Consider the following 144179-nt stretch of genomic DNA (forward strand, 5'->3'; position numbering starts at 1 on the left):
ATGATGTTATAATCGATACTCCGTTGCCAGACAATTGGAAGAACTTGACCATTGACAAATATGATGGGAGTACGGACCCTGATGAGCATATTGCAATATATACTACTCAAATCAGCTTGTATACATGGAATGATGCTGTTATGTGCAGAGTATTTCCTACAACTCTGAAAGGGGCAGCATTGAGCTGGTTTACACGCCTCCCACCTTTGAGTATAGATTGTTTTGATACGTTGATAGAAAAGTTCGGTGCTCAATTTGCAACTAGTCGTCCTCATCATTTAACGTCAATCGCCTTAGTGAACATAAGACAAGAGAAAGGAGAGTCTTTAAGAATGTTCATGGAACGTTTTGGAAAGGTTGCTTTGGGGATCCGAAATCTTAGTCCAGAGGTTACCATGCATCATATGATAACGGCATTAAAACCGGGACCATTTGCCGATAGTCTTTGCAAGAAACCTGCGATCAATTTGGATGAACTAAGGCAACGAGCATCAAAATTTATGCAAATGGAAGAATTAAGGGAATTTCGAAACCAAGTAAGGGTTGATGGAGGTGAGAAGAGGGTGACAGAAAGAGAACACCCGCCTGTTGCAAGAAGAGCCCGAGAAGAGTTCAGAACTCGAAAGTTCCAGCAATACACACCTCTAAATACAAACAGGGCAAGAATTTTACAGGAAGCCATGGCAGCCGAAATAATACCATCACCAAGAAAAGCAAGAACACCAGAAAGGGCAGACCGCACCAAACATTGTGAATATCATAAAAATCATGGTCATCATACAGAAGAATGTATTGGGTTGAAAGACAGAATAGAAGAGTTGATTCATGCCGGGCAGTTAAAACGCTTTGTTCAAAGGGGAAACGCAAGAGCATGGTTGAGTCCTGAGAGAGATGTAAGGGGGCGAGAGCTGGGTGAAAGAAGGGTTGAAAGGTTTGAAAGGAGAGAAAATAAACGAGTGGAAAAAAGAGATGAAAGAAGGGTTGGAAGGCCAGACGAAAGAAGAGATAGAATCTATCAAAACACCCAGTCAGTAAGACGAAGCAGAGAGCGAAGTTTGGGAAGACCGGTTAGGGGGTTTATAAATACGATCTCAGGAGGTTTTTCTGGGAAGGAATCCTCATCTGCACGAAAGCAACATTGGAGAAATATCAGGGCTGTTAATCATGTTTTTAAAAGAAGAACTTTACCACCAATGCTTTTCACAGACGAAGACTTTCAAGAAATTGATCTAGATCATGATGATCCTATGGTGATCACGGTTGAAATGGCCGAATATGCTGTCATGAAGACCCTGGTTGATCAAGGGAGTTCGGTTGATATCTTGTTCTGGGATACGTTTAAAAGGTTGCATTTGAGAGAAGAAGACATAGTGCCTTTCCGAGAGCAAATCATTAGCTTTTCAGGCGAAAGAGTTAACACAAAGGGGTATGTTGATTTGGTAACAACATTTGGAAGAGGTAGCAAAATTAGAAAAATTAAAATCCGATATCTGGTGGTGGATGCATCCACTTCATACAATGTGTTGCTAGGACGATCTTCCTTAAATAAGTTAGGAGCAATCGTGTCAACACCGCATTTGGCCATGAAATTCCCAACAGAAAAAGGAGAGATAGCGACAGTTTATGTCAATCAAAGAGATGCTCGAGAATGTTATGCAGCAGGTCTAAAAATGAATTTGAAGATGGATAAAAATGCTGAAAAAATAGTAGTCATGGTGGACTTGGATCCAAGATTGAATGAGGAAAGGCTGGAACCGAAAGAAGAAACGACAGCAGTACTGTTAGGCCAAGACGATAGACAATGCACTTATGTAAGTGGAAGTATGCCTGATGGATTGCTTAGCAAACTTATCACACTGTTGCGTAGCAATAAGGATTTATTTGCCTGGCGGCCGTCTGATATCCCTGGAATTGATCCAGAGGTAATGTGTCACAAATTATCTGTTTGTCGGGAAGCAAAGCCAGTATCTCAAAAACGAAGAAAGTTAGGAGAAGAACGACGACAGGAAGCAATTGAAGAAACTCAAAAGTTAATACAAGCTGGTTTTATCCGAGAAGCTAAGTATACTACGTGGTTGTCTAATGTGGTACTCGTCAAAAAACCAAATGGACAATGGAGAATGTGTACAGATTACACCGATTTGAACAAAGCTTGCCCAAAAGACACATATCCATTGCCTAACATAGACCGACTAGTTGATGGGGCATCTGGCCAAGAGATGATGAGTTTCCTTGATGCTTATTCGGGGTATAATCAAATACAGATGTATGCACCTGATATCCCGAAAACAGCTTTCACCACTGATGTTGCAAATTATTGTTATAAAGTCATGCCTTTCGGCTTGAAGAATGCTGGGGCAACATACCAAAGATTGATGGACAAAGTGTTTAAAGAACAAATTGGAAAGAACCTAGAAGTGTATGTTGATGACATGGTTGTTAAATCAAATGAGATACAGAAACACCTGGAAGATCTTGAAGAAGTGTTTGCTCAAATAAGGAAATACAATATTCGACTTAATCCAGAAAAATGCGTTTTCGGCGTCAGAGGAGGAAAATTTTTGGGATTCATGTTGACAAACAGAGGAATCGAAGCCAATCCTGACAAATGTGAGGCAATCATGCAGATGGGAAGACCAAAAAACCTAAAAGAAGTGCAAAGGCTAGTAGGAAAGTTGAATTCATTATCAAGATTTCTGCCAATATTGGCTGAGAAAACTAAACCGATTATAAACTTGTTGAAAAAATCTGAAAATTTTGTGTGGAGTGAACAATGTGAGCAAGCTTTATCTCAAATAAAGAGCATGGTGGCTGAACCTCCAATCTTAGTAAAACCTGTACCCAATCAACCCATCATAGTCTACTTAGCCACTTCAAATGAAGCAATAGGAGCCGCTTTAATCCAAGAAAACCCAGAGCAGAAACCGATATATTTTGTGAGTAGAACCCTACAAAATGCCGAAACCAGATATCCCAAAGTTGAGAGAGTTGCCCTAACATTAGTGTATGCTGCAAGACGCCTTCGACCATATTTTCAGAATCATCAGGTAATAGTGAGGATAGATTTTCCAATATCTAAAATTTTAAAAAAACCAGAGCTTGCAGGTCGAATGGTGACATGGTCAATGGAGCTTTCGGAATATGGAATCAAATATGAACCAAGAGGACCAATCAAAGCCCAATCTCTTGCAGATTTTATCATTCAGATGCCAACATCAGCACAACAGGACCAGTGGACTTTGTATGTAGATGGCGCGTCAAGCAAAAGAGGAAGCGGAGCAGGAATAGTACTTGAAGGACCAGATAATTTCCAAGTCGAAATGGCGCTAAAATTCGAGTTCAAAACATCCAACAACCAGGCCGAATATGAAGCTCTTGTTGCAGGATTGTTATTAGCCAGAGACATGGGAGTGGAAAATGTCCTTTGCAAAACTGATTCACAACTGTCGGTGGGACAAGTGCACGGGGAGTATCAGGTAAAAGACCTTTTGTTAATGAAATATTATCATAAAGTCTTAAATATTATGCAATGTTTTAACAAGGCCGAGATGAAATACATTCCAAGAGAATTGAATATGAAAGCAGATTCATTGTCTAAGTTAGCAAGCCAACAAAGGCAAGTGCAACACAATTCCGTCATACAACAAACCCTCAGTCATCCGACAGTTACTCTGGACGAATGCTTCAATATTACAACATCTAAAGATGACTGGATAAACACATACATCGAAATCATAAAGACCCAGGAGCAAGGTGTTGAGCCGGATGTCAAAACAGCAAAGAAAGTCGCTAGTTTCATTCTAATCGGTGATGAGCTATATAAAAGGGGATATTCCATGCCCTTGTTAAAATGTTTGACCAAAGAACAAGCAGAATATGTGGTCAAAGAACTTCATGAAGGAATTTGTGGACTGCATTGCGGAGCTCGAACAATGGCAACAAAGGTTTGCAGAGCTGGTTATTATTGGCCAACAATCCGAGAGGATTGTGAAGTTTATGTCAAAACATGTAGAAAATGCCAAGAGTTTGGGAGCTTAAATCATATCCCAGCGCAGGAGTTGCAAGAAATCATATCTCCATGGCCATTTGCAAAATGGGGAATTGATATACTTGGCCCATTCCCACTTGGACGAGGCCAAACAAAATTCATGATAGTAGCTGTAGACTACTTTACAAAATGGATAGAAGCAGAGGCATTGACAAAGATAACGGCACAGCAAGTCCAAACGTTTATATGGAAAAATATAATATGTCGATTCGGAATCCCACATACTATTGTAAGTGACAATGGCCGACAATTCATTGACAAAAAACTTATGGAATTTTATGCAGATTTGGGAATCAAGCCCACAACCACTTCGGTCGAACATCCGCAAACGAATGGACAAGCTGAAGCCGCAAACAAGGTTATTCTTGGATAATTAAAAAAGAGGTTGGGGACTGCTAAAGGATTATGGGCAGAGAAATTACCGGAGATCTTATGGGCATATCGTTGTACACCGCAAACATCAACTGGAGAAACACCGTTCAATCTCACTTACGGAACAGACGCAATGTTACCAGTAGAAGTTAATGAACCCACATTAAGAAGACAAATGGAAGACTGGAATATCAACAATGAGTGTTTGAGAACCGATCTTGATCTTATTGAAGAACTTAGAGAAAAAGCAAAAATAAAGGAGACTGCAGTCAAACGAAGAGCAATAAAGAGATTTAATGCAAAAGTCAGATTTAGGGCTTTTAAAGAAGGTGATCTGGTATGGAGAATGCGAACTGATGCTCGAAAGGATCCACGACATGGAAAATTGGCATCCAATTGGGAAGGTCCATTTAGGGTGCTAGAAAACTTGCAAAATGGAGCTTATAGATTAGAAACTTTGGAAGAGAAAATGATACCGAGAACCTGGAATGCAAGTCATCTAAAATTTTATTTTAGTTAAAATAGATGTAAATTACTTATCATATAATGAAGAAGAATTCTCAAGAAACAATCCGTCTTGTTATCTTCCATTATGTACATATTCATTCTTCGTTTCTCGGCCTTGGATGCTTTCACTTCAGGTGAAATCCCACCCGAGAATAGATTTACATAACTTTGGGCTTGGATGCTTTCATTTCAGGTGAAATCCCACCCGAGAATAGATTTACAGTTTCCTTGGGTTTGGATGCTTTCATTTCAGGTGAAATCCCACCCGAGAGTCGATTTACATAACTTTTTTGGGTTTGGATGCTTTCACTTCAGGTGAAATCCCTCCCGAACAAACATAAATATACTTCTCACTCTTGAAAGCCTTCAAATTATATGAAAACCGAAAGATCAGAGTTAGCTTTCGTTTTTTGAAAATCCCTGCTATCAGAATCTTCCTTTAAAAAATTGTCAATCTTAAACATTTTATCTCAAACGAAAACCGAAAGATCAGAGCTAAAAGATACAATTCGAAAAACCGAAAGCCACTCATCCAACATACATTACTAAACCAACAATTGCATATTCCAGTCAATAATATATCAATTATGAATCAACCTTAATAAATTAAAGGTTTCTGATTAATAACTTTATACTTCACAATTTAAAAAATAAAAAAAATGCTTGAGCGATAAAAACCAAAAACAAATAATCCAAATGCAATAATCACAGAATACAATACTGTTTTGACATTCCAATCAAAAGAATCCGGTAATAATTTTATTAACAAATGACTTGTTTTAAATTTCAAATAAATAACTCAAGAGATCAATATGGGGTTAAACACCGAAAGATCTTTAATGTAAAATGATTATATTCCGAAATATCACGCTTAAAAAACCGAAAGGTCCAGGTTACAACATGGTCAATATCTTCATGCTCTAACTGAATGTCGTGTTTAAACTAATGATCATTAAAACCGAGAGATGAGCCCAAACAATTCTAACATTTTTAACGCTTTCAACAAAAGAACCGAAAACTGGCAAGTCTCAACGATTATAACAGAAAATTTTAACCAGAACGTAACAAAGGATAAAATTACGATAATAACCACAAAAGCTTAAACATTTATATTAACAAAGTTCCCAAAAAAAAGGAATTACATCACGAATGCAAATATCCAACAAACCTAGCATTCCAAAACAATTATACTTCTCCGCAAGTAACCGAGAAGTATCCGACAAACTAAAACTTAAAACCCTATACCTAATTTTCGATATTCATATCTTCAGCATCATTATCCGGAATTTCATTAGCAGGAACTAGCTCACCATTATAAAAGTCCTTTTTAACATCAAAATTACCTTCATCAATAGGAATCTTATAAAAGTATTTTGCTTGTTGAAGAGCCTTCTCAAAGCCAAGTTTGTGTTGTTCAAAAATAAAACTTTCGACTTCAAAAACATTGGTCCTTAGCTGATTAATCTCCTCATCCATAAGTTTGATGGTGTTCTTGTCGGATTCATTCGCAGAAGATAGCGCCGATACCTTCTCGGTCAAAAGTTGATTCTCCTTGAACAATTGAGCATTCTCCGTGATAGATTTCAGGTTTTCATTCTTCAAATCAGAAATTTCTTTTCCAAGACCTTCATTTTCGATTTCTTGTTGTTCTTTCTGTTTTGCCATCTTCTCTAACTCTAAAGATAAAGAGTTCATCCTATCCTTATACTCAGCAAGATCATTCTTCAGCTTTTCAAATTCGGATAACGACACGCAGTTTCCATTTTTCTCTTTCATCATTTTTCCAATCAAAAGATTTCTACTTGATAATTCAATAACAGAATCCGCTAATGAAGCAGCATCCATATTCTTCAGCATATTGTAAAATGATTCACTAAAAGATGTTTGAACAAATTTTGCATACTTATTCGTAGCACTAAAAATCGTCTCGGGAAGAGGTTCACATGAAACATTTCCACTATGGCGATGGCGCCGAGAAGATGAATGTGACCTCTTGCTGCTCCTATCTCGTTTCTTTGATTTCTTCGAAGGACCAGCAACATCGACATTACTTGTCGGTTCCACCACGTCAACATTAGCAACTGGCTCCACGTTTTCTACTTCCACAACAGGATTTACCACATTCTCACGTCGGGGAGTTACATCACCCACTTTGTTAAGCAGTTTCGAAAAGTAAGATCGAGCTTTCGGATTAGTACTTGCCATCAGAGCTGAAAATCAATAAAAAATTTAGCAAAGTTAAAAAACTCATCCTAAAAAGCAAGAAAATGCGGAACAACCACGTACCAGTAAGATCTTCTCGAGGATGTGATGAAGTATACAACTGTAGCAAAGCACGAGTGGGAACTTGATACGAGAAACGACTAAAAACTTCAATAACATGACGATCGGCCACACCCATCGAATGAAAGGATATTGAGTTAAACTTCACAGGATCTTTCGTCCAATACAGAGGAAATTTTGGAGAATTTCCATTAAAGAAGTATTCTCTTCCTATTGGCTCTATTAGAATTTTGAAAAAACTTCCTTTAAAATCCTTATACGACGACGTAAAAGGCTTAAGAAAACACACATTGGATTTGCTAATAAGGGATAGCCACCCTGGCCGTTTACCAGGCCGAGAACTATAATAGTATAGAAACGCAGAGGGACTAGGAGAAAGTGACAATAATTTACACAAAATATTGAATGCTTGCATCGCAGCCCAACCATTAGGATGAAGCTGAGTAGGAGCAACATTAAGAAAATTAAGAACGCCCATTTGAAAATTGTTCAAGGGCAATCGAATATGAAGATCTCTGAAAAAGCAAGCATAAAAATAAAAAAATTCATAGCTATCACCTTCTCGGCCATGACACACATTATCAACATCACCAACACGCCGAAATGAAATGATATCATTTTCAATATCAGAGTAATAAATTTGAGAACGGGAAAGAAAAATCCGAAGTTCGTTAGCAGAACGATACTTCGAGAAATACTCTCGGACTTTAGGATTAACCCATTGATAACCAGGACGAAGGTTTTTCTGGGGTACGATAAATTCAAATTCTTGAGGAATATCAACAGCAAGAGCTCCACTTGAATCATTCATACAAGATGGAGTGGCATATGAAGATTTTGACTCAGGAGGAACTTCTTCTCGAACCACTCGGCCAGTTGATTCACCACCCGCGCTTGAAAATTCATCAGTAGCAGAAGAACTTGAAAGAGACATTACCTTCGCAAGAATTGAACGAAGATTGACAATATGCTTCCTTTTCAACAGCAGCAAAGCTCACACAATCATAAAAAACCCAATGGCAAACCTATTTATAGCCCAGAGAAAACCCTAGAATTTCAAACGTTATAAACAATGTGGCACCATTCAAAAATATGTCATCTAACGGTCAAAATGGCAAGTTCCTGTCAAGTCATGTAAACTGAGCAAAATAAAGCGCAGAAATCAAAGCGTTCCATATCAAATCAAATCAAATGTCAACATTATTATATTATATTAAGACACAAATATTTGTTTAAACTTAAAATAAAAATATTTCTGTCTCGGGGGCTAGTGTACTGGTAGGCTAAAACCGAGAGGTTTAGGCCGAGAACAACATTAAGTAAACGAGGGGAAAAGGTTTAAACCGAGAGGTTTAAACCGAGAATGAAAAAGATATATGTTAAAGAATAAAATAAAATATAAATATTACTATAAAAATGAAACCCAATTAAGTTTAAAACCCACAGGAGGAGTGTAAATAATAAAAAGGTGTAAAGAGAAAGTCCAACAGAAAAGGAGAAAAGCCCATTAAGGAAACCCTATAAATAGAAGTTCAGAGTAAGAAAAAGGTAAGAGTGATTTTATCTGATGAATGTTAAACCTTTTCTGACTTTGGCATCGGAGCGACTTGCAGGTACCCCCCACCTGTTGTGAAGAGAAGCCGAGAGCACCAGCCGAGAAGAGAAGCCGAGAGCACCAGCCGAGAGGAGAAGCCGAGAGTACTAGCCGAGAGGAGAAGCCGAGAGCACCAGCCGAGAGGAGAAGCCAAGAGTTCCCATCAAGGAGAGAAGTTAAGTATCCAGCCCAAGATAGTATCCAGCCCAAGATTGAAGGATTAGTCTTGTTAACCCATTTCAAGTGTTCTTGGTCCTTGTTGTAAGAACATAAATATTTAAATTTTATTTATTTTTATTTATTTTTATTTTTAAAAAAATTATATATGGACAATGGTATATAATTTGCATTTGTTTTAATTGAGATATTCTATCCTAGTATAAATCATATTTTAATCCAAAGGGTTTCATGTAGAAATAAGTAATTTATATTTAATTTTTATGATAAAGATAAAATTGTAATTTTACAATTCTACCAATTAAAACAAAAAATTTAACACAAAGTGTTTGTGTATTTTCTTTTACTTTTCATTTTCTTTCACTTAATCCAAATAACCTCAATTTTATATATTTTTTCCTCAAATTCATTATTTTCCTCTTCCACAAATCTCTCTATTAATTCAAACAAAACATTAGTATCTTATTCTCTTAGAATATGTCATCAACTATCCGAGTGTAGTCTAACTCGTACACTATTCTCAAGATTCTAAATTTTCATAAGGAGATTTTTGTGCTTATTTTTCTTTTCCTTCAAAATTTGTCCGTAGTGCATTCATTTACTTGTTAGTTATGACCTTTCACTCTCACTATATTCAATTGTTAAACTAGTGTAAGTATTGTACCGGTCGGGGTCGGATGATTCTGGAATGTTTTGGTACCGATTAACATGTTTAAATGCATTAATGTTAAAAAATGATTAATAAGGTTAATTCGTATGAAAAACTAGGTAATGCACCCATAATCATGATTCATGTGCTAATCTCGGTCCAACACTAATAGGGTTCATCACAACAATATAAATAGGTGCAACAACCAAAGTAAAGATACATCATTATTAAGCATTTATTGCACCAAATATTGAATATTTAATTGAACGTCGGAGCACTTTTTCCAAATGTCCTCAGACCAAAAATCGAAGGTAGAAAACAAAGAATGAAGAAAGAAAACAAAATCTGACTAAAACGAAAAAGTTAATTGTTCAACTAGTAAAAGATTCTCCAAGTCTCCTAAGAACAAGTATCATCTAGATCATATTTGATGAGACGAAATGATTTTTCATAATGTTTAATATTAATTTCTTGATAAGAAATTTTAAATTTCTCTTAGCAGATTATAAGCATTAGAGAGAAAAGAAGAGTAGGAGGGAAGAGAGAAAAGAATGTTGAGGATGCATGAAGCGCAATTTGGGTTCTTCCTCTTCGTCAATGTGATATGAATCATAGTGAAATTAAGGTTTTGGCACATCAACATCAAACACTTACTGCTATCCTTGTTAAAGAACTCGTGGTTTCTTATTCATAATACTCTCATATGAAGTGCTCTTCAATTTCGAAAGGGTCTTCTGTCTAGTTTAAGAGTCTTCTAGAAAGTTCGTTGTAAGTTTTTTATATTCGGAGTAAAATATATTTGGATCACAAAAATATATCTTATAAAAAGAATCTTGTATTTATAAATCTTTTCAGAACAATGTTTATATTTATCTCGTTTGTTAAGATTAATTACTGACAGTACAGTTTCATCAAATTCCCTAAATAAACCCTTAATTACTATAATTTTCACTTAATTACTATAATACACACACCCCTTGTTATCCGTGGGCCTCATGTCGGAATTATTATATTCACAGAATTAATACATATATAAAAAATAATAATTTGAGATTCCTATTATGTCACATCAGTATTAAAAAATTTAACCTCAATTTTATTCGCACAAAATAAATTTTAAAAAACTTTGAGCAATTCGCATATCCATATCATTTATAAGATATACTTGATTATTGTACATAATATATATATATATATATATATATAACAAAATAATATCTTCTATTCTTGAGTTGCTTAGAAAAAGAATTAGCTTTTAAGCAACTTTTAGTAGTGTTACGTTGTATCTGTTCAGTGTAAATGTTGCTACAAAAAACTCTTAATCATCTTCTGTTCAAGATGCTTTAGACCACTTCATAGAAAAATATTTTAAATTTTATAGTTTAAGATTTTAAATTATATCTATACTCTAATATAAGACTCCTAACTCATATCTTAAGCTTATGATTATAGGTGTAACTTGTAATAGAGTTGTCATAAGTTGTTTTAGAAAATTTAAGAAGTACAATCATTTTCATAATTTTAATAAAATAGTTATGCAATTTTTTATTTATTTTACCATTCTCTCCGTTTAACACAACAAATGCATGCCTAAATTATTTAAAAATTAGAAAAAAAAAAGAAGATAATTAATAAAATACACTAAAAAAATCATTAATTAAAAACTAATTTTAATTAGAAACAAAAAATAATTCGTCACTATATTGATTAAATTACATATTATTTTAGAGACTAAAAAAATTATCAGTATCTAAAGTAATTCTATTATTAAAAATTTATAAACTAATTTTTAAATTGTAATCTAATTAGTTATCAACTACCAACTGATATACCAAGAAAAAATTTAGTCTCTAAAATAGTATCTAATTTAGTCAAAATAGTGACTAATTTTTTTTATCTTTAAAATTTGTTTCTATTTAATGATTTTCTGGTAGTAGTGATATCCGATATTAATTTTAAAAATATAAATAAAAACAAAAATTCTCCAAAAGCAATTGATACTTAAGTAAAAATAAAGCGACTAATAAATATGAAAACCAATTAGTAGTATATTTGAATCTAAAAAAATGTAAGTTTTAAAAGAGAAACTTTTCAAAATTTCAAAAGCAAAAGTCAATCGATTTTTTAAATACATAAGTATAACGGTTGAGCAATATTTTCTTTGTCGTATTGAATATTTATTTCAAGGTAATATTTGAATGACAGTGAATTTGAAAAATTAGTAAAAAAAATTCTAACCACAAATAAAGTAAGATGGAACTATGGTGAAAAAATAATTAATGTTTTCTTTAATTTTTAAATTATATTCAAATAAAACATAAAGTTTATTAGGATATATGAATTATTGGAGTCGTACTCCAACTAATAAGTGAAAAATCTATATTTTATAAAAATATTCTTACTAAAAATATTCTCACATGATATAAAATTTAAGACTCTTGATCGATAATATTCATGTTTTTTTTCAACAATACCATCTTGTTTAGATATTTTAACCCAAGTAGTTTGAGAAATAATGATTTTAGAGGAAAAGAAGTTTTTCATAGCAAATTTTGCATCGTTCTCAGTACGTATTATTTTAACAATGTTTTCAAACTGATTTTTAACATATAGAATAAAATTTTTAAGTAAAACAAGAGAAGTCATCAACAATAGTTAAAAAATTATGACCATACATGGAAGCAACAAAAGAGGGACCCAAATATCCATATGCAGTCAGTAATTAGTATAGGAACTACTCAAGTTAAAAGAAAATTTCTTTTGCTTTGCTCTATGGCAAGTGTCACACACATGAGCTTTATTAGATGTAATAAAAGGAAATTGAGTTCTCAAAACACTTAATCGTTCATTAGAAATATGACCCATTCTATTGTGCCACGGGTTTTGGTTTTTATCAGCAGTACTTTAAGAAGGAGCTACATTTTTTATAGCAAAATTACAAAAAAATAGCAAAATCAAGAATATACAATCCATCAGTGGATTTAACTATACCAATCGTCTCGTTGGTAACATTGTCTTGTATATCACATTGATTTGAAGAAAAAAATTAATCCAAAATCAAAATTTGAAGTGATTTTCGAAATAGAGATCAAATTAAAAGCAAATTTTGGTACATATAGAACATTGCTAAGATAAATTCTTTTTTATTGAAAACAACAGTTCCAAAGTAATTAGCAAAAACATGGTGACCATTGGACAGATTTATAAGAACATGTTTAATAGGTTTGTATGAAGCAAAATTTGATAAGGAAACACATACATGGTCAGTGGCGCTCGAATCTAAAACTCAACAAGTTTTCATACTTGGCAAATTAGTTTTGATAGAAAGATTACCTGTTGAAGATTGATCAGCCAGTTTGTGAGTTGAATGTGTGGAGAAAGATCTCACTTGATTCACTTGTGCTTAATTAAGAAGATTTTTGTTGTTTGCATTGCTTCTACTTTGCTTAAAAATGTCCGAGAGAATTTGATATTGCATAGGAGTGAGGCTAATATTGCCATCTTCCTACCCTTTTTGACATTTTTCATAAGAACATCATCAATAGACACACTACTATTAATCTGAGTGGATTTCCCAATGGAAAACTTATATCCAGGAGGATAACCATGCTTGTTGTAGTAATTCTCAACAATATGACCATTCATACCACAATAAGTGCATATTTTCTTATTATTTTTATATTTGTATATCCTATCGTCTTTATTTGAAAAACCATTTTTCCAAAAACAAACATTTTCTATGTGACCTATCTTACATGTAACAAGAGCAAAATTAGGGTTGCGATTAGCATTAACATTACTAAAAACACTATTAATATTGGTAACAAATGTATTAGTGACCAACTGATGGTCTTGCTGAACCACCAACGAAAAAATCTTTAGTATGAGAGGAATGGGCTCCAGTAAAAGAACATGAGACTTGATGTTGTGATATTGCTCATTTAACCCATGAAGGAATTGCGTTGTTTGATCCTCAAGCTTTCTCTGATTAATAAGAGTCATAACAACACAATTATAATAACATTTTGTTTTACATGTACAAGTGGGGTTAGGTCTAAAATTTTCAATTTCATCCAAGATAATACAAAGCTTAGTAAAATAATCGGTAACAGATTGATCTCCCTAACTTAGGGTAGCAGCTTCCATTTGCAAATCAGAAATTCTAGAAAGATTTTCCTGAGAGTATCTAGTTTTTAGATCATTCCATATATCAACAGGTAAATCCATCCAAATGATACTCTGCCTAATTGGAATAGAGACAAAGTGTACTAACCATGACACCAGCATGTTATTACATCGATTCCACGCCGCAAAACTAGAGTGATCCTTCGCTGGGCAAGGATGTGTGCCAGGAACAAATTCTATCTTGTTTTTCGCACTCAGAGTTGTCATGAATGATCTACTCCGAGTGTGATAATTTGTTGAATCAAGAACTAGTGATACCGAGGAGATTGTTGGATTCTCATTAAGGTACAAAGACAGATAAGTATGGTCTAGGACAAAGAATAACAAAATGGGATGAACCAAAAAGAAAAAACACAACAACAAAGAAAAACCAGGAAACAAAACAAGAACAATGAAGATAGCAGATATGAGAGTAGAGCTATGATACTATATTGAAAAGGATAAAGAGCAAAAGTGGCGCTTCCTATGTAATGGACCGAAGATGATGTGCCGAGAAGCTTCTACTTGAAGCTTGAACTTCAACATCGTGAAGAGTGAAGAAGGCCATAACAGAAAAAGCAAGAGAAACCAAAAAGGGAATTAAGAACCTTAGAGCAAAAACACGAAGGGTAGAGATAGAAATGAAGAAGAAGAAAGGGAAAAAAGGTATTCTTTCCGTAAATGTCTGAAGGTACAACTAAATATATATATATATATATATATATATATATTGTACCGGTCGGCTCCGTACGACCGAACATGCATGTTAAATAAAACGAATAAAATAAATACGTGGCAGAATGGCAGTTACAACTGTAGTTGAATGGGTCAAGGACATTTTCAGGAACACTCCCTTAATATCAGAAAGCCACTACTCATGACCCAAACACCACTAAGCACGACTTCAGCAACTACCTACTTGGCCCACACGAACCAAAGCCCAAGTCAACCTATAAGAAAGACTTCTGAGAGGGGGAAAAGGTACGTTTTTTAATCTATCTGAAACACTGAGAAAAGAGGAGCACTGACTTGAGCGTCGGAGTGCAATCGCAGGTAGCCCCGCCGACCGGACGTGCATACGCGCGAAGGAGAAAGGACTAGAAGAATTAAGTAGCTGCTGGACAACAACAATTAGGTACTGACGTGGAACAACATCACTTTGGCCCTGACATCCACACAGGTATATATGTATATATATATATATATATATATATATATATATAAGAGGTGCAAAAAAAAAAAATGTACCTGATAACTACATGTAACCTAAAAGCCCAAAAGCAAAAAACATGAATATTATCATGGATTTAAAATAATACTCTAGACCATAAAAATAGAAAATATATTCTTATATATATCTTTAAAATATGAATAAATAATTAATAAATTAATAAATATGATTAATATATTAATAAGTGTGAGTGTTTTCCTCATACCAATTGTCCAGTTTAAATATGACAGTTTAAATATGACTTGACTCTTAATAATAACTGTTGTCCAGTTTAAATATGACTTGACTCACTTAATAAATAACTATTGCCATGACTTTGAGATGTGATGGTTAATGAATAAATATTAATATTATATTTATAAAACTAAATGTTACATTAATGATATTAGTTAATGTAATTAATTCTCTCATCAGTTATTTATAAATCTGACAAAACTAAATGAAGATTTTATATATTAATTATTGCAAAAGATGGGTCAAATGTAATAGTTAAAGAATAAACATTATTATTTTTATAAAACTAAATGTTAGATATATTAGTTAATAATATTACCAAAACTAAATGAAGCTTTTATATAATAATTATTGTAATGAAGATGAGTTTGAGATGTCATAGTCAATGAAAATAAATATTAATGTAATATTTATAAAAAAAGGAAAATGTTACATCAATGACATTAATTAATATTTAGCTAATATTTTTATTCTAAGAGTGTTTTTCACATATAAATATGGAAGAACCAATTTCTGCTGAGTTCATATCTGAAACAATCCTAAAAGAAAAAGCTTAAAACATTGAAAGGTTTTGATGGGAGAAAAAATGTCAGAGAAGTTGGGTGTGATGGTGGTGGTGTTCACAATCTTGGTGGTCTTAGCCATGGAGGCTCATCATGTGGAATGCACAGTTTATACGCCAATGGATCCCTGTAAACCTCTTCGCTGCTTTACCCTCTGTTTTCAAGTTATGGCCCAAAACTACAATGGTTTTTGTTGTAACGAAAACGCTACAATTTGTATTTGCAAATGAATTAAAATCATTATCTACTACTTTGCTATTATATATAATAAAGCTTTAATTGAGTATGTTTTCTTAATTTGCTATTAGAAATGAATTATTCTAGTATAGCATGTTCTATTTCATTCCAACCCATGTAACATGTTCAAATTGAAAATCCACAACTTTGTCTTAGTTTAAATAAAAAGAACTCATCTAATTATATGTAATGAGAAAAAGATACACTCAACTAAATAACCAAAATAAAGGATAATAGTTAAAACCTATATATCGGTTTTTAATGTTATTAACTTAGTTATGCAATGTTTATAATGTCTAATATATATTTTAATATCTTCTTAATCGTCTAAAAATTACACATCTGCGATAAGTATATTTGTATATAGATTAATATTTCGTAATATAAAGATTTTTTTACAGGTTGGTCAATACCAAAAAACTCGTCTTGCAATATTACGAGAAAATTTGATTTTACTAACACACGAAATTTGTTAATAATGCTAAAGTTCTGTCAATAAATTGAAATTTCTCAAAAAGTGACGGTCAAGAATCTTTTGATAAATCTTTGTCTATAAACACGAAAATTACAACAATTAAGTATTATTTTTGAATCACAGTTATTAGACGAAAATTACAACAAGTAAGTATTATTTTTGAATCGCAGTTATTACACGAAAATTACAACAAGTCAAGAATCTTTTGATAAATCTTTGTCTATAACACACTATTAATATTTTTTTTTATAAAAAAATTCATATTAAGTATCATTATGCAACTTAACAACAATCATTTGTCATCATATGAAAAAAAATACTATTAAAAAAAGAAAATATAAAAAAATATGGGAAACTAGACCAAAATTCATATGTTAACAAAAGCGATACACATGTAGACTATATATATTCATAAAAAATTCTAAGAACAGACTAAATGGAAGTCTATTATACCAATGAAATGATTATCTATGAGTGTACTGGACAGAGTGCTCGGATGCTCAGTGCACTAGCGTGGGTAGGTCCACTCGGTTGTTAGGCCCAAAGAATGGGTCACGAGTTTTACCTAGTTATATTGGCAAGCCCGTTAGAGACTAATTAAAATAATATTTTTGTTAGATATTAAAATAAGGTTATTAGCATAATATGTTTTTTTAACCTAACAGATAAGTGTGTGTGGTTGTTAAGATACGTAAATATATGCATATAGTTGTTTGTTGAAAAGATAAAATTGAAAATTGCACCGTGTGTAAGGGTGCCCACGTAAACCAAAATGTTTTTCTGCTATTAGCACCTGAAATGGTGTCCCGTTAGCAGGTGGTTTTTCTGTTATTATTTTATACACTCAGTAAAGATAAGATTCTCATGAGAGAAAGTTGTTACAAGAGTAGTTATAAAAGGGGTTTAAGTCCCTCGATAAAGGTATGGTGTTTCTAAGATTGAGATTGAATACTTATTTGATTTTAGTAAGCTCTCACTGACTTGATCATCAGAGTATGATCAACAGGTAGAGCCCCCTCTATTTTAATGGAGCCACGTTCCAGTGCAACAAGAAGACGTAGAACTGATTCCAGAGGAGACAGGCTAGAAGTGGAGCTTCTCACCAGGTTCAACTGGCGAGAACATTTGGCACCCACCGTGGGACCCGATAAAACCTAATCCCACCCACATTCGTGTTTGAAGCCTTGCAGCGCGATGAGGAACACTTGACAAGGACCTGTGGGATCTGAAGGAAGTGAGGTCCCCACCTTACAACAACTCATGGACACCATAAGAACTCTCTAGGAAGCCAACAGGTGAGAGCAGAAGCATATCCAGCAAGAAGCTAAAGTCGAGCAGGAGAAGATCATTACAGAAGCTTGAGCTGAGTAAGTTCTTAGGCAAGATCAATTGATGACGAATATAGATGCTTCACGAGCAAATAGTGAGGAATTGCGCAAGGCCAACAAGGACTTGCGCAAGAGTTTACAACAACGTGATCAATGCTCCACAAGGGAGCGAGGTTTGAATGTGCCCTTGAGAACTCGTCCCAAGCCATTCTCGCAAGCGATCATGGATGAGCTTGTGCCACCACACTACATCACGCCCAATATCATTTTCACGGGGGTAGAAGACCCTGAAAATCATCTCACGACGTTCATTGCCTAGATGATTATTTATGCGGGAACAAATGTTATCCATTTCAAGATGTTCATGGGTACATTCACAAGTACAACCCTGCAGTGGTTTAGTGGGCTTCTTGATGGCCACATCTCCTTTTTCGACTAATTTTCTAAGTTGTTCAGGGAACAGTTCTCTGTCAACCTGGTCAAACCTCCAATTTTATATGACCCCTTCAGCATGAGACAAAGGCAAGAGAGTCTATGAAAAACTACATAAATAGATTATGGGGGCTTACAATGAACTCTCGTGACCTTGCCTCTAATACTAATTGTTGGATTGAGTGTTTACCGTTGATATAACTAATGGTTAAGACACAACTCTTCTTATTACTTAAGGGCATAGTAATAATTCACACCACCCTCCTCTCTCTCCCTTCTCTCTTCATTTTATCTCTCATATCTCAACTATTCCAAAATTTGATCACACATGTAGTAGTTGAGGATTTAGGCTACATTTCTACTCGATCAGGTTTTCAAACAAATAAAGTTTCAGTTTACTATAAAGATCCCTTTTTCTTTATTTTTTGTTATGATTTGGTCATCAATCTTGATGGGCACAATTGAGAGAAGTGTTTAACATTACATACGAATTTTTTTTGTATGTAAAACTGTCGTAGGTAACTTTACATACGGATTTTTTCCATATTATTTTTAATTTTTCCATTATTATCTTTATCTTTTTTTTTTATTTCTTAGTATTATCTACACCAAAGAAACTTTAACCACTACATCACACAAATTCTTTTGTCATATTATGATTTTTATTATACTTATTATTATTATTAATATCATTTATATTATTAAAATTATTAATATTATTAACATTAATAATATTATTAACTATTGTTAATATTGTTAATATTATAAATATTATTAATATCCTATTATTATTTTTAATATTTTTAAATATTGTTAATATTATTAAATACTGTAAATATTATTAAATATTATTAATATTATTAATATTATTAAAATTATTAATACTATTAAATATTATTAATATTAAAAAAATTATTAATATTATTAAATATTATTAATATTATAAACATTATAAGTTTATTACTATTAAAAATATTATTAAGTATTGTTAATATTATTAAATATTATTAAATATTGTAAATATTATTAAATATTGTAAATATTATTAAATATTGTAAATATTATTAAATATTGTAAATATTGTAAATATTATAAATATTATTAAATATTGTAAATATTATTAAATATTATTAATATTATTAATATTTTAAATATTATTAGTATTATAAATATTAATAATAATAATATTATTAATATTAATATTTTTATTAATATTAATATTAATATTATCAATAATATCAATGTTATTATTATTACAATTATTAAAAATATTTAATTCAAATTCGTATGTAATGCTCACTTTACATACAAATCCAGATCCATATATAAAAATCCGTATGTAACGCTGACTTTACATACGGATCCAAATCCGTATGTAAAAATCTGTATGTAATGTTCACTTTACATACGAAACTAGATCCGTATGTAACGCTGATTTTACATACGGATCCAAATTCGTATGTAAAAATCTGTATGTAACGTCATTTTACATATGGATTCAAATTTGTATGTAAAATTTGTATGTAATGTTCAATTTACATATAGATTTGAATCCATATATAAATAGAAAATTTCTTGTAGTGTTTGGATAACATGCTTTAGGTCCTTAGATCCTAGAGTGATTTTCTTGTCAGATATGAAATTTCCATAGAAATAAAGAATCTCAGGTAAGGGAAGCTATCTTTGATTCAATAGAACCTTAAGGTCGCTTATTTAGATAATAATTTAATATAAAATTATGTTATGCATTTTTAAGTATGAAGTTAGTTGAACTGAATTTGATTGTGGTATGATGAGTTTGAGTAGTTTAGATGGTATTTAAATGATTGAAGAATGATGTTTGAACGAATTTTAGTTTGGATTGATCTTTTTGAATTGTTAGAAGTTATGTGGTTAGATTGTTTTAGAATAGATCTTTGAAAATATATTTAAGTCTATTTTTTTAGGTTGGTTTTCTTATATTTTTGTTGAGACGAGACAATTCTTGCTCCAGCAAAAATATCCATGCATTTGATTTGTTCTTTAGTTCTCTTCTCGCACAAGCGAGCCTATTCTCTCAAGCGAAAGCCACACTGAAATATCAGCCCTTTCGTCCTCATTTTCACTTAAGCGAAAAAATTTCGCTCAAGCGAGCCTATTCTCACTTAAACTAGAAAATTTCGCTCAAACTAGCCTAAAAAAAATCATAATTTTTCTTTTTTGTTTTTTATGCATTTTCACAATTATTTAAATTATGCATTAATTTAATTTTTTTGCAAATCATACATTTTTTTGTGAAAGTTTAAATGTTGGGAGATTGAATGGTATGTAATATATATAAGAGTGATAATTGAATTGTGAAATTTTTAAATGATATGGTTTGGTGTGAAGGATAGAATGTGTGTGAAATTGAGATCATTGTGTAATTAATTTGAGAAATGTTAAATAATACATCAGAGATTGTTATGCATTGTATGTGAATGATATACATTGTATGAGGACTATGGAATTGTATGAAATTAAGATCATACATTTGGGATAATGTATGAGTTATTGATTGGTTTGGTATTAAGTATTGACACATATGTTTCAACATAAATCTTTTAGCTTCATTGGTGATCTAAGTCACATAAACTAAAATATTAGTAGGTGAGAAGTTGATGAGGGAGTTCATACACACCGTGACCGCTTGTAGTCACACGGTATTTGATGTTTGAATTTATCCTGATCCTTTATCTTAGTTTCGCTTGTAAATCTAAGTCTTGGGTTGGATCATATGTTAGTATCTGGTAGAGCCTAATTAATACAAGTCTTCCAAAATGGGTCTGTTGGATATTGTTGGTGTATAGATCCATGTGTGGTCCATATGATTGTTCATGATGATATTGGAATGAAGTTGAGTTGTGGTGATTAATATTGATTATTATATGATTACGATTGATGGAAAAATGAAATGAAATGATATATATGAATGATTAATCTAATTTATTATTTTTACTTATATCTTCATATGTTATAATTTGATTTCGATAACTAAACATTGCACGTGTTGTTTATACACAAGCATACATATGTGCAGTGCACGAGGAACTTTGGGTAAAGAGTGGGGAGCGTTGCTTTATTTTATTTCCTTTTATAAAATGATTATATATTTTGGGGTGTTACAATTATAATAAATGAAAATTTTATATAATAATTATTACAATGAATATGACTTTGAGATGTGATTGTTAATAAATAAATAGATATTAATATTATATTTATAAAACTGAATGTTACATCGAATGAAAATTTTATATAATAATTATTGTGATGAATATGACTTTGAGATGTGATAATTAATAAATAAATATTAATATTTTATTTATAAAAGTGAATGTTACATTGATGACATTAATTAATATTAATTTTTTTATTAATTGTCTCATTAGTCCACTCTTAAGTGACTCGGTACACTAACTACAATACATGATAATTCTGCAATCGCACTTAAGAGCATAATAACTCAATCACTACCACGATTTGAATGTGACTTGACCCACGAGAATATATTAAAAAAATGTGGTATTACAAATCCAACAAAACTAAATGAAGATTTTATATAATAATTATTACAATGAAGATGAGTTTGAAATGTGATGGTCAATGAAAATAAATATTAATGTTATATTTATAAAAAAAAAATGTTACATCAATGAAATTAATTGATACTAACTAATAGTTTAATTCTAAGAGTGTTTTTAATGTATAAATATGGAAGAACCAACTTCTTGTGAGTTCATATCTCAAACAATCTACAAGAGAAAGGTTTGAAAATTGAAAGGTTTTGATGGGAGAAAAAATGTCAAAGAAGTTGGGTGTGATGATGGTGTTAACAATCTTGGTTGTCTTAGCCATGGAGGCTCATCATGTGGAATGCAACAACTTTATGATCCCAATGTACCCTTGTGATCCTCTTTCTTGCCTTACCCGGTGCGAGGAAGTTAGGGAGAACAAGTTCAAGGGTTCTCATTGTGAGAATAACCCAGGGGGTTCATTTTGCGTTTGCACATGAATTCAAATCATTATCTAATACTTTGCTTTATTATATAATATATGAATAAAAAAATGGTTTATTTTTTATTTTCTGCTTAATTTATTTTTATTATTCATAAAAAATTCAAGTTCTTTTCTTTTTAAATGTATTATTATCTGATCGCTCTTCTCCATAATATAATTTATAAACGTTATAATTATCTAAACTTCAATGTATGAAATGATTATAGTGTTTCATCTTTAGGATTTAAGGGATTATATTTGGGTCATAAATTCAAATTTCTTTAAAACTCTTAGGTTTATAAACATCAATTTCTTTTAATTTATTAAGACTTTTTAAGAATAAAATTGTGACAAAAAGACTGTAAATGATTCATCAAAAATATATTTAGCACAAACATATAACCATAATTTATTGGTGTGATTTATTACTCTGATTTATTATGAAATAATTATGAAATAGAAACATTGAATTGTTGTATTAAGAATATTATGGTATGCATAATATATGTTAGTAAGAGGAATCAGAATATTAAGATAAGAAGTAAAATTCATTAATAAAATCATCGATTAAGAAGGATGAAGAATGTTAAATTATAGGTTCACAAAATTATGAATAAAGCACTAACAAATAACTTATCAAGTTCATTGTTGTTCTTCACCCAAATGAAAAACATCAATAATACCTAAAACAATATGTTAATTACAAATAATTAAAATCTAATAAATAAATCAAATTTATTTATTTTTTTTACTAATTTTAAACTAAAGAGTAAATTTTTAATTTTACCTTTTTATTAATTAAAAAAATACAATTTTATACATTACTTAAAAACTTTTACATTTTCTTTCTTTTTACTATATTTACCTTAATTTAAACAATTTCCCTTTTTTATTTATTTTATTCAAATCCACTCCTTAATCTAATGTGCTCAATATCAAACAATTTAACTTCAGAGGTAGTTACTTATTTACCACTTCAAAATTCCAACCAAGGCATCATTTTGGGTAATAACAAATCGTAATTTAAATCTTACTATATTTGTTTTATTTACAATAACTTTCATCTATCGATTTTGAGAGAAAAAAAAACACTTATATAATTAATATATTTTAAATATTTACTAAACTCAAGTTTAGTAGTCAAAAGGTCGAGTTTATAAAAGTTCCTCGAGTTATAAATTAGGTAAAACGTAGATACACGAAAACAACCACGTTGATTTGAGCAAACTACAACTAAAAATACACAATTCCTGGGTTACAACAAATGGTTGTAACTTGTGAGGCAACAAAATCAATGTGAAAACTTCAGTCCTACATCGAATGAAGATTCACATGAGAAACATAGTTTCTAGACTCAGCGTTGCTCAAACGTGGATTGCACCCCATTCTGTTTCTTGTAGCTATATTACTGAAACCCATCAGGCCAATAAGCATGAAGCATCAGCTGTACACAAAGACATTAATGCATATGGGTTGGATTCAACCACTTTCCATGTTGCCTGCCACATGTTTGAAGAAATGTCTGGCCTAACTGTTGCTTCAGCAACGACCATAATTCAGGGTTTTGTTAAGCGCCACTGCTATGAAGATGCTATCCATCTTTTCTGTAAGATGTTGGCCTCAGAAATTAGACCCAATGAGTTCACATTTGGAACCGTGCTTAACTCCTCCACGTCACATGGAAATTTTATTGTTGGGAGGCAGCTTCATGCTTGTGCAATGAAGGTTGGCCTTAGTTGTCACGTATTTGTTGGTACTCCTCTTCTTGATTTGTATTTCAAGCTGAGTACTACAGAAGATGCCCAGAAGGCTTTCAGAGATACTCTACACCCTAATGTGGTGTCTTATACAACTCTAATTTGTGGGTATTTGAAGAGAGGGAGATTTGAAGAGGCTCTGCAGGTTTTCCATGAGATGCCTGAGAGGAATGTTGTCTCGTGGAATGCGATGGTTGGTGGGTGCAGCCAAACGGGTCATAATGAAGAAGCTGTGAATTTTTTTATTGGCATGCTTCGAGAAGGATTTATACCAAATGAATCTACTTTTCCGTGTGTGATTTGTGCAGCTGCAAATATAGCTTCCCTTGGAGTTGGGAAAAGTTTTCATGCATGCGCAATCAAGTTTTTGGGCAAGGTTGATCAGTTTGTTGGTAATTCTCTTATCAGCTTTTATGCAAAGTGCGGAAGCATGGACGACAGCCTGCTAATGTTTGACAAGCTTTTTAAAAGGAACATAGTTTCGTGGAATGCCGTGATATGTGGTTATGCACAGAATGGAAGGGGTGTTGAAGCGATAAGCTTCTTTGAAAGAATGGGTTTTGAAGGATATAAACCTAATGATGTTACCCTTCTCGGGTTACTCTGGGCTTGTAATCATGCAGGACTTGTTGATGAGGGCTACTCTTATTTCAATCGGGCCAGGCTTGAGAGTCCCAATTTACTAAAGCCCGAGCATTATGCTTGCATGGTTAACTTGCTTGCTCGCTCTGGACGATTTGCAGAAGCTGAGGATTTTCTTCAGAGCGTGCCTTTTGACCCTGGACTTGGATTTTGGAAGGCATTGCTTGGGGGATGTCAAATCCACTCTAACAAGGAGTTGGGAGAGCTTGCAGCAAGAAAGATTTTGTCTTTAGATCCAGAAGATGTATCGTCCTATGTGATGTTGTCAAATGCTCATTCTGCAGCAGGTAAGTGGTCAGACGTCGCAACCGTAAGGACTGAAATGAAGGAAAAGGGGATGAAAAGGATTCCAGGTAGCAGTTGGATTGAAGTTAGAGGCAAAGCTCATGTCTTTCTTACTGCAGACCATAATCATGATAGAAACTATGAAACTAATTTGCTTTTACATTTTTTCTGTGAGCATTTGAGAGAAAGTGAAGATTCAGATTTGTTCAACATTTATTGGCATCTCAGTTCGTAAGTAATGGGCTAAGTTCTGTCTTATATACTATACTGCATTGGTTAATTAATACCCTTTTCAATTTTAAAAAGGCTTGAATATTGTTTCGTTTCAAAACCTATAACCAATGCTAAGGGATGGCAGAGCTTATGACGCTTTGTACATAAAACGTATCTTCAACCTCTCATGCTAACTTACATGATTTTAGGTCACATTTAAATCCTCAGGTTTAGCTGCTAAATATGCAGTGAGATTTCAGCTTTGGCAATTTTCTGTATTTATGTATGTGCTAGAATGTGCTTCACATGACTGCCTTCTTAAATCTTATTTGTCCTCCAGCTAACATGGTAAAACACTTCTCTTAAGCATTTTACGATTTCACATAGGTTGCTTATGGTATATCATAATTTTTTGTTGTTAACACAGTATATGGGAAGGAAATAGAATGGTTAGGCTTAAATATGGTATAGCAGAAATTTTGTTGTTAACACAGAATATAGGAAGGACATGGAATGGTTAGGCTTAAATGTGGTTTCATATATATAAATCCAAGATACACATACCAATTTGTACTTGGTAAGATCTTGCTTGTTTTAGCTAAACATTTTATGTAAAAATCATAATCATTTTGCTGCTCTTCATAGGAAACGGTTCACTGTTAATGGAAAGTTGTCTGATTTACATCATAAAAATGATATAGTATCATCAACGTAGAAGAAATGGACTTATTCTTGTTGCCATGGCGCATGTTTATTTTACAATTAAATACATTTTGGCTTCCTGAAAATTTGGTCTAACTGAATTTTAGTTCAATAGACGGAGCACCAAATTGAAAACCTTACCCTCAACCACGCCTCATATTTAAAAGCATACACTTCACACCCCTTGGAGAGTTAGAAACGTTGGCACTAATACTCTTTAGTCAAAGCTACCAACAAAAGAAGCCATCTGCCATACTTTATAAATATTGTATTCTAAAACCAGAGATTGAATGAATCAGTCCATAAATGATGCATAGCTCTTCATCACATTTAATAGGTTCTCTATTTGCTTTTGTTGGTTTAATTATTAAGTAAAGAATAATACTATAATGCAGAAAAGTTAACTGCACGTTGTCCTTCTATGACTTTAGTAGTTTATGTTCACACTGCATAAAATTTTGTTGTTAATTCCTCGTGATTTGATAAATGTTAAACCATGAACACATACCTCTATGGATTGAAAATACTAAAGAGGATAAGAAGAAACAATTCATAACTTCAATTTTGGAGCATCTTTAACTTTGTTGTTTCTCTACCATAAATCAAACAGATTGGTTGGCCTATTCACAAAGGTATCCCCTTGCAGACCAGAAACTAGAGAGATAGGGTAGCCTATTCACAAAGCTGTTGAGTGTTCGTTGAACATCTCCATATCCATTGAATACTTCATTCACATCTGATTACAGAAAATGAGGTGTCACCATTATAATCAGATGATAGAAACTGTATAGATTTAAGGTGATTAGAGTAAGCTATACTCAAAATACAAATGAGGAAAGGATTAACATTGTCTTATCATACTCCCATTGAAAAGATGAAAGTGTAAACTTTTATCTTGTTTTTTTAAAAGGTTAGTGTATCGGTTGGGAGCGGATGGTTCCAAGATGTCTCGGTATCCAGTACCGACCGACATGTTTAAAGGATGATTAACAAGACTAAGCCATAAGGAAAATTAGGTAATACACCATTAATCATAATTAACGTGTTATTCTTGGTCCAACAATAATAAGACTCATCAAATTCATATAAATAGGCATAACAACTAAGATAAAGGTATGTCATTATTACGCATTTATTGTACTAAATACTGAACACTTACTTGAGCGTCAGAGCACCTTTTGCAGGTGTCCTTTCCACTGAGAACCGAAGGTAAAGAGCAAAGAGTGAAGGAAAGAAGCGGAGTCCATCTGAAGCAAAGGAGTTAATTGTTCAATCAATAAAGATTCTTTCAGTCCCTCTATACAATAAGAGTTAGATTAACATATTACTTTGGTGAGAGAAAGATAAACAACATCTATTCAATTCCCCAATGATGGAAAATGACATAATATTACATGTATACAAGATTTTGTGGAGGGGAACAAAATTATTTTAGTGGTCTCTAGGTTCCAAAAGAAACTAGTTTCTGTCACTCCCATCCTCCATTTTGAGAAAAAGAAAATAAAAGGAATAAACACCATTTTTTCATGACTTCTTTATTTGGGGAGAGTTCATAGTTTTCACACATTTGACTTTTGGCACTTGACAAGAGGGGTCTACGTTATCTTATGGATAAGCCGCATTATAAATTGTGCCATTTGCATGTTTGAAACTATTTGACAATTTGACACAGTATAACTTTCCCTGCCAATTCAAACCTTGTGCACATAAATTTATTACAATTATATCATTTCATTTCCCTCGAATTCTACATATAACTTTTGTTATCTTTCTAAAAAAGTGAAAAGGACTGTTAAATAGATTCCATGGAAATAGGAGTAAGGGAAAATTAAGGGGAATAAATAGGATTGAAATTTTAAAAGGATATTTTTAACATAAAATTTTTAAAAGACTATGTAAAAGTGTAATGAATTATTAGATTGTCTTTAGACTTTTACTATTATGATTTTAATTTATTTATATGACAACAATTTCAAAGATAGGACATTTTGGATATATAAAATTTTAAAAAACTTTATCAATTTTTAGAAAATATTAAGATTTTACTAAAGTTGATGTCAAATCAATATAATTTTTTAATCCTTTAATAGTTAATTAATTATAACTTTATATCCTTCTATATGAATCTTCTATGTATTAGCAATTTAATTTTCTCGTTTCTGTTATTAGATTTGAACAATATATGTACAATGGTGGTCTTTATTTTTATGATAATACTGAAGATAAAGATTTTTATATTGATTTAGTTTAATTTCATCATAACGATATCATACGTTATGTTGCCTTCAATTAGAGGAGGAAAAGTTTAAAATTCATCTTAAACAAAAATTTAGCTAATTTGTATATTTTTTTTAACATCAGGAGGGTTGTTATTAGTTACAAAAATCTTTAAAAACTTATTTCTAGCAATTTAATTGAATACCATAAGAGCATTTACATCATTTAAAAAATTTAATTGAATACTATAAAGTCATTTTTATAAAAAAAAAAATCCTGTAAAATCCTAATCCAATACGTCTGCTGAAATAAATTTTTGCACTTCAACTTTTAGTTAAATTAAATGAGTAAATACAATAAGAGAATTTATCAAAAAAATTAATTCGTTTTACTTTCTTAGTTTTTTATTTATTTTATAAACACTTTTGCAAAAGTTTATTCAAACAATACATTATTTTTCTACAAATGGTCATGACCGTATAAATATTTTTTATTAAGTTTAATCTTTTTTATTCATAAATGAAGAAACATTTAAACGCATTTATGCTTTCAACATATTAAATACAACAACTTTTTGGTATTCACTTTATAAAGAAACAAAATAATAATGATAAAAGATATAATTATATTTTGGTCCTCAAATTAAAATAAATTTAATTATAATCCCTTAAATTAAAAAAAATATAGTTTAGTCTTTCAAATTTGAAAAAAAATATGAATTTAAAACTTGGATTTATTGTTTGCTAACTAGAAGCAGTTTTTCAAAATATTTTAGTCCCTCAAATTTCATATTTAAAAATAAAATAAGTGTTTTCTTTAATTTGAGACCACATTTTTAAAATTTAAATTTTTAAACCCAATTTACTTCAAAATTTATTAACTAAAGGCATAATTAGATCTTAATATGATAAGGTATGATATGGTAGGACAATACAAAAAGAGAAAACCTAAATATTAAAGATACCTATTAATGTTGTTCTCCTATAGTTTTAGTAACATGGGATGCTTTTAGTACAATAATAAAAGTTCAAATGTGTGAGGAACAACATTTATGATACCTATGGTACTATATGTAAGTTTGTCCAATGCAGTATTATACACAACCATGTGTTGATGAAAACAAAATTAAAACAATATTTATAATTTATTTATTATACAATATCAATTACACAAAATTTAAAATATATTATAAATATGAAAATATCCAAGTAAATATATTATAATAAACCAGAACATGACTCCAATTGTCCTAAAAGTACATAAAGTATAATTTCAAAACTTGAATTTGTGGAAAAGAACGTTAGGCCAAATTAGTTGAAGAGATAAAATAGCCGTTGTATCATGAAGAACATCAGACATCAAACATCAAATAAGGACAAACTAAATAAACAGTTCAGGTGGTTCATCAGTAACACATGGGCACCAAACAAGATTTGAGTTGGTAAAAGTAATGAAAATTTTACATTTGATACACAAATGAATAGCATGTAAAATTTTGTTTACTTTCTGTGACTTCACAAAGACTAAGCCTTCACAAATTACATTACACAGCATAACTAAGCCTTCACAAAGACTCCCTCAACTATCGTGTGAAGATGAACTATGTAGCATTGCCTTCTCATCATCTCGCTTTGGCGGTAGAGGCATAATTCCATTCTGATCCTCAGCTTCAGAACTGGTGGATGGTTTTGCACCATTAGTGATCATATTTTTCAACCAAGCAGTTTGAAATCTTGGGGACCCTCCTCCTCTATTTGAATTGTTAGGGGACTCTGGACCATTCTTAACGTTGTTAGTAACATTATTCGTAACACCTAAGAGGAACCGGTATGCTACTTTACTTGCTGACACAATCTCGGTTTTAGCTTGCCGGAACTGCAATCACCAGGTATCATCAAAATATGTCAATACTAATAATAAGTAATAACTACTTCACTGAAGTGTTCAAGCCAAAAGAACAAGAGACAGGTTATGATGAGACAATTCCAACAAATAGTATGCACAAGACAATAACTTGGTCGATTATGAACTTTGTTTCTTACCCGTAATGCAGTGTTTCCAGCCACTTCCATAGCAGTATCGCCGGCATTCGCAAACCTATTAACCCAACCTGTCATGGAAGCTGTAAGAATACAAGGTCGAAGATGAAAAGTAAAGAACAGAAGCAATAATTCACCAGATGGATCATTGCTCAAGACATCTTCACTTTACATATAAATTTCAAATGAGAAGTGACAAATTATCTATCAACCCTAATATCCAATAACTCGCAGTTCCTTTGAGTGCACATCATTGCCTTGACTAAACCATCTTTCCTAATCCTAACTCCCTATTAATACATATATCTGCAATCCAAGAGCATTTATGCTTTTCAATATAAAATGTAAATTGAACTAAATAGATGTCTTCTGTATCTACACTGTAAAATTAATAAAAAAGGTGAATTGAACGGAACACGGCTTACAATAAGATAACAATCATATAACTATCTAATTTGAATAAAGTTTCCTCAAAGATAAGTATTATATTTTATCTGGGAGAAACAGTACTTCAAACACAAACTTTATTGGTAAACTCTAGCATACCGTCAGAAACGAGAAAATGAAAGAAAGAAAAACACAATTCATAAAGAATGTATTACAGAGGTGACTTCTGCAATACCCACAGAGCTAAGTCCATTTCCACACTACTAATAAAAAGCACAAGAACTAAATCCCATCGCTCAACTACCCATCTTAATTCAATAGGGATCACCAATTTCCACTTCTATTTCCCATTTGGCTCCACGGCAATAACTCCCTTATATGTTTTCTGTTATCTGACTTCCAAACCGAAGGCCCGTAACTAAGTTTCATGGGACTAACCAACTCCCGGGGTCTAACACATACCTTAGAATTTACATTATGGGTCCAAAATATGACTAGGTCCTCTTTTAGGGAAAAAAAATGAACACTATGTAAGTATCATTTTAGTTAGATATTTACCTGGAAGTTTAGGTACACCAAGCCTTTCACAGAATTCATCACAGAAGTGATTGCAGTTTTTGGCCAGCAGATCATATGAACTCCCTGGCCACTCTCTACTGAGTTCTCTTAGTATTTGATTCACCTTCAAACAGGGAAAGTTTGTTTTCCCAAGAACAATGGATTCACGATATGTATACATTGGATTCTTTCCAGAAGGGCAACTAAAAACTCCGGTTCCTTGATCACAGAATCCAAATGACCATTCATCCTCATCATAAACCTGTCACAGCAGAACAAACAATCTTACTATGTAACCACAAAATAAAATAAAATAAACAAGTCTACCATGTGTCAAGGAAACAAAAGTGTCAATGAAAAATAAAATTTGGGCCAAAAGATGTAAGCAAAAAACATGCGATAAACAACAAAAAAAAAGAATATTGTGAGGGTAACAATTTCTGCTTAAGCTGGATGATAAAGAAAGCTGCATCACCATATTTCCCAAGTAGAAGTTGGTAAAAAAGAAGACGATTTTCCATCTCACACTGACAGATAAGTTCCTTTACTTTAGCCATCGCAAACTGGGAGTGCCAGCCAAAGTAATAACTGAACGATGAAAAGAAATAATTGTATTCTTCATAATTTGAAAAGGTAAAGGGAAGTATATAACTACATATTACATACAAAATTAATAAAAATGTTTAGAACTTCCAGTTTTGGTTTACACAAATTTATGCTTGGAAAGTTGTAGGGTTGGGTGGTATCAGTGCCCAGAGTCATTGTCCCATTGGTTTCAGCATTAATTACGTCTAAAAAACCGTGTCATACTTCCTCCTAAACTCCTCTAGAATACTGCAATTACACTTCCTTCTGTTAAAATAAAAATACTCAAACTAAGATTTCATATGACTGGATCAAGCCAGCATCCAGATATACCAAAATGACTAGTCCATGCCCGAATTAGAGTAAGAGATCCAAGAGATCCTAATGTCAGTCTGTTAATCGTGCCAAAAAATTATATCAACGATTTCCATTATAATAGAAAGACATACATACACAGTCACGTCTGTTGCAGCCATATCATACATCACACATACTAGCCCGAGTCCATATCTTAATTTTCTATCTTCACTTCAGCATGATTACTACTCTCACAACATAACAGTTAACTAGTTACCAACGACATCGGAACCTAAAAAACCACCTTAAACACTTATCTTCCATAAAAATCCAGGGCTGCCCCAACTTACACAATAAAGATAGAAACAACTAGAAGCAGCATCTAGTATATCTCTAACATACAAGATAACTTCTCAATCCAACAGCAAAAACACAAGCTGAAGAATGAAAAATATTTATAACTACACCATAGATATACCTGCAAAATAAAAACTCTAATCACAGCTTACATCACTGACAATCACTAAGGCACCAAGTTAATTGCTGTTTCTCAAATCTCAAATACACTGCTTCATGCAAACAACATCCAAACTAAATGAAATTCCAAAGCTAGCAGTAGAGTCCCACATTGGAGAAATACACTCACCCAATCAACATTTGCTTACACCAATCAAGTTCCCCATAACACACAAGCAAAACAAAACCTAGATCGAATCAAAAGTGAAACTCAAACAATAACAAACAGAACATGAATTTCTACAAGTTAGGTTAAGAACAAGACCTGCACGGCGCTGTGGAAGATGCCACCGAGACCAATCCCATCCTTGAAGATCTTGTTGATCTGAACAATGGTGTTGTTGGTTTTCTCCGATCCACTATTCGTCACATCGTATATATGCAGTACTACATCCGTCATCTTTCCCTTTCACACCAGCCACCCGCAACAACAACAAAACAAAACCCAAACTTTCCACAACCCCACTTCACCTTTCTCTCTCTAAACGCTATTCACCTATCTGGGTCTCTCTAAATAATTCGAGAATCAACAACAACAACGACAACTGCAATAACGGGTGTTGTTGTTCCTCTCCCTCTTCGTAAATTGAACCGAGATTCGGCCTCGGGATCCTGGAAAACCCTCCAATTTCACCATCCAAATTTTCTCTTCAGAATAGAAAGATTTTCGGGTTTCTCTCGTGGATTTATTATATTCTAGAAGGAGGGAACACAACAAAGAGACTGTGTATGAGAGAGACCAAAGCTACAAAAATGAACAACAACAAAATCAGAAGGGAAAAGAAAAGGAAAAGGGACTGTCGAAAAGACTCTTTTGCCCCTCTAAATTCATTAAATTATGGGAAACCCTATTTTCTTTACAGCTGGCTGCCACTGTGGGATGTGTTTGGTTAATGATCAGTGAGAGAGTTGGAATTTGTGGGCTCCATCAGTCATGCACGCCATTATTAACGGTCACACAAACGGGCCGCTGGTGACTCGAAATGACGAATTTACCCTCTCTTTCTTCAGTTACAAATTTCGAGTCCTTTGCCCTAATATAATGGACTGTTCCGTCAATTAAGAGATGGCGCAATGTGTGGATCCTTATATAAATAATAACAACAATAATTACTAATTATTAATGAAACATGTGTTTCGTATTTTTATTATATTAAATTTAATATATTAAAATTTAGATAATTTATTTCGTCATGTATTGATCAATATAAAAAATAAGATATTAAATACTATGATGAATTAATGTACATCTAAAATTAATTATTATTGCACTTTTATTATCTGTACTGATTTATAAAAAAAAAGTAAAATTAATTTATATATTTTTACGAATTACTCTTCCCTTTAAAAAATTTACTCAATTCATTACTATTTGTTAAACTTTAATATATGTTATTAGTTTCTTTTAATATCTTCAACGTCAAAATAAATACTCTAAAAACATAAGTTTACTCTAAAAATTCGAATTTTGATTAGAAATAATAATGGTGTGGGTCGATATAGGTTTTCATGTAAAAAAACTCATACGTGTGTGTAAACTCTTGAATACTTATTGTAATAGTTACTCAAATTTATAAAAAAAATGTTTATTAAAATTCATGTATATTTGAAAAAACAACTAATATATATATATATATATATATATATATATATATATATATGTGTGTGTGTGTGTGTAATTACATCGATGTAATCACGAAGATGATATATATTTACAATTAAAACTATTTGAAACTTCATTTATTTATTTATATATTCATTTTAATAAAAAAAAAGTAAAACATAAATCTAAAATATTAATTTGATTACAAATTAATGTATTTAATTATAACAGTATAAATTTAAATAAAATCTGTCTCTTTAAAATACAAATAAAAAAACTGCATTATGTAAAAACAAAACAAGATATAAAATAATTTCTTTTGGTATTTTTCTCTTTAACAATTTCACTTCGTTTTCGCAATATTAAGACCCTAATAAAATATTTCTTTATTTCGTTATATTATACCTTTAGTTGTTGACCATTTTAAAAAGAGTTAACAATTCGCTATTAATGAAGCGAGTAATATTTATTCATTAATTTTTAAAAATAATTAATTTAATATTTCCCCTTTGTGATAATTGCTTTTTTTTGGAAAGTTTAATCTATTGCATAATAGTTACATTATATTACGAGATAAAGATGTAATTGTATACAAACAACAACAAAGTTATTGCATTTTTCTCAATTTTATACAAATAATAGTAAAATTATTATATTAATAACCTATTATTGTAAATATATATAAAAAAAAAAAATCATGTAAATGGATTTCATGTAACTTCAATATACCCATGTAGAGTTGAATGCTGAGCAGGTAATTAATGTTGAAGATTCTGTGTAGTTAAACTTGGAATTCTCACACTTGTACTTAAGACCACTAAGAAGATAAATTTTAATTTTGGAATTTTTTTTAAAATATCTTACATCAATTAAAAATAAAAACATTTTATAATTAATAAAAATAATGTTTAATATATAAGTGAATGTAAATTTATTTTTATCTGTCAATTTTATAAAACTATATTAGATTTATAATTTACTTATTGATATTATGTAGAAAGTGAAAGTTTCTTGATCTTCTTAGGTCACCCAATTTTAGGTTTGTCAAAGCATATTTCATTGAGTTAATGGTTTATTCTTTTAACTTGTAATCCATGCAATAAAGAAAATACCAAATGTAATGTAATAGGGACATGAAATTTTGCTCCACCAAAATTTTGAGTTGATAAATGATTGTCCAATTTAACATGGGTTCCTGTTCTTTCCAAATAAAGTGTGTAGATTAAGAGCATTTCACGTTTGGGAGACTTCTTTTCCCAAAACTTGAGCTAATTTCAGAAAAAAGCTTGTTTTTATGATAAGCAACGTGTCTGTTACAAAGAGTTTGAAAAGGTTGGACATGCACCCAAACATGCCATTATATAATTGAACCAAACTCATTCTTAGGCATGACACAACTTTTTCTTCAGAGACTTCTAGTGACGTGCCCACTTGTAATGTCTTGTCACCATATTCAGAGTATCTAATTTCCATGTATAAGAACAACACAGGTTCCATCAGACAAATAAATTTTTATTGCTCAAGAAGCAGTAAGAAGCACAGAGAAACATGTCTCAAATAAACAAGTGGACCACGGCATTGCAAACTACTATTTCCTCCACATTGCAAAAGCCAGCAGCAATGCGCACAGTGTATTTGCCTTTTTGACTGAGAGAGCTCAGAAGTCCATACAGAGAATAACCTCTTGAGAGGTGGCAAAGGCAAAAATGGTGGAAGCCAATTTTGTTCATGTGGGTGGTCCTACTTGATTAGGAATCTTATTTTTAATAGGTTGGACCTTTGATTGCGGGTAATAGTAATTCATGTAGCCATTTGTGTGTGTTTGTGTAAATTCTTCCATGCATCATTTCAACCTTACCTGAAAAGATCCTTCTCTTTCTGTAGAATAGTAGTGGAGTGAGAAGAAAATGTGAGCAGGGCTATAAGTTCAACAAAATCTAGAATTGAGTAAGTATTCTTTGACCCTTTTACCTGGAAAGGAGATTCTACATATTCTTCAAGTGAAATACACAGGCGGTTGTTGAATGAGTTCGATTGATCTGATCTGACAAATGTGAACATGTTCTTTAGCTGGTACATATCTTCTCATATATTCTTGCTCGACAAATATTCGGGGAAAAAGAACAAGAAATGACACAATAGCACGTGAAATGTAGATGCAGCTTTGAGGTATATATTCCTATAAAAGAGTCTGGTTGGATGAACCTACAGCATCTCTTAGGAAATAACTTACTTGAGTTACAACTGATCCGTAAAACACAAGAATGGATTGTATTTTCATGATTATCTGGGAAGGTAGCCTTGAAAACAGTTTCTTTTACACAGACAATAGAAATTCATTCCATCGCCACATTATCATATTAATTACAATGATGTGTCAGTGTCAGTATGATGAATTCTCATTGAATGCTTCTGTAAAAAATATGGCCATTAAGTTTAGCATTTGATCTTTGTTACCCTCATTCATCCAAATAGAAGTTAAATTTCAAACACAAAAAAGGTGGATTTTCAAGCATTTTCTCTGCTTCAAGCTGAAATCCATGAGGGAGTGTGTTAAGTTTAAAAACCATTCATGTGCTTTTGCATTATCTTGGTCAGAGGATAAAACAATGACACAAGATTGCCTACTTATCCTCTCACAATGGTGAAAGCAATATATATGAAGAACATGGTGCATTTTATTTTCTCAAATGAGTTCATAACAGGCCAAAATAAGTAAATAACAGAATTTTTTAACTACGATAACTATTTTACTTCATGCAGCATCATTAAGATCAACTTCATTTGTCAAATAAAAATTAATAATTGGATAAACTTATAAACATGCAACTTATACCTAATTCATCTCTTCATAAAAACAGAACGGTTACATAACATTTGCATCCCTTCAATGCCAGACATCATGAAAATAAAGATTATGCAAATATACGTCAGAAACTATGAATGAGTCTTGCTTATCACTGCCTTCCATATGCAAATGTTAATATTGGTATGGGTGCAGTTTTCTTTAACAGAAGAAAAATTATACAGAAAAGAATTATCAAAGCACGGGTACACCGTGGTACCTCTATTTCCATGTGAGCCTTTCTATACATGATCAAGTGTTGCCTCTATTTGCATAACATTTCTATCTCTATCTACCTTCACTCTTCATTAGTTGAGAAAAAACTTCAGTGGCGCTTATGTCTGAATAACCATTATCATTATCTCCCTCTCTTCTTATGTTGGTAGAAGGACTCCCAGGAGTTATTGTAGTTGTCACATTCAATGTTTCCTGAGCACTGCTATCATCATATGGCTCCTCTTCTTGGTCACTTTCTTGGAGCTGAAGTGCATATTCCAAATTCCACAATACAGCACCTATAGTTGGCCTATCAACACCATATTCAGCCAAACATTTCTCTGCTGTTTCACCAAATTTCTTCAACGAGCTTTGCTTTATCTTCCCAACAAGATAAGGATCAATAATATGTTCCAGCATTCCTTTTTTCTGCCATTCAAGTACCCATTCGGCTAAGTTCACTTGTTCCCTGTCAAGTTGTGGATCAACAGCAGATCTGGCACAAAGAACCTCAAAAAGCACAACCCCAAATGAGTAAACATCTGACTTATCCGTAAGCTGCTGCCTTCGGAAATACTCCGGATCAAGATAACCGAAACTTCCTTTCACACCAGTACTCACATGGGTTTCATCGAGACAAGGTCCTGATCTTGAAAGACCAAAATCAGCAACCTTGGCGACATAGTTTTCATCCAGCAAAATATTGGTTGATTTGATGTCACGGTGTATGATTCCTTGCGCGAAACCGGTGTGTAGATAGTGGAGACCTCTAGCAGCACCAATGCATATCTCAAGCCGCTGCTTCCAAGACAAAGGTGCATGTCCTGCTGACCCATATAGATGCTTTTTAAGTGGACCCTTTTCAACATACTCATAAACTAGTATCATCTCTGAATTTTCTTCACAATATCCAACTAGTGAAACAAGATGGCGATGGCGAATTTTGGATAAGATTGTTATTTCAGTCTGGAATTCTGGAAGGCCTTGTCTTGATCCAGGCATGCCTCTCTTCACTGCAACCTTCACATTGTCTTTGAGCACTCCTTTGTAAACCATACCAAACCCACCAGATCCTATAATTAGACTCCTATCAAAATTATTTGTGGCTAATTGTATATCAGCAAAAGGGATTCTCAATCCAAAATAACCATAAGAACCAGGAGAGGGAAAAGCTGTTCCTTCAGACATTCTACTAAGTGAACTCCCTCCAAACACACGTAAAGGCGTCCATCCTACACTTTCCATTGTTCTTTGTTTTGGTTTCTTTTTCTTCTTCTTCTTCCTGCATTTGAGAGCAAGCACAAAAGCAGATATAACTAAAAGCAAAACAACAGTACCACCACCAGCAATTGAACCCACCAATATCCACAACCTCTTCTTCCCAGGAACAACACGTGAGTCCACAACATTCACCAGCTTCATTATCTCTGCCCCATTCAAAATGGCATTCATCCCCCTAGAAGCGCTCAGTTCAGAAGGGCCAACACTTATTCGCATAACACCTGAATCATCAGAATCTGCAACAAAATCTACATAGACCGGAGATGCAAGCACGTGGACTGTAAGAGATGACAAATCCAGATCCTTGTATGCAGAATACCCGTTGATATACACATCAAAGTAGAGCAAATTAAGAACAGGACTAACAATATCACAGAAATGCAACCGAACTAAGTGTCGAACACCACCTGGAGCCACTGGAAAATCCCAGGTTATGTTGAACTGTGAGGCTATAATGGTGTGATCCTTATCCATTTCCTGAGCAGTCATATAAACACTATCTGGCGCGATCTCCCGAGTGGCGCCTCCTTTCTGGTAATTTGGTGTGTGAGTGCTCACCACTGGCTTAGCAGCATCCTTAGAAACCAGAAATTCCTCATCAGGAATCCATGTCCTCCAAAGGGTGTCATTAAAAGCAGTTACTTTCACACCCCCAACATTAATCCTATGGACAGTTTCCAAAACCTGGGATGAAAGGTTCTTGTACTCTACCACACCAAAAGGACCAACCAACCTAGTTCCATAATCTAAAACAAAATCAACAGGAGCAGTAAACACCTCCATAGCATTGACAAAGGCAAAACCTGAATTGCCTTCAGGTCTAAACACTATTTCAAGCAAATTTGACTCTATCTTCAGAATAAACTCCTTAAACAGCACACCATTACTTGGCTTGAAATTTGTAAGCACCAAATTACCATCAACCAAGACACTGAAGTTAGCAGATTTTGGATCAAACCCTTGAGCCTTAAAAGGTGAGAAATGAAAACGAACCAAGTGGGTGCCATGCTTCTTCATGTTGAACCTGTAGCTTCCTGTGCTGGGAAAAACTCTTGCAGTGTGATACAAAATGGGCAAATCTGGAGGAGGGTTTTGGTTGGTGAGAGAAATGGATTTGTCACCAGAGAGAAAACTTGAGCCTTGGTTGGTGGAATCACCCGTGAAGATGCGGTTGAAGAGAGAAGCATTGTTCTGTGACCCACAGCTAAGAAGGTAGTTATCTATGGGAGTGAAAGAGGATGAACAAGGAATGCAAAGGAGAAGAATGAGATGTATAATTAGCTTTTGAGTCTTCATGGAAAAATGAGGATATGATCCTTGGGGAATTTGAAGCTCACATGGAAGTAGAAACTATGAAAGATTTGCAGTGAAGGCTTATATAGAAAGTAGAGAGACAATAAATTCACATCAATTTTGGTCACTCATTAAGTCAAGGGGTTGCCACTACTTTTCATTTTCTTAATGGTTGTGTTTAAAAAGCAACATTTGTGAATGTATCACACAAAATGTGTTCTGGCTTGGACTAACTGTACTAGATTGAGTAGATTCAGTTTGGTTCGATTCTGGTCTAGATTTAGTAGGTCTTTTGTGAAGTAATAAAATGCAGAAAACCAGAGAATGGTAACATACTTTATATGCAATTAAAAGATACTAGATCGTTTGCTTTTGCCAAACTGAAATGCAGTTTTTTGCTGTGCACCTTTACAATTGTAAGAATGGTTTATCTCAGACTAAATATATACAAAAATATTAAACTGAATCAAATATAAAACTTCAAATTTTAGAGCACATTAATGTAAATGCTTATTAATTTTTAGTTGTTCAACTTCTCTGCCTATGCTAAAAAAGTGCATGACATTTTGTAGAATGTAAATGTTAATTTCCAAGAAGTAACCACCTTCCACATGGCATATTGTAGGAGTAAACATTGGAAGAAAGATAAACACTGGCACACTACCAAAAAGCTGTTAGTGGAAGTGGTTTGTGGTACTTAAATTCCTTATTTCTGATTTGGAATTCAATCTTCTTTGGATATAGAAATATCACTTTATTTCAACAATAGTTGGATTCAGTAAAAGGTAAGGTATATAAGGAAGCTAACATAATTTTTTATTCATTCTATAAGTTTTCAAGTTTTCATTTCTTGAAGTTTTCTATCCATATCTTTTTACAGTATACCTCTGTTATACTGAATGTTCATTCAATTACTTTTATTGGCAAAGTGGTGGTAGGGCTTGTTTGGTTATAGTCTACTTAGTAATCATTAATGCTCCAGAGTCTAGTTTGGTTGGCATCTTTAATTGGTTGAAAATAAAGTTGACACAAATTTTGATTCCAACTAATTGGTTTGGCTGCCATCCACTACTATCTCATATTACAGTGAAGAAAAAATACATCACACTATATAAGCTAAAAGTACTTTTTTCAAACCAAAGTGATATAGCATTTGAATTCTTTATATGAAGTTTAAATTTTGATTTCTGGTTTGAAAGTAAAGTTGTATCTGAAAATATTACTTTATTTCAAAATAAAATAATGCTCTATGTTAAATAAAAGTCCCAAATACTTTTTGATATTAAAAAGTATTGTCAACTATTTTATGTATGAAGACGAACTTCTACACCATGATAAAAATGTCTTTGATGAAGAATTAAACAGGATTTAGTTTTAATAAATGACATCAATGTTATTTTTAGTTTTATAATAAATATTTCTTATATTAATTTAAATGAACTAATATGACCACTTTAAAAATAATAGTTAAGTAATTTATTGAATTAGAAAAATAATGTTAAATCAATCCACAATTTTTAAACTTTTTGTACAACTGCATAACATGATGACATATGCATGAGGAAAGCATAGCTAAGAATTAGTCATGTGTGCATAAAACATGCATGTGCGATTGTACATTCATTAAATGTGTTACTGCCACTGTTTCCTCAACAGGATAAACAACTAAAGAATGTGGATTGGTTTTATTTGGATGAAGAGTAATGCCACGATTTACGGAGTTAAGAAATGCATGAGATAGTAGAATGGATGGATGACAAAATTAAAAGTTCTCATTTATCCTTATATATGTACATCACTATAATAACTATATAATAACTATTTAAATGTGAAATGAGTTCACACTCCTTGTGTGGGACGGTCCAATGCGACCCGCATTTTGCAGACCAAACCCGGAACAGACCTATGCGCGATGGGCCAATCTGCATAGTCACCTCTAACTTTTTCTACAAATTCACTATACATGATATGAATCCACTAGCAAAGAAGAGATGATTCTTTGACATTCTATGGAATCAACTTGAGTTGGAGATAGCTTAGGCACTTTTAATAGAATTGGATCAAGGTTCTATGTTTCAAGAACTCACCAAAACTTGCACCAAACACCAAACTCACATGGAAGATCCGTCTATTGCCAATTGAACCAATTAAAATGTGTAAAAAGGAAAATGAACCGATTGAAACTCTTAAGAACACAAATGAACCGAACAGAATATGAAAAGAAGCTACTGAACTGAATTAAAACAGAAGCAAATGAAAATAGCCGAACAAAAGTGCAAGGAAAGGAAGATGAACCGAATAAAAGAAACTAAGACATGTTTAAGGAATTTCATATAAATATGGAGATGAAAGAAAGAAGAACTTATGGAGATGGATGTTTTGGTTTGATGATCACGCCACTTAGAGGATGAAGGTGAAAGAATATTTTATGTTTTATTCAATCTGTCCTTCATCTATAGCAATGATACATATATATAACCATAGCATTAGAACCGTACAGAACCGTACAGATTCTTTTTCTAACATAACATCTGTAATTAAGACTAATTATAGACCCATTAATAGTGATTATATTCCTATAATTAAGTCTAATTATAGACTCATTAATAGTGATTATATTCCTGTAATTAAGTCTAATTAAGTATAATAATGATTTTGTCCGGTAATATCCCCTCAAGTTGGAGCATGTAAGTCTTGAATGCCCAACTTGACCAAGATGGCTCCAAACTTTTTAGCACCGAGAGCTTTGGTGAAAAGGTGAGCTAGTTGTGTATGTGTGGGCACATAGGATGGAAGAAGGCGCTTGTGAATGATTTCATCTCGAACAAGGTGGCAGTCAACTTCAATGTGTTTGGTGCGTTCGTGGAAGACCGGGTTTTTAGCAATGTGAAGTGCTGCTTGACTATCACAATAAAGACGAATTGGGTCAGGATGAGGAACATGTAGAGAAGCGAGAATGTCTTTAATCCACTTTAATTCTCGGGTGGTCTTAGCCATTGATCGATATTCAGCCTCAGCAGAGGAGGCATAAATCGTTTGTTGTTTCTGGGTTTTCCAAGAGATTGGGGAAGTGCCGAGTTGAATAAACCATCCGGTGAGAGATTTCCGTGTCAGTGGACAACTTGCCCAATCAGAATCACACCACCCAAAGAGTTGTAAGTTGTTCTCTCGAGGTAGGAGTATTCCTTGTCCAGGATGCCCCTTTAAATATCGAACAACACGAAGAGCAGCTTGTCAATGCTCGGAGCGTGGATTTTGCATAAATTGAGATAAAGCTTGGACACTGTAGGCAAGGTCAGGTCGAGTGAAACACAGATAAATTAACCTCCCAACAAGTCTACGATAAGTAGCCGGGTCAGACAGAAAAGAACCAGTAGCGGAGCTCAATTTGTGATTTTCTTCACATGGTGTAGTGGCGGGCTTCGCACCCAACAATCCGACTTCCGTAATGATATCTAAGGCATATTTCCTCTGACAAAGGAAGATTCCGTTGGGGGAGCGAGCAACTTCAACCCCAGGAAGTACTTGAGGCGGCCTAAATCTTTCATATGAAAGCATTGATTTAAGTAGCCTTTAAAACATTGGATGGCAGTACCATTATTCCCTGCAATCACAAGATCATCAACGTAGACTAGCACAACCAACTGTATGTCATTATTATTGAGAGTAAACAGGGAATGATCCTTCGGGGATTGTTGGAAGCCGTAACGAGTGAGAGAAGAAGATAGTTTAGCAAACCAACACCTGGGGGCCTGTCGGAGGCCATATAGAGACTTTTGAAGCTTGCACACTGCCTCTGGTTGAGATTCTTGGAAGCCAGGAGGGAGTTTCATATAAACCTCATCATCAAGATCACCATGGAGAAACGCATTGTGAACGTCCATCTGATGAAGCTCCCAATCTTTTGCGGCTGCTACTGCTAGAGTTGTGCGAATGGTTACCGTCTTTACGACAGGAGAAAACGTCTCGTTGTAATCCAAACCCTCCACTTGATGATTGCCAAGAATTACCAATCGAGCCTTGAATCTTTCAATTGTTCCATCCGAGTTGTATTTGATTTTGTAGATCCGTTTACACCCAAGTGCCTTCTTTCCAAGAGGGAGAGCGGTGAGTTTCCAGGTGTCATTGAGTTCGAGAGCATGAATCTCCTGTGCCATAGCATCACGCCACCGGGGTTCTCGGACCGCTTGAGAAAAGAACAGGGGTTCTTGCTCGGTGTGTAAAGAGGCAAGAAAACTTTGATGATGTTTAGAAAAGGAATCACAATTCACAAAATCATGTATAGGATACGAAACACCTGAGGATTCTGTTGAAGAAGGTGACGGAACAGAGGGGCTTGACGGTATCGTGGTGGCTGCGACAAAATCGCGTAACCGTACGGAAGGCAGCTTCGCGCGATGCCCTCGCCCAAGGGGAACCGCGGCCGTCAGCGGTGGTGAAGAAACCGACGGCGCCGTCTTCGTCGGACGCGGCGGTGGATCCGCGGGTAACGTCGAGGCTTCTATGCATGGATCGGAGTCGTTGATAGTGTGGTCGAAGTCATCTGTGAGGGTAGCATCCTCCTTGGCTGGGATGGGAGATGCAATGGGTTGGTTGACGATGCATTCATCTAGGTTTGAGGAGGCAACTTCATGAAGAAAATGTGGGTCCGTTCCAGTTTCTAAAGAGTTGGCAATAATTGGGTTTTGCAATGGTGGTGCAGTGTCCATTGTTTTGGCTTCAAAATATGGAAATTTATTTTCGAAAAAATGTACATCACGAGAGACAAAGAAAGTTTCTGTTTCCAAATCAAATAATTTCCATCCTTTTTGGCCATATGGATACCCGACAAACACACATTTTCGGCTACGACTATCAAATTTATCCCGCTGTCTATTTTGATTATGAGCATAACATAATGAACCAAATACTCGTAAGTGCGCGTAACTGGGTATACATCCATGGATCACTTCATAAGGGGTTTTTCCTTTTAGAATGGAGGATGGTGTGAGATTGATTAAGTAGCCTGCAGTCAAAACGCATTCCCCCCAAAATTTAATGGGAAGATTGCCTTGAAACCGTAATGACCGAGCAACATTCAGAATATGCCGATGCTTGCGTTCGACGCGTCCATTTTGTTGCGGGGTCCCGACACAGGAAGTTTGGTGAAGGATACCTTGTTGAATGAAATATTGTTTTAGACACATGAATTCGGTTCCATTGTCAGAGCGAACCATTTTAACACATTTGTTGTATTGCCTCTCAACGAGTGTGAAAATTTTTTTCAAAGTCACTGATACCTCTGTTTTTTCTTTTAACAAATAGATCCAAACTGCCCGTGAACAATCATCCACAATTGTCAAAAAATATGAAGCACCACAGGATGAAGGAGTTTTATAAGGACCCCATAAGTCACAATAAATTAAATCAAAAATATTCAAAGCTTGATGCGCACTTAAGAAAAACTTATCTCTCGTTTGTTTCGATTTTTCACAAACTTCACAAACTTTATTCAACTCATCACGAGTACATTTCCCACTTATATCAGGAAGCATTTGCACAATCTTAAATGACGGATGTCCTAATCTTTGGTGCCAAAAAGTGCTAGTTGATTTTCCATCTTGACATGACATGCTTGAGTCTTCCGTACCCCACGATACCAATAAAGCCCATCTTTCCGTTCACCTGCTCCAATCAGCGTCCTCGAAGTGCGGTCCTGTATAATACACAATTTATCAGTGAATGTTACAACACAATTTTCTTCATCCGTCAATTGAGGTACTGAAAGTAAATTGCATTTTAATTTGGGAACATAAAGGACATTTTTCAATTCAAGTCCTTCTTCAAGAGTCACTGTTCCCTGTTCGCAAGCTAGAACACGCTCACCATCGGGTAACCCCACGGGGCACCCTTGTATAGTTTCCTTTTCACTCAAATTTTCCAGTGACCCGGTCATATGGTTTGATGCCCCACTGTCAATAATCCACAAATCCCAAATGCTCTTACCAGTCATTTTCTCTGATTCATTTGATTTTTGTTTGTTGATCATATCAACCAGTACCTTCCATTGTTCATTGGTCAGACCTGCCATCTCAAGTTTCTTGTCGTCATTGTTGGCTTGACTGTTGCTTCCACTAGCGTGTGCCACATTTGCACGTGTCGGGTTACCTTTGTTTCGCATCCCTTGGCGTCCCCTGCCGTTCCATTTGCCTTCACTTTTTGGTCTGTCACCCCACCATTCGGGATATCCGATCAATTGGAAGCATCCCTTCATGTCGTGACCATTTTTACCGCAATGACTGCACGTCATTAATTTTTCTACCATATCTCCACGCCCTTTTTCTTTGTAGTTGGCCTGCATCGCGAGACCCACGACCAACCCCCTTTCTTCCGTTGATTTGGCCATCATTCTCACTCTTTCTTCTTGTACCAACATAGCATATACGCGGTTCAGAGACGGCAATGGGTTTGAGGCCAGAATGTTTGATCTTACTGTCCCGTAGCTTGCGTCATCCAACCCCATAAGGAGTTGATGAACCTTCTCCTCCTCCCTTCGTTTTTCCAACTGAGCACCAATCCCACACTTGCATCCACCACACGTACAAGATGGAATTTTGTCACTGTTAGCAAGCTCATCCCAAAGGACCTTCAATTTTCCAAAGTAAGTTGCCACCACCATTCCCTCCTGCTTGCATCTTGACAAGTCCGACCTAGTTGTTGAATTCTAGGTCCATTCACGACTGAGAATCTTTCTTTAATGTCTTCCCACAAGTTATGTGCAGTCTCGGCATATGCTACTGTGGATCGTAAGCTTGGTTCAATGGTGTTTAGAATCCAAGAGACAATCATGGACTGCATGGTCGGGTGCCTCATCCTCTGGTTGGATATGGGTTCCATCAATGAAGACCCATTTTCTCCGGGCACGAAGCTAGATCTTTACTGCTCTTGCCCATTCGTCGTAATTTTCTCCGCGCAATTGGACTTGCGTGATTATGTTTCCGGGATTGTCACTCGCGTTGAGATCATATGGCGAGTAGGTCTTCTTAGCACCTCCTCCTTCGTGCTCTGCTTTGTTGGCATTATTCTTTTCTGGTGCAGCTGCCATGGTTGTGCACCGTTGCCTTTGCTTTGTGTTTTGTCGGGTATCAGAGTTTTGTGCTCTGATACCATGAAAGAATATTTTATGTTTTATTCAATCTGTCCTTCATCTATAGCAATGATACATATATATAACCATAGCATTAGAACCGTACAGAACCGTACAGATTCTTTTTCTAACATAACATCTGTAATTAAGACTAATTATAGACCCATTAATAGTGATTATATTCCTATAATTAAGTCTAATTATAGACTCATTAATAGTGATTATATTCCTATAATTAAGTCTAATTAAGTCTAATAATGATTTTGTCCGGTAATAGAAGGCTCCAAGATGAGTGAGCTAGTGCCGCCACTTGAGAGAACCAAATGCACTCAAGATAAGACAAGGTGAAGGAGAAGACAAGTTCTCACAAATTCTCTCTCAATTTGAGAAGAGTTTCTCTATTGCTAATTTCCAATCTGAATTGTGAAGGACCTAAGCCTTCCTTTTATAGGAGCAAGGGTTGGTCATTTACATAGCTTATTCCCTAAGCTACCTAAAATGCTCCTAAGCTCACGCCCCCCTTACTAAGCTCACTCCCCAAGCTTCTAGAATTTTTTAAACTAAAGCCAAAAGATGCTTTTATAAAAGAGGTGTCTAATGTTTCCCTCTAAGCACCTTTCTAAACACTTTTCTATATCATTTACAATTTAAAAGAAACTATAAAGAGAGATATTTAATTTGAAGCTCATTCTTGAAAGCTTGTAGACTTCTTTGGCTTTAGGCTTGATCCTCTCTTTATTTTATGTCTTCTTTTAATTTTGAGAAGACTAGAAGGAAGAACTTCAAATGTGAAGGTGAATGACCTCTTCCTTCGCTAATAAAAGCCTCCTTTATTTGATTCTCATCAATACATGTCTTAATTGTAACATTCCTATATTTTTGAAATATCTAATAACCCTAATTTGCATGAAATATCAAAATAAATATATAAACATAATATAAATATGTTTACAATTGTTTCTTATAGTGTTTCAAAATATATCTCTCTTAATAGGACTTTAAATATTTACATAAACTTAAAAAAAATATTTAAAAGAAAATAAACATTTTCATCATCCAGCTTCTCACTGAAGAACTCTATCACCTATAACATCATCTACTCTCGTGTAAATACACGATCATCACAGACTAAGGAAAACAACCACAAAACAAACAAAGGGTGAGCTAGATATTTTTAAAACTTCTAATATAAATATAACTTTAAATGTCCACATAAAGCTGCCAATTCTCATGCATTTGCACATAACCATCAAGTGTCTATCAAAATTCACAATTCATCTCTCATGTCAGACTTCTACTGACTCATAACACATAGACACTTGACTCTTCTTTCGAAAAACTCGTGTATTGAAATTAGCATCCAAAGACCTGCACATGTCATACTATTCGTTGTGAAATCCACACATCCATGCGCATAATTATCTCAATATCTCATAATCTCATAATCTCAATATCTCATAATCTCATCATCTCATATGATAGGGTAAATCCATTTGATATGCTGTGATAAGTTCTTTCATACCTTATACTCAGCAAAATGAACCTCCTTCGACCCTCAGCAATTGAATAATTTCATCTATATGATTTCATTATATCAGTAGAGTTAGGATCGTCTCATTCAATGGATACCCACAAATCAATACACCCTAATAAAAATCTCAACATGGTATTTCCTCTCCTGAAAATACTATGTCTTGATTACACTTGCATCTGAGGGCATACTTCATTTAACACATCAATACACCATTCAATCACATCATAATTTAAACTTTCTAAACAATCCAAATATATCTCAAAATTCACTTAAATACATAACTAAGTTCCTTTAATCATATTTTCAAATAAAATTTAGAATTTTCACTTAAAAACAATAGGCAATAATAAACTAGGCTTTCAAAAGCAAAAATAAAAATTTTAAGTTTTTTAAGTTTTTTTTTTCACAGTCTAGCTTGAGTGAAAATTTGCTCGCTTGGGTCTTGCTTGAGCGAGTGTAAACCCGAGAGCAACCCCTGAATTTACCCCATTTTTACCTAAGCGAGATTCCTTCTTGCTTGGGTGAAAATGGACTCGAGAGCACCCCATGTTTCCATTTTATTCTCGTTTTAGTGAGAATTAGCTCACCCGAGCGAGATATACAGAGAAATTTGCATAATTATGCCTAATTTCATCATTCATAGTCAAACAAAAACAATCTCAATAACTCATTTAACTTCAAAAGCAACTTACACTATATCAACTATACAAATCAATCAATTTTTCATATTCAAACAAAAGCATTTACCATAAATTATCCATATCAAAATCAACATGTTCACATTTTATTTTAAAGAATATTTTGCATTACTCATAAACAATCAATCTTGCAAACAAAATTTGGAACTGATGACCACATCACCGCCACATCTAGATCTTCTAAACTAGGGTTTTATTGAAAATTTAAACATATGCTCATTAAGAACTCCAAACCTACCAAAATCTCAAGGTAGCTTAACCTGCACCACAGAGTCCTAAACTAACAAAGATTGACCATGAAGCTAAAAGAGTCACATGCAAAGCCTATGCAGAGACAAACCTAACAAATTCAAAATTTGACGCAAAAAGAAGAGCAAAAATGAACTTACTCTATTAAAGATTCTGATCAGGCAACCTTGTAGTATTCACTGTTAGGAGTCTGATGGCGGACTCGGATCGTCAAACTAATGAGCGAGGAGATCAAAATCTTAGAGAGAAGATAAAGGAAAAGAAAATGGAACTTTTAGAGAAACGATGTAATTCTCAAACGTAATTCTCAAACGTTTATCCGTATAATTTTAATAAAATAATTAGCTAAATTTTTCAAAAACTCTATACATAATATAACTATCATAGGTTGTTTTACGTATCAAGATATTTTTTAGTTCATATTAAAACTACTAAATTAAATGTTTTATTAAATTAATGAAAGTTCGCATTTTAAAATCACTGTTGTTTTATTGAAAATATTGTTTTATCTATAAAATAAGTGCATAATAGTCTCCGAGAGTCTAACCTTTAGTAGTATCTCTACACCATTGCAAAAGGTTATTTCTAGCTAAATGACACTATAAAAGACAACCACCTTTATTTATAAATAATAATTTATGTTGGTTTTTTTTTCCAATTTAGAAGCAGTTCATCACATCAAATGGGCAATATAAATGTTAAAAAAAATTCCATAAACGACCCATAAATGCTTCACTATTTTCCACTCACCTGAGATTATTAGTAGTATCTCAAGAAAGATTTAGCAAAATAACTTTATTAACGATCAAAATAAATGGTTAGGTAAGTTTCATCATGATAGTTTAGGAAAAATATTTTCATTAAAAGCTCCAAATATATAAATTTCAAATTAAATTATAATTATTTTTATAAATCATTTTTAAAAAAATATTTTAACTTGAACTTCATTATATATGTAGATAGAATTTAGGATAATCAAAGCAACATGTTCAATACATTCTTTCTAAAAAGCTTTTAGATAAAATTGATGACTTCATAGATAAGTTGCGCATGAAGCACTACAAAAATTGGTTTTAAAAATTAAATTTTGGTCTATAAAATAATAAAATTAGTCACTAACTTAATTAAAGACTAATTTAGAGTCTTATAGTAATAAGTGACTAAAATCTTGGTAACTAATTTTAGATACCGATTTATATTATAATTTAGAAACCAATTTAGTAACCAAATATATAGAAACTAATTTAGTGACCAATTATATAGAAACTAAATTAACAACCAATTTCATTGAAACCAATTTAGTGACCAAAATATGAAACTCATTTAGTGACTAAATATATAAATACCAAAAAATGGTCACAATATTGGTTTCTAAATAATATAATTTATTAAAAAATGTTGTTTTATTTACCTACTTACTATTTCATATTTTATATTTATTTGTAGACTTAAGTTCACTAATTTTAAAATAAATTTATAAAGTTCGTCAATTTAAACAATTATGTTCACAATCCGTATTTTTCAAATTTTACAAAAAAGTTTTTTTATGAATTATGAATGTGAACTAAGATTATGGTAGAAACTAGAAGATAATCACATAAACCCAAGTTGAAATTATTTTACTGTAGTAGTTGTTTGAAATCTACTTTCAACTTTTGTTAATATCCATGAGTTATATGTACAAGAAAGTTTGGTTTATTCCTATCTTGTTTGAATTTACATTTTTTGTGCCTACTTGCAACTCACAGGTCTGTTGAAAAAAGTAAGAGCCAGACCTAGTAAGTGTGAGTGTTCCTCTCTATCCATCAAACTGTCTACAAGTTTCCGAGTTATAGGGAGAACAAATCAAGGACTTTCTTGGAAGTTTGAAATGAAGGATTGTTACAAATAAGTAAGAAACAAACACACAACAATGGATAAAGGAATGAAAGAATGAAAATTGAAACACATGATGAATGCAAAAATTGCAAATCATTGATTGTTTATTAACTTACCTTCTCAAACGATACTAGCTCAACCTCGTAATACAAAGTGGAGTTAGAAGGAAACCATATTCAGGTGCAATAGTTAACAATGCCACCTCACCCTTCTTCATAGTCAAAACAGCTTTATCAAGCCCATCAGTTACTTGTTCTACTCAATCCATAAAACACCCACATTAGCTAGCATAATAAATAATTTAGTGGGAATCGGGAGAAACATGGTACATTCTTTCATGTTACCCTCATCAGTTTTGAATTCAAATAGCTCCCCTTCATCATCATGACCCTTTTTCAAAAACAAAGTACCATCTTGCACCTTACCAATTACTTTCACTATAAGAATGCAAAAATAGGTAAGGAAACATCATAATCATGCTTTAAATCTATAAACAATGACAAGGTTATCATCCACGTCAAGAATTACAAGCATTTACATTTCACAATTGCCCCCTCATTTGGACGCTCATACCCTTCCCCTTCCTTGAGGATCTTCTGAATGACCTTCTTATCATCAGTTACATCTGATAATCTTCCAAGAAACTAACTCAAGAGTAATCTCCAATGATGCGTTTGGTGGAACTGAACCTACATCACCATGTGCTGGCTTACCCTATTCACCAAATCCATCTACAAAACAGATAAATAAATGCATAAAAATTTGAATAAAAGAAGTAAATAAATAATTACTAATTATCTCCTTTTCAATAATAGATAAAAGCAAATAATGGTTTTCTAATAGGTACCAAAACTCAACAGACAACTTACATTGAGGCTTCACACTCAAAAACACTTTCTCTCCCTCTTCATGGTTTTTGACAGCCTTTGACAAAGCAGGACAAAAATAACCTGTAATAGAGTAAACATTAATCTCATAATTTATAACATGAAGAGCGTAACAAAATTAATAGGCACTAACCATCTTTGATTGTGAATTCCACTCCATCAGATTTTGCTACTAGAGTCCCATATTTAAGACGTGCTTCATAATTCACTACAACAATAAGATTGAATTTAATAGTTAATATAAAGTTGAATGGTGCAAATATAGAAAATTAAATATTTACAAATATGTTTCGTACTTCATACCTTGTTTGAATTTACAATATTTAATATGTTATATGTACAAGAAAGTTTAGTTTATTCATATCTTATTTGAAATTTACATTTTTTGTGCCTACTTGTAGCTCCCAGGATGTTTGAAAAAAGTAAGAGCAGGACCTAGAAGTGCAAGTGTTCCTCTCTATCCGTCAAACAGTCTACAAGCTTCTGGGCTATCGAGGGGAACAAATCAAGGACTATCTAGAACTGAAGGATTGTTACAAATCAGTAAGTAACAAACACACAACCATGGATAAAGAAATGGAAGAATGAAAATTGAAACATAAGATGAATGTAGAACAAAAACTTCAAATCTTGCACTCAAATCTTGCATTCTTTATAATTTTACAACAAGAACTTCAATAGAAAATTTAAGAAACCTCTAATTGAGCATAACAAAAATCAAATTATGATTAAGCTAAAAATATATATTACATGTGTACTTACAACTAGTTTTGTTTTTAACATAACAAAACTTCAACCAAACTTACAAACAAAAAATGCAAAAAAATTAAATATTTTAATATCAAAGCCAAAAAATCTCAATTGTCAACAACAAAAGTGTAAAAGCCTTTACAGACCTTACTCTTTGCTCATAGAGTAACCACGATGATTTTTTTTAGCAAAACAAGCATGTGAGAATACATTGTATTTATGTAAGTGTTATAATATACTGGTGATGTTCATTTATATATGCGAATTATACATTGTTACAGAATGGTCTTAAAGGTGACATGAACATGGTATCTCCCTTAATGGTACAACCGTTTACTGGCCAACAACACATGCCACCTCCTTGCTTGCCACTCACAATGCCTTTCCTACATCATGCTCAGAATTGACTATGTTGGTATTTCTGTATTGATTGCAACTTCATTTTACCCTCTCGTTTATTACACATTTATGTGCAATCCTTTTTCATGCTACATCTACTTAAGCTTCATAACACTGATGGGGATTGCCTTTCTGGTCTTCTCTCTTCTCCCATTTTTCCATAAGTCTATGTGGCACGAATATGAGATACTATAGGGTATGGGATACTTATGGGAGCATCAACCTAAGGCCTTGCAAACTACATGGTATGAGATACTAATGAGAGTTATTTATGGTTTGGAAGCAGTAATCTATGTGGCACGGATACCAGAAAGGTGGATGCCTGTGAAGTTTGATATTGTTGGGCACAATCACCAACTCTTTCATGTGTTGGTTGTGGCAGGGGCATACACACACTACGTTGATGGATTAATCTACCTAAGATGGAGAGATTCTCAAGGTTGTTAGGTACATAGTGAACCTTTTGTCTTTCTTTCTCTGGCCATCAATATTAACTAGAGTAAATTACATTCCCTTCTAACATTCTCCTTTTCTCTTAACTAGTGTTATTCAAAATGTTTCAAAATACTATAACTGGTTATATATAACAGAGATCACATCACAAATAAGCCATAACAACTTTTCAAAGAGAAGCCAAACAACATTTAGCCAACAATTAAGTTCAACAATAGATAAGTAAAAAGACAAGACAAAACAATTTAATCAATATAAATGGAGCATATAGATCAAGATTAGAAATCACAACTTTATTCAAACACTTGGAAAATGTTCAAAGTTCTCGTAAATTCCCAGAAATTGTAAATGAGGGAATACAACACGAGAACATAATATAGGATTTTAAGATGGGAAAGATACACAATGAGTAAAGTTACGCAGAGCTTCGATGAGCAAACACAAAAATAAAAGGCAAAGGGCAAGAATGGAGCCCGAATCAAAACTTATGATGATAAACTTTAAGAGGTTGACCTCCTTCACAACAGAGAATCGTCGTTGTTGCAGAGTGTGTTGTTGTTGCAGAGAGCGTTGTCGTTGCCGAGAGTGAGAGATGAGTAGAAAAGGTTAAAGAGAGAGAGATAAACTTAGAAATTCAACCCTACCGACTATTTGCTCAGATTTAAAAAAATTAAATAAGTTTTTGAAAAGTATGTTATGAGAGTATTTGTGCATATTTATTTAAATTAATTCATAATTCTTTTAATTTAAATAATATTTTGAATTTATTATTAATTTAATTTTATGTTTAAATAAAATTAAAAAGGTTAAATACTATTTTAAATGTAATTTTTAATTTAATATTTTTTATTTTAATATTATACTAAAATTAATAATTAGTAAATTTATTGATATTAATTTAAAATATTTTATAAATTAAAAATTAATGATTAATTTTATAAAATTTAATTACTTCAAAATTAGTATCTAAATTCAAATTACGGTGACTAAAAATTTAAGTATCTAATTATATGATGATTAGAAACTAAATTAGTTTCTAATCTTATTATTTTTTAAGACCAAAAATTAGTCTCTAAAATAGATTAAAGTGACTTAAAAAATGGTTTTCAATTACATCTTAACAAGAGACTAATTTTTTTTTTCTCTGAAAACAACTTTTATTTTTATTATTAGCTGTCAAAATTATAGTATCTAATTATATTATAATTTTTTATTAATAACAGATATTTTTTTAGTATCCAATAATTTTTAGTTTATAAAATAGTATCTAAATTAGTTACTATAAACACTATTTTTTTTTTCTAAATTAGTTACTATTAAATTATTTTCTTGTAGTGAAGATTTCAATCATGTCAAAATGATCATCTAAACTTGTATCATAATATATTTCAATCGATGATTGAGCAATGACCATGATTTCAGCTCCTCTAATAAGCTCAATATGAAAAAATAAATTACCTATTATTTTTCATGTGTTTCATGCATTATCATTCCAAAATTTATTAACCAGTTTGAGAAATATTTGTTTAAAAGTAAAATGTAAGACTGTCGATTTGGAATTCGAGGTTTGTACATATTTATATACCATAATTTTATTTATTTATTTTATTAATAGTTTATATGGAATCTTCAACATAATCTAAGAGCCAAAAGGTTGAACACATCAAACACCAAAATAGATAGTTATATAATAATCTTAAGAGATACGAAAAATCCAACAAAACCTTGTTAAATTAAATTTTAAATCTAAATCAATTTCAACCTCCCAAAAATAACTTATAAATTTTGGTTTGTAATTGATGTTCATAATATTTGAAATCCGAAGTGTATAACTGATTTATTTATTTTTTTTACCATAGAAGGTATTTTCTGAAAAATGTAAAAAATGTAAGGGTTTTAAAATATTATTTTCTCATTAAATTGTGCTGGAGGTGCGGAATAAAATATGGAGTGCAGGAAATAATTGCCCAAGCGGAAATGCTCATTGGGTCGTACGTTTGGGCCCATTTCATGAATACCAGTTCAATGGGGGTGGTGAATCAACACGACCTTCTTTGCTTCTTTTTCGGTTCTTCTTCTGCAATCTGCATCATATATGTATAGAGAGAGAGGGTAAAACCCTAATTTGTTGTTTTTCCATCTGTACGCTACAATCGAAGACCGTAATTTTTATTAAAAGGTAACCCTATCCCTATCTCTTAATTTTTCTTTCGCAATATTCTGTCAAGATTTAATTATTTTTTAAAATATAGGTAGATGAGATGGGTAAATTGGGGATAATATAATTGATTGTTAATTGCTAGGCGCAAAAAAAAAAATGGTGAATTTATCGTATAGTTAGTCATCCAGTGTAATTTAAATGGGATTCTTTCAAGGTTTTGGATTTTTCCTTTTTTTTATTTTATTTAGAGTGTAATTCTGGTCCGGCAATAACGAACTTATGAACCCATTTGGTAAAATTAGGATTTGATTTTGCAGCATGGATGATTATGCTAAAATATTTTGTTTTTAGCTTTTGGTTAGATGAAAATTTCATTGGAATCATGTGGAACTGGGTCATTTCAGAAGTGCAGAGGGTGGTGACTTGGCAAGTAATAGGAAAACTTGGGATTCGTTTATCTTATTGCTTCTTCCAGTCTTGTTAATGCAATCAAATCTTATTAGATATTTAGGTAAAAGTGTTTTGTACTTATAATGTATATAGATAACTTCAACTTTATCTTGAATTTGCAACTGCAATGAAAAATGTTGCCTCTTCTGTTGGCTAAGTGATGATTGTACATCATGAAATTGCATTCAGTGGACTAGATCTAAGTAACCCTTTCTTAGTTGATGATGTCAATGACACTTGTGAACTTGCTGTTTTGAGTAACGTTATGGTGGATTGTTCTTGTGCAGGCTGATGTACATTCTATGATTCAGAGTTTTGGTTGAAGTATCACTTGTTTTCTTTGCTGTCATGGTATGTTCGATGTCAGATCTCTTAAATATGTTCTGTTTATTTGGTGTTTGATTTAATTTATTTGTAATTTTATAAATTTTGTCGTTCTGCTCTTCGTGGCTGGTTGAGAGATCTTGCAATGTCTCAGTTTAGAATTGCTTGTCTGAGGGGGCAACACTCTTCTTGGCTTGTAATATTTTTTTCCTAGTCGAAGCATTACATGTATATTTTACATTCAGGAAACTCAATCAAATGTAAGTATGTAGATATACAATAATTTCTATTAAACTGGAAAAGGTATTACCAAAAAGGGATTGACAAGATATCCTCCTCAAAATACAGCAACGAAAGAGCACATCCAATTCCTTAGAAACGACACATTCAGGAGTAGATTCAAATTTTGGAATTCTTAGAATCCACTTAACTAATATGAATATATGAAAAAGAAAGTACCTAAAATTGTTCATTTGGATTTTGATATCTTGCATATCTATTCTATATAGGACTTATTTTTTATGTATGGCTGAATGCAGGATCCCAATATTGATGATAAGAGTGAAAGTAGACTCTATATTGGTAACCTTGATCTTAGAATTACAGAGTGAGACTACCAAGACTTGACATTGGTTTTTGTTCTGTGATTCATGCACATACTGACATGTTTATTCTCTCATTTTCTTTTCAATGTTTTCCAGAGCTGCTTTGCTTAAAATGTTTTCTCCTTATGGAAAGATAATTTCTGAGGACTTCTTATGGCACACACGTGGCCCAAAACGCGGGGAGCCACGTGGTTTTGCTTTTATCCAGTATAGCACAAAAGAGGTAAGTTGATTGCACTCATTACTTAAGTCAGTTTCTAGCAATTTCTGATTTCTATCGTTAAAGTGAGAATGCAGGAAGCAGAATTAGCCAAGGAGAAAATGCATGGGAGGTTTGCCTGCGGCCGGCCACTGGTTGTTCGTCTTGCCGGTGAGAAGTGCTTGTTGGAAACAGCTGATAAGTCTACAAAAGCAGCAAGTGAAGGACAGAAGATGCTTCTCATTGGTGGTGGTGGTGCCATGGGACAGACAAGTCGTACTGCAAAAATAGCTGCTATAAAAAATAAATTGAAATCCTTGGAGGAGGAGAGTTCTAGGACCAAGAAGCAGAAGCAAAATGGCAACATCTCTTGAGTCAGATTGTGAGTATATAATATGTAGAATGAAGGGATCATTCAATAAATTTGAACTTCACATATTTAGTTCAGCTTGCTTTTTAGCCATAAGTCAGATTGTAACTGCAGAAGCTTACTTTTCATCTGAAGTCCAAATTGAAATTTAACTGGTTATTTTCTCTAGTTGAGGTAGAGTGGAATCCAGATTTTAAATGAAGTGGAATCAGAACATTTTGGGATTTTAGAAATTGAGAAGGTGACAGTTTTCAATTGATATGATTTTGTTAATAATTGTAGAATATTTTCCTTTTAATTTTGTGAATAAAATGGTGAAAATTAGTTAAAAAATGACACCCTTTTATTTTCTCTAGAAAGCCATTAAAAAAGGAATAAAATAAAAATGAATAATCTTTTAATTTGTAAAAAAAGATAAATCATGAATAAAAAAAATGAGGTTTTGTTTTTTAAAACTAATAGTTAAAAAAAGATGTTGAAATAAAAAAAAATAAGACAATAAGTTTACGTTAATTTATCGTCCCATTTTCTACTATAAAAAGTATTAAATTGCAGAGATTTTCTATTAATCATATGCTACTAGTCATGGTTTGTCTCAAAAGAACTTTTAAATGTATTTAGATTCAAGATAAGGTTTTTTATACTAAATATGTTTCTTGATATGAAAGTCACTAAGGAAGTTTATAACAACTGTTAAATCAATTGAGCTAAACTCCCTTAACAATTGAATATAACTTCATTTAATTATAATTTCCATGTATATTGTAGTTCTTCAAATTTTATGTAGCATTTGACATAAGAAAGTTTATATTTTTAACCAATTCACCTTTTGTAAAATGAGGTTTCAAGAATAGTAATATTCTTTAAAATATTTGGAAAAATATGTATATACTTTTAGTAAAATATTTTATTTTCAACAAAAGTTTATTTTAAGTTTAAATTAAGTAATTTTACAATTAATTAAAATGAAAAAAAAGTACATATGAAGGCACAATATTTTTATTTATACTTATTTAAAATTAATAGAAATTCATAATATTAAAATATATTTATCGGAGGAATTTGTGAGAGGCACCTAATATCGGAATAGGAAGAAAATATAAAAATTGAAGTTGTGGTACTATTATGTTACAAATTATCATTTCATGCATTCGTGAAAACTGAAAAAATAAATCAAGGTAGACAAAAATGATTGTGGATAAAAGTTAACCAACAATCCTTTATGTTTTTCTTTTATATGTGAATATCTCAAATAAGAATACCAAAATTAGTGTTGTGAAGGATACCAAAGTGAAAAGGGTGCAAACAATAATTGTTGTCGAACGGATTCATGAAGTCAGCAGAGCTAATCTATAATTAAAGGTTATTTAGTACGTTCTAAAACACGAGTCAATCCCCTAATCCGGAACACCAACAAAGACACATTAAGGTAATATAAATAACGCAGATTCTAAGAATTAAGTACGTCATTATCTACAGTACTCTGACAACCGAGTGCCGACACCTGTGCTGACTTGATTGTCGGAGTGTCTTATGCCATCCGAGTTTGTGCTACAACACGACCTTCTTTGTCGTGGGTGAATGGTCAGAGGGTTTGGGATTCCGACTCAAGGTGGTCGATCGGCCGTACCAATACAATAATAATACAAACTACAACCGTGGACGCTACTAATGAGAAGGGAGAGCCAATGACAAATACCATGCACAAAAAGAAGTCACACGAACAAGAAGTGAACTGTGGCAAAGAAGAACTAGAACTTGGGGCTTTCAATATATATATATATATATATATATATATGTATATATATTGTGTTCCTGTTAGGGAGATGAGACCTAGAGAACTATTGAAGTCTTTGTCTTCCTCCTTCGGTCGGGCAGGTTGTTGGGTGCTTGACTAGGGTCCTTCTCGTCTTCGTGCTTCTCCTTCGGCTCTCGGTCTCGGTCGAACACTGAATGGGGGGGTACCTGCGGAAGACACTCCGACGCTCAAGTCAGTAAAGCGGGTGATCAGTATTCGGGTAGGTGCACAGTAATAAATGACGTACCTCACTTATGGGTGTATTACCTAATCCTTAATGACGGATTAGCTTAATTGACCTTGGTTTGAGCGTTAATTGATGTATGTGTCGGCCGGCCTAGCTGACCATGGCGGGTTCTCCTGTCTCGGCCAAGTTTCCATGGTTTCGGCCAGGTTTCTCTATCTCGGTCAAATAGACCAGGTCTCGAGCAGTTAGGTGAGTCTCGATCAGAGAGATCGAATGTCGGTCTCGTCCATACCAATACATATTTTTTTCTTTTTTTTAAATTTTTTTATAAATAAAATTGTAACAATTTTAAAACAAACAATATCTGAAATATAATAATTCACGAACTAATAGAGAAGAACACAAGATGAAGTGGAAGACGATGGTGAGAGGCATTCACGATATTAAAAGAGGATGTGGGACTACAATAGTTGTTAGGGGATGAAATTGGTGAGTGAGTGAGAGTAATTATGAAAGTTGCAATGTTGCCTATTTTATTATTGTATGATGTTGCCATGCCATGCATTCATGAAAACTGAAAAAACTATTAAGGGTGACCATAAACTTTTCTTTTGCCTTGTTAATATCTCACAGATGTAGGTCTTAGAAATTGAAGTTTCTCCTAGAGAATTTTCAGATCAACAAAAAATTGAATTACATTTCTTTCTTCGTATTTGATAGAATGAACTTATAGTAACAGATTTGAGATGAAAAGTGGTCTTTCTTTAAAAATCTTTCCAAAGACTTTTTAGCAACACTAGTGTACAATATTGTTAGCAATTTGAAGGGTTAAAGTTCTTATAATCTATAAAAAAACTATGACACTACATTTTTTTCAGGTCTCAAAACTAGTATTAATATTATTTGGTTTAAAAATACTTATATCAATAATTTTCAATTTGTTTTTAGATAAAATCATATTTCTACTCTGATAGTTAATTCTTCTTCATATTTCTACTTTAAGGATGCAGAAACAAGAATTATTCATGAATTTTATTCAGAATACAAATAATATAGACAAGTAGAATTTAGACATTGATAATTATAATTTTTTTTTTATAATGATGACTCCATTAACCTTTGAAAAATATTATAAAAAAATAAACAATAGTAAAAAACAGCAATAACAAAAACATACCTTAGCCTCATCTGATATCATCTAGAAAATGATAACACATTAAAAAAGGGATAAAAACATAAAAAAAGTTGAAAGACAAAACCATAACCTTTATGAAAAACAAAAAAATTAGAGAAGAAATGAGTCTCTCAAAGATTTTTATTTTCCTGTGAAATGGAAGGTTGAGAGCCATGGAGAGGAAGAAGCTGTAATCGAAGAAGAACACCATGGTTCTAATTAAAAAAACAAAACTTATTTCTATTATGAAAACTTTACACTGTGAGACTTAACTTGATTTACAACATTTTATCCAAGTTTTGAAGACTCTAACTGAAAAAAACTAGTATCACAACACTCATAGCATTTCCTTTTAGAATGCTTTCTTTGACAACAAGAGCGTTTAGAAAATGTTGAATATATAAAACTATATAATATAACCTTCACCTACTTTTTTTTTAAACTTATATTGAATTTGATGAAGAAATTTATGAAAATATTTCTTTTTAAATTATTTCAATAGATTTTTCCAAGCCTTTATATAAACTCTCATTAGTTAAACTTTTTCCGGAAAGTTGTTTATCGATATATTGACACCATACACAATAAAAAACATGCACATGATAAAAAAAAGCTATTTTAATTTATTTTTTAATGTAAAATATTATTATATTATTATAATGATTTGTGAAGTATATGTATCTTACTTTTTTGGTGTCAACAAAACCTTTTCCTTATCTAAAGTGTTTTTTTTAGCAAAAGAGTGATAAACGATTTGAATAATTTGAATAGTGAGAAAGAAAATAAAACAACACAATTACAGGCTTTTTTTTTCTTCTCTCATTTTTTATAAAGAGAACTAGGTCTTTACTTGCTCAATTATTTGGTGGTTGAGTGGTAACTTTTTATGAGGAAAAAACAAAAGTTTTTAATCCTCATTTAGTAAACATTGTATGAGGAAAAAAATGTGGGCAACTAAATGTGATTAAGCACACAATTTGGGTTGAATCTTTCAGTGCCTCATAATTTTTAATCTGATTAGAAAAAAGCGAGTGATTCTTATGTTGGAGTCATGCATTTGATAATTTTTTTATTATAAAAGGGTTCAGGTTATGTATCACTATGTAACTTGACATCTCAATTAGGTTGACACATCAAACAATAACAATCATCTGCCATCACATTTGAAAAGAGTATTATTAAAAAAAGAACAAAGAAGAAAATACAAAAGTATAGGGACTAAACAAAAACTCATATGTTAACAAAAACGATAAATAGGTAGACTATACCTATTCATAAAGAATTCTAAGAACAAACTAGATGGAAACCTATTATACCAATGAAATGATTCTCTATAAATAAATCATAAATTAGCCAACTTATCAGCACATGTATTTCCTTCACAAAAAATATGAGTAACCCTAAACCTGATTTTTCCCGCAGTAATTAAGACAAGTATTTCATTGATTACGAAGCATCCACAGAACATTAGTTAGTCTTAGAAGTAAACGCAACACAAACCAAAGCAGAATCACATTCAAGCCAGACATTAGTAAGTCACATCTTTTGAACTTCCTCCATAGCATGTATAACTCCATAAAACTCAGCAACCATAAAGTCTGAACTTCAAGAATTGCAGAGAAAACACCAATAAACTCTCCGATACTGCCACGAAAAATACCTGCACAAGTAGCAAGACCAGAATACCCCTAGCAGCACCATCAATGTTAATTTTAACTCAGCCTGGTGAAGAAAACTCTCATCTAACAGGAAGAGGACGAAGAACTTTACTTGTACGAGTACTAATACTAAAAATATTTTAAAAACGTTGAAATCCAATATATCATCCTTCATTTAAGTTTTAGACAAATTTCCCACTAGACAAGTTAAGTCTTTAATTACTGAAATAACCCTAGAAACCTCAATCTTATCTTGAAATCTAGCATAATTCATCATAGACATATCATCCAAATAGAAAAAGTTATCATAACAAAGTTAATCAATTTAACCAAATGACTACCATCGCTCTTAATAAAAGAAAGAAGATAATAATTTTTACAAAAATGAAAAGTAAGAAAAATCTGTCGAACTCAACTCCAAATATGCAAAGCATTGAAACATTAAAAAAAAATTATATGCCCGAATAGATTTATCGTACTTTTCATAAAGTGTATACATAAAATATATATTATATACAAATTTTTATTCTGAATACGTTGATGGTAGGATTTGCATTTGATAATTGAGCAGTGGGCCAATCATAGAAACTAGAAAGGGAAAACCCGTGCTAAGTCGAAGCTTTGGGGAGATATATTTCCTTTGTTTTATTATTTTAAAATTAAAAAATAGTATGTTTCTTTACTTTTCTTATGTTCTCTATCTTTTATTCTGGTTTCCAAACAGATTCCTACTTCAGTAATATATCTATTATTATGATTTCCAGCATGACATAAATGAGATTAGCTATCATGAAATATGCTAGAAGCACAATCATGAATAAATAATATATCTAATTTACATAATGGCCAATAATATATATAATTTATCTTTGGTTCAATGTTTGTTCCGGATTCTTTCCTACTTTTCTTCCATATCACATTATATATTGTTTTCTGAAATGATTTTAGACTATTCTACTTTCTAAGATGCTATTTCATTTTCTGATTGGTATCTATGACAATTCAATATCATGTGACCTATGAAATGTTATGGAGACTGCCCTGTTAAACACAGCAAGATAAAAAATATCACCTACAAACTTATTCCTCCCAGGAAAGAGCAATGTAATATTTAAAAAAGATTTAGAACATGACAAGGTCTTGAAAAGCTTAAGAATTTTTATCTAAGTTCTAAAACTAGAGATTTTAAATTGAACAGTTGGTTTTATATCATTCTTGTAATCGAATCTTTGACATTAATAAAACCATCACAAATTATTTTTCTAGCAATTTCAAACTACCATTGACTAATTCCAAAGACCAAAGTACAAGAAGATACATATAGCTAAATATAATTTCTTAGTCAAAGACCAAATTAAAAATTCCAAAAAAGTTTAGAGACCTACTATTACATTAAACCCTTTTATATTTAAAAAAAGGATAAAATTTAAACTTCTCTAAAAGAGGCAGGCCAATCAAATATGAGAAATACAGAACACAACTTTCAGAATGAATTGAGGCCTTGATCCTAAAAACTAACAATACATGTGCCACAAGTGTAAGATTATACATATCACAAAAATTGCATATAGTACTATAAATATTTTCAGTATTGTTCTCTAATCAAATGTTAAGTTTTACTTTGATAATTTGCATCTAAGATGTATTAAATATGATTGAAGAACACTACCAGTCTGAGCTCGCTATATTCATTTGCAATATTTTAGAGGATTTCCTTTAACAAAGCAACACAAAATATATCATATATCTTTTAAGCTGAATTCTTTGCAAGAACATAAACCAGTAATACTCTTTTCTTCATGGAGGCAGAATGTCTCTACTAAATAAGATAAACTATAAAAAAAACCATAAATTACAGAGATTTCATCAAACAATAGTATAAATCACTTCAAAATTTAACCCCCACGGAATCTATTTTTTTTTATACACAAATGATGACAGACTAAGAATTGAAGTTCTGAATCAATATATAATGTATTTATTATATCAACTAACCTAAGCAACAACAGGAGATTGACTTTTACAAAAAGGAGTAAATTTTTTTAAAAAGAAATTAGTACAAATACCAGCTTCCAGATATAACTTGGGAGTTCAAAAAATTAACAAGCCGGCAGAGTTAGTAAGATTTGGCAAAAATAGCCACTTCTTCAGCAGGATTACCAGTCATCAAGCATGTTTTATTCCCTTGTGGCTGTTCAAAAGGAAAACACCTAATAGTTGCTCCGGTTTCCTCCTTCACTTTTAACTCGTCTTCATCACTGTGACATTGTGTAGAGCATGATATTAGAGAGTTGTGAATTAATTAATGCCCTCCTCTATATATATTAGAGTTAGAAGTTATTTTTTCAACATCAAAACATTAATATTTAATATGAAAAAATAGGGGGGAAACAACCTAGCAGACCAAGGGCCCCTTGCCCATTTTCCTTGAGATATTGCAGCTTTAAGATCATTGTATGTGGTCACATCTACGATATTACTGCAAGAAAAAAACTGAGCATGTCAATTTGCCTACCTACACCACTGAAGCCCAGAACATATGCGCAATTGGGTGAGCATAACATAAAATAAAAGGTGAAGCTTAAGAACTTAAGCAAAAGCAATGAGCCATTGAGTTTAACCGCATTAACCTATTATTAGTCTGTAATTACAATTTTACTGAAACCATTTGCTGGAGGTTTGGAACATTTTAACTACTATAGGAAGCCCTCATTCCAATTGGTAGCAATAGTTTTTGTCACCACCAAAGCATTAGAGACAGTTCTTAATGAAATTATAGTCAGGGACTTGGTTTCGTCAGTCCAATAATTCACGGTGCAAATATCTATTAAAAGGTCAGATCTGAACTTAGACTAGAACCGTACGACTCAAACCACATATTTGTTATTGAAGTAAATCAATCCACAGAATTTTCTCCGCAAAATTTATGCAGGCTAAGTACCAAACTGTTTTGACAGAGTTCAAGATTAAGCATTTTGCTACAACTAATATTCTTATATTCAGGAAACAGATGGTTAATGTGATTAATATTAAAATTTAAAGTGGCTATTTTGAAGAATGCAAAGCATGTTAGAAAAGTTATATATAGGAGTCACAAACTAAAAATAGCATTGAAGGAAAGAACCTGTCTCGAAATGCAATTGCCCTTTCCAAAAGAGACGACTGTATTTCATCTAACTTGTCTTTAACATAAGCCTCCAAATTTGAAGGTTCCATAGAGATTCCAAACACTTTTCCTTGCTTCCCAGGGATATCTCTCCTGGATATTACCACACTTCCACTAGCCACATCACGGGGACCAATTTCAATTCTAAGAGGTACTCCCTGAAATATGAAGAGATGCAAATGATATAAATAAATCAGATACTAAAAACAGAATAAGACCCTGCAGAATGTGCTGAAGCAATGCACATTATTTGGTCCCAGAATATCCATTCAAGTTTAACACCATACCTTCATTTCCCAGAAATTGAATTTCCATCCAGGGGTTCTTTGATCTGAGTCATCAAGTTTAACTTTAATCCCTGATTTTTGAAGTACATCCTTTACAGTCAATGCTGCATTTAGAACTGCAGCTTTTTCATCATCCTTCTTCCAAATGGGCACAATTACCACCTAAACCAGCAACAAATTATTTTAATTACAATATGAAAGTACAGGCCTGGAATATTATGATGCATAGAAGTTTGGACTTTGGAGTAGAAGAGATTTTTTATTTTATTTTAAGTCACATTCTCTTTATTTGAGAATATTTTAGAATGAAAGACTACCATGTAACTTTTTAGCTCCCTAACTATTTTTATAAACATTTTGTAAAGAAAAAAAAAGCTTTTGTAGCCTCCCCCTCCAAGCTCTTCCAGCCAATCATACCCCTTAATGAAATTCAGTAAGCAGATCAAGGAAATTAGCAATGAGATACTAACATATGAGTCAAATCATGTGTATTATGTATAAATAAATTAATACTAAAAACACCACTTCAACACACTGCCTGAAGAGGCAGCTTAGCATATCAATATGACAAAAGCAGGTTCTGGATGAAGTGTTGAAGGATGTTCTGTAAGAACATTTACAGCAAAAGTAGGGAAGTATATTATTCACCACCTTTGCTGCACCAAGGTGCCAAATTTTCCAACTACGAACAGCTAAATTTAACCAATGGTGTCTACACCACAAGGTTTAGACATCAGTAGACCCAAATGTACCTGTATCGGCGCAAGCTTTGGGGGAAGCATTAGGCCTGCATCATCTCCATGTGTCATGATGATGCCTCCAACAAAACGGGTACTAATCGCCCATGATGTCTGCCAAACATGTTCCCTAACTCCATTTTCATCTGTGAACTGCACAATTACACATTTTGAACAACTGCATTCTCATTGAAAAGATTATATTAATATTTCAAAAAGAAAGAAAAAATAAATAACAGTTAACCCCATAAAAGAAAAGGGACAAAAATAAATAAATAAATTTAGAAGAGTAAACAAAATCTAGATACTGGCATGCTGCAAATACTAAAAGATCAACTTTAGTATGTATTCATGTATTTCATGGCTTGGTATTTAGAAAAAGGATTGAGTTACTTGCTGGGAAAAAAGGCACAAACCAATGATCATGTGAAAAAAACAGTAGAATTTAGAAATATATCATTATATTATATTTGCAAGAACTGGGATTTATCATAAGTAGGGAAATTATTAGTAGGTTGGTCCGTTTAGGACTTTTTCAAAAAGTTTTAATTTAAATCAGAATGTTTATAAAATATTAGGATTAATTTTGCTCAAGTTAGGGTGTTGTACTTCCACTCTTCTCCCATGTATATAACAGATTTCTCAATCCTACATTAGAAAAATGATTTTCAGATGAAAACTATTTAACCATATAGCTCCAACTGGAATAAATAAATGACCTTCTTTTTGCAACTGACATTAACAAACAAGTAAGAAGGCATGGGTGTATAACTTGCAGGAAAATCTAATGAAATAAACAAGAGAAATTGAAAGCAGAATGCCAGCATACTTTGTAGTTTTATGGGCTGAAATAAATAAATCTAAAATGCTATGTCAACGAAAAATTTATTAGTTGTAGACACCAAGGTAGTAAGTATCTTTCAATACACTATTCTTATCATACAATATGATATAATTCTCTACCACTGATACAACTCGCTACAACACTCATTTTTGCTCCCAAATTGGTCTTTTGTCTCGTTCAAATTGCAGGCAGAATCACATGAGTCGCAATTTTGATTTGAATCATGCACTAAATCGTGGGTAGAGTCATACACAGGTTGTGTGACCAGGTTAGAAAAACCCTAAATCTGCTTATCTTTTGTGCGAATATGAGCAGAAAGAGAGGCAAAAAGATCTTTCTTTTACCTCCAGCCATGCCACTTAATATTTTGCCCTTTTCCTCACTTCTAGATTCAGTTATAATCTCTCTTCTCCACCTACACCCCTCACCCACTTATCTCTGTCTTTTCCTCATGTTTACTTAATAAATTATAAATGTCAGTGGTTTCTTATTCGTTTCCTTCTACTCCTCAAAAACACATGTTGTTTCAGTGATGTAGATCTCGGAGACGAAGATGATGCAATATGAATGATTTTGGATAGAATTTTTTGTTTGTTTTTTAGGCTGTTTATTATGTTTAGAGTAGTGTAGCAGAAAAAGCCATAGTTTGCAATAATAATGCAGTAACAGCAACAACACTTATTTTTTGGATGACTATAATGCAAAATTTGTTTAACAGCATATAGCCAATTTTATAGGAATTAGCATTTGGTGGTTGTGTTGCTGAAATTGTGCAGCAGAAATACATGTACAAACACTCGTTTTGACTATGGTTGTATATTTGCATGTTTACATACATATTTAAGTATATGTTATGCTTTTTAATATTTAAGAATCTTACTATTCATAATTCAAAATATAGTCTCTCTGATACATCTTTTGTATCTCAAATTCAACTACCATGGTAGACACAAACCCAAAAGTAATCCCATATCACAAAAGAAATCCAGATGAAGGAAATACTATGTATTCGGAAATAATTAAAGCAGTACATCAGACCTGTGTTCCAAAGGCACGGGCAAAGTTTTGCCCAAGGTTATGACTGGTTCCTGCTTGTAATGCTTTCTTGTCACCCATCATAGCCTCAATCGTATAGGTCTTACAAGCACCAGCAAATGTTTCCACTTTAGATTTTCGACCAGTAATAACAGGTATTGCGGCTTGCTCGTATGCAAATCTGGTATAGATATCAATCATCTGTATAGCCTGCAGTAGAACATGATACTGTCGCTTTAGATTATCTGATAATACATTTATTCCGGTAAAGATTTTACCATCTTGACATAGATAAGATATGCACCTCATTTTCTGCCTCCTCTGGAGTAGCATGAGCAGTATGTCCTTCTTGCCAAAGAAATTCAAGAGTTCTCACAAATGGTTTAGTGCGCATCTCCCATCTAGTCACGTTTGCCCACTGAAAGGAAGTTGGCAAAATTGTACGCCATTCAAAAAGTCCATGTTCTTGCTCACAAAAAAACACACAACAGCATTACCTGATTAATCATGAGAGGAAGATCACGATAGCTATGGATCCATTGAGTAAACATATGATTCACAATGGTTTCACTTGTAGGCCGGACCTGCCACAGCCTCAACAAGTGCAAAAATCAAAAGACAAACCCTTAGGTCACAGCTTTTCAATCAATATAACAGATTATTAATCACTTTAATTCTCTTAAATATTACAACAAACATTATAAATTTCACCCATGAAAGCAACTGTTATAAACAACTGAAAAGCATACATACCACGAGCTTCTCTTCAAGTTCCTTTCCACCCCCAATTGTCACCACAGCTAATTCAGGACTAAAACCCTCAACATGACTAGCTTCTTTCTCTATAAATGAGTATGGGATAAACTGCAGCACAGTTTAAAAAGATGCATCAAACAAATGATAGATACAATTTATGCTGCGGTCATAATCTTTGTACACCACATTATCAAGATCTCACTTTGCTAACTCACTTTTTGACAAGACATATAATAATGGCTCACTATAGTAAGAAAAATCCAACCTCTTTGCAATCCCTCTCTACATTGTCGAGGTTAGCATAGAAATTCTTGGATAAATTTTAGACAAATATATTATTAAGGAAACATTTGGAAGAGCTTACCAAGCTTATTTGGACTGATGAAAGTGGCACAGACATGTTCGGGTTCATAGCTTAATTTAAGCCCAGGTTATAGATTTTCATTAAGTACTCATAGGAGAAGAAAATGCGATCAGAAAATGAATTATACATCTTCCATCAGTTTAATTACGCAGTTCAACTTTTGTAGAAGTTTGGTCATCTACCTTGTCCAAAAATTGAGGTACGTAAGTTTATTTTAACTTATAGGGAAAAAAGTTTGATTCATTTTGCTTTCTATCTTGCTTTCTTATAAGTACTAAATTAGAAATGTATCCTGATAGAGTCAAAATTATTTAAATTCTTACCAAACAAGAGCTTAGTGATAAGAATGAATAATATGAATCTTAGTGAAATAAGCTAAGAAGAGCTTTCAAGAAAGTCATAAATCACTACCAAAGATACATAAAAGCTCTTCCAAACACAACCTTTACATTAGCTCCTTTAAACTCATATCAACAAGTTTCAAGCAGTTAAAGCTTATAAATTGGTGTGGTAAGTTATTAATTAAGCCGTTAAGTAATCTGTTTATCCAAACACACCCTAATAACCGTAAATAATCAATTTATTAACTATGGTAGTTAACTTTTACCTGGGGAAAATACATGTTACTATGCCCAGTCTCCTTGAACTTCACATTCAAGTACTCCTACACCAAACCAAAAAATAAAAATAAAAAATTAAGTTAAACTAACTGAAATTATGAAAATAAAAGGTACAAGTGGCGAGAAAATGCAAAGGAACCTGAATGGCTTCCCAAATGGCGTAACCGTAGGGACGAATGACCATGGTACCGCGAACCGGACCATAATCGGCCAACTCAGCATTGGCGATAACGTCGAGATACCACGCGTTGAAGTCCTGTGATCGTGGCGTGATGACTCGCTCGGGGACTCGGTTCTTCGAGTTGTTGACTCGGTCCTGTGTCTCCGCCGTAGCGCTCTGGGCGGAGAACGAGGCGGCGAGTGGTCGTTGCCGGATATGGTGGCGCCGCCGCAGAATCAGGGGGGAACGGCGCGCGATGGCGGCGGAAGAGGGCGGGGATAAGAGGTGGGTGAAAGAGGTTAGCCTGAGAGACAACATCTGTGGCTTTGGAGCAGCAGTGACTGAAGAGTCTCCAGATGAGGTTTGGTTCTTATTAAAAGGTTATTGTAACATTTACAACTTTATTTTCAAAATTATTTTATAAACTTTATAAATTAAATATTTATGATTTTGTGGTAGCTTCTTTGATATTAATTTGGCCTCAACCTACATAATAATTCATTATGCCCACAAAAAAAAAAAAAATCTCTATAAAAAATTATGATGAGTTAAAGTTTTTTTCCACAAAATTTTATAAATTATTTTAATTATTTTATTTAAAAAATAAAAAACAAACAAGTTTTTTATTTTCAAAATAAAAAATCAATAGACCTTTAATATAAATTCCATACAATTAAAATTGCCTATGGGTAATAACAACTTGATGACAATTTTTTTAAAAATATGCACGACTTTTTGAAAAAAAAATTAAAATCGAATTTCTGTCTCACGATTTATCTATTTTTTTATTACAAAAATTTTATGCACATTTTAGTATTTTCTATAAAAGGATTTTCCATAACTAGATTTCTTAAGTATATTAACAATGATTAATAATACTAAAGCATATAAAAAAGTTATATTCAAGTAACGCAATTTCTAAATATGCACCTACAAGCACATTATCAAATAAAAATAAACATGCAAATTAATTTGGAAAAAATAAAATAAAAATAGAAAATTGTGTACTTTATTTTCTCTTTTGTGTAAAACATCTTTGAGTTTATATTAAAATAATTAAAACGTGATAGCTCTTTTTTGTTTGACTTAATTTATTTTGGTTTAACAAAGTAAAAGAATTAACTGAATCTCGTTGTTAAGTTTGGTAAGTTCTATAAATATTAATCTAGATTGTTTTATTAGCTTAGTGAGTTAAATGTGTTGATCAACTTAACTTAAAAATAAATAATTTTTCTGAAGAACTTATATTTTTATAAACTTTCAACAAATTAAATCACAAATTTTCATTAAGGGTGTGTTTGGATTGGGGAGAGGATTTGAGGGAGTGAATTTGTAGTGATTTGAGAAGAAAGTGTGAAGAAAGAGATGTTGTTTGGATTAAGGTATATTAGAGTGGATTTGTGAGGAAAGTGAGGAAAATTTATTGGAGTTGATGAATGATATGATAATTATAAGGGTATTTTTAATTTTTTTAAAATGTGTAAAGTGTAGATTTACAAATTTACCCATATTTTTAAAAATATTTAAATAATAAAATATGAGATAATTTTTTTATAAATTTAAATTAATTTTTGTTAATATATTAGAACTAATTTAGAAAAAATACAAAATAATTTAATTTGATAAAAATAATATTTAAATATTTATAATTATAAATATTTAATAAAAAAATATTTTTATAATAAATAACATTATTATCTTTAACTTTATTTTTTATAATTAGTATAATTATTATATAAATTTATTTCTTTATTATTAAAATATATATTTATTTTTATTTATTTATATTTATAATTTATTGTATATCTATAGTATGATTAATTATTTTATTTATATTTGTAATTCTATTTTAAATGAAAATAAAAATATTTTGAGTTTAAAATAAAAAGAATAACAAAGTAATTTCCAAATAATTAATTATATAAATATTTATATATTTATATTATATATATAAATATTTATATATTGTATTTCTTCCTAGAAACAAACACAGCATAATTCTTAAAGTTTCCAATGATTATAAAATAAAATTCCTAAATAAAATACAAGTCTTAAGTTATTGTTCATTAATAATAAAAAAAAAAAAAACTCCATCATTGTTCTTTATCCATCAAAATTAAACACTAAAATATATAAGAACTTAATCATATTTAGTATATCTTCGTTTGTAATATATATATATATATATATATATATATGTGTGTGTGTTAGCTAACAATAAAGAGTTGTTAAGTGATAAAAAAATTCAAAACCATGATAATTTATTAGCACACTAGAACTAAGACTAAAAGCACACTCCCTAACAACTCCAATGTTCAACACATCATAAAAGTTATCTTAAAAAGAGGAGTCTTGGTGGTTCTCCAATAAATCAACACATTCAACTTTGTAAAAAACACTTTGGATCAAGATTTGTTTTTTCTAAACATAGATTGAATTCAAACTTTTTATTGTCATTATAATATCTTGACTTAAATAATCAATATTTTTTTTTATGATATTAGAGTCTAACACCCAATTTTGTCTAAGTAATTTGAAAAAAAAAGGTATAATCTTGTTTGAAAAAAATCTAAAACTTTAAAATATATTTTAGTTTTTTTTTTTATCTTAAATATGTTGAATTTTTTAAAAAAAGAATTGTAACATATTTATTATTGCTTTTTATACATAATTACGATTAAATAAAATAATCTATTATTCTTCTTCTTTTTCTCTCTTTTTTATGTGTCTCTTACTCTTCATCCTTCTTACCATAACTAGGTTTATCTATTAGTTCATTATTATCAGTTGGAATATGAAATGTGTCCTTAATATTTATACATTAAGAGCTCTATAATATGTACAAATCGTCATCCTTCTTCTTAACTAATATAATTGGAAATGAAAATGGACTTATACTCATTTGTATAATTTCTTCATCCAGCATTCCTGTTATCAATTTCTCAATTTCCTCCTTCTTGCTGAGGATATTTGTATGCTCTAACCTTTACAAAGGTTTAACCTTCAACCAAGGGAATAAAATCATCATGATATTTCGGAGGAAGTAAATCAGAAGGTGTATCAAACACTTAAAGAAAATTGTATAGCATTTGTACTGATTAGGTAATCGGAAGTGATGATGTGGCAGCAAGCGATAATATAGGCGTGTTGAATGGGACACCTAGCTGACAGAAGGGAAGTACATCGGGAAGTCTGTGTAGTCACCAATTGTTGGCTTGGCGTTCTCCGATCTCTAGTATGTATAACCGGCGGTCACCAGGCTTGCGTCATAGTCGCCGTATGTGAGTTTTAGGCGATCAAGTGGTTAGAGACCGCCTAAAGGGGCACATTGCCGAAAGTGAAGGATGAGGTTATCAGATAAACACTCCCTAGACAGAGGTTGGGGCAAGGGAACAGTTTCCCAGAACATGCATGATGTGCAAGAGAAGCAGATCGTGATAGCGGCAGGCGAGACCACAGAGAAGGTGTGCATGGTGACACCCCGTACTCGCCGCTTAAGGGGTCGCGCTCCAAGGAAGCTGTGCACCAAGTTACTCCTTGCATGGGTAACTTAGTCGAATAGCTTGAAGAGTAGAAGTGACGCTCAAGTGGAGAGGGATCCAGATGGTGACACGTGTACAGTTGGATGTGAGCCACGTGTCCAGAGGTGTAACCGTCAGGAGAGAGAAACGCTCAGGTATATAAGGAACTCTTAACAGACTTTTGAGGTACGTTTTCTGAGAACACTTCAGTACGCTTTGAGAATACTTGCTAGTACACAGAGGTTCACTGCGCACGGTTCCTTGAGTTGAGATATTCTCTCTTAGTATTTGGTGATTCCGTCACTGACTTGAGCGTCAGAGCGCGATTGGCCGCAGCGGCGCCACACTGCTTTCTTCAGGTTCTTGCGAGGAATTGAGGCGTGAAGGACAGAGGCTAACGTGGTGCGAAGCTGATCCAGAAGGAGAAACCTTTGACGTGGTAAGACTCTTGCACTCAGGTCAACCGGCAGGATCATCAGGCGCCCACCGTGGGGCTGTGTAAAACGTGTTTCCCATCCGCAGCGTGAGTTTCTTGAAGTTTCTGTGGTTCTTGTGTGGTTGTGTGCTGGTGCAACCATTTTCGGCGTTTTTCACCGTTTGTTTGAGTTTTCGATCGGTAGTTTGAAGTTTTCCACCATTTGTTTGAGCTTTCGATCGGTGAATTGAAGTTTCTTACCGTTTGTGCGAGTTTCAATCGGTAAATCGAAGTTTTTACCGTTCATTCGAGTTTCTGATCGGTGAATCGGGAGTTTTAGTGGAGAAGCGGTAGGTTCGTGTTGAGATTGCGAGTTTCTGTGGAGGTTTTGGCATCCGAATCAATCCCGTGCTGTTGTGGTTGCGTTCTTGGAAGTTCTTTGGAGTTTAAGAGGTTTTGATCGATTGATTGCTGGATCGATCGTTCCGCTGGTGAAGGTTTTGGTCGCTGAAGCTTCATCTGTTGATATTTCATGAGAAAGATGAGAAGTACGCGTTCAAGTCCCGTTGTGCCAACTGCTGGAGAAGGCGCCATGACCATGGCGCAAATGATGGAGATCATGCGCGCGTTGCAAGCAAATGTGGTGGCATCGCGTGTAGAGCAAGCGAAGATGCACGAAGAGCTGGTCGCCTCTCAGGCCAGAAATGAGGAGCTCAACAAGGTCACTGAGGAATTGCGTCAGGCTCTTCACGAGCAGAGAGGACGCACAACCGTTGAAGAGGTTGCGCCGTCATCGCCCCAGCGCGTTTTTCCGATGCCGTTTGCTCAGGCGATCATAGACATGGCGATCCCTGCGAGCGTGGTACCTGTGAAAGCTTCGTTCACCGGCGTGGAGGATCCTGAAGCACATCTCACTGCGTTCCACACGCAGATGATGCTGTCAGGAGGCTCAGATGCAGTCTATTGCAAGATGTTTATGAGCACGCTCCAGGGGACGGCGCTGGAATGGTTTGTTAGCCTGCCTACAGGTCACATAACCAATTTCCAGCAGTTCTCAAAGCTTTTCGTCGACCAGTACATTGTGAACAAGGCGCCACCTAGGGTGTCTTACGACTTGTTCGACGTGAGGCAGTATCAGGGAGAGTCCCTCAGGGACTATCTGAATCGTTTTGGAGCACAGATGGTCCGCTCGCTTGCCAAAGACGAGGAGATGTTGGTATATGCCTTCAAAAAGGGCGTACTGCCTGAACCTTTCTGCGAGGTGCTAATTAGGGGCCACCCCGCCACGTTTGCTGAAGTTCGGCGACTTGCTGTGGCCCACATCGCCGACGAGAGTGAGGTCGCTGAAAAGAGAGGGAGCGTGGCTCCTGCTAGGCCACGGGCCCAGACTAGAATTCAGCCGCAGAGGGTGCTGGAGACGGCGGCGGCTAAGAAGGATCAAAGGACTCGCCATCCTTACGACCCAAAGAAAAACAAGGGAAGGGGCCCAGGGCGCCCTTGGGAGTTCAATCGCCCGCCAAGGTACAAGTTTGTCATGGGGTTGGCGGACCTGATCGCCATTCCCAACATAGCTGTCAGGCTTAAGGCGCCTGAGAAGGTCTCGGACAAGGTGTTAGGGCCAAAACCAAATGCATGGTGCGAATTCCACCAGAGTTTTGGTCACACCCTTGACTCGTGTTTGGCCCTGGGTTACTAGCTCGACGACTTGGTCAATAGTGGCTTCTTGAATGACTACCTCCTGGACAAGAGAACGAGACAAGCGTCGAGCTCTCATCCGACGAGCAGTGAGGGCCAGCAGCACAAGATGCCCACTCACGGCGAGATCCACACCATCGCTGGAGGTTTTTCAGGTGGTGGATGCACTGCATCACAAAGGAAGAAATATGCAAGGTCTGTGATGGCAGTAGATGTGTTCGAAGACCACTCGCCAGATGTGGACATTACGTTCACGAAGGAGGATCTCAGGGACGTTGTGCCTCATAACAACGATCCCATAGCTGTCTCGCTAGTCACGGCGGGATGGAAGGTCCACCGGGTGCTGGTGAACCAAGGAAGCTCGGCAGATGTCATGTTCTGGCCGACTTTCACCAAGCTGCAATTACCCCTTGACCAGTTAAGGCCCTATGGAGGATGCTTGTATGGGTTCGCTGGCGACCAGGTGGAGGTCAGGGGGTACATTGAGCTAAGAACAACGTTCGCAGACGAGGCGGCCTCGATGACGGAGAAGATCAAGTACCTCGTCGTGAATGCCCCCTCGGCGTATAACATTCTGTTGGGAAGGCCGACCCTCAACAGAATAGGAGTTGTGCCCTCAACCAGGCACATGAAGGTTAAGTTGCCATCAATGGAGGGGGTGGTGATCACCATAAGATCTGACCAAAAGGAGGCAAAAAAGTGCTACGAAAACAGCCTCAAGAATAAGAGGTCGGTGAGCTACATCACCACGACACCGCCCCCCGGTGTGAAGCCCAGGCCAACAGAAGGGCGAGTTGTTGATGCGGCGATGGAAGTGACCGCCGGAGGGGATGTTATCATGGTAGACGCTGAGATTGAGGGAAAGAGCGCCGGTCGGGAAGAAGAAGCGAGAAACCGCCCAGAGGAGGCAAGGGAGTCGGGAATCGCCAGGGCGGTGATCGCCAGTGAAACCAGGCCCAAACCCGTCGAGGAGTGGCTCGAGAGGGAGATCGGGGGCAAGGTCTTCAAGTTGGGAAGATCTTTGGAAGGTGAGCTCCAAGACCAGATCGCCGAGGTGATAGAAAGGCATCTGGATGCTTTTGCATGGTCTGCTTCAGACATGCCGGGAATCGACCCCGATTTCTTGTGCCACCACCTGGCAATTGACACACAGGTCAGACTAGTGCGACAAAGGAGAATAAAGTTCAATGAGGTGAGGAGACAGGCGATTAGGGATGAAACGCAAAAGCTCCTCGCCGCAGGCCATATCAGGGAGGTCCAATACCCTGAGTGGTTAGCTAATGTCGTGCTGGTAAAGAAGAGCAACGGGAAGTGGCGCATGTGCGTCGACTTCACGGACCTAAACAAGGCTTGTCCAAAGGATTCATACCCTTTGCCAAGAATAGATGTCCTGGTCGACAGCGCAGCAGGGTGCAAGTTGCTGAGCTTTCTGGACGCCTTCTCGAGGTACAACCAGATAAAGATGCATCCCATGGATGAAGAGAAGACCGCCTTCATGACTGAGAGATCGTGCTAATGCTACAAGGTGATGCCCTTCGGGCTGAAGAATGCAGGGGCCACGTACCAAAGGTTGATGGATAAGGTACTTGCACCGATACTGGGAAGGAATGTGCAAGCGTACGTAAATGATATGGTCGTGACTTCGTTAGAAAAAAGCAAGCACATCTCAGATCTGGAGGAGTTGTTTACCACAATCGCCAAGTATAAATTGAAGTTGAATCCCGAAAAGTGCATTTTTGGCGTGGAGGCGGGGAAGTTCTTGGGTTTCCTCTTAACTGAAAGAGGTATTGAAGCAAATCCTGATAAGTGTGCTGCCATCTTGGCGATGAGAAGCTCGGCTACCGTGAAGGAGGTGCAACAGCTTACAGGTCGGATGGCCGCCCTATCTCGTTTCGTGTCAGCTAGTGGAGAGAAAGGCCATCTGTATTTCCAATGCTTAAGGCGAAACAATAAGTTTGTCTGGTCAAAGGAATGCGAAGAAGCTTTCATGAAGCTTAAAGAGTACCTGGCGAGCCCGCCGGTTTTGTGCAAACCTTTGGTAGGAACCCCTCTCAGGTTGTATTTTGCTGTAACTGAGAGGGCGGTGAGTGCGGTGCTCGCCCAAGATCAAGATCAGGCTCAGAAACCTATCTACTTCGTTAGCAAGGTGTTACAAGGCCCAGAAGTAAGGTATCAGGCCTTGGAGAAAGCTGCACCGGCGGTCGTATTCTCGGCGAGGAGGTTGCGCCACTATTTCCACAATTTTACAGTGTTGGTGATGACCGACTTGCCTATCCAGAAAGTCTTAAAGAAGCCCGATGTAGCTGGGAGAATGGTGAAGTGGGCAGTGGAACTATCGGAGTTTGACATCAAATACGAACCCCGAGGACCAATCAAGGGGCAGATTTTCACTGATTTTGTGGTCGAGCTCTCGTCGGAAGCAGCACGAGTTAAGGGGGACGATTTTCGTTGGGTACTTTCGGTGGACGGATCGTCTAACTAGCAGGGTAGCGGCGCTGGAGTCATTCTAGAAGGGCCCAACGGCGTGCTGATAGAACAATCCCTGAGGTTTGCCTTCAAAGCTAGCAACAATCAAGCAGAATATGAGGCGTTGATCGCAGGCATCTTGTTGGCTAAGGAGATGGGGGCTAGGGTGTTGATGGCCAAGAGTGACTCATTGTTGGTCACGGGACAAGTAACAGACGAGTTTCAGGCCAAGGATCCATAAATGGCGGTTTACTTGGAGTATGTGCAGGAGTTGAAGGGTTCCTTTGCCTCGTTTGAGGTGGTGCATGTACCCAGAGAGCAAAATGCCCGAGCTGACTTGCTAGCCAAGCTCGCCAGTTCAGGCAAGGAGGGTAGGCAGAGGACAGTTATTCAAGAAACTTTGAAGACGCCCAGGGCGTTTGTGTTGGACCACCAGGTTCTTCAGATAAGCAAGTCGACGGAGAAAGCGGCGAGGAGTCACAGGTCCTTGACCCAGGAGACCTTGAGATCGCCGAGAATAAGAGCATGTCGAGGAGAGAGGGTGAACGTGGCGCAGGTCTGCGCTACGCATAAGCCAGACACATGGATAACGCAATACCAGCGCTGCCTGGCAGATGGCGTTCTCCCGCTGGATCCGACGGAGGCTAGGAAGATAAAGAAGAACTCCAGCAAGTTCACCATGATCGACGGCGAGTTGCACAGGTTTGGGTTTACACACCCACTCCTAGAATGTGTGCACGGAGAAAAATGTACAAGAATTATGGCCGAGCTCCATGAAGGTATATGTGGGAGTCACGTCGGGGGTCGAGCTCTGGCTGCAAGAACTCTCCGTGCAGGTTATTACTGGCCAACGATGAGGGAGGACTGCAAAAAATATGCACAATGTTGCAAGCAATGTCAGCAGCACGCCGATTGGCACAAGGCACCTCCAGAAGAGCTGAAGTCAATTTACAGCCCTTGGCCGTTTCATACTTGGGGAATTGACATTCTGGGACCCTTCCCATTGGCGGTCAGGCAGATGAAGTACTTGGTGGTGGCGATTGAATACTTCACCAAGTGGATCGAAGCGGAGCCAGTAGCCCAGATCACCGCGCATCAGATCGAAGGCTTTGTATGGAAGAATCTCGTGTGCCGGTTTGGCGTGCCTAAACGCCTGGTGTCGGACAATGGAACTCAGTTTGCGAGTCACCTGTTGAAGAAGCTGTGCGTAGAGGTGGGAATACAGCAGGTGTTTGCATCCGTCGAGCACCCACAGAAAAATGGCCGAGTAGAGTCTGCCAATCAGGTGTTGCTGAGAGGTTTAAAGAGAAGACTGGAGAAAGCTAAAGGATCGTGGACTGAAGAGGTACCCCGCATAGTTTGGGCGTACCATATACCACTGAACAGTCAGGAACCCACGAGACCCCGTTTAGCTTGGTTTATGGATGTGACGCGATGATTCCAGTTGAAATCCAGGAAAGCTCGCCGAGATTCCAGAACTTTGTGGCGGAAGACTCGAACAAAGAAAGAAGGTTGAATCTGGATTTACTGGATGAGGTCAGGGAAGAGGCAAGAGTAAAAGCCGAGGCAGTAAAAAGGAGGATTGAGCGAAGGTATAACTCTAAGGTAATGCCAAGGCAGTTTAGAGGGGGCGACCTGGTGATGAGGAAGGCCCATCAGTACGAGATGGAGAACAAGTTATCGCCTAAGTGGACGGGACCGTTCAGAATAACCGAGGTGCTCGGGAACGGCGCCTGCCGCTTAGAGACGTTAGAAGGAGGGGCGATTCCTCGCACTTGGAACGCCACGCATCTCAAATTATATTACAGTTAAAGCTTTGTAAGTAAAAACGAACATGAAGAGATTTACATGCTTTCTGTTAAAACAGTTTGAAGGGGGCACTCTTTTTTCCCTAAGGAGGGTTTTTAATGAGGCCACCCAATAAAGAAGAGTTTTCAAAGTTTAAAGTTTCTAAGATTGCATGCTTGTGGTTTTGAAAGTTTTCAGAAGAAAGACCTTATCACTCGAACGTGATCTAAGGCAACGATAAAGTTATGCTGCATGCTTTCTAGTTAAAAGTTTTAAAGTCTCCATCGTTTTTCGGCGATTGGCGACATCAGTTAAAAGTTTTAAAGTCCCCATCGTCTTTCAGCGATTGGCGACATCAGTTAAAAGTTTTAAAGTCCCCATCGCTTTTCGGCGATCGGCGGCAGTAGTTAAAGTTTTAAAGTCCTCATCGTCTTTCGGCGATCGGAGGTACCAGTGATGACTAAAGACCTCAACGCTCTCGTGCGTCTTGAGGCAAGAAGAGAAAAAGTCCTCCTCGCTTTTAAGCGAGTGCAGGCGAGAAGAGAAAAAGTCCTCCTCGCTTTTAAGCGAGTGCAGGCGAGAAAGAGAAAGGTCCTCCTCGCCTTTGAGCGAGTGCAAGCAAGAAAAAGTCCTCTTCGCCTTTAAGCGAGTGCAGGCGAGAAAGAGAAAAGTCCTCCTCGCCTTTGAGCGAGTGCAGGCAAGAAGAGAAAAAGTCCTCCTCGCCTTTGAGCGAGTGCAGGCGAGAACAGAGGAAGTCCTCCTCGCCTTTGAGCGAGTGCAGGCAAGATGAACTGAAAGGTCAGGGGTGTTCGTGACCTTAAACGGTGGGAAGGGAAGGAAAACGCCTTTTCCCCCATTAAGTGAAACATCAATATTGACTCAGTAAGACCAGAGAAAGCTTCCACGCTTGTAGGCAGTGTGAAGATAGATAAAATCCTTCTCGTCTTGAACGAGTTCAGGGAGGTAGAGAAGGATCCGAAAGGCACCTCTACCCCCCAGATGAGGGAACGATGGTCATGTTATGAAGGTAAGAAAGGTCACATCGCCAGAACCCGACGGCGATCAGAAGAGTTCCAGGTGATGACAGGAATAAGGGCTCACTTTGTTGGGCAGATCAGTTTATTCAAGATCGAAGCAGTGTGTGAAAGGTGAGGCTCGAATGTTGCTGAGTTAATTCGTTTGAGTAAGTCTCACCAGTTATGTTGGTAAACCACACAACAAATAAAGGTAAAAGCGTGCAAAGTAAATAGAAAGACGATATACGAGAAGTGAAAATCATATAAGTAGCGACTGTTCGAGTTTGCACACCGATGTAAACAGTTACATAAGCAATAAGATTACAGATAAAGTTTTTACAAAGAAAAGGTGATGGAGGATGGCAGCTAGTCTTCAGAGGGTACAATCTTCCCATCCACCACCTCGTTGCTGATCGACACCATGGAAAGGTCGAAGTCAGGGTATTGACATGCTACTTGCTCCAGAGCGGCGTCAAACCCGGCGGTGAGAACTTGGGCAGCGCTCTGCTCGAGCTCGTGTGTTTGCTTCTTCAGCTCTTCCGTTTCCTCACGAGCTCGAGTGAGTTCTTCAGCAGTTTTCTTGCCTTCGTCCCGAGCATGGGCCAGCTCTGCAGCGATTTTTTTTGCCTCCTCGCGAGCTTCGACGAGAGCATTGTCCCTTTCCTTCTCGACCTTCCCAAGGAGAATCTCCCGATCTGTCGATCTCTTCTCGAGGTTCTCCACCCTGGACGCTTCCGCCTTTTTTGCAGCCTCCAAATCTGCCACCTTGAGCCTATATGGGACCAGCTTGCTCTCCAAGTCGATCTTCTCTTGGAGTTGGAGGTGCAGTTTTTGGCGCAGATCGGAGGCTTCCTTGCGCGTGCTTCTTAGCTCCGCGTCCATTGCATCCTCCAGCCTCGAGTGCTCCAGCTCAGTCATCAGCAGGTTGCACGTGAGCTTTTCAGCCTCAGCCCTTATCATCAGGTTTGACTCCTTGAGCACGGAGTTTTCCTCTTGAAGTTTCTTGAGTGAGCCCTTCACAGCTCTTGATACGAGCACAGGAAGATCTTCCGCCATAGTCTTCAGTTGGGCTGTGAAGAGTCCCAAGGTCTCCTCGAAGGAAGTTGGGAGGCTTGAGGTTGCTGCTGAAGGTGGTGGAGGAGTTTGGTGCTGACTTTCACCACCACCCTCTTGAGTTTGTAGGGCGAGGGAGGCTTCTAGGCATGGTGGTGAGGTCGGGGATTCTGTTATCAATATTGGCGAGACCTAAGCGCCCTCATCTCCTCCTAATGCGGCCCCAGCGATAGATGTGGTTGAAGGAGGACCCTCTCCGACAGATACGAACGATGTTGAGGCGCTCGGAGGGTTCTCTACATAGTTAGGGTCGTTGCTTTCAACCACTGGGGGTGCGGCGGCCAGGGGCGTTGCTTGGACTGGTTGCAGTGGAGCTGGAGGTGAGGGCGGTGTTGGTGTTGGGAGTGTAGGTGGTGTAGAGGTGGCCACCCTTTTCCTCTTAGCGACGAGGCCATCCTCGGTTTCCTCATCATCGTCTTCTTCCTCTTACACCACCTGAGGAGTTTTCCTTTTGGGTCTCCTCAAGATTAGCTTTTTCCTTTCTGGGGCGGGCAGTACCCTAGAAGGAGTTGGACCTCGGGGAGGAGTCTTGCCTTGAGCGGCGGCGATCTCCACCACCGGGTTGGGCACAGCTTGGGAGCCTACCGCGAGCTTGTGGGATCGGGCGATCGCCCTCAATTCCGCCAGTTTCCCTTTTTCCAACATGTTATCTGCACAAGGTAAAAAACAGATTAGCAACCAAGGCAGAAGCAAAACATGCAAGTGCATTCATACAGAGATGACACAAGTAGTACATGGATGAAAGATCAAGGTCAACACAGAATAATGGGATGCCAAAATAGAGTGGTGAAGATGCTAAGTTAGTGTTAACTCGAAGTGAGAGACTTGGTACTGGAGTAGGGGCTAACCTATGTGTATTTCGAGTTGGCTCTCGAAGAACTCGTAGGGAATAATTGAGGCAGTGGGGAAGGTGATGTTGACGGCAGCCACGCTCTTCCAGAAGAGACAAAGATCTTTGTCTAACTCCCCCATGTTGTCAGGACTTCTTGGTCTCCTGAAGCTATCCTTGGAGTCCTTGTTCCCCTTGTTTACCCAATACAAGGGGAAGCCGTCAAGTAGTGAGGGCTCTTGCTCATTCTGGCACACCTTCACGAACTTCCCTTTCCAGTCTTTATAAGATTGCTGGAAGATTGAGAAGATTGATCTCCCAGCAATCCCGTTCAAGCTGACCCAGAGGCGATCTCCGGGATTCTTTGCCTCAAACAGGAAGAGGAAGACGTCGACTGAGGCCGGCAGCAACAAGTGCGCACAAAGAATTTGGAACACCCTTACAAACGCCCAGCTGTTGGGATGAAGCTGGGCAGGGGCGATGTTGAGCTCGGTCAGCAACTCTCTTTCAAAACGAGTAAAAGGAAGCCTAAGCTTCACTTTCTTGAACAAGGTAGTGTAGATGAAGCAGAACAACTCGCCGTTGTTCCCTTTATCGTCCGCACAGATCGGTTCACCCGGGAGGCAGGACAGCACGACCACTTTGCTATCATGCTCCTTGTGGAAGGAAAGGTCGGGTTGATCTCCTTTCCTCAATCGATGCATGCCCAACTCTATGTTTATCGAGGAGGTCTCTTTTAGCAGAGGTGGGGTGGCCCAGGGATAGAGCTCCTTATAGTCTTGCGAAGGAAGGGAGGCTCCTCCGGCGAGTGGTGGAGTTACCTGGGTAGGGTTGGCGTGAGAAGAGGTAGGCCTCTCAGCCTGAGTAGAGGGAGCACCAGAGGCTCGTGATGGGTCGCGTGTTGATGGAGGATTTGTCCCAGGGACAACCCTACGAGTTTTGGGTGGAAGGTTTCGCGATGAAGAAGGAGGGTTAGCGGTGGACTTCGTGTGAGCCATCGCAGGAACTGCAAAGGAAAGAGAAAGGGATGAAATGAAGCTAGCAGAGAATGACTCGATTGGGGACGAAGAAGATAGAACGAACGACTGAGAGTTCGCTGGGATGGACGTTATCAGGGACGAAACCTTAGGTTACGAGAAAAAAAGAAAAACAGCCCATACGCTTCAGACAGATAATGGATGATGCAAACCGATTAAAGTGCAACAAATACCAATCGGAGGAGTAAAAGGGTTACCTTTTTATGATCGGAGGAGCGTTGAAGAAAGTTGAAGATTGAGAGAGACGAGGAGTTTCGGGGTTCGCAGAGAGAGCATTTGGGATGCTTGAGGATGAAGAAAGATGATGGAATAGTGAATAGCGCGAAGGGTTTAAGGGTTTTCGAACGTTGTGAGAAGCGCAAACGGCAATTGAAAACGACCGTTAAAGCCACGTGTCGTTTGATTAAAGAAGGGGTTGGTGGAGCGTCAGAAAGGCAAAGGGTACGAACATACGGAAATCCGTACAAGCGCCACGTAGATCGACGATGATTTGACTTCTTAGTCTTTTCGCTGGACAAGTCTCAGCTTAAGACTGAGGGGCTTGTGTACCGATCAGGTGATCGAAAGTGATGACGTGGCAGCAAGCGATAATATAGGCGTGTTGAATGGGACACCTGGCTGACATAAGGGAAGTACATCGGGAAGTCTGTGTAGTCGCCAATTGTTGGCTTGGCGTTCTCTGATCTCTAGTATGTATAACCGACGGTCACCAGGCTTGCGTCATAGTCGCCGTATGTGAGTTTTAGGTGATCAAGTGGTTAGAGACCGCCTAAAGGGGCACATCGCCGAAAGTGAAGGATGAGGTTATCAGATAAACACTCCCTAGCCAGAGGTCGGGGCAAGGGAGCAGTTTCCCAGAACATGCATGATGTGCAAGAGAAGCAGATCGTGATAGCGGCAGGCGAGACCACAGAGAAGGTGTGCATGGTGACACCTCGTACTCGCCGCTTAAGGGGTCGTGCTCCAAGGAAGTTGTGCACCAAGTTACTCCTTGCATGGGTAATTTAGTCAAATAGCTTGAAGAGTAGAAGTGACGCTCAAGTGGAGAGGGATCCAGATGGTGACACGTGTACAGTTGGATGTGAGCCACGTGTCCAAAGGTGTAACCGTCAGGAGAGAGAAACGCTCAGGTATATAAGGAACTCTTAACAGACTTTTGAGGTACGTTTTCTGAGAACACTTCAGTACGCTTTGAGAATACTTGCTAGTACACGGAGGTTCACTGCGCACGGTTCCTTGAGTTGAGATATTCTCTCTTAGTATTTGGTGATTCCGTCACTGACTTGAGCGTCGGAGCGCGATCGGCCGCAGCGGCGCCACTCTGTTTTCTTCAGGTTCTTGCGAGGAATTGAGGCGTGAAGGACAAAGGCTAACGTGGTGCGAAGCTGATCTAGAAGGAGAAACCTTTGACGTGGCAAGACTCTTGCACTCAGGTCAACCGGCAGGATCAACATTATTCTCAACCGACTATTTAGAAAAAACTTCTACAATAGTGTTTGTGTTTGGACCATTCTTCGAATATGATAAAGATGAGCCTAATAATGTAAGGAATCAATTTCTCCCTGTAATATAAGAACTTCATATGAAGTTCTTCACAATCAACAATATGCAACCCATTGTTTTCAACCATGAAAGACTGCAAATAATAAAGACACATGCAAATGAAAGTTATATTGAGATTGTGAGGAAAATCAGTATGCATGCCTTCAATTGTCATATTTTTCCATTTTCTACCATAACTTTGAAATAAGGTGTAGTTAACTTCAAGAATTTAGCAATTCTAGGTTGAAGAAAATTATTAGAACTTTCTTCATCAATCAATACATAATAGGTAAGTGATTGATGTAAACTTTGAACCGAATCGTTCCTACACTTAACCCTCCTTTAAGTACATTAATGCTTTGTTTGGATGAGAGGTTGTGGGCGAGTGGAAAGTTGAGGGTGTGGGGGAGTGGAAGTGTGAAGAAAGTGTGGAGAAAGTTGAGGGTGTTTGGATTGGGGGATGTTAGAGTGGATGTGTGAAGAAAGTTTATTGGAAGGCGTGAATGATATGATAGTTTGAAGAGTATTTTCATATATTTTGAATAGTATAAATTGTAAGATTACAAATTTACCCTTGTATATAAATAAATGGGAAAATGAAATATTAATTCATTTAAAGGACATTTAAGTTAATTAAAATAATTAGTATTATATTATTTAATTTCTATTACATTATGTTATATATAATAATAAAGTATACTTTTTGTGTAAAAAAATAAAAAAATGATTATTAATTTTGTACATAATTTTGATAATTAAAATAATTGTAAGTTTTAATTATAAATTAAAAAATAATTTAAAATTGAAATAAATTAAAAAATAGAATATAGAAATGAAATATGATTTCTTATTTTTAATTTTATTAATTGAAAAAATTGTATTAGTTAAATTTTTGTTTTGTAGGTAATTTTAATATTATTAATGATTATTTAATAAATATTATGTTGTATATATAAAAAACAAAACAAAACAGATTCACACCTACATTTCAATTCATAAGAGACAACAAATATTTAAAACATTACAATTTTTTTACATAACAATACAAAAATAAATAATCAACTTAAGACAATAATTAATTTAGTATCATAACTATTTTATTTTTCCTAAACATTCTCATTTAAAATTACAAACTAATTAACATCAATAACTACTTTACAATAATTTAAAAAAAATTAAATTCCAAAAACAATAAACATCCAACTCAATTTAAAAAAATCACACATATCTCAAGAAAGCATAACAAAATCACAACAGAAATCAACTCTCAACAATATCAAACTGTGCTTGAAAAAAATGTATTAAAAAATTAAAACAAAAATCACAAAATGAAAAATCTAATAAAAACATGAACATAACCGATTATGAGGTCCGTTTAAAACAACACATAATCGATTACCCACACATTTAAGATGCATAATCGATTATGACCACAGTTCAAAAAGCAACATAATCGATTATCCAAAGTTTTAACATGCATAATCGATTATGCCTGCAGTTTAAAAATCAATATAATCGATTATGTTGTAGGATAATCGATTATCAGCACAAAAGCATAGCCCACATAATCGATTAAGTTGCCAAATTTTTTACAGATAATCGATTATGTATTAAGCATAATCGATTATGAACTATTTTAAATAGCATAATCGATTATGTGCATTGTTATTTTTCACCCATAATCGATTATGATTGGAACGAAATGAATTGGAACCCTTACCTCAGCTCACAGATGAACAATGAAACTCAGTGAACCACCTCTGTGCTTACTCACGACCCTCTACAAGCCCCTATTTCAGCGCAATGCAAAGTATGAAAGGAGAGTTTGATTTCTTTGAAGTGCTTAGTTCAATTGGCATAATTATGTTATATAACATGAGGCACCCTACCCACCTCACCCACTCAACTTGGAACATTCATTACGAATTCAAAAATTGGTCAATGAGATTCCCTAAACCTGAAGTCAAGAATCTCATGCTTGCTGGTGCCATTTTTGTCGCAGTGCAATGGTTCAACTTTAATCAATGGGTAGTCACAGTGCTTCAGAGTGAAAAAGTAATGGGTAGTATTGTAATTGACACCGTCCTACGTGGCTTTCTACGTTACTTTCTCTCCTTTCTCTTCAATGCATGAAGGAACCCAAAAACCTACAACTTTCTCTTCACCCGCACCCTCATTCTCTTGCGCCCATTGAAGCAAACGAGGGTGGCACACTCCCATCCGTCTTCGCTACAGTGCCACCCCCCAATCCAAACACTACCTAAGGGATAAATGATGATCTTCATTATTAGCATCCATAGAGAATATTTCAAAAAGGTTGATTTAAGTCCTCATGACAATCTTCTCCTTCCTCACATTGTAACGTCAAATAATGTCTATTAGGATAATTATGATTAAAGGTGAATTTTTCATCAAAAAATTAGCAAAAACGTTTTTCTCTCCTTAATTGCATCTTAGTTGGAGTTATCTTTCTAACATTACTTGGCTTGACCGGAGGTTCAGATGGAGTAGGTAGAAGAAGAGGTAAAAATGTCTTATGAATCAGTTTAACTATATCATAACCAGTATTAGAATTATACAAAACAAGGAATTATCTTTCATTTTGATTATTAGAAGAATAACAAATGGAAGCATTGTTAGGAACATATTTCTCCCTCTATATTTTTTTCCAAAATAATAACTCCCAACAAAGAATACAGTCATAGTCATAACATCTCTACGAATATCCTTATGTAGTTTTCCAACAAAACAGTTTACCAAAACTTCATTAGTCTGACCATTCGATCTATTAGCAAGAGTCATACATTTGAGATAACAATAAAAAACAGAATCCATCTGAGTGAGCTTAAATAATTCTTCCATAGATCACTCGAAAAAAGAAGATATGAATTGAGTCTAAAAAGTTGAAGTAAGATCATGCCAATAATTAATTGCATAAATTCATTATAACATTCGAAACCACAAATCTATTTCTTTTTATAAAATGAGTAGCAGTTATATCCATTATGTTGAAGTCTAGCATATGATGATTGTTGAAGAATTTTCCGCTTTGAAAATCAATTCACGAACTAGTGTGAGACCATTAAAGTGTGCTGCTTGAGTTTGTAAGTCTCTCAAACGTGTGTTCTCAACCCTTAATATCAATAAAAGCAACAATGAAAAAAAAATGAATTCAATAACCAAAAAAGTTCATCAAGAATCTTATTTATTAGAAAATGTGTGAATAATTGAAATTGAACACAATTACAACAAAAATCACATTATAAATAACAACTAAAAAAAATTAATCTTCATGCCTAGGAGAATCAATTTCCAGTGCATGCCTGTAAAAGATTAGAACATAGAGTCTCAAAGAGGGGCATAGAGAAGGAAAAGAAAATTCAAAGAAAAAATCAATACCACAATTTTGTAGTAAATGTGGCTTCAAAACACAAACAAAATTTATTTCCCGAGGCGTGAGAGATCACTGTCCGTAAGGACTTATCCGCGGTGTATTGCGCAAGTCCCCAAAGATACGATAGGAACTTCCCATAAATTTCCGAGGATCAGAACTACCAAGTTACTCTTAAAAGAGTAAGAACCCAATAAACCCAGAAATATAAGAAAAATATTAAATGATGACAAAGAAAGAGAGAAAAGTGAAAAGGTGATAGGAAGAAGAAAGTGATATGCAGAAGAGGCAATGGAGATGTGTGTATGAAGAGGATGGAACCCCTCTTTATATAGGGAGAGGAATCAAAGATTTTTTTCCATCTCCATAACTTATTTCAATTTGTTGTTGCACCTTCAGAACTGAATTTATTTTGTTGTTGCACGTTCATAACTGCATTTGACATTTTGTTCAATCAACGTTCTCCAAAAGCTTCCGCAAGACCAGGCACCGTGGGTTCACAAACCGCTTTTTTGTTTCTTTTGCAATATCTGCTTTCTGTTTTACAACAATCCCCCACATATTGCAAAAGATAAAGATAAAGAAAGAAAAAAAAATAATTTTGGGTTCATCTAAGATGTAATGCATTAGATCTGGTATAGCAAGCTATATGAACCAGTCTTAGATTGATGAACGTAACACATAATGTAGTTCGTATAACAAGCTATATGAATCAAGACACTTAGTATGTGTTAGAGGTTTATCAATCACAATACACCCCCACATTACTTGTTGTTATCGTTGTGTTGTGCTACTAGTGTTGGGTTCAAGAGTGTCAAAGTTCAAGAAGGGGGGTGAATTGACCTTTTAAAAGTTTCGCACATAATCATATTTTGTTACAGTACACAGAAAATAAATCGATTTATTTAGCAATGAACATATTTATTTTTATGCTGTTTATGTACTTTAAGATGTTTATCCTAGTTGAATAAAATTTGATTTTAAGATTAGATTAGATTATCTGCAGGCAAAGTTCAAATTGATTTTTGCATAATTAAAAACAGTGAGCTTCAACAGTTAATCACAACCTTTGAATACAAAGCCAATGCTCATTTTTTAAAAACACTTGACAGATTGAATTAACCTTCATAGAGCATGAAATTCACTGATGTTTCACCACATATAGATCTATGCAGAAGTTCTTTAAAAAATCAAGAACAATATATTCGTGCCCAGAAAGAACAGATTCAATTACAATTGAACAGATTTATTTCTTGACAGTTTAGTTTATTCAGCAGTTATTGAGTGCAGAGATTAAGAGAGAACGAACACAAGCGATTATATTGGTTCACTCCTATGAGCTACATCCAGTCTTCACCTAATCCAAGGTGAAATTCACTAAATCACAATTCAAACCATTACAAACACCACTGTTCTTGAACCCTACAAGAACATGACAAACCTTGCTGAAAAACACTATTCCAGCACACACCACTCTTCAAGAAACCCTATCAAGAAGAGTTTACAACCACACTTTTACAAGAAAAGAAATATGAAACGAATACACTTGATAGAGGATGTAGAAATCTGCCTTAGACCAGTAGAACAGATTCCTCACACAGTAGCTGTTGCAATGTATTGCTCAAAGTTCTATTGCAGGAACTGCTTCAGATTTAATCAGGTACAACACAAGCATCAGGGATTTGTCTTCATCAAATAGGGGGAGATTGTTGAACCTTGTGATGTTCAATGTTTTGAAGAATCCAAATCCTTTGAAGGATGTTGAAGCCTCTGCTTTGATTGTTGTTGCTGTGCTGGTTTAAGCTTTGTTCTGGGGTAGTTTATATGTTGTAATCCTCCCTTTGATTAAATCTCAAGAAATTAGCATCTCAATCTTTATGAAAGTAAAATGTTTTTCAAACTAAGTTGAAACAACCGATTGTTTTGTCGAAACAACCGATTGTTTATACTTAGGTGTTTTGAGAAAGATTGAAAACTGTTTTTGAATGGTTGAAACTGTTAACTACCAAAACAACCGATTGATTCGAGGAAACAACCGATTGTTTGTTTTGGAACCATAACAGAAAAACTGTTTTCTTTGACTGAGCTTTAAATGATTTAACTGAATACGCTCCAGTCATTAAATGCTTTGACCAATCTTTTAAAGCAATTTAAGAGTTTGTTAAGATTTGATAACAAACTATATCTTTGTATATATTCAGAAAAACAGATTTGAGAAAAAGAATCTTTTGACAAAGTTTTTCTAAAGAGTTTTTCAAAGTGCTGAGATTGCTTAAGAGTTTGTGATTGATCAAGGTGCTGGAATAGGATTCTACTTGTATTGATTTCAGATATTCATTTGTAACAAGTGTAATCTTTGTAATCTGTTGAACAATTCGTTTCTGTGTTTTGCTGAGATTGGCTGTGTGTTCTTGAGGTGTTCAAGATCAACAATCTTAGTGTTGGCCAAGGAGAGTGTGTTTCTTGAGGTGTTCAAGGTCATTCTCTTGGTTGTTGTGTAAGTGATCAAGTGGTGATTGCTTAGTGGATATCCTCAGGGTTTCTGAGAAGACTGGATGTAACTCTAGTTTGGAGTGAACCAGTATAAACAACTGTGTACAATCTCTCTATCTCTAACTCTTTAAATTCAGTTTATTTGTTGTTTGCTGGTATAAACAACCGATTGTTTCGCTAAAACAACCAATTGTTTTTCTGGTATTACAACTTTTGCTTGCTGTTTTGGCTAACTGAATTGCTGAATCAATTGGTTTCTGAGATAAATTCATTCTAGCTTTGAAAAGTTTACGAAAACTCTTTTAAACAATTCACCCCTCCCCCCTCTAGTTTAAAGCCATCTTTTCTAACAATTGGTATCAGAGCTTGGTTCTTGAAAGTCATTCAAGTTGATCATAAAAATCTTTTTAAAATGGCTGATAGACTACCGTTTGGGGAAGGTGCCTCAATAAACAGACCACCCTTGTTTTGTGGTTTGAATTACCAGTTTTGGAAAGTTAGAATGAAAATATTTATGGAATCTCTTGACAAAGGAATTTGGGATGCAATTGAAAATGGTCCTTTTATCCCAAAGTTTGAAAAAGATGGTTCTGTCATTGAGAAGCCATGGTCTCAATGGACTGATGCAGAAAGCAAAAAGGCCAAATTCGATTGCATTGCCAAAAATATTATAACCTCTGCTTTAAATTCTGATGAGTTTTTCAGGGTCTCACAATGCAAATCATCAAAAGAAATGTTGGACACTTTGGAAGTCACTCATGAAGGAACAAATGAGGTGAAAAGAGCTAGAAAGCATGCTCTCATCCAAGAGTATGAGATGTTTAGAATGCTTAAAGTAGAAACAATAGCTGAGGTGCAGAAAAGGTTTACACACATCATCAATCACCTTATGAGCGTAGACAAGACCTTTGACAAAGAAGAGCTGAACATCAAGATCTTGAAATGTCTTGATAGAGCATGGCAACCAAAGGTAACTGCTATTTCCGAATCTAAAGATCTAACATCATTAAGTGTTGCTTCTTTGTTTGGAAAGCTTAGGGAACATGAGCTAGAGATGAATAGACTCAATGTTCAAGAGAGTGAAGATAAGAACACAAGGAGCATAGCCTTGAAAGCATCCAAGCATAAGGGAAAGCAAGATTCAAGTGATGATAGTGATGAGGAAAATCTTAGTTTGCTGTCAAAAAAGTTCAACAAATTTCTAAAGAGAAACCGCAACAAAGACAACAACAAGGATAGGTATGAAAACAAAAAACCCAATGAATTTAATTCAAATAACTATACTTGTTTTGGTTGTGGTGAGCAAGGTCACATAAAGGCAGATTGTCCTAACAAGAGCAAAGAGAAAAAGACAAGCTACAAGGAGAAGAAAGGCAAGACAAAAAGAGCCTACATAGCTTGGGATGAAAATGAGGTGTCATCATCAAGTTCTTCATCAAGTGAAGATGAAAAAGCAAACATATGTTTGGTAGCTGAGAATGATGATGATTCATGCAGTTCAAGTGAGATAAGTTGATGTGCTTCCTTAAATGAACAAAATTATAGTGAATTACTTGAAGCTTTTCAAGAAACACATGATGAAGCTAATAGATTGGTTCTTTCAAACAACCGATTGAAAGATCTTAACAGTCGGCTTGAAAAGAAAGTTAAATCACTTGAAGAGGATCTGAGAAAAGCAAAATGTGATTTTGAAGAATTGGAAAATCATTTCAAAAATGCCTCTTGCAAGTGTGATACTCTCATTTGCACAAATTGTGAAAATATTGAGAAAAAGGTTCACTATCTTGTTTAAACTGTGGACAAACTTTCAAAGGGGAAATCAAACTTTGAGAATGTCTTGGCATCTCAAAGCTGTGTTTTTGGAAAGGCTGGTTTAGGCTTTAACCCACAGAACAAGCAAGATAGGTTTTCAAAAAGTTTTTCAATAAAATCAGAAAAACAACCGATTGTTAAGAAGAAACAACCGGTTGTTACATGCTTTTACTGCATGAAGAAAGGCCACTCTGTTAGATTCTATAAAATTAGAAAATATTATGTTCCTAAAGGTTTTATGAAATTGATTCCTAAGGGATGTGATGTTTCTAACAGCAAAGTAAAGTCAAATGGACCCAAATTTGTAAGGGGACCAAATCTTGCTACTTGAAATTGTTTATGCAGGAAAAATAAAGAGAAAAAGAAGAACTGAGCCATCTGATCAAGCTGTTGAAGAAAAAGGCAGTCATTAAAGCTGAATCAATGCTATGCAAAAGATCAAAACAGTGAAAAGGAGTTTTCTTGATCAACAAGCAATTGGCTCATTGAAGAATCAACATAAGGATAAGACTTTCCTTTATTTGTTCTCAATTTCTGATTCAAAGTTCTTTCTTGTGATTAATTTTCTTTTAATCAATGTCATCTGATTTAAACTGCTTCTGCTCATGGTTAAAATTTCAAAAATCAAGTTTTTAACTGCTGTAGAAAAACAACCGATTGTTTCTTCGAAACAACCGATTGTTTTGAGTCTGACAACACTATGAAGAAATTGATTTAATTGCTTTTTTGAATTTCTATCCGTTACAGATCAATTTAAAAGAGAGAATCTTGGTCAAAAGATCTGTGTTGAAAGCTGATCATGTTCAGAAAGAAGTTACAACAGTCATAAAGGAATATATTCCAAAATCTTGGAAATTCAAGAGCCTTAATGACTAGTCAAAGATCACATGTGAAGACCATGTGATTTTCAGCTTTTTCTGACATTTTCTGTGCAGAACAGAGTCAAGTCCTCTCTCTCTGAAAATCAGGTATCCAGTGAATGAAATTAAATTCAAATTGATTCTCTTATTGCTATAAAAACAGGTGCAGATTTCTTCCACAAGAACAACCAATTGCAACATCTCTTGCAATATCTCTTGCACCATCTCTTGCAAAAATTTGTGAAGTGTTCTCTCCTCTGTTTTCATCTCTGCTGTCATGGAATCAACCCCTCCCACCTCCAAGAGAGTCAAAACCAGGGCTGTAAGATCTGGAGGAAGACTAGAAGGATGGTTTTCTGGAGACAATGATCTCATTGAGAAGTATAGGTATGAAACAAGTATCAAGAAGATAAACAACCCCAAGCTTGTATGCTTTGATTGGCTGAAAAGTCAAAAGCTTGATAATGTGAGAAGGCTGCTCAATGTGAGAAAGCTTGATATTTATGTGTGCTATAGAGATCTTGCCAAGATCTCATGCAAGCAGCTCCACTTCACACTCATATAGGTGATTTCATCAAGCGTATGCTGCAAATCATACACCACCCATAAGGGATATGAAAATCATTAAAAACTTTGTATATTGTTAAAACTCTTTTACCTCAGGATTTTAACCACAAAGTTTATCCTCTCGATAATGCAATATCTAGCACTTTCACACACACCATACGAATGGACAAAATTGATTTTAAATCAATATTAGTGCTAGCAGAACTAACAAGTGACTTGTTTTTACCCATATGAACCTTATTCATGGGATCTCCAATCACAAAGGTTGGGTTTCCATCACTTCTTTGCTTGCAAGTGGTTTAAGTCTCATTCCCCTCGATGTTTCTAAAATCATTTTTCTCCCTGGGGTTTTTGTGAGAGGATCTACTAAATTCCGTTCTAACTTGACATAGTCAATAGAAATCATTCCACTCTTTAACAGTTGTTTCACCAAATTATGTCTCAATTGTATATGTCCATTCTTTCCATTGTAGCTTTTATTTTTAGCTATAGTTATTGTCGATTAGCAATCACAATGACTTGATACAGATGGGGTTGGTTTCATTCCTAACAGAATGTTTGCTAAGAAACTCAGAGAGCAACAAACTCAGATTCCATTGTTGATCTTGCAATAATAGTTTGTCTGGCTGATCTCCATGTAACTGCACCATCCCCAAGTGTAAATACATAACCACTAGTAGATTTTGTCTCATCTGAATTAGAGATCCAGTTAGCATCATTGTACCCTCATAGCACAACGGGAAATCCACTATATTCAATGGCATAATCCATTGTACCTCTCAAGTATTTCAAGAGTCTCGCAAGTGCATCCCAATGATCTTGACTAGAATATTGAGTGTATCTACTCAGTTTACCTACTGCATAAGCAATATCTGGTCTTGAAAAGCTCATTAAATACACTAAGCTCCCAATTATCTAAGCATACTGAGTTTGAGAAATAGATTATCCTCTATTCTTTTTTTATTTAGAGTTAGCATCATAAGGGGTGCTTACTAACTTAAAGTCATAGTAACCAAACTTCTTAAGAAGTTTCTCAGTTTATTTTTCTTAGGATAGTAATATACTATCTCCCTTCCTTATGATTTTAACTCCTAAAATCACACTTGCTTCACCCATGTCTTTCATCTCAAACTTAGATCCAAGAAACAATTTTGTTTTAAAAACAATATCATTGCTTGTACCAAAAATTAGCATGTCATCCACATACAAACATATAATAACACATTCACCATTTTCAGATCTAGAATATACACATTTATCAACATCATTGGTAGAAAAACCTTCACAAAGTAAAACATTATCAAGTTTTTCATGTCATTTTTTGGTGCTTGTTTCAAACCATACAAAGATTTTAAAAGTTTGCATACTTTTTCCTTTTGACCTGGAACTACACATCCTTCAGGTTGAGTCATATAAATTTCCTCTTCTAATTCACCATTTAAAAAAGTTGTTTTAACATCCATTTTATGAATTACTAACTTATAGATAGATGCTAATGCTAGCAACACACGGATAGAGGAAATCCTAGTAACAGGTGCAAAAGTATCAAAGTCTATCTATGTTATGTTTTTGAGTAAAACCTTTAGCTACTAATCTTGCCTTATATTTCTCTATGGATCCATCAGGATAGTACTTCTTCTTAAGGATCCACTTGCAAGCAATGAGTTTTGCTCCTTTAGGCAGATCTACTAAGGTCCACGTATTATTTTTCTTAATTGAATCAAGCTCAGTTTTAATAGCCTTATCCCAATGTTTAGCATCAGGAGCACTAGTAGCTTCTATAAAACTTATTGGATCATTTTCAACTATATAAGTTTAAAAGTCATCTCCAAATGAAGTTTCCTTTCTCTGTCTTTTACTTCTCCTAACATCCTCACTCATGGCATCACTAGTACTATCTACAGGTTGTTCAGATGTACCACTACTCTTTAGAGGAAAGATATGTTCAAAGAACTCAACATTTTTCATCTCTACTATAGTGTTACGTTCAATTATATCACTATTAATAACTTAAAACCTATAGGCAGCACTATGTTCCGCATATCCTAAGAACATGCAATCAGATGTTTTAGAGCCTATTTTTCTTTTCTTAGGACCAGGTAACATCACTTTAGCTAAACACCCCCACACTCTTAGGTATTTCAGATTAGGTTGATAACCTTTCCACAACTCATATAGTGTTTTACCAGTTTTCCTGTGTGGTATCCTATTTTGCAAAAAATATGCAGTAAGCAGAGATTCACCCCATATCCTATCTTTAAGAGCCCTATTTTTCCTTTCATCTACTCCATTAGACTCAGGTGAATACGGTGGGGTTACTTCATGAATAATACCTTCTTTTACACAATAATCATTAAATAAAACATATTCACCACCTCTATCTGATCTAATTCTTTTAATTTTCGTATTCAAATGATTTTCTACTTTCGCTTTATAAGTTAAGAACATGTCGCAAGCTTCATCCTTATGTTTAATTAAATACACTTTGGCGTATCTAGAAAAATCATCTATAAAAGTTACAAAATAATTTTTACCACCTCTAGACATGGTTTGTTTAAATCAGCAAGGTCGGTATGAATTAAACCAAGAAGTTCAGTTTGACGTTCTACAGAGTGACATGTTTTCTTCGTTATTTTAGATTCTACGCATACATCACATTTACTATTTTGTTTGTCATGCATGTTGATTAATTCTAGTCGTTGCAATTTCATAACATACGATAAATTCACATGTCCTAATCTAGCATGCCATGTATCATACGAGTCAACAATATAAGCAGAAGATTCAAATTCATTCATAACTTCATAAATGTTCAATACAAAAAGACCTTGATCACAATATCCCTTCCCCACAAAAACATTGTTTTTAGTCATAACAATCTTGTCAGATTCAAATGACACTTTAACCCCAACTTTGCTTAGCAATGCCACAAAGATCAAATTAACTCTAATTGATTGCACATGTAGCACATCACTCAAAGCCAAAGTTTTACCATATGTGAGCTTCAAAAGAACTTTTCCTTTTCCTAGGACAGGAGTTATCTTCGAGTCACCGAGATAAACTTGTTCTTCTCCAACCCCCACACTTGTGTAGGAGGTAAGCACATTTTTGTTTGCACATATGTGTTCGGTAGCCCCAGAGTCTGCCACTCATTTGCTCACATTTGTCACAAGATTTACTTGTGAAACGACTGCCACAATAGTATCTTCCCCTTCGGCTAGATTTGCCTTAGGAGGATAGTCGTTTTTGGCCCTATGTCTGCACTGAGGTGCATGATGACCTGGCTTTCCACACACAAAGCAATTACCCTTTTTCTTGAAAGTGGAGTTAGTTTCATTGGGACGAGAGAATATATTATTATATTTCTTTTTGTGATCAGATTTTTTCTCGTACCTTTTTGGAGCTGGTTTGTCTTCTATCACGTTTGCTTTGGCAGACAAAGCTTTTTGCCTTTGCAGCAGCGCACTCCTTCCTGTTTGTGTCTTCAATTATGATGTGGGTAATCAGATCTGATAGTGACATTTGTTTGTGCCTGTGCTTCAGTTGTTGTTTGTAATCCGTCCAAGATTGCAGAAGCTTTTCGATCAAGAGTTCGGATACGAATTCATCAGGCAAGGCTATGTTTTCAGTTTGATATCTTCTAGCAATTTGTGGTATTTGTTTATCTGGACTTTGATGTCTTTTCCTTCGATCATCTCCCAGTGGTAGTAATTTCCGATTACGGACCTTTGTCTGACGATGTCTTCGGCAGTGTATTTGAGAATAAGAGAATCCCAAATATCTTTTGCATTCTTATAAGAAGCATAGACATCGAACAAATCGTTAGACAACACACTGAGTAAGGTGTGACGACATACCTTATTTGCATGGATCCAATCATCAACTTGTTTCGCAGTCGTGCTAGTCGGGTTTAGAAGTTGTAAGTGCAAGAGCAACTTCGTACATGTCCAATAGGGTGGACACGCGTTCTTAACAACGTCGGAAATTCTGACCGATGAAGACTTCAATTTTCGAGACATCTGGAAATGGTTTCGCAAAGATTGGTTGGGTTCAAAAATTAAGTTTGACGTTTCCGGAGCAGAGTTGTTGGTTTTTTCCGTCTTTCAGCCATAAGTTCTTACGATTGTAGTAAATGTGACTTCAAAACACGAACAAAATTTATTTCCCGATTCGTGAGAGATCATTGTCCGTAAGGACTTATCCGCGGTGTATTGCGCAAGTCCCTCAAGATACAACAAGAACTTTCCAGAAATTTCCAAGGATCAGAACCAGCAAGTTACTCTTCATACACACATATCCATTGCCTCTTCCGCATATCACTTTCTTCTTCCTATCACCTTCTCACTTTTCTCTCTTTCTATCTCATCATTTAATATTTTTCTTATATTTCTGGGTTTATTGGGTTCTTACTCTTTTAAGAGTAACTTGCTACTTCTTATCCTCGAAAATTTTCAGAAAGTTTCTGTTATATCCTGGAGGACTTGCACAATACATCGCGGATAAATCCTTACAGGAAATAAATTTGTTCGTTGAAGTCACATTTATTACAATTTATTACAATCGTTTGCAATATCTGCTTTTATATTACAACAAATTCTTAGTTATTTATGAACACTTCAAAATCCTTTGGCGTGTGAGTTTTTAATTATAATTCAAAAGTGACAAAAATATCAATATTATGCCACTTGGTATAAATGTTTTCCTTACAAGATAATATTTTTTATTCAAACAAAAATACATAATTGATTTGAAACAGTTAATCCTCCTAAACTCATACAACCACTTCCAAATTATTTAAAATGTAAAACAATATAATGAACAAAATGCTAATTTTTTTTTCTTACAATGGATCCTTAATAAACATTAAAATATTATTGACATTTACTCTTATCGGAATTAAATTATGATAAACATGGGTAATGTTTAAAAATGATATATGATACAATTTGGCTGAATATGTCAAGGTTAATATTGGTTATAATTCCATAAAAGAAATGTGCAACATTCAAAATTATCATGTAACAACAAACTATCACTCCTTTAGTATAACAATGACTGGTCCAACATTTACTTTACAATTATGCTTAAATCAACCATCAATCAAAACAAGACACTCACTAAAATAAACAATATGATATCAAAGTTAAAAAACACAACCTAATATATTCGAAAGGTAAGGCCATCATGATTGAAAATTATTATACAAATAATTAATTTGATTAAAAAATTATCTATCAAATATTGTTGACAACTAAATTTATAGGCCAGGTCAGAAATTATCCATAGGATTTTGCTTTTTGCACCCTCCATTTTTCAACTTGGACCTTCAAAGTTGGGTAATGTACTGGTAAGGGTCGTACGACTGATGTCACGTCTCGGTCCCCATTACTGGACCGACTCAGGTAAAGGCCCACATCCTAGGGTTGACTGAATGCTCAAGTCCAATTACGCTCAATTAAGGTCAGCAAAATTAATTCGTGATTAAGAGTTAGGTAATGCAGCCCTAAACGCGGCTTAACTCCTTAATTTGGCCCAATAAGGAAAGTCTACCAAAAATAATATAAATAGCACATATTCCAAGAATAAGGTACGTCATCATATACAGTGCTCTGAGAACGAGTACAGCACGTTTTTACTGACTTGAGCGTCGGAGTGCTTTCTGCAGGTACCCTCCGAGTTTTGATTACAAGAAGACCGAGAGACAAAGCTAGTAAGGAAGGAAGCTGAAGGATAGTAGGAGATAGAAGAATCCTCTCAATAGTTCTCTAGACTCCAACCCTCGTACGACAACAGGTAAAATGAAAGGTATTTTAAAAATCTTATTCCAAAAAGTTTGTTTCAGAATATATTTCATGTATTTTGAAAATTTTATTATGAAAATTTTGTTCTAAAAATCTTATCGTTTTGGAAAACATGTTCTGAAATGTATTTCATGAATTTTTGGAAAACTTGTTCTAGAAAAAATTCTGGAACTGATAATCCAAAATTACTTTAAAGAAAAATAGAATTATCATTTTGAAAATTGTGAAGGTGCAGAAAGAATTTGTGAGGGTGCAGAAAGTAAAAGCGTGGTCCATAATTCTAAAAAGCTTAAAAAAAAAAAACTCATGTGGCCAAATGCCCACAAGAGTCCAAGTAATGTAGCCTAGAATAAATAACCAAATTATTTAAAAGAAAAGCAAATTAAAACTACTAGTTCCTTTCCTTCTTTTTAAAATGTCATCTGAAGATTTTTCTTTCATTAATTAAAAGGTATCATAATTTTTTTTATTTCTCATCAAACAGTTACGAGTTTCCATTTTACCACTTATCGTAATCAGAAAAAAAAGAGTCATTCACACTATTGTTCAATCATAAAATATTATATATGGTAAGTTCGCATAAACTATCATATATGGTAACTTTATTATTGATATTTAAATAAATGTCATAAAAGTCATACCAACAATGTTACATGGTTGCGTGAACTTTTTTATTCTACTATAAATTCATAATTTTTATTTCCACTTTCATAATAAATGTGTAAGATAATTAAAAGTTAGATGAAAAATAAAAATATAAGGTTGAAACTTGAGCTCCGAGACTGGAATAAAAATTCTTTTGGTAATGTTCATAATGGAGTTCTTCTTAAGCAGGGATCCTTCTTGGTATTTAAAAAAGCTTAGAGACTGCTAGTTTGTCTGATAGTGATGGACTTCTCTGTCAAGAAAAGATTGCTAAGGAGGAGCTTGATCATGCTCTTCACGGTCAATATTTGTTTTGGAAAGAAAGGGCTAAGATGTTATGGTTCAAGGATGGAGATCGAAATACTGCTTTTTTCCATGCTGTGGTCAAAAGGAGAAATAATTCTAGTGGGATTCATCCTCTACAGATTGATAATAAGGTTACAGAGGATCCTAAAATCATTGAGGATCATATTTTGGACTTTTATAAAAATCTTTATGCTGAGTCTATTTCTAATGTTCTGGATACTGATAATATGGAAGATTTTATTGGTACTTATATTCCTGCGATGGTTTCCTCTGAGGAAAATATGATGTTGATTAAATGTCCAGATTTTTCTGAAATTAAAAATGTTGTTTTTAATCTTAACGGTAATAGTGCTCCTGGTCCTGATGGTTTTGGTGGTGTTTTCTATCATTCTTGCTGGGAAATTATTGGGACAGATGTTTGCAATGCTGTTCAACAGTTTTTTAAACAAAACTGGGTTCTCCCTGGAATGAAAAGTAATGTGGTATCTCTTATTCCAAAGGTTCAGGGTGCTGATTCCATTAAAGATTACAGGCCAATTGTTGTTGCTAATTTCAAGTTTAAGATTATTTCCAAGATACTGGCGGATAGGCTTGCACTTGTGGCTGCTAGAATCATTTCTCCTAATCAATATGGATTTGTGCAGGGTAGACAGATTCAGGATTGCATTGGTATTGCTTCTGAAGCTATTAACATGCTTTCTAAAAAGGTTAGAGGAGGTAATGTGGCTTACAAAGTTGATATTCATAAAGCTTTTGACACTCTGAGTTGGAAGTTCTTATTATTAGTTTTAAAACGCTTTGGTTTTCACCCCTCATTTGTCGGTTGGATTAGTACAATTCTCCATTCAGCTATGCTTTCTATCATAATAAGTGGTAGTTTGGTGGGTTTTTTTCCTTGCAGTTGAGGGGTAAGACAAGGTGATCCATTGTCTCTTTTACTTTTCTGTCTTGCAGAGGAAGTTCTTAGTAGAGGTCTCTCTAAGCTTGTGAATGATAAGAAGATTTTAAATATGGCCAGTCCGCAAGGTTATCTCACTCCCTCTCATATTTTGTATGTTGATGACATATTTATTTTTTGTAGGGGGGGTATTAAGTCTCTTAGAATTTTGAGTTCTTTTCTTAAAACATATGGTGATTTTTCTGGTCAATATATTAATAACTCTAAAAGTAGTTTCTTCACCATGGATAATTCTCCAAGATTTGTTTCCAAAATTCAAAATATTTTTTCCTGTAGTCATGGTTGTTTGCCTTTCAATTATTTAGGAGTGCCTATCTTTGTTGGTGCTCCAAAGTGTCAGTTTCTTCAACCTTTGGCTGATAAAGTTAAATTGAAGCTAGCATCTTGGAAAGGTAAAATCTCTTAGCATGATGGGTCGAATTCAGCTGGTCAATACGGTGATTACTGGATTTCTAGCTTATAGTTTTAATATGTATAAGTGGCCTGTTTCACTTATTAAGCAAGTTGAGTAGTGGTGTCGGAATTTTATTTGGACTGGTGATATTCTGAAAAAAGGTATTGCTACCGTTAATTGGGGGAAAATTTGTTCACCTCTTGAGGATGGAGGCTTGAATATTATTAATCTTCATCATGAAAATAATGCATATCTTCTTAAGCTTGCTTGGAACTTTGCTTATAGCGACAAACCTTGGTCTTTACTCTTGAAAGCCAGGGTTCTTAAATCAAAATATGAATTTAGAACGGTTTATAGATCTTCCTCTCTCTGGCCTGGAATTAAGCAATTTTATTCTACCATACTTGACTATACTTCTTGGACTGTTGGTACAGGTTCTTTTATTAATTTCTGGAATGATAAATGGTGCTCTACTACTTCTTTAGCAAATATTGCAGGGTTATCTGATGGTGTTAGCATTCCGGATACAGTCTCTCAATTTTGGACAGGTTGTGATTGGAATATTCCCTTATCTTTACAGCAGATGCCTCATTTTTTAATCATATCATGGTTAGAGAGGAACAGGATATTCCTAATTGGATTCTAAATGAGTCTGGTCGTTTCACTCTTAAATCGGCTAGGACTTTTTTCTTGGAACCAGGAGTTCCAGGTGGTTGGGGTAAATTCATTTGGTCTTCATTTATTCCGCCTTCCAAAACTCTAGTACTCTGGAAAAAAATTCATGGGCGACTTCCTACAGATCAACATATTCAGAATAAGGGTTTGCATATATGTTCTATGTGTTCGCATTGTGAAAAGCAAGAGGAATATATTCAACATCTATTTTTTGAATGTTCTAACGCATTGCATATTTGGAGTTGGGTTCGACAAATTTTTCTTACTTCTCATTTCTCTAATAAGGATGATCTACTTTCTTTTATTAAGAGTGATGGTAGTCATTTGGCTAAATTGATTAAGCTTGCGGTGATAACCTTTTCTATATGGATGATATGGCGTACGAGGAATTATGCTAGATTTCAGGATAAGATTGAGGTTTCTAAGGCTATTTCGATAATTAAAGATTTAACTTGTCTGGTGGGAAATTCGTCTAAAGCTTCAATGAAGAATGATATGTTGGACTTCAACGTGATTAAGTTTTTCGGTATTAAGATTCGTAGTGGTAAAGTTCTTCTTCCTCTTCCTATTAGATGGGAATTTCCTTCACCAGGCTGGGTCAAAATTAATACTGATGGGGCTGCTAGGGGGTATCCTGGTCTTGCTACTTGTGGAGGTATTTTTCATGGGAGTATGGGAGAATTTATTGGTGCTTTTTCAGCGTTTCTTGAAGTTCAAACTGCTTTGGTTGCTGAGTTTTATGGAGTTATACATGTTATGGAGGAAGCTCAAAAAATGGGACTTACTAATGTCTGGCTTGAATGTGATTCTGCCTTGGTTTGTGTTGCGTTTACTGCTAGGACTAATGTTCCGTGGATGCTTCAGAATCGATGGAATACTTGTCTTAATTTTTGTGGGACAATCAGGTTTAGGGTAACTCATATTTTTCGTGAAGGGAATGTGTGTGCTGATAAGTTGGCTAATTTAGGATTTATTCATAGAGAATCATTTCATTGGTATAATAGACTCCCAGCTAGTCTGTTCTTAGAATTCTTTATGAATAGGTATAATCTACCTATGTATCGTTTTTGTTAACATATGGGTTTTGGTCTAGTCCCCCCATATTTTTGTATTTTCTTTTTTTTAATAATATTTTTTTTCATGTGATGGCAGATGATTGTTGTTACTTGAGGTGTCAGCTTAGCTGAGATGTCAAGTTGCATAGTGATGCCTAACACGAAAACTTTATATAAAAAAAAAACATTTTGTATGTATGATATTTTTGACTTTTTACGACAATTAAGACTCTAATGTCATTGTGAGTAACATAAATTTATGTCGGACACATTCTTTAACATAAAAAATTAACATTTACGTTGTGTAACATCTCTAATTTTACCCATATTTAATAAAGTAAAAAGTGAGTAGTAACTAATTAAAATATGAATATATACAACTATCTCATAATTGTATTTAAAAAAGATATACCTCTTCATAGCGATTTTAATATATACGCAACAGTTTAAAAAAAAAAAAAGAGCATTCAAAATAAAGTCATCTCATCCTTCATTTGCCTTCATTTTCTCATTGAGGAGCTCTATTACCTGAAACCTCATATGTTCCCGTGTAAAAACACGATCATCACAGATAAAGAAAAGAAAACACAACAAACAATAGGGTAAGCTAGCTATAAAATAATTCTATAAAATTTAATTTGAATTTAACAAACATAATTCATCAAGTCTCATAAAATTTCTCAAACCATCAAGTGTCTATTAAAATTCATAATTCATCTTTCACATGTGAGACTTCTACTGACTTACAACACATAGACACTTGACTTTACTTCCGGAAGACTCGTGCGTTGACTTAGACTCAGAGATCTGCACTTGTCATACTATCTCACTATGAAATCCACACAATTATCATAAATAATATCAATATCATCTTTCCTATTATGACATGGTTAACTCATATAACAGGTCAAGTTAGTTATCTTTCAAATAACTTACCCATTCATATGAACCTTCTTTGACTCTCACCACCTGAATAACTTCAGCTATATGATTCCATTATCTCATGAGAGTCAGAATATCTCCTTCTAGACAAATCCCTAGTCAATGCACATCCTAAACAATCTTAACATTGTATTTTCTTTCCTAGAAATACTATTTCTTAATTAAAATTCATATTCCACATCTCAAAATATCCAAAATCACACAATTAAATCATACCAAAGCTTAGAATTTCATTTAACTCATAATTTTATAAAACTACACATTACATTGACAGTTCTTGTTCAACATTATACAAGCTCTCTCATTGAGCGCACACACACACACACACACACACACACACACACACACACACACACACACACACACACACACACACACACACACACACACACACACACACACACACACACACACACATATATATATATATATATACATACATATATATATATATATGATTTCTAAACCAAAATCATTTAAAATCAAACAATCAATTCTCATCAAACATTTCATTTGAATTAACTCAACCAACTATTCAAATACATTCATTAAATCATTCAATTCCAATATCAAACAAGTCTCAATCTACTCAAAAACAATAAATCCTGCAAGAAAATTTGAGGCTGGTGACCAAGTTACCCCCACATCCAGACCTTCTAGCCTAGGGTTCTATTGGAAATTTAAACTAGCTTTCCTTACCTTTACTTGAGCAGATGCTCACTAAGAGCTCCAATTCTACTAAAAGCTTAAGAGTAACTTAACATGCACTACAAAGTTCTAATCAACAATCTAACTATATCACTAAGACTTTGAACTAACAGAGATTAGTCCTAAAGCTAAAAGAGTCACATGCCATAAAAAACTAGATTGAGACAAACCTACGAGTTTAAAATTTGACTCAAAGAGAAAAGCAAAAATGAGCTTACTCTATCAGAGATTTTGATCGGGCACTCTTGTAGTCTTCGTTGTCAATAGTCTAATGGCGTACTCCGATTGTCAAACTGATGAGTGAGGAGGTCTGAATCTTAAAGAGAAGGGAGATGAAAGGAAAAGTGAACAAAAATGAAGTTACTCGATTAGAGATTCTAATGGGGCAGTCTTGTAGTCTTTGCTGCCACGAGTCTAATGGAGTGCTGCGATCGACAAACAGATGAGCAAGGAGATCAGAATCTTAGATAGAAGGGAGAGGAAAGGAAAAAGGGAAATTTTAGAGAGATGGTGGTTCTTTTAAAATGAAACCTGAATAACTGAATTTTCTATTTATATGTTCGTTTCATTTTAATAATAAAATATTCATGTATCATTTAAAATATACTGCTTCTACTCTAAGGTTATTTTTCTAGATCCTTACACGTCAGACCATGCACTATTCGACGTAAATTTGTTTGAGATTAAAAGAATAAAATAGTGTCAAATTTACGTCAGATAGAATGGTCTTAGCTACATTTGAACGAATCAACTTTCCAATTACACTAAAACAACAAACAAGTGAAGCAAATTAATTTCACAAAAGTTATAGATAAAATAAATATTGACTGTATTAATAGATGTCTAACCTTATGGTACACAAATTGTAGTGACCTTGTTATGCCCCTTCCATATAAAATGTTTGTTCGAGTCACAACTCTAATTATATATATATATATATATATATATATATATTGTACTAGCCAGATGTGCTCGGGTCATCGGCCCGACCACTTAAGCGTAGTAAGCTTGGTTTGATGAAGTTATACCGAACTCAGCCTAGGGCAAGTATGAGCTCAATGGCACGTTACGAGGTCGACCCAGATGTTTGGTAGCCTATACGTAAAAGATCATTAAAGTAAAAATAACATAAGGAATAGCTGAATTAGTATATGTCTTTTAAATACAAATAAACGCCGTTAGGAATGATGTGGCATAGCACCCGAAAATAAAGGTGCACATTAACTGAATGTTTTATTGTTGAAATTATATTCTTATTGTTGAAATTATGTTCTTGTTGTTGAAATTATGTTCTTGTTGTTGAAACAATATTCTAGTTGATGAAAATTGTTGAAGGAATGTCTATAAAAAAGGTTTAAGACCCTGGATAAAGGTACACTCTTTTCTGAATACTTTAGACTAAAACAAATTTTATAGTTTGTATGCTCTCACTGACTTGATCGTCGGAGTGTGATCAACAAGTAGAGCTCCCTTCTGTCACAAAGCAACAACATCTTGAAGCATCCATTGAAGACAAATCAAGCGGAACTCACCATTTAGTCTGACCGAGGTCAACCGACGAGAACATATATATATATATATATATATATATATATATAATATTATTCATGTACTAATCCAATGTAATGAAATATGTAAAATTTACCTTTATAATAAATTTTTCAATTCCTGACTAATGTTTTCTTTAAAATGAACATAACCACACTACTATGTCATCTATAGGTGTAATTACAATTCCAATGGGAGATATAATGAATGTTAAACACTTAGTTGTATAATTACTATAATTTAATAAAATACATAATTGTGGATGTAACTCAAAACTTATATCTATGTTAATCAAATCTTGTCATGTTTTAACTCCATCTTTCTTTTCTTTTGTTTTCTTTTATGTTGAACAATGTCTTAATTACATTGTCGTAAACATTTTTCTCGTCATGAATCACATCTATATAATGTCTAGCATCTTGTTTGCATCAATATGGAAGATTAAAGAGTATTTATCATTTCTTTCAAATGTTCTTTTCAGTGATATTATTATGTTTCTTTCTAAACAAAACGTTAATGTTTTATACCTACTCATATACTTGTTGACAATTGAGAGGGTGTCGATGCAACTTCATCCTCCTACCATTTATTAAATGTTTTCTTCATTCTATGATAAGGATGACTACGATGAAAGAACTTTTGATGCTTAGTGTACATGATCTTCTGCCCATGCTTCAATTGAGTACATAATGACCCTTCGTACTTTAATCGATCAAGTTACCATATGTTGTAAAATCATTTACTGTGCAAAATAACATTACATGCAAACAAAAATTATCTTCAAAGTATGCATCGAAGACATCCACCCCTATTTCCCACAACATCTTCAAATCATTAATCAAGGGCTTGAGATACACATCAATGTCATTTTCTGGTTGTCTGGGCTGTGAAATTGTCATAGATAACATAATATATTTTCTCTCCATGCACAACCAAGGAGGTATGTCGTAAATCATCAACAAAATTGACTATGAAGTGTGTTTACAACTTAAGTTCCCATAAGAATTCATACCATCTATAGCAAGTCTAAGTCTCAAATTTCTTGACTTTGCCCCAAATTCGGGAAATGTTTCATCAATCTTCTTCCATCGTGAAGAATTAACTACATGTCAAAAAAGATTGTCATATTTTCTTCCATTTGCATGCCATATCAGGTTCTTTACACCTTCTTTAATGGAAAATAATTATTTAAGCCTAGGTATTATTGGCAAGTACCACAATAACATAGCAAGGGGGTCCTTTGCTTCTTCCTCACTACTACTTTCATTAACTTTATTTTTTAACCATGATAACCCACATGTTAGACACACCTTCAATGCAACAAATTCATCTTTGTACAATACACAATTATTAGGGCATTCATGTATCATTTTGTACTCTAAAGCCACCGAACATAATATATTCTTTGCCTCATAATTACAATTAGGTAACATATTTTGTTTTGGAAGCATCTCTTTCAACAACTCCAACAATTCAGTGAAACTTTTATTAATTCATTCATTCCTTGTTTCTAAACTAAACAATTTTAAAGTTTTTGGTAGTCGCATAAAGTTAGTGCATCCTGATTACAATTGTTGTTTTAAATCATACTTCAAAGAATCTTAAACATTATCTCTTCCAAAATTTTCTATAATATCTTCTAAATGATCGTTCATCTTTTCTTCATAATTTTCTGTTGTTCTTAACATGGTAGAATTTTCTAATATTTCTCCATGTTAAGTTCATATTGTATAACTCTTCACTAAAATGAAGAAGAACAAGTGATTACATATTCCTTCTGAATCCTAACATATTTGATTTAGACAACAAACGCAAGGACAATAATATGTCTCATTGATAGATTTTTCGTTTTAGCGAGCAGACTACAAGAACTTATCAACTACCTTTTCATACTCTTCACTAACGTGATGTGCATTCATCTAACTTGGTTCCATTACTACGTATGTTACAAACTCCATCATCATCAACCATGCAATATGAAATTATCATTTTTCTAATTGAAAGTGAGATCATACATACCCATTTGTGAAAATATTTTTCATAATTTTGTAACACTTATGAATAAAATCTATTACCATAAATTTGATAAAATTTTGACAACATTTCATATTGCTCGCCAAAGTACACAAAATGAAAGTGGTGACAAATCACCACAATCAAGAATCAACATAGAGAACAACACAAAATAGTATGAATAGAAATTTTATTAAATGTAAGCATATACTTAAATGTGTACGTATTAATAAATTATGAAAAATAATATTTTCAAATTGTCCAATCGAACAATTCAAGATTTGATACAAATGATTAATAGTTAATCATTTGCACTAAATATCAAATGAAACCCAAAGTTAAATCAATAAGTTCATGAATAATAATTAATATAAATAAAATTAGTACAACAAAATTATATAATATCACCTAAACATATTCTAAATTTTTTCTATAATTTCCATAAATATATCGTATAAATTACCTATAACTTAATCTCTAAAGTTATAAATAAACTAGTGACTTAATAATTAAGTCGCTTATTGAAAATAAAATAATTAATTAGTCCTATCATTTTTTTTTCATTCCTAAGTTTCAAATTTCATTTTTAAAAATCTAATAAACATTAATCCATTCTAATAAATTAATTTCAATATTTATAATTTCAAATTTATAAATTTAAATAACATAACATAATTTCAATATCAAGGCTAAACAACAACAATCTAATTAAGATTACCAAAAATAATCATAGTATCAATTTTAAAGAACAAAGAGAAGTTTAAACAACTAACCTCAATGAAGAAGTTAACTAAATCCCATCCGACAAAAACCTCTACCACGTTAAAGTAATCAAGCAAATCAAAGATAAAAAAAAAAAAAAAAAATGGATCACCAATGGAAGTAGAAAGAAGCTAACCACAACTGCCATTGGAAAAAAAATCATAAAAAACATGTTTACACCTAAAAAAAAGGGGAAAAAAGAGAAGAAACTCGATTTTAAAGATTTTTACATCAAATCAAATAGATTTTAATATAAATAAATTGACTTTTATTTACCATATTACTATCACATTTCTTTTTACATTATAGACAAAGATGTATAAAGGGAAAATATCTAATTAGATTTATTATTTTTTACATTGGAAACAAAGAAGCCTAAGGTGAAAAGATCTAATTAGATTTTTTCGACTAGTGCAAACTAATTTATTTTAATAAAACAAATGGTAAAACTAAACTTTAAAAACATAATGTCCATCAATTATGTTAGAGATATAAAAAATCATAGGATTCAAAAAATTATATATATATATATATATATATTCAAATTTTCTATTTTTTTAATCAAAGTCAAAATTAATTTCTTAATATCTTAAAATTCATCGAAATACAACCCATCTGAAATAAATATTCTTTTATGAGTACAAATAAGATAATTGATATTATATATGTTTAGACGACAAAATTATGTGTCAATTGCACTCTATTAATTCTAACATATATACTCTTTTGTATGAAAATATAATTTTTTTAATGTGAGAGATCCTAGGATTAGCTTATAAAACTTAATTTTGACTGGAATTTATTTTATTTATTTGTATTTTTTATTTTATAAAGAAGTTTGTCGAAATATAAGTGATGGAGTATGTGTGCTGCAGTTATTTTATTTAAACTACTTTCCATTTTTTATTCATAAAAAAGTTTAAATACTTGTATTTTCTATCAGTAGGTTAAATAATTGTATGATCCATGTGTTAATAAATTCGTGGCAATCTTAATAAACAATTTATCCTAGTGCATTGGTAGATTACATTACAACCAACTCAATAAATATTCGTCCTAATAAGTAGTAAATAATAAGAATATAAATAAAAATAAAGTAAACTATTTTTTAAATGATATTTTTACTTTTTGTTTTCATTATTAAATTAACTTTTTAGTTACGATATAAGTGTATTGTCAATAATATTTAAAGGAATGGTCTAAAATGTAATATAAAGAAGGCGTAAGAGGTTTTTATGATAAAAAGAGATTGTCTTTTAACGTAATTCTTTTTAATAAAGTTTAATAGCTTTTTTCTTTATTGTGATTTTTTTAAATTTTATCTCATTATTTTGATTTTTTAAAAAGATAAATTAATCTAATCTATTTTATTATATTAAAGACAATAGTATTATTAAAGTGATGTATAACATTCGGTGTAACGTGTTACTTTTGATAATTTTAACTAATAATATATCATTAGTTATTCATGTGTATCATTAAAAAAGCATTATAACAAAAAACTATTAAATTTTATAATAATATAAATAAATAAACGATCATGATTTTTTCACATCCAATTCTTTTTCAACATCCACTTAACAATGAGAATATTATTTTAATAATTTTATATATCATTTAAATATAAATTTATTTTTTATTATATAATCTTTTTCAAAACTATCAAATCAAAGAGTATATATGTCAAAATATAATTTTCTATAAATAAAAGAGATGGAAAAACTAGTAACCTAATTCTCCACTAAGGTCTATTATGCAATAGGCTCAATATTGGATTTTACTTAGAGTGTTATTTTTTTATAGATATTTGATAATGGGTTTCATGAACATTAGCCTTTCATGACTAGAGATACTTAGCTTCCAAGGTCTATTATTTGATATCACTAACTTCACAAACACAAATTTCCTTTAAAAAGTAGCACAAGAACACAGTAGAGCCATTACTCTTAGATAGGACATGTGAAAGCAAAAAGGGTACAAATATTATTGAAAGGGTGGAAGAGAAAAAAAAAAAAAAAAGAGTTTGTAGGTGTAGTTGTGAAGGCTCTTCTTGTCTTCTACAACATCAATCCAACACAGACATATATGCTCCATAGACAACTTACCTTAAGTGTTTCAAACTAGATGTTATTATCAACACAAAAAGTACTTCCTTGGGAGCACATTTCTCTAACAACAATTAATGTCACACCTAATATCATGCCACCTTACCAAATAAAACAGTTAAGATCAAATATGAAGAAAAAGAATATTACCTTTTAAAATACTTATAATTTATAATTAAAACATTATATAAAGTTAATAAGAAAGCACATCTAATATGAGTTTTTAATTTTATTTGTTATTATATTATTTTTTTAACGGACTTAACACCGAAATATTAATATTGTTTATGAAAATCTATGAGATTCCAAAGAAGAAGTTTCTAAGGAATTAGAGAGGTAGTTCCAAAGATGAACTTGCGTTTTCTTAATATTAGATCGAGGTTTTGTTTTAGTACGTCCAATAGTTCTATATAATTTAAAAATTGAGGTCAATGACACTTTAAATACATCTTTTACACTTAATTTTTTTTTAAAGATAAAATTGTAATAGAACTTTGAACTCCAAAACAAAAAATATATCGAATCTTAGCGATGTTATCTCAACAAATTTGTTGAGTCCGGAAAGTTATAAATTAAATTCACTTACTATATTAACCTAATCAATATTTTATATACAGTAACAATCTAACACGAATTTCTTATTATATGAATCATTTTAAAACATTATGTTTAACTATTACGTGAACCCCTCATATTATATCTAAAAGAAAATGATGTTGCATATTTAATGCGTACAACCATGTAAAAAAATTAATTATAGTTTTAAAATTTTAAAAATAATCTTAAACTTTGTTAAACATGTTCAAAAAAATTATCCCTGTATATTATATTATCTTTTTATTTCATTATTGATATCAAATTTTTTTTTTCTTTATATTAGTTCAAAAAATAGTCATAAAAATGGATAAGCCCATAAATTATTTTGGATTTGAAAATTGATAAAGTTTTAGTTATAGTTTATAGAGTAAAGAAAAGATAAGAACTCCAATCTTTGTAGATGGCTTGTCTTTGGGAGAAGATGAAATGTCTTGGTAGTTAAACACCATTTATGGAAAATAAGAAAATTCTTATAGCTTTAGTATATCCGAATTCAATGATGCATTTTTCACGAATATTCAAACATATTTGATTGTTTATATATATATATATATATATATATATATATATATATATATATATAATTTATTTTTTGGTTCCACCACATTTATTAATACACCATTAATCTCAAATCACGTAAGCAAAATAAGAAATATTCCTCTTAATTAATAGAAAATTTAAAAGTAATGCAATTTTAAAACTATAACTACATTCCTAGTAACTCAGGTGTTGTTGGATAATAATGAAACTAGTTTTAAGCCAATCTATACGTGATGTAACACATGATTTTTTTATTTATTTTGTTTGTCGCAATCAATAATTTTGAAAAGCATGACACATGTATACACAAACATGTATAACAATAGTTTTAAAAAATAATGTTTTTCTATGCACGAAAAGTGACAGCATAATTGCAACATGTTAGTAATAATATGACTATTTACTTTTATGTTTTTCTCTTAAAGATTGTTGATCACATCAACGATGCCTTTATTATGTTTTACAATTGATTGGGACATGAATTAAACCTTCCTTGAACAATTTTAAAAAAAAATTCAAAAGTCTTTAGAATTGATGCAAAAATGACTTTTATGATGGAGAATTAATCAAGCAGGGTATATTTTAAAATAAATTGAAACAATACATATTAAATTTTCTTCATCTGACATTCTGATTCACTGGAGAACTATATCATAATATATATATATATATATATATATATATATATATATATATATATATTTCACGTATTATTAAATAATATTACAAAAATATATATTCTTCTCATAGTGCAACAACTTTTGGTTTTATGTATTATCCAATCATAACAGATTTTAAAAAAACACAAATAAAAAAAAGTAAGCAAGAGACTTTTAAAACTTTTAATATAACTTTAGATTTTTTATGTATATTCATAAATATAAGAATCATTACATTTCATTTATTACATTATATATTAAACAATCAATTATTTATAATTAACTCCTACCCAATACAACTTATGTTAAAAATCTACTGACATACATAGATCTAAAGACGGAGAAAGATAGTTTTAGAATAGAAGTAATATAATTAAAATAGCACATGCGTATTTTATTATTAAAGTGAAAAGAGTATATAAATAGAAATTCAGTTATTAGGTTTCATTTTAAAAGAATCATCATCTCTCTAAAAACTCTTTTTTCCTTTCCTCCACCTTTTGTCTCAGATTCTGACCTCCTCACTTATTAGTTTTGACGATCGGAGTTCGCCATTAGACTCTTGGCAGTGAACTCTATAAGATTGCCTAATCAAAATCTCACATTGAGTAAGTTCATTTTGACCCCTTTTCTTTTGAGTTAGTTTTGATCTAGTTAGGTTGGTGTTTATTTTAAGCTTGCATGTGATGCTTTTATCTCCAGGATTAGTCTCTATTAGCTTAAGGTCCTAGTGATCTAGTTAGATTATTTATCAGATCTCTACGATGCAGGTTAAGCTACCCTTAAGCTTTTGGTAGGTTTAGAACCTTTAGTGAGCACATGCTCAAACTCAGGTAAGGGAATCTAGTTTTATTTTCAAATAGAACCTTAGGTTAGAAGATCTGGATGTAGGGTGACGTGGTCATCAGTTCCAAATTTTGTTTGTAGGATTGATTGTTTATGAGTAATGCAAGATATTGTTTGAAATAAAATGTGAATATGTTGATTTTGATATAGATGATTTATGGTAGATGTTTTTGTTTGAATTGGAAAATTTGGTTGATTTGTATAGTTGATATAGTGTAAGTTACTCTTGAAGTAAATGAGTTGTAAAAATTGTTTTTGTTTAACACCGAATGATGAAATTATGCATATTTTTCTGCATATCTCGCTCAAGCGAGAATATAATGAAAATATGGGGTGCTCTCGGGTCCGTTTTCGCCCAAGTGACAATGAATCTCGTCAGGCGAAGCCCAAAATGAAATTCAAGATGCTTTCGGGTTCAATTTCGCTCAAGCAAGAGAAGTTTCGCTTGGGCGATGATGGATCTCGTCCAAGCGAGCAAATTTTCGCTCGAGCCAGAAAAAATAACATAAAACTTTTATTCTTGCTTTTGAAAGCCTAGTTTAGTATTGCTTATTGATTTTAAGTGAAAATTCTAAATTTTATTTAAAAATATGATTAAAGGAACTCGATTATGTGTTTAAGTGAATTTTGAGATATATTTAGATTGTTTAGAAAGTTTAAAATATAATGTGATTGAATGGTGTAATGATGTGCTAAATGAAGTATGCAACGAGGTGAAGTGCGATCAAAACATAGTATTTTCAGGAAAGGAAATATCGTGTTGAGATTGTTATTAGGGTGTATTGATTTGTAAGTATTATGTTAATGAGACGATCCTGACTCTATTGATATAATGGAATCACATAGATGAAGTTATTCAGTTGGTGAGAGTCGAAGGAGGTTCATTTGACTTTGTCTGCAGTTTGATCTGGTCTTTCAAGTCATATAAATTTACCCTTTCATATGAGATGATGAGATGATTATCTGCATGGTTGTTTAACAGTGAGTAATATGATAGGTGCAAGTCTCAGGATGTTAATTTCAATACACGAGTCTTCCGGAAGTAAAGTCAAGTGTCTATGTGTTGTGAGTCAGTAGAAGTCTGACATGAGAATGTATGAGAATTGATGGCTTTATATTGAAAATTAAAGTTATATTTATATTACAAGTTTTAAAAATAGCTAGCTTACCCTACTATTTGCATTGTGTTTTATTTTCTTTAGTATGTGATGATCATGTATTTACACGAGAGCCGGTGATGATATATGTGATAGAGTTCTTTAATGAGCAGCTAAAGGATAAAAATGTTTTTTTTTTAATATATTTTTTAATCTTATGTAAATATTTAAAATTCCTAAGAAGGGAGATATATTTTGAAACTCTGTATGAAAGAGTTGTGTATATGTATATTTATTTGTATATGTTTATATATATATTTATTTTGATATTTCATGTAGATTATGGTTATTAGATGTAATAAAATAGGGATGTTATAATAGACACTTGATACTTTTGAAAGACTCGTACGTTGAATTTGAGTAAGAGATCTACACCTTGTGATAACTCTCCACATAACAACATATACATATGAATCAAGTCTCCTCAAATGAAAGGGTTAATCTATATGACCTGTTAGACTAATTATTTTTCAAATCACAGAATCACTCATATGAACCTTATTTAACTCTCATCACCTGATAATCTTCTTCGATTAGAGTGAGGATATCTTCTTCTAGACGGATCTTTAATTCAACACACTTCCTAAATAATCTCAACACAGTATTTCATTTCCTGAAAATATTACGTGTCGATCTCATAATTCATATCACTCATCAATATACCATTCAATCACATAGAAATTTAGATTTTCAAATCAATTCGAAGATACACAAACACATAAAATCAACGTTTCAAATACATATATAATTAAAATTTATATATAATTTAATTAAAGTAATAAACGACCATCAAACAACCTTCTAAAAACAAAATTTAGTTTTGTTTAGCTTAAGCGAAAATGGCTTGTGCTTGAGCTAAGGCCAAGAATAGTTTCATTTACAGTACAAGTTTTGCTTGAGATTTTGCTTGAGCGAAAATTGGGTCGAGACTAGGCTTAACTGTAGTACTATTTTCACTTAAGTGAAAATTCCTCTGCTTGATCGAAATTAAGGTCGAGACTAAGCTTGGAATTTTGTCTCATTCAACTAACTCAATTCTATCCAAAAAAAACCATTTCAAAATATTTACCCAACATCGGTATAAAATTTTGCAACTTTCAAACAATCAAAAGACTTCTATGGTTTTAAAATGCTCAATATAAATTGTATTCTCATTGAAATCATAATTCAACATATAACTCCATGATTTTCAAACTTCAAAATATATCTCACAAACAATATTAAACAATTAACCACTTTTCAAATTGTTTAAACTTCAAACCATTTTCATCAAATAACATTTATTTCACTTAACAAAACAACCCTGTACAAGAAATTTAGAACTTGTGTCATGTCACATTCACATCTATATCTTATAATCTAGAGTTCTATTGAAAAATAAGAGTACTTATAAAAAACTTCAATTCCTAAAAAAAAACAAGGATAACCTAACATGCACCATAGAGACAAATCGTTAGGACCTTAAATTAAAAGAGACAAATCTTGAAGCAACAAATACCACATGAAAAGCACGTCTACCCAGGTAAACAGGATAACTTAAAATTGACTAAAAAGAAAAATAAGCATAATTGAACTTACTCCAATAAAAAAATTTAATAGGACAATTTTGTTGTATTCACGGCCAAGAGTCCAAAGATAATCTCTAATTATCAATTTTATGAAGGATGAAGTTAAAAATCTAGAAAATAATAAAGAAAAAAAGAAATTTTTTCTAAAAGAATGATAATTTTTTTTTAAATGAAACTTAAATAACTAATTTTTCTATTTATATCAACATCTCACTTCTAATTTAAGACTATTTTCTAAGTCGTTGCATTTCTAATTTTAAATTATAAAATAATTTAAATTTTTAAAAAATGTAGATGAATCAACATTTATCATTCAGATTTCACATGTGAATCAATTAACATCAATATGAAACAAAAGGATGGAAAAAAAATATAGAAAATAGGATTACCTTTGACAAAAGACGGACCTGAAGGGATTTTTTCTTCTTTCAATGTTTTAAATTTACTATTGAATAAATTTTTTTAATATTTTCTATATTTTGTAATATTTTCTTGCACTTTCATCTATACGTACCAAGCACGATGTAAAATTGTAAGATTTGGGATGCAGTAAATAAGTTTATGATTAATATTAAATATACAAAGTGGGGGTTGAATATTCCAAGTAAAAAATTGTCATCCTTAATAAATAATCTAACGTGAACACAACTATCTCCAATAAAATAAATATCTGTAATCTAAAAGATAGAAGCAACATTTAAAATCTGACATAGGTTAATAATGTTTGATCTTTATAAGGTTTTGACTTTACTGCATCATCGAACTTCCAAGTCCTTCTTTTCAGTGACAGAGGTTTCTTCCTCCACTTTTGGGTGACATGTTCTTCCTTATCATTTCACCCCATCAAATCCAACATTCTTTCTTCACTCTTCTTTTTTCTTTTTTCTTTTTTTATCATCACTTTGCTTAATTAATTTGTGATTACCTGAATGAAAAGGAATCTTAATTATTCTCCCCACACTCACCCAAATGCACTTAACTACTGTTATTAATGTTCATATTTATGTCCCTTGGCCACTCCTTTTATTATTCAATGATGGTATTTGTTTGGCTTGCAATTTTAGGTTTATTCATATTAATTGTTTACCCTTTTGCATTATTGTCCATGCCCACTATTGCTTCCCTTTGCTTTTGCATTTATAGTCATGTTGCCTCAAGATACACTACCAAAATTTATTTTGCACTTTAACCTACTCCTCCTACTCAGGATAATAATAATAATAATAATAATAATAATAATAATAATAATAATAATAATAATAATAATTAATATTATTATTATTATCATTATTTAAATAAATGATAATATAAAAAATTAAATAATTTTTTAAAAAAACTAAGACTAAATTAAATATTATATAGAGATTAAACAAATTATTGATATCTAAAGTTGTTTATTTTTTATCATTCCTAATTTTTAATCATATATAATAAAATAAAAATAAAACAAACAATATCTAATTAATATATGAATATATACAACTATCTCATAATTGTATCTAAAAAAATATCTCTCTTCATAGTAGGGGTGGCAAAGCGGGTCAGCCCACCCCGCATTGGCCCTTCCCGCGCTTGGTCCGCAAAAATGCGGGTCGGGTTGGCCCGCCCCGCAAAGTTATTGTGTGTTACAATTTGCGGGCCAACCCGCGTTTTATTTTTTAAATTAAATATTTTTTTTTTTACATTTTGTTTTTAAAAAATTGTCAAATTAAACCTATATATTTGTTACTATCAAACCCAAAAAAAAATTTCTTCCTTTTCAAACATAGTCAAACATCAAAAAATTAAACATTAAGATAAATATCAAATATCACTATTCTTCCACTTCCAAAACATTAAACATACCTAATTCCAAAATATTAAACATAAACATTAATTCAAAAACATTAAACATAAACATTATTGACATTCTTCCATTTCAATAACATTGGATGTCGCCTTAGAAGAACTTTCATCCATTTTTTCATAATTATAATCTTCCCCGTCATCTGCACACAGTAAAACAATGACATTTTTTTTCTTGCGGGTTAGCGGGTCAGCCCGCCCCACCCCGCTGTTGGTCCGCGCGGGCCGCGGGCTAATGCGGGGCAGGCTAATGCGGGTTAGCGGGTTGAAAAGGTTAGCCCGCCCCGTGTTTTTTACCTACGGGTCGCGGACCAACCCGCATGGCCCGCCCCGCTTTGTCATCCCTACTTCATAGGGATTTTAATATATACATCAAAAGTTTTAAAAACAAAACAAAGCAATTCAAATTAAAGTTATCTCATTCTCCAGCTGTTTACTGAGAAACTCTATTATCTGTCGTGTACAACATGATCATCACAAACACAAACAAATAACAGAGTAAGCTAGCTATATAAAAATTTCTATATAATTTCAATTTCAAATTAATAAACAAAATCCATCAAGTCTCATACAATTTCCAAACCATCAAGTGTCTATTTTTTTTTTTAATGAAAATTTTCATGTTAGGCATCACTATGCAACTTGACATCTCAGCTAGGCTGACATCTCAAGTAACAACAATCATCTGCCATCACATGAAAAAAGTATTATTAAAAAAAAGGAAAAAGAAAGAAAATACAAAAATATGGGGGGACTAGACCAAAACCCACATGTTAACAAAAACGATACATAGGTAGACTATACCTATTCATAAAGAATTCTAAGAACAGACTAGATGGAAGTCTATTATACCAATGAAATGATTGTCTATGAATGAACCCTAAATTAGCCAACTTATCAGCACATGCATTTCCCTCACGAAAAATATGAGTAACCCTAAACCTGATTGTCCTACAGAAATTAAGACAAGTATTCCATCGATTACGAAGCATCCACAGAACAGTAGTCCTAGCAGTAAACGCAGCACAAACCAAGACAGAATCACATTCAAGCCAAACATTAGTAAGTCCCATCTTTTGAGCTTCCTCCATAGCATGTATAACTCCATAAAACTCAGCAACCAAAGCAGTTTGAACTTCAAGAAACCCTGAAAAAGCACCAATAAATTCTCCCATACTCCCACGAAAAATACCTCCACAAGTAGCAAGACCAGGATACCCCCTAGCAGCCCCATCAGTGTTAATTTTAACCCAGCCTGGTGAAGGAAATTCCCATCTAACTGGAAGAGGATGAAGAACTTTCCCACTACGAGTCTTAATACCAAAAAACTTAATCACGTTGAAATCCAACATATCATTCTTCATTGAAGCTTTAGACGAATTTCCCACTAGACGAGTTAAATCTTTAATTACCGAAATAGCCTTAGAAACCTCAATCTTATCCTGAAATCTAGCATAATTCCTCATACGCCATATCATCCATATAGAAAAGGTTGTCACAGCAAGTTTAATCAATTTAACCAAAGGACTACCATCACTCTTAATAAAAGAAAGAAGATCATCCTTATTAGAGAAATGAGAAGTAAGAAAAATCTGTCGAACCCAACTCCAAATATGTAATGCATTAGAACATTCAAAAAATAGATGTTGAATAGATTCTTCATGCTTTTCACAAAGCGTACACATAGAACATATATGCAAACCCTTATTCTGAATATGCAGATCTATAGGAAGTCTCCCATGAAAAATTTTCCAGAGTACTAAAGTTTTGGAAGGCGGAATAGATGAAGACCAAATGAACTTACCCCAACCACCTGGAACTCCTGGTTCCAAGAAAAAAGTCCTAGCCGATTTAAGAGTGAAACGACCAGACTCATCTAGAATCCAATTAGGAATATCTTGTTCCTCTCTAACCATGATATGATTAAAAAAATGCGGCATCTGCTGTAAAGATAAGGGAATATTCCAATCATAACCTGACCAAAATTGAGAGACTGTATCTGGAATGTTAGCCCCATCAGATAACCCTGCAATATTTGCTAAAGAAGTAGTAGAACACCATTTATCATTCCAGAAATTAATAAAAGAACTTGTACCAACAGTCCAAGAAGTATAATCAAGTATGATAGAATAAAATTGTTTAATTCCAAGCCAAAGAGAGGAGGATCTATAAACCATTCTAAACTCGTATTTTGATTTAAGAACTCTGGCTTTCAAGAGTAAAGACCAAGGTTTGTTGTTATAAGCGAAGTTCCAAGCAAGCTTAAGAAGATATGAATTATTTTCATGATGAAGATTAATAATATTCAAGCCTCCATCCTCAAGAGGTGAACAAATTTTCGCCCAATTAACAGTAGCGATACCTTTTTTCATAATATCACCAGTCCAAATAAAATTCCGGCACCACTGCTCAACTTGCTTAATAAGAGAAACTGGCCATTTATACATATTAAAACTATAAGCTAGAAATCCAGTAATCACTGTATTGACCAGCTGGATCCGACCCATCATGCTAAGAGATTTACCTTTCCAAGATGTTAGCTTCAATTTGACTTTATCAGCCAAAGGTTGAAGAAATCGACACTTTGGAGCACCAACAAAGATAGGCACTCCTAAATAATTGAAAGGCAAACAACCATGACTACAAGAAAGAATATTTTGAATTTTGGTGACAAATCTTGGAGAATTATCCATGGTGAAGAAACTACTTTTAGAGTTATTAATATATTGACCAGAAAAATCACCATATGTTTTAAGAAAAGTACTCAAATTTCGAAGAGACTTAATATCCCCCCTACAGAAAATAAAAATGTCATCAGCATACAAAATATGAGAGGGAGTGAGATAACCTTTCGGACTAGCCATATTTAAAATCTTCTTATCATTCACAAGCTTAGAAATACCTCTACTAAGAACTTCCTCTGCAAGACAAAAAAGTAAAGGAGACAATGGATCACCTTGTCTTACACCTCGACTGCAGGGAAAAAAACCCACCAAACTACCACTTATTCTGATAGAAAGCATAGCTGAACGGAGAATTGTACTAATCCAACTGACAAACGAGGGGTGAAAACCAAAGCGTTTCAAAACTAATAATAAGAACTTCCAACTCAGAGTGTCAAAAGCTTTATGAATATCAACTTTGTAAGCCACATTACCTCCTCTAACCTTTTTAGAAAGCATATTAATAGCCTCAGAAGCAATACCAATGCAATCCTGAATCTGTCTACCCTGCACAAACCCATATTGATTAGGAGAAATGATTCTAGCAGCCACAAGAGCAAGCCTATCCGCCAGTATCTTGGAAATAATTTTAAATTTGAAATTAGCAACAGCAATTGGCCTGTAATCTTTAATGGAATCAGCACCCTGAATCTTAGGAATAAGAGATACCACATTACTGTTCATTCCAGGGAGAACCCAATTTTGTTTAAAAAATTGTTGAACAGCATTACAAACATCTGTCCCAATAATTTCCCAGCAAGAATGATAGAAAACACCACCAAAACCATCAGGACCAGGAGCACTATTACCGTTAAGATGAAAAACCGCATTCTTGATTTCAGAAAAATCAGGACATTTAATCAACATCATATTCTCCTCAGAGGAAACCATAGGAGGAATATAAGTACCAATAAAATCTTCCATATTATCATCATTCAGAACATTAGAAATAGACTCAGCATAAAGATTTTTATAAAAGTCCAAAATATGATCCTCAATGATTTTAGGATCCTCCGTAACCTCATTATCAATCCGTAGACGATGAATCCCACTAGAATTATTTCTCCTTTTGACCACAGCATGGAAAAAAGCTGTATTTCGATCTCCATCCTTGAACCATAACATCTTAGCCCTTTCTTTCCAAAACAAATATTGACAGTGAAGAGCATGATCAAGCTCCTCCTTAGCAATCTTTTCTTGACAAAGAAGCCCATCACTATCAGACAAACTAGCAGTCTCTAAGTTTTTTTGAATACCAAGGAGGATACCCTGCTTAAGAAGAACTACATTGTGAACATTACCAAAATAATTTTTATTCTAGTCCCGGAGCTCAAGTTTCAACCTTTTTAACTTATGTTGCAAGATAAACATAGGACAATCAACAACCTTATTAGCCCAAGAATCATGAATAAGCTTCATACACGAAGTGTCCTGAAGCCACATAGAAAAGAAACGAAAATTGCTAACCTTCCGCAAAGAATTACTAGCAAGACTAGCAAGAATAGGGGAATGATCAGAACAATTTTTAACAAGAACTTGATAAGTACAAGAATCCCATTCATCCAGACACACTCCATTACATAAAGCCCTATCCAGTCTTCTGTGAATTCTATGCAACCCTCTCCTTCCGTTACACCAAGTATAACAAGATCCAGTAAAAGGCATACAAGAAAGATCATTAGTATTAATCCAATCCAGGAATTCATTACAAGAAACCTGATTAGGAGCCACTCCCCCTTTACAGTCATCCGCCGAGAGCACAACATTAAAATCTCCCAGAATACACCAAGGCCCTGTGAAGAAACTAAGATCCCTCCACAAAAATCGTCTAGACAAGTATGTGTTAGCACCATAAACACCTGCAAAGCTAAAACTTTTATCCTGCCAAAGACAAGTTACAGAGATAAATTGATCATTAACCAAGAAATTTTGGACAAGATTAGGAACCGACAAACACCAAAGCTTAGCAACTTTATTAACAATAGGAGACGTAGCCACCAAATGCATATTGACAGATTTGAAAAGGACGTCAAAAGCAGTAGTGTACGGCATCATGGGTTCAGCAAGAAAAACCAGGAGAGGTTTATGTAGCTTAAGTAAACTAAGCAACATCTCCACAGTTTTGTGGTTTCCCAATCCTCTGACATTCCAAAAAAAAGAAGAGACCTTCATTGCGACGTTGTAGAGAGAACTGCCTTAGCAGTTTTCCTGGATTTACCAGTCCCCTTAGGTGGTCTCCCTGGTTTTCTTTTAGTGCGAACTGTTTCTTCCCCATTATCACTATCATCCTCCTCCATCTCAGTAGAGTCAGCCCAAAATTTTGAAACAACCTGATTTTCAATATGATCAAAATTAATTCCAACAATGGTAGGCGGAATAGTTGACGCTCCAATATGAGAATTACCTCCCACATCTGTAGTTTCCAAACCATCAAGAGAGGAAAAGTGATTTTGAAGGACCAACGATATTGCTTTAACATCCTCAATATATTTAGCCTTCCGAGGGGAGGTATGAGGCGACTGAGATGGTACAGTCACAATAGCAGAGACCTCCACATTAGGATTAGTATCTGCATGTGATTTAGCCCTCCGAGGAGAGGTAGTACGCAATGGAGATGGTACAATCACAGGAGCAGAGGCCTCCACATGATGATCATCAATAAGAATCGTTGAGTGTGACTCTGAGTCCTTAGCTTGAATAACAACAAGTGAATCCAAAGTGGGAGAGGACAACCCCTGCTTGGGTGAGGATCTATCATGATCTGAAGCATCCTCAAGAGGAGGCATATCTGCAAAATCATCCTCTCCTCCATCTGCTTTATCAGCAAGGTGCCCCAGGGGTGACCCTACATTAACCCCAGTAGTAGCATCAACTCTCAAATTATCCATGGGACCTTCTAAGAGCTTCGTCTGCAGATTTTTTTTCCGATATTCTTTACGCTGGGTTGGAATCGTGGTCCTCCCTTGTTCCTGTTCATCAGAAGGTGTCTTCTGAGAAGGTTTATGTAGAGGCCCAGGAACACGACCCTGGTCATGGATCACCCGGCACTGAGCAAGCTCGTGCCCAATCATCTTACAATGAGAGCAAAATGGAGGGAGCCATTCATATTCCACACCAGCTACAAAAGCAAAGTCTGGACGTTCAACCAAGAGCTGATCAGGAAGGGGGGACAACAGATCAATATCCACCAGCACTCTAGCAAACATAGCCCTATTCTTTCTCATAGTATGCTCATCCAAAGACAAAGGAGTACCAAGGCCTCTGACGATGGAAAAAATTGTCCTTGGTTTCCAATACTCCAAAGGCAAATGGTAAATTCTAACCCAGGTCTGAGCTTTGGTACTCCTCATGGTAGATGGGACAAAGTCTTTTGTCCAGGCAAACAGTCTCAATAAACCAGGAGATAACTTCAGGGAACCCATCCCGAGGGCCCATCGCATGTCTTCTATAGAAGCGATCGCTTTGAGTTCTACTTCCAGAACTAAAACTATACAAAAATAAATAAACCAACATTTTAAAAACATAAATAAGACTTTCATTATTTTTACATAGAGTCTAGCTTGAGCGAGAATTTACACACTTACAATATTATTAATAAAATTTATAAATTGGTATCTAACTAGTTAATAATGTTTCAATTATCAATTATCAATTATTTTAAATTCTAAAATTGATATAATAAGTTTCCATCTAGTCTTTTATTAGAGTTCTTTATTAATAGGTATAAATTATCTATGTATCATTTTTGTTAATATATGGGATTTTGGTCTAGTCCTCTCATATTTTTGTTATATTTTACTTTTTTTATATGGTGACAGATAATTGTTGTTACTTGAGTGTCATGAAATGTCAAGTTTCATAGTGATACCTAACATGAGAGTTTTTATAAAAATAATAATAAAAAATATAAAATTGATATCTAAAACTTTGATAACTAATTAAATATTAATTTAAAAATTATTTTATATACTAATTTTTTGTTTATAAAATAATATATAATTTAATTAATATAATAATTAATTATGTTTTAAAATTAATTTTTATTTAATACTTTTATTGTAGTGTGAGCTTCATGAATTATAATTATATATATACGATCAACCTTTTGCAACCTTTTCTTGAGAATATTTGAGTAACAAACTCAGTAAGAAAGACTTTATATTAGAGGAAAATAATCTTTTACAATAAAAATAAATCAATATTTTTCTAAGTTTCTGAAAAAATATTTTTAACTACTGAACTATTAATTGTCTTCAAGCGAGAAAACAAATAAAGGAAAAAAATATGTAAATTCAGTGAAGTGAATCATTCCTTAATATATATATATATATTTTTTTTCAAAATAAACTTGTTTAAGCATTAGAGTCATCTCAAACTTAGATAAAATGTGGATATTCCATTATTAAAAAATTATTAAATAAAAATTAATTTTGATGATGAAAAATAATTAATTATTATAATAACTAATTTAAATATAATTTTACAAATTAAAAATTAATGATAAATAAAATAGTTTTTATTATTAATAAAATTTTATAAATTAATTTTTAACTTAGTATATTTAGTTATTAAAATTTTAGTTACCAAAATTTTGTTGTCATATATAGCATCTTGCTTAGTTCGTCACTACAAGAAAATCATGAAATAAAAACCATTTTTTGAGACAAAAAAATAATTAGTTGGTATAGTGACTAAATTAGATACCATTTTAGAGACTAAACAAATTTTGATTTTTAAATTAGTTTCTATTATTATTAAATGGTTTCTAAATTGGTATCTAATTAGCAACCAAAGTTTTTGCTACTAAATTTAGAAACTAAATAATTTAGAAACCATTTTTTTTAATTTCTAAAATGGTATCTAATTTAGTTAGTATAACAACTAATTATCTTTTGTATCTAAAATTAGTTTTCTATTTCATGTTTTTATTGTGGTGCACCTATTTTATGCAAATATTTAAGTTTTATTTACAAGTCATAGTTTGATTAAGAATATATTTATTATAAAAACTAAATACATATTTCAAGTGAGAATTTCTATCTAATTAAATACAAATTTTTATAATGTTGAATCATTTTAATTACTAGTATATATTATTACTTTTTCACTTTACAAAGCTTTTCTTATTTAAATTTATTTTCCAAATCTTACCACGAGGTTTTAGTAGAATTAAAATGTTAATTGAATAAAAAATAGAAATTTTATAAATAGATTATAGTTCATTCGTTATTTTATTAAAAAATTTATATTTCTGAATTTTTAGATTTTTATTTTATTTTATATGATTCGGATATCTTTCTAAACTTTATATTCTTTGAAAAAATTCTAAGATTATAAAATTATTGAAATTGATGCAGAAAGAAGAACAATGGAGGTAGAAGTGATTAAGCCAAATAAATTCTTAATCAATAATTCTCTATTAAAGATTTAACTTTCTTTTTTTTTTCTTCTTCTCTTTGGATGTTTCTTAAGAGGAGTTGTTGTTAAATAAGATACAATTATGCAACAAATAATATACATAACAAATATATTATACGATTAAATAATGTGTCTAAAAAATATAGTTATCTTAATTTGAAATATTTTTTATTTTCTTAATGATAGTAATTAAAATATTTTACTTTTATTATCAATGAATTAAACTACGAGAAGGTAAAAAACCTATAAGATGTCAAATGATTTAAAACTAGCAAATATTTTATAGGGACTAAAACTAGAAGAACAAAAGGACTTAAAAATATATGTAAATGTAATATTTATTTATTTAAAAGAGTGAAAAAAATAAAATATTTGTAAATTAAAAATAAATAATTAAGATATGGCATGCTTGTAATTTATTAAAATTACATATTTTTAAAACCAAATTGATAAAAAAAATGTTTTAAAAATATGATTAAATTATGTAATACAATTATGTACCAATGATAAAATATAGTAACTAAAATAATTTCTAATGCCTTAGGTGATTTATGGGAGTTGTTTTAAACAAAAACATTATTTAATAAAAATAATTAACTACTGAAACATATCATGTGTAATGGTTTGCACAAATATTATTATTCACATAAACCATTATTGTTTACAATTTTTATCTCGTAAAAGAGAAATATTGGTAAAAACGTAATAATATATAAGTTAGTTGTAATATTTTTAACACAAAATTACGCAGTTTAATTAATAATATCATTTTTTGAAAAAATTATATTTTGAAGGAGAAACATTAATGAATTGAATACTTTAAATATTAATATATAATAATTATAAGATAGCAATGTTAAATTAAATATTTACATATTTAAAAACCTGACAATTAATATAAGTAATATAGTTATTCTTGTATAATAACAAATTTAGTTTCAATTTTTATTATAAAAGAGATTTTTGTGTCTGATATACGAGACAAATATACTGTATATTGAATGCAATTACCTCTTTTCTACAAAAATACATTATTAAACTAGGAAAAAAAATGTACAAATTATTTCTGGTGTTTCTAAATTTCAAGCAGCTAGAAAATCCTTTTAACAACAACATATATATACTTATAGAATTTAAGTTTAGGAGAAAGAATTGTATGTTTCTTGCAAAAACACAATTTTTCTTTACTAATATATATTTGAAAACAATTTTATTTATCTAATTTGATTTTAAAAAGTGTATTACCTTAGCAAATTTTCTTCTATCATGCATTGACAAGTTGAAAGAGCCAGCAAACTATAAATCTTTTGGTGATCCATCAATGGAGATAAATTTAAAGGTTTGGTCTATCACAGAATCAGCTAAAGACATATTTTTTACATTCTACCTTATCTTTTCTTTTCTACAGATTAATTCTCCACATTTTTGTCTTCCAATTTTATTTTATTTTTAAATAAAAACTTTCATGTTAAGTATCACTATGCAACTTAAGATCTCAATTAGACTGACACCTTATTAAGTAATAACAATCATTTGTCATCATATAAAAAAAATATTATTAAAAAAAATAAAAAAATACGGAGGACTAAACCAAAACTCATATGTTAACAAAAGCGATACTTAGGTATACTATACATATTCATAAAGAATTTAAAAAACAGACAAAATGAAAGTCTATTATACCAATGAAACAAATAAGTATTCCGTCGATTACGAAGTATTTTAGAAACATTTGTCATATCAGTAAACGCAACACAAAACAAAGCAGAATCAATTTTTTTTTAAACATTTATACAATTCTTATATTTATCATTTTAGAAGGTGTTTTGGTGGTTTTAAGATGAGAAATTACTAATTAATTTTACTATGAATCATTATAGTTTTGTAGTATAGAATTGATTAGTGTCTTGCATACACATTATTGCAGTACAGACAAAGTGTGTAAATATAAGGTGAGGAATTGAATTGAGTTAGATAAAGACGACAAAAGGGAGAACAAACATGACTCGTGAAGAAGAAGAACACAAAGTAGTTGAGGCATTATTCAGTTTCACCTCAAGTGTAATAAACCATTTCTACAAATAGTAACTCACCTTTTTCATTTCTCACACATTTTTTCTGGAATTTGTAACCAATTAGAAAAGATTCATAATGAAAGTTTTTTTTTTTTTTTTTTATATATAACTTTTTTTTTATATATAGTATAAAGTCTATAAGATATTTGAACACACTTGAGACTTTGACAATTCACATGTGATTTTTCTAAATTCAGGTTTTTATACATAATTTTTTTAGTACAAAATTTTAGTGACAGAAGAAAAACTACATAGTATAAGATATGTAAAAATACTGATACATGTTTCATTTTTCATATTATTCAATATTTTTGTAATCTTTGAAAAAAAAAAGTATCTTTTGTTCTTTTGAAATTAGTCTTTCCTCTAATACTTCCATACCTCTTTAATGAGTGTAAATTATATCCCTCAAGTTTAATGGAGCCTCATATAACTTTATTAAAATTTATTTAAAAGAAAAGAAAATATAAAACTTTTCTAACTATAAAAAAAAATTAGGAAGCTGATAATTATTATGAAAAAAATATATACACAAAATTGGAGGTAAAATATTACAATTAAAAATTTATCTTATTATTAATAAATTTATTGGTCAATAACTTTTTTTAAAAAAATATGAGAAATTTTGAACTCTATAAATTGAAAAAACCAAATACCTCAATTTCCACTCCTAAATTCATTTACTGAAGAACCATGCACAAAAAAGAAAATAAGAAATAATTACATATAATATGCTAAGATATCAGTAAAATTAACAGAACAAACAAATTTTATAATCCTACATAAACAAATTTTATAATCCTTCTACCTGTCTTAAATTAGGATATGAATGTTAATAAAATCAAAATCCAACTTGCAGATATTTTGTTTAAAAGAATTAAACTACAATTTTTGTGTGAAAACATAGGCTAATTAATAACTCTCTAGAACAGGACATGAAAAAAGCACTTTTTAGTTTGGGTCTGTGTAGACTCATGCATTCAGATGTTCATACACTTCTTCTCATCTTTATTTTGGTGATAAAAAAATTTAATTGGTTTAGGGTTATATATATATATCATTTTGAGTTTGAGAGATAACATTGTTAGGTCAATAAATATATATTATCTGTTTTGGAAGGCAATGTTCTATCACAGAGTTTTATTTTTTTATAAACGTACTTCTTTCTCTATATATTTCTTATATCATAGAAGAAAAGATGAGGATAATGAGCTATAAAACAAAAACTGAACCAAACACTTATCTGAATTTTGAATTTTAAGTTGTGCAATACATCTCAACCATAAAATATACCTAAATTTATTCTTTCATTTAAATTCAATTAGAAATGCAAGAATTATATAGGATTTTTTTATTAATCCTGTGTAAATAATTTTATTTCTTAATTACCTAGTTCGTACCACTTTGTTACGATTTTAGTTAAAATTTTATCATATTGAAGTGTTAGATAAAAATTGTGTTATCTTTAACACAATTTCTTCACAATAAAATTGTATGCACAACTTACTCATTTTGATAATTTTTTAAAATTTTACCCATCTCAACAATTAAAAATAAAATTATATTAGATTAATAAAAATCATATATATAATTTATATATAGAAGAGCATGACTTAATAATCCAATATACCAAACAAAAAAGAAAAGAACAAATAAAACAAAAAAATAGAATAAAAAGAAGTTGAATAATGAACACATAGTAAGACATGCAAAGTAGTCTTTATATTTTCTGGTATCAATCACAGTCTTGGTGCCTTTTTCCAGTAGTTACATAATCTTGGAGAAGTTGCATAAAATGTTTTGGATTATGAATCCATTTTGTTTTTTCCCTTACACCATTTTGGAATTCACAGGCATTCTCATAGAAAAACAAAACTTGGTGCAATGCAATAACATTATTAATATTAATAGAATTTTATATAAAAAAAAGGTTACAAAATTAGATGGAAAATTGAATAAGAGGTAAGTTCCAAGTCTAACTAAACCCCCAAAAATGAAGGGTATGAGTGGAGCCCTCATTTGTCGGTAATGTGAGGGCAAACCAATCCATTGTATTAGAGAGAAGTAAACTATGAAGCAAACAGCAACCAACTCCTTTCACACACTTAAGTGAAATCATAAACAAATAAAAGCATATAAAGTAATAGTACACGGAAGAATCAATAACTCTTCTCGGAATCCAAATACTTCTTTATTAGTAGTTTTGGTAGAACCAAGAGAAGAAGGGTAAAGGGTAGACTAGGTACTTTCCTTTCACATTTTCCATTTCTATACTCTTTGCCTTTCCATTATCTCTAAAAAACGCTAAAATAATATATAGTAACAATGTGATATTTATATATTTATATATTATATGTAATATAACCATAATAATATTCGAAACTAGATATTAAAAAAAAAGAAAAAAAAAAGTAAGCCATGTTAACGCCAAACAGATGCAACTGTGAGTGTTTTACCCATCCAACCGGAGCAAATTCCACCGTTTTCTTCCTTCACCGTCAGTCCCGAGTTGACTCGGTTGTTGGTGGCGGTGAGTCTTGATTTTATTGACTCGGCCATGTTTTGACTCAGCGGCTTTAACTCGAACCCTGCCATGCTCATTCGCGCACGCCATTTCCCAAACACTTCACAACGTTCTACACGGTCTCTGCCTTCGCATGCTACTGTGTTGTGTAACTTTCGGCTCAGTCCTTCTTCGAGTCTGACTCGGTCAGAGTTGTTGATGCTGATATTGTTATTCATGGCTTCAATGGACTCCAACAACATACCATAGAACGACAGCGTTTCTGCCACACGAGCCAGGAAAGGCGCTGTGTTCGCGTTCATCTCCTGCTCAACCACTGTCACCACGCGCGGCGCGAGTCCCTTCACGCGCCGGAGAAGCTCGTCGCGTTGATTCTCGATAGAGACGCTCTCGTCTGGAATTTTGTTAAGCTTGAACGCAAAGTTCACCATGAGAACTTCGTTCTCATTGCATCCCAGCGATTCACGAGTCAACTCAGAGAGTTTAGGAGTTGTTATCAGTCTGAACTCGAACCCGATCCTCTTCCTCTCTGCTAGGTGACTCAGCGAGTCTCCGACGGCACGCACCCTGTCTTCGCCACCGTTCTCGGCTACCGCCACAATCTTGAGTGTGACGTTCTGTCCACGTGCAGAGAGCGCGTTGAAGAGATGCGGATACTGCTTTCCCTGTCCAATCTCAAAATCCAACACGCAGAACCTGTTTTCCGTTTTCTCCTCAAATGCAGCTTCCAAAATCGCAAGATTCGCAGCCATTAACCCTATCTTAAAGCACATGGAGTTTTCCAGAATCAACTGAGTCGACTCGGCATGTTCATAGCCGAAAAGCTCCGCCACTGGAGGTGGATATTCCACCGGATTCATCCTAGACTTCAACGCCAAGACCATGCAATCGGTTAATCTATCAGTTCTGTTGTTCGAATTCGGACCGTTCAACCGGTTCAGGATCTCCATAGCCATGTCATATTTTCCTTCAACAATTGCAGATGCGGCTTCCATGAGAGTTTGCTTGGAGCATCCAGAAGCAGGCGAAGCGACAGAGGAGGAAGATGACGTAGATGATGTGGTTGATGAAGTAGGTGACGTGGAAACCAATTTCTGAACCGGACCGGGACTGATTAAATTCTGATAAGTTTCAGACCACTCGCTAGTGGTTATCACAGATGCAGCATCGGCTTCTTCTCCTTCATCGTTGTCTTCAAGAAGCTGCTTCTCCAATTCCAGAAGCCGATGATCCATGATCTTCTTCTCTGGCTCAGAGACCTGAACCGGAAGCGGGAGAGGAACAGAAAGACGAACCCGGTTCTGTGGCATGCCCAAATTCGAGTTCCGGTAGCCGTAATTTGGGCTTGGCATGGGCCCAGACCCATTGCTGGGAAGGTTAATGGGCTGGGGACGGAACTGATGAAGTAAAGGAACACCGAAACGCTGCTGCTGTTGGTGGTAGACGGAAGGGTTTTGGTTATGCAATTCGGGAAAGCCATCCATGGAACCCTGAGAGAAACTGGTTCGCGGCTTGACCGAACGAAGCAAGAGGTTGGAGAGGACATGGTTGGGGTTGGTGTTGGGTTGGTTGTAGGTTTGGTTATAGGTTTGATTATAGGTTTGGAATTCGGTGAGGGTGCGTTTACCGATGAAGGTTGGTGTTTGTCGTTGGGCGATCTGCTGAGAGGCAGGATCTAGAAACATTGCGGGAAGGTTCTGTTGCTGGGTTCGGTAGAGAGGGTGGAGGTTTGCGGTGGCAGTCGCAGCACCGTTGGGGTTGTTCATGGTGGCCGCTGGAATGGATCTGCCGCTGAAACCACCCGCTCCGGCGAAGTAATCGGACGCCCCACCTCCGCCAGTGAACCCCGGCGATGACATTCTAGGATTCCGCGAAGAAAATAAGGAAAAGGAAAAAAAAAAACAGTTAAAAGGTTGTGTTTTTGTAGGAACCCATCAGAGAAAAAGAAAGAGAGAGAGTGTGTGTTTTGGTTATGTTGTGTGGTGTGGTGCTTCTTATGGGGTTGAAATGATTCCCATGAATATAAGGGGAATGGCAAAGGGTTTTCCTTAATTTAATTTTTTTTATATAATTTATAGTAATATAATATAATATTAAAATATTCCGTTTTATAGGTTTAAAATACAAGTGTGGAATGTTTCGCATCAGAGTACGCATGGAGATCTGGCCGTTGATCGTTTTAAGATTCCAAGATTCAGCTGGAATGGACGGTGATTAGAGTGTTTTCTCTTTGCCAGCCGAAACCCACACCTGTGTTGTTATAATTTAATAACGAACTTGAATTGGCACGCTACCTCCGAGGCGCGTGAAAAAAAAATAAAAAAATAAAGTGAGGGTTTGGCAGGGTTGCTTTTTGTTGTTGTGGAACTTCTGAAAATGAACGTAAATTGAGAATTTGATAAAGCGTTAGTGGTTAAGAAGGAGATTGCGTTAATCAATCACTCAGTTTTATATTCAGTATAGTTGTTGTTGGTGCGGTGCCGATTAATTTTTATAAAAAATATATTTATTAATGCTTTACATTTTAAAATTTTAATGTTATAAAAGTTAATAGCTTTAATGATGCAATAACTTATGATTTGTTACTATTTCAAATATGGAATATATCTAATTAAATCTTATCTTATTCTATTTATGGGTGTAAATATTTTTCAAACTTATTTCCAAAAATAGTGAACATACAAGTGTTTTCCTTTTTTTTTAAACTGACAAATATACATGAAAAATTAATACTTTTGTTCCACAGTCTTTAATTTATTTCTCTGCAATTGAATAAAAAATGATTTTCAAGTTCTCTCTTTTGTACTTGTTTTTCTTCTATACAGGAAATGGTGATTGTAGGAAAAATCAATAAATTTAATATGTATAAGTATCTTATTAGATATAATAAAGATATTTTACGCTTTTAACTAGTACCTTTTCTCTCATAAAAAAAATTACCTTAACATTTGACATATTGAAGAAATAAAAAAAATGAAAAGTAATATTTCAGTTGTGAATTTTATAAATCATGTTTTCTTTATGGTGACTATTTTACACAAATAAATTTTTATAAAAGTAAGTTTATGTATTAAATAAACTATTCAAACTCCACCTAATTCGAAATATGCACTAAAGTTACTACTGTGTCCATTCTATTTACTTTTAGTATGTTTTGTCATTTTCTTATAGCTAACTCAACTAAATTGTCTTTCCAATATAAATTTATTTAAACAAAACTTCCATACCTTTCACACTACATTTGCATTTTTAACCGAAATAACTGTTCATGATGCTGTATGTAGTAAATATATTAATTAAACATTCTTTAATAAAATTATTATATTATAAATTTACTATAAAATTTATTTTGATAAATTACAAAAAGAAATTTTAAAATAAGTTAAGAAGAATGTACAGTTATTTTTTTCATCATCTCATTAAATATTTTTAAAAAATTTATATTATTTTTTAGTTGAAAAAGTACTAGTGCCTTAAGATATTATGGTCAGTGTAAGAAACTACTCTCTACTAGTAAATGTTTTTTTATACGCAGATTCAAAGATAAAACCTTTTCAGCTATGCACAATCATATCATATTAGTATTAAAAAAATTAAATAAATTGTTTAGATTGAAAAGTACATTAATATATCATAATGTAGAAAAATAGATATAGAAAATAATATTGTATTATTGTGTATATAGTAATACTTTTCTTCTTTTTTTATTAGGGAAAGTGATAAAACTAAAATAAATAAAAATATAAAAGGTATTACTGGGTCAAAATTTTATTTTTCTTATATTTTAACCCATGCAATGCAGCTAACTCTCAAGACAAAAGCAACCATATTAAATTAGCACAAACTTGGGTCAAATTTTAAATATAAAACGCAAACAATTAACGCAGTTCACACTTCTCATGTGTAACAAACAAAAACTGTTCATATAACTTTTGCTAAATTTAAGACATGTTTATCCAATATTTTTTTAATTTAATCTCACTACATAAAAATTTATTAAATTACTTTCTAGTTTCATACAGTAAAGTATATTTTTAATTCATTCTTAATTGGATGATTTAGTCTTAATTAATACATAATATATTTTTAATTCAATCTTTACATAAAATGACGAGACTAAATCAATTAATATCTCTAAATCTTAATTTATATATATATATATATATATTTTATTTTATTTTTAAATAGAGATGATTTGGAGATATCAACATTTCATATAAAAAATGGAAAACAGTATTTATAATTCAAAACATGAACACATTACATACTAATTCAATGTGAAGTCTTTTTTATATATTATTTTTCAAAAACATTACATTTTTTTTTTATGTATAACAAACTCATTTACAATCTCTCTATATATATATATATATTAAATTTTAAAATTATATATATTTATATTAAATAGAAGGAAAAAATGATTGAAGATGAGAGAGGGAGAGTGAGGGGCCTGGGTTGAACGGAAAAGCGCTTTTGAACTGGGAAACAGCAGAACCAAATAGGATAAAAGCCTGAAACAGTTGAAGGGGTGAGTCAGTGCACGCGCTCCTTACAGGCGCGTGCCTACAGTTCTAATAATGTCTCTTGCTCTTTTTCCTGGGAATGAATGGATCTTTATTCATAAGTGATCACCTGACGGGACAGTTACACAAGCAACTCCAAACACAATAACATCAAAAATAAATAGAAAACGTTGTTAATTTTTTTTAACCATTTTCAAATAAATCTGCATTTTAACCCTAACAAAATAACAATTCCTTCAAAAAAATAAAATGCTCTTATTTTCTTATATTATAAGCTTTTGTCGCTGTGTATTTATTAATGGAATGAAAAATATCAACCCATCATGAAAATATTAAATAGAAGCAAGTGTAATTTTTATTTGATATGGAAGTACATTAAATAGATATTTTGCATTTTGTTTTTAACTTTTTTATGAGAAATATTTGACTATTTGATTGGAAATAAATAAAGTATAATTAGTAATTAAATTTTTATACCGAAAACAACTAAAGCCTAGTCAATGATTGAATTTAGACAATAACTGGATTTCTTGGTTAGTATTAATAAAATTAATATTTAAAAATCTGTTTTGTATGAAAACTCGAAAAGGATTCACATGAAGAGAAAAAAAAACTTATGACGCCATTAATATAATATAAGATAATTACAACATTAATTCTCTTAGCAACAACGATTGAGAAACACGTGTGGACACGTGGCCCAATCAAATCTTGTGGTCACGGAAGTTGATTTCGTTGCTTGTCGCCGTAAGATAACCCGAAATCTGGTACACCGGATTCCAATTCTAGGAGCTGGTTTGGGGCAACGGGGTATAGACAGTGTCTTATGGCGGTTACCGACACCAGGAGGTGGGTTCAGAGAAAGGAGAAGATGTGGTTGACAACAAAATGCAATGAATAAAGAAAGAAAAAAAAAATTGCATATTATTTTTTCTCACTTCTCTCCTCTATTGCGTCAAATGCAAGAAAATTGGGATTCTGTTATTATGCTGTGACGTAAATGCATCAAAACTCTGAGATCATATAAATAAATGTTTCAATTATTATCAAATTATTTTGTATGAAGCTAATTAGTGGCATTTTTGTATTTCAATGAAGAAGATTTTACGTTTAAGATTTATATTTTATTTAACATTCTGAGTCTTACAAACACAAATATTTAATTATATAATTAAATATTTTTTTAAATATAAATAAAAATTGCAAAGATCTTATTCTTATAAGACTTTAATTACAATTAGAATAAGATCTTTACAATTACATATAAAAATACTTCAAAATAAAAACATAAAATCTCAGTTAAAATAAAAAAAATCTTAAATAAAATTTATTTAAAACAAAATTAAATAAATTAAGAAGGTATAAAAATATGACTCTCTTCACTTATCATTCAAACAAAACTGAGCATGTTATATACTAAAAATGACATGACACTGCGAATCACACAAAAATAACCACACAAAAAAATCAAAAGAATCTTATGAGAAAGTCTTGTTGGCCATGTTTTTTTTTTTTTTATCTCAGTTCAATATATAATTATTGAAACACTAAACCCTAAACATAATCTTCATTGCAAACATTCTCAAATTGAAAACAAAATTGAAATTTGCATTCATATAGAATGTTGGTTATATGTTCTTAACATTAATAATTTTTTTAGAAAGGTTAAAATGTGTTGAAGATCCATTTGCTACAAAAATATCTGAGGTGAGTGGAGTCACATTATTGTCTGCATCGAGGAGGTATTCATGTGCATCGTGGGGGAGGATGCTGCACAAATTATGTTATCCATGTTAGTATTTGGTAGAATTATTATATTATATATATAATTGATTTTTTTTAATAAAGGTTGCTATGAAGATACTTATAGTATAATAAATATGTAAATTGTTTGGTTCTTTAATATCTTCCTCTTATCATTTCTCATCAGAAATTTAATTTTGATCACCTAATGTCTTTTATGCACATCATGCATGTATTTTTGTGTTAGCAGGGATTTTATAAGGATTTTTATGCATAATAATAATAATAGTAAATATTAAAATTAGTTTAGGTGTAAGTGAATAAGTAGGAGGTTTTTGTATAATTTTTAAAATTTAATTTTTTATTTTAAAGTTAATTTTAGTTTAATTTGTTTTATATTTTTAATAAAGGGTTAAATATGTTTTTTTTTACTTCTACTATAGTACAAAATTGATTTTCGCCTCTGGTCTAAATTTTAGACCGTCCAGATACTTGTAATATGAAAATAATCGGAATAAATCATTTTGTATATTAAATTAATTCAATTTGAAGTTCAACTTCATCAACTAATTGGAAGTAGTTATAGTGAATATTAGTCTGTAATCAAAATAACAACGAATTTAAAAAAAAAATAACATTTAAAATGATTTATTCCAATATTTTCATATTATAGGTATTTGGATAGTCTAGAACAAATAATAAAAAGCAATGTTATAATATGAAAAGCATATTTAATTTTTTATAATTTATTATAGAAACTCGTTCAAGATATTAGCCTTTCAGAAATGTTGCTTTAGCATTTAAAAAAAATAAAATTGGTCAAGTGTTAATATTAATTTACGAAATGTTTGTACGTGTTTTGTTTTAATTAAAGATTTCTGTATTTAGTTTTGATAGAGTTTTTTTTAGATATAGAAAAGAGTAAAAGTGTTTTCAAGAAATTCTTTTCAATCCAATAACTTTTTCGGATGCATTATACTTTAAAACATTGTTACTTTTAGTATATTTTTCAAATAAGGAAACTTTATGAAAAGTCATTCAACTTCTCGTGAGTATTCTTACTCTGTGCACTCTTAAAGGTAATAGATAAATACTACATGAAAAAAGAGAGTAATCACTAGAGGATGTTATACACAATCTATTTTATTGTAATTTGAGAAAGGCTAGATAATATTAAGTTATGTTAATTATTTTTCAATACATTGACCGTACAAAACTATGTGTATACCAGTATATATAAACTATGATATATATATATATATATATATATATATATATATATATATATATATATAAAATTTAATTCTAAGGACGGAGAAAAATAGTTTAAAATAGAAGTGGTATAATTATATATATATATATATATATATATATATATATATATAATTTAATTCTAAGGACGGAGAAAAATAGTTTAAAATAGAAGTGGTATAATTAAAATGACATATGAATATTTTATTATTAAATTGTATAAATAGAAATTCAGTTATTCATGTCTCGTTTTAAAAGAACCATTATCTCTCTAAAAATTCCATTTATTTTTCTGTTTTCTCTCTAAAATTTGGACCTCCTCGTTCATCAGTTTGACGATCGAAGTATGCCATTAGACTCCTGGCAGTGAACTCTACGAGATTGCTCGATCAAAATCTTAGATAGAGTAAGTTCATTCTTAACTCCTTTTCCTTTTAGTTGGTTTTGATCTGGTTAGGTTTGTCTCTAGTTTAGGCTTGCATGCGATGCTTTTATCTTCAAAATAGTCTCTATTAGCTCAAGATCCTAGTGATATAGTTAGATTTTTTATCAGGAATCTGTGGTGCAGGTTAGGCTACCCTTGAGCTTTTGGTAGTTTGGAGCTCTTAGGGAGCATCTACTCAAGTTCAGGTAAGGGAAGCTAGTTTTATTTTTTTTAAATAGAACCCTAGGTTAGAAGATCTGGATGTCGGGGTGACGTAGTCACCAATTCCAATTTTTGCTTGCAGGATTGTCTCTTTTGAAGAGTAAAGTAATATATTGATTGAAATGGTTGATTTTGAATATTTTATATTGATTTTAAGGTGAATAAGTTGTTGAAAGTGTCTATGATTGAGAATTGAAAGTGTTTGAATGATAATATAAATGAGTTGAACTGTTTTTTAATATTTTGTTGAATTACTTAATGAGATGTTTGATGAGAAGTGGTTGTTTGATTTTAGATGATGATTGATTTAGAGAACATGTTTGGAACTTAGTTATGTTTTTAAGTGAATTTTGAGATATATTTGGATTGTTTAGAAAGTTTAAAATATGATGTCATTGAAGTGTTAAATGGTGTATGTAATAAGGTGAAAGTGTGATCAAGACATAGTATTTTCAAGAAAGAAAATACCGTATTGAGATTGTTATTAAGGTGTATTGATTTGAGTGTCCTGTGAATGAGACAATCATGAATCTACTGATATAATGAAATCACATAGATGAAGTTATTCAGTTGGTGAGATTCGAAGGAGGTTCATTTGGTTGAGTCTGAAGTTTGAAAGAGCTGATCAGAGCATATCAAATGGATTTACCCTGTCATATGAGATGATGAGATATTGAGATTGATTATGTGCATGACTATGTGGATTCAAAGTGAGTAGTATGACATATGCATGTCTTTGGGTGCTAATTTCAATACACGAGTTTTGCGGAAATAGAGTCGAGTGTCTGAGTATGTGATTCAGTAGAAATCTGATAAGAATAATGTGGATGAGAAATGTGACAGAAACTTGATGACTTTGTGCAAATTATGAGAATTTGATGAATTATGTGTGTTTTTAAAAATCAAATTTATATTAGAATTCTCAAAAATAGCTAGCTTACCATGTGCTTTTGTGATGATCATGTTAATTTACACATGAGCAGATGAAGTTGTTGCCAATTATAGAACTCCTCAGTGAGCAACCAGAGGAAGAAATGTTTTATTTTGAATGTTTTATTTGTAGACTTTTGTGTATATATTAAATCCCTATGTAAAGGGATGTCTTTTTGAGATACAGATATGAGAAAGTAGTATATATTTATATGTTAATTAAATATTTCATGCATAATATATTAGTAAATATGAGTAAAAATAGGGATGCTACATTAATCATGTGATAATCAAGACATAATGCAAGTTATACTTGTACATTGTCACTATAAGATGAAAGAATTATTTAACAATATCTCTAATAAATAATAAAAGAATGAAACATTGTCAATAGAATGTTGTCAATGTTGTTTAATAAAAAAAATTCTTTAATGCTTAGTGTAATTGTCATACCAATTTCTTCAAAAAATATGTTTTACCAAAAATTTAAATAAAAAACTAATTTAAGTCAAGGTAGTTGATGTACGTGCTAGTCAAGTTTGATGCACAAACCTCTTTATATATGTTTTCACTTGATATCTTAATCGACATGATCAAATAATTAATAAAACAAAAATATCTTCTTTACCTAGTGGGATGCTTAATACATACATACATACACACACACATATATATATATATATATTCTACACATATAAAAAAGATTATACACCCACTGAGGGTCCCCACATATGACATACCATATATATAACATCATGCAAGTAATTCATTAATCATATATATCAAGACATATATCATTAATCACATACATCATACATCAATAACATAGTCACACATCTCTTGAGCAAGCTCCTCTCGATGTGTGACCTATATTTGCTTAATTGGGAACAAGCTTCATTGCTTAAGTGATGTTATATCACGTGAGCGAGATATCTCCAAAGATCAGAAGTGAATATGTCTCTTCCTCACTTAACTTTTCACCCCATGCGTAAGAATTCTCAAAATGTTAGAGTGATACATATGTAGTGTGACACCGACACAAATATGATTCTTTAACTTTAGAACCAATACAAAAAAATTACTGATATACCATCACATTCGTTTGTTCAAATAATGTAAATTCAATCTCATTTATTTTCATTAGTGATAACAACCATCTAATCATGATTTTTAAAAGAACAAGATAAGGATTGAATGGTAATCTAAGAGAGATTTGGTAAAACTAAAAAGGACTGAGAAGAATGTTTTATTAACTATGAGAAAAATAAATGTTGACTCACTTTAGAGTATTTAACACAAGGTGAAGTGAGATTACACTACCAATGGTCAAATTTTGACCCATCCAACGATATTCCTTATGTTTTTTCCCCACATAGCACACTATAAAAAAGATTTACAAGGATAACATGATTTACTATTAATAATCAGAATTGGACTGTAAGTGGAGGGAAAGGATGGAAAAAAATGAAGAAAGGTCATTCTTGACACTGCAAACGAGCATGGCATGAAAATCGATTTGGGGATGACTTCATCAGTGAAGAAGTGGTCATAAAATGTCACAAAATTATAAAAGTTTTAATTAAAATAAAAAAATATAGTTGCTTCCGCCTAACACTTGTTTGACTCACTTATGCAAGTGTTTATTTTTCTTTTTATGTTTTTTGGTTATTTATACTAGTTGTACCCTCTTTCATTCATCAATAACCATAATTTGTGTTTTCAATCTTTATCTCTTTCTTCCTTTTTTTCTTTTCTTTTCTTCTTCTCTCTATTTTTTTTTCATTCTTTGTTTTACATGTTTCATATGTGCCATTACAGTAAGTTGTGATTACAAATTACCATGCATCACGAACTCTTCACCAATTTTAAATACTTTAAGATGGTACAAATCTCTTCAATTTGCCACTCTGATCCTTTTTTTCTTGTTTTGTTTGTGTCCTTTTCTTTTTCTTGTTTTTGATCATATGTTTGAAGAATTAAGTCTTTCGCTACCTACTCATGATTATCTATATCTTCACCCTAGCAAGAATCTGACTACTCCTCTTGTGTCTCGTGTCTTGA

General features: G+C 33.3%; 9 protein-coding genes and 1 pseudogene across 11 annotated transcripts; 3 read left to right on the top strand and 7 right to left on the bottom strand.

The window, feature by feature from the left end:
- Positions 1-23460: 23460 nt before the first annotated feature.
- On the top strand, positions 23461-25300 carry LOC137837588 (pentatricopeptide repeat-containing protein At5g42450, mitochondrial). Its single transcript, XM_068646615.1, has one exon. The coding sequence runs from the start codon at positions 23632-23634 to the stop codon at positions 25228-25230; it is 1599 nt and encodes a 532-aa protein (XP_068502716.1). The 5' UTR covers positions 23461-23631; the 3' UTR covers positions 25231-25300.
- Positions 25301-29492: 4192 nt separating this feature from the next.
- On the bottom strand, positions 29493-33307 carry LOC137837589 (deSI-like protein At4g17486). Its single transcript, XM_068646616.1, has 4 exons — positions 32775-33307; positions 31112-31373; positions 30170-30237; positions 29493-30002 (listed from the first exon to the last, which is right to left on the bottom strand). Exons 1-4 carry the CDS (start codon positions 32907-32909, stop codon positions 29706-29708), a joined length of 762 nt encoding a protein of 253 aa, XP_068502717.1. The 5' UTR covers positions 32910-33307; the 3' UTR covers positions 29493-29705.
- Positions 33308-35608: 2301 nt separating this feature from the next.
- LOC137837590 (probable receptor-like protein kinase At5g24010) lies at positions 35609-39750 on the bottom strand. Its single transcript, XM_068646617.1, has 3 exons — positions 37178-39750; positions 36084-36156; positions 35609-35990 (listed from the first exon to the last, which is right to left on the bottom strand). The coding sequence occupies exon 1, from the start codon at positions 39748-39750 to the stop codon at positions 37246-37248; it is 2505 nt and encodes an 834-aa protein (XP_068502718.1). The 3' UTR covers positions 35609-35990; positions 36084-36156; positions 37178-37245.
- Positions 39751-51362: 11612 nt separating this feature from the next.
- LOC137838767 (peptidyl-prolyl cis-trans isomerase FKBP62-like) lies at positions 51363-53176 on the bottom strand. Its single transcript, XM_068647994.1, has 6 exons — positions 53149-53176; positions 52253-52327; positions 52102-52182; positions 51771-51857; positions 51577-51669; positions 51363-51487 (listed from the first exon to the last, which is right to left on the bottom strand). The coding sequence occupies exons 1-6, from the start codon at positions 53174-53176 to the stop codon at positions 51363-51365; spliced, it is 489 nt and encodes a 162-aa protein (XP_068504095.1).
- A 26-nt stretch (positions 53177-53202) lies between these two features.
- Positions 53203-53786, top strand: LOC137838768 (heptahelical transmembrane protein ADIPOR3-like; annotated as a pseudogene).
- A 1945-nt stretch (positions 53787-55731) lies between these two features.
- On the top strand, positions 55732-57998 carry LOC137837591 (uncharacterized). Of its 3 annotated transcripts, XM_068646619.1 has the most exons (6): positions 55778-55900; positions 56234-56393; positions 56620-56683; positions 57196-57263; positions 57358-57484; positions 57559-57998. In XM_068646619.1, the coding sequence occupies exons 3-6, from the start codon at positions 56681-56683 to the stop codon at positions 57832-57834; spliced, it is 474 nt and encodes a 157-aa protein (XP_068502720.1). In that variant the 5' UTR covers positions 55778-55900; positions 56234-56393; positions 56620-56680; the 3' UTR covers positions 57835-57998. The 3 variants fall into 3 exon arrangements, with proteins under 3 accessions (XP_068502719.1, XP_068502721.1, XP_068502720.1); XM_068646618.1 differs by lacking the exon at positions 56234-56393 and having other exon boundaries at positions 55732-55900; XM_068646620.1 differs by lacking the exon at positions 56234-56393 and having other exon boundaries at positions 55763-55900; positions 57548-57998.
- Positions 57999-64508: 6510 nt separating this feature from the next.
- LOC137837592 (proline--tRNA ligase, chloroplastic/mitochondrial) lies at positions 64509-71025 on the bottom strand. The gene is made up of 11 exons (XM_068646621.1): positions 70596-71025; positions 70444-70500; positions 69470-69580; positions 69214-69300; positions 69021-69134; positions 68720-68926; positions 66853-66990; positions 66101-66262; positions 65772-65971; positions 65043-65126; positions 64509-64905 (listed from the first exon to the last, which is right to left on the bottom strand). Exons 1-11 carry the CDS (start codon positions 70932-70934, stop codon positions 64764-64766), a joined length of 1641 nt encoding a protein of 546 aa, XP_068502722.1. The 5' UTR covers positions 70935-71025; the 3' UTR covers positions 64509-64763.
- Positions 71026-81883: 10858 nt separating this feature from the next.
- LOC137838769 (myosin-7-like) lies at positions 81884-82573 on the bottom strand. Its single transcript, XM_068647995.1, has one exon. The coding sequence runs from the start codon at positions 82571-82573 to the stop codon at positions 81884-81886; it is 690 nt and encodes a 229-aa protein (XP_068504096.1).
- Positions 82574-124393: 41820 nt separating this feature from the next.
- Positions 124394-125801, bottom strand: LOC137836502 (uncharacterized). The gene is made up of 2 exons (XM_068645182.1): positions 125413-125801; positions 124394-125338 (listed from the first exon to the last, which is right to left on the bottom strand). Exons 1-2 carry the CDS (start codon positions 125792-125794, stop codon positions 125316-125318), a joined length of 405 nt encoding a protein of 134 aa, XP_068501283.1. The 5' UTR covers positions 125795-125801; the 3' UTR covers positions 124394-125315.
- Positions 125802-132670: 6869 nt separating this feature from the next.
- On the bottom strand, positions 132671-135129 carry LOC137837593 (scarecrow-like protein 8). The gene has a single exon (XM_068646622.1). It carries the CDS (start codon positions 134882-134884, stop codon positions 132923-132925), a length of 1962 nt encoding a protein of 653 aa, XP_068502723.1. The 5' UTR covers positions 134885-135129; the 3' UTR covers positions 132671-132922.
- Between the last annotated feature and the right edge of the window lie 9050 nt (positions 135130-144179).

This window comes from Phaseolus vulgaris, chromosome 4, assembly GCF_000499845.2.
Source record: "Phaseolus vulgaris cultivar G19833 chromosome 4, P. vulgaris v2.0, whole genome shotgun sequence".
In the NCBI taxonomy this organism is placed as follows: Eukaryota; Viridiplantae; Streptophyta; class Magnoliopsida; order Fabales; family Fabaceae; genus Phaseolus; species Phaseolus vulgaris.

What these genes read in the sequence shown, in the direction of transcription:
- LOC137837593 (XM_068646622.1), bottom strand. Translation starts at nt 134,884, where the DNA reads ATGTCATCGCCGGGGTTCACTGGCGGAGGTGGGGCGTCCGATTACTTC.
- LOC137837588 (XM_068646615.1), top strand. Translation starts at nt 23,632, where the DNA reads ATGAAGATTCACATGAGAAACATAGTTTCTAGACTCAGCGTTGCTCAA.
- LOC137837592 (XM_068646621.1), bottom strand. Translation starts at nt 70,934, where the DNA reads ATGTTGTCTCTCAGGCTAACCTCTTTCACCCACCTCTTATCCCCGCCC. An exon ending in CAAAGCTTGCGCCGATACAG is followed by an intron (nt 66,263 to 66,852) that starts GTACATTTGGGT and finishes TTGCTGGTTTAG; the next exon opens with GTGGTAATTGTGCCCATTTG. An exon ending in AGGGGCCCTTGGTCTGCTAG is followed by an intron (nt 64,906 to 65,042) that starts GTTGTTTCCCCC and finishes ACAATGTCACAG; the next exon opens with TGATGAAGACGAGTTAAAAG.
- LOC137837590 (XM_068646617.1), bottom strand. Translation starts at nt 39,750, where the DNA reads ATGAAGACTCAAAAGCTAATTATACATCTCATTCTTCTCCTTTGCATT.
- LOC137838767 (XM_068647994.1), bottom strand. Translation starts at nt 53,176, where the DNA reads ATGTTCATGTCACCTTTAAGACCATTCT. An exon ending in GGAATTCACAATCAAAGATG is followed by an intron (nt 52,183 to 52,252) that starts GTTAGTGCCTAT and finishes ACTCTATTACAG; the next exon opens with GTTATTTTTGTCCTGCTTTG. An exon ending in TGAGGGGGCAATTGTGAAAT is followed by an intron (nt 51,670 to 51,770) that starts GTAAATGCTTGT and finishes GCATTCTTATAG; the next exon opens with TGAAAGTAATTGGTAAGGTG.
- LOC137837589 (XM_068646616.1), bottom strand. Translation starts at nt 32,909, where the DNA reads ATGACGGATGTAGTACTGCATATATACGATGTGACGAATAGTGGATCG. An exon ending in TCTTCCACAGCGCCGTGCAG is followed by an intron (nt 31,374 to 32,774) that starts GTCTTGTTCTTA and finishes CTGCTGTGACAG; the next exon opens with GTTTATGATGAGGATGAATG. An exon ending in TGGTGTACCTAAACTTCCAG is followed by an intron (nt 30,238 to 31,111) that starts GTAAATATCTAA and finishes CTTCCATGACAG; the next exon opens with GTTGGGTTAATAGGTTTGCG.
- LOC137837591 (XM_068646618.1), top strand. An exon ending in CTTGATCTTAGAATTACAGA is followed by an intron (nt 57,264 to 57,357) that starts GTGAGACTACCA and finishes AATGTTTTCCAG; the next exon opens with AGCTGCTTTGCTTAAAATGT. An exon ending in TCCAGTATAGCACAAAAGAG is followed by an intron (nt 57,485 to 57,558) that starts GTAAGTTGATTG and finishes GTGAGAATGCAG; the next exon opens with GAAGCAGAATTAGCCAAGGA.
- LOC137838769 (XM_068647995.1), bottom strand. Translation starts at nt 82,573, where the DNA reads ATGGCGGAAGATCTTCCTGTGCTCGTATCAAGAGCTGTGAAGGGCTCA.
- LOC137836502 (XM_068645182.1), bottom strand. Translation starts at nt 125,794, where the DNA reads ATGCCTCCTCTTGAGGATGCTTCAGATCATGATAGATCCTCACCCAAG. An exon ending in GGAAACTACAGATGTGGGAG is followed by an intron (nt 125,339 to 125,412) that starts GTAATTCTCATA and finishes ATTGAAAATCAG; the next exon opens with GTTGTTTCAAAATTTTGGGC.